Source organism: Triturus cristatus, chromosome 2_1 (genome assembly GCF_964204655.1).
Source record: "Triturus cristatus chromosome 2_1, aTriCri1.1, whole genome shotgun sequence".
In the NCBI taxonomy this organism is placed as follows: Eukaryota; Metazoa; Chordata; class Amphibia; order Caudata; family Salamandridae; genus Triturus; species Triturus cristatus.
Window position 1 is genome coordinate 913,311,278 of NC_140581.1, and position 144,179 is coordinate 913,455,456.

The following is a 144,179-nucleotide window of genomic DNA, read 5'->3' on the forward strand; positions in this document are numbered from 1 at the left end:
GCTGCAGGATGACCTCCACACTCCCCACCCACACTCAGGAGGCAGTCCACAAACCCGACCCCACACCAACCTTGTACGTCTGTCATCCTAGATTCCGTTGGGCCATCTCCGTGCATCCAACCTTGCCCTGGCCACCGTTCTTCACATCCACCGTACTCCAGCATACAGGACATTGTTCTCCCACCTGGCCACACATACCTGGGACTCCCACCCCGGGTACCTCCACATGAGCCATGACCTCTACGCCTTGATGATAATCTCCCAAATAGGTCTGTCCGCACAGTTTAGCAAGCACCCCCTCAGCAGCCAGAGGCCATCACAGGTGAATGTTGTGTTCCATGCCTACATTGAATGATACCTTGTGACCCATGTGTGTCCTGTACCAGACTCTGATCCCAGGGTATGGATGGCTGGAGTTAGTTCAACACTCAGGCATAGTTAGACATTTCCACACACATATGTCGTTGAATAATGCAAAATGACAGCAACATCTCATGTGCAGAACAATAAGAATTTATTTTTGGTGGGGTGAGTCTTTTGGTAGATGTGCTAAGGTGCTCTATCGGGTGCATAGAATCCAAAGTTCACAGGGGGAGATGGCATCCTTGTCAGTTGGAGTCATCAGAGTCCAGACCACAGTGTTGGTCATCATTGGTCAGACTGTGACCAGCAAGTCCATGTGGCCGAGAATGTCATTGGATGAGGTGCTGCTGTTGCGCCAGAGGGCCAGGTGCCAGGCCAGGTGACCTGAGAGATGGGGATGGTCCGCTGACTCTCACGGTCTTTTCCGTGGACGACCCACCTTCCTCCGGGGACCCTCAGATGCAGGCCTTGACGATGCTGGGGACGCTCCGTCAGATGAATCCTCCTCCTCCTCCCTCCCTGTGTCTGGTGCTGGTCTACGCCTGGTGGTACAGGGAGGGTTTGCCAGGCTTTGGGCAATCTGACGGAGTGATTGGCTCACGTCCCTGTGCACCGCCAGGAGCTCAGCCAGTCTTGTCTCCATCCGTCCTTGGTGTTGTTGATGACTGGCATGATGCTCGACCTGCAGGTCCTTAATCTCATCGAGGGTCCCCTGCATCCCGGAAAGTCTGGACATGACCTGGTCGATGCCTCTGGTGTCATGCCGGTATGAGTCCAGGATGTTGCGTATGTGTCACATACTGGTGTCCTGAGCTGGCTGGTCAGGTTCGCGCCTCCGCCTGCCTCCACTCCCACCACCCCTGCCCACACGAGCCTGGCCTGCCGTTGTGGGCACATCGGGTCTACGGGACCCCTGAGGGATGGCATTTGCGGGGTTTTCTGCCTCCTCCTGGGTGCCCGGAGAACCTTGTCCCTCCTGGTCAGACTGGCTGTGTTGTTCAGTGCGAGCAGGGCTCCTGGGTGTGTCCTGGGATGTGGCAGGAATGGGGGTGGGGGTTGGCACAGATTTACCTGACGCAGGTGCTGCAGGGGCTTGGGCACCAGAGAGACCAGGTTGGTCGGGGTCATCCACGGAGTGGTGAGAGTCGTCGCTGCCGGTGGGATAATCTTCATGCTGAGCCTGGGACTGTGATTGTTCCCCCCCATTGTTGGGGGGAGGTCAATGACGTTGCCCTGTGTGTGAGAGAGAGACAATGTTAATGTTGTTTCATGCCACATCCATGTTTCATACATATTCAAGTTGACACAGTTCCTCCAGGTAGTTGGATGTCACTAGCATTCCTCTCAGTGTCCACTTGGGGATGGGTATGTTGCGGGGGACAGATTGGGATGTTCTCCTGAGTGTTTGACCTGTAGATTGTTGGCTCCGATGCTTATTTGGCTCTGGTTTGGTCTTGTTGTGTCACATGTCCATTGTGGGAGTGTGTGAATCTGTTGCCTGCCCCGGGGGTGTGTGCTTGTGTTGGGGGGGGTGTGTGACCGGGCATGCTGTTGTGTGTAGTGTGAGTTGTCATTGGGTCTCCCAGGTGATGTGTCTGTCCCCTCATGGTGCAGTGAGTGTGAGTTCCTGTGCTAGATACCTGTGCTTGTGGAGTTGGTGTTTGACTGTACAGTGGTCCCAGGAGGGCCTTGTGCTGCATACAGCAGGGCCCAGTGTCAGCTACCTTGTAAGTAGTTTGCCAGTCCCTGTGCATTGTGCATGGGTATGTAACTATGCCATATGGGCTGAGGGCATTGTTGTCTGCATCTCATTACCACAATGTGTTGTGTGGGGCCCACCCTCCCAGCCTCCCGGACATCCAGTCTTGTGTTTGTGGTTGTTGCAGCCTTGGACATGGCCTTGCCTTGATTTGTGAAGGGTGCATGGAGACGTTAGTGGCATGGCCGTGGTTTTTGAGTGTGGTTGTGTGTGGTGAGTGCTTGGGGGTAGGTGCGTGCATTTGTTGTAGTTGGGGTGTGGATGCCATTCCCCCCATGTTACGTGAGTTGTTTGTGTACTCACCAGGCTCTGCGACTCCTTCGACTCTGTGTACTCCCACCGGCGGTAGCATGGCCATCACCTTCTCCTCCCAGGGATGGTAGTGTACGGGTCTACGGGGCGGCCCACCTCCAGTGATGTTAGTCTGGGCATATTCTTCATTCATTTTCCTCTTGACCGCCCTGTGAAGATCGTACCACCTGGCTTGGCATTCATGCCTGGTCCTTCGGATGGGCGCAACAGCATTCACCTTATCGACAATCCTCTGCCACATGGCAGATTTTTGAGCTATGCTGGTCTGTCTGACCAATGTTCCAAACAGCTGTGGCTCGACTCTGATGACTTCGTTGACAAGGAGGTCCAACTCCGCCGTACTGAACTTTCGATTCTTGTCTGTGGGCATGGTGTGGGGTGTGGGTGTGGGTGTGGATGGTTGTGGGTGTGTGGGTGTGAATGTGAGTGTGTGTGTGTGAATGTGAAGAGGGGGATGTTTGTGGAGGAGGTTGTGTGAAGGTGTGTGAGTGAAGGTGTAGCGAAGGTATGAGTAATGTGGGGTTGTTTGTGTGTGGGTTCTGTCAGCAGTGGGTCTGTTGCAAAGGCTCATGGTTTGTGTGTGTGGGCCCTTTTTATTGGTCAATTTTTGGGTGTGGCTGTGTTTGAATTTTGGTGGGTGTGTTATAAGAGGTGGTTGTGTTTGGGGCCTCTGTTGGCCTGTTTGGATGTGGCAGGTCAGTCATTGAGATGTATTTTGTCGTGTAGCCGTGTTTTGTGTTGTTGTGCGAGTTGATTTGACTCTCCTTGTGCTGTTTTACAGTGTCCTGGTTCTGTATGAGTCTTTTTCGCGTAGGTACGATCCGTCCATACGTGATGCTGGGTGAGGGTACTGGGGTACGGTGTTGGTGTGCGGCGCGTACATGCGGTGGGGGTACGATGCGTACATGGGGGGTGCGGTGCGTACATGCGGTGCTGGGGTATGGTGCGTACATGCGGTGGGAGGGCTGGGGGTCCAGTGCGTACATGCGGTGGGGGTATGGTGCGTACATGCGGTGGGGGTATGGTGCGTACATGCGTTGGGGGGGCTGAAGGTACAGTGCGTACATGCGTTGGGGGTACGGTGCGTACACGTGCGGCCCTGGGGAACAGCACGTACATGCGGAGGTACGGCGCGTACATGAGGGGGTGCTGCGCGTACATGGGGGGGTACGGCGCGTACAGTTGCGGGGCTGGGGTGCAGTGCGGACAGGGTGGTGTACGGTACTGACATATTTGGGGGTGGGGGGGCTGTACGGCTCGTATATGGGCATTAGTTTACCCGTGTACATGTGTGCTACTGCGTTGGCTCCGTAGGGCCATTTTACGTGCAATTGTGTATTCGGACGGACGGTCGGGATCGTACTTGAGCGCTCGGACTTGTGTTTTACGATTTGCACGTAAAAATGTCCGGCTCACTCTCGTACACTTTTCCCGACGATATTCGGACGTAAAAACTTTCCGACGCACTCTCGTAGACTTTTCCCGACGCTATTCTTAGATATTTTTCACGTACGAATCGTACTTGGCCGTTTGTACGGTACTTCTACGACTCGTATCCGTATTTTTTTACGTACAAATCGTACAAGTACCGTACAAACTGCAAAGTACGATTTGTACGTCAAAAATACATACGAATTGCGTCGGGAAAATGGTCCGAGAGGGAGCCGTAAATTTTTAAGTCCGAATAGCGTCGGGAAAAGTGTCCGACAAGGAGCCGGACATTTTTATTTGCAAATCATAAAACAGAAGTCCGAGCGCGCAAGTACGATCCGTACCGCCCGTCCGAATACACAACCGCATGTAAAATGCCCCATACGGAGCAAACGCTGTAGCCTACATGTACACGGGTAAACTTGTGCCCGGATGGATACGAGTCGTACAGCCCCCCTCACCCCGCACATGTCAGCACCAAACCCCCGTATGTCAGCACCGTACCCCCCCTCCGCACCGTACCCCAACACCGTATCCCAGCCCCGCACCTGTACGCACCGTACCCCAACACCGTAGCACATCCCCGCACCAGTACGCACCGTACCCCAACACCCTAGCACATCCCCGCACCTGTACGCACCATACCCCAACACCGTAGCACAGCCCCGCACCTGTATGCACCGTACCCCAACACCGTAGCACAGCCGCTTACCTGTACGCACTGTACCCCAACACCGTAGCCCAGCCCCGTACCTGTACACACCGTACCCCAACACAGTAGCACAGTCCCCCACCTGTACGCGACGCACCCCAGGCTCGTACCCTAGCCCCGTACCTGTACGCACCATACCCGAACACCGTACCCCAGCACCCTCACCCAGCATCGCGTATGTACGGACCGTACCTACACGAAAAAGACTCGTACAGAACCAGGACACTGTAAAACAGCACAAGGAGGGTCAATTCGACTCGCACAACACCACAAAACACGTCAACATGACAAAATACATCTCTATGACTGACCTGGCACATCCAAACAGGCAAACAGAGGCCCTAAATCACAACCATCTCTTATAACACACCCACCACAAATTCAAACCCAGCCACACCCACAAATGGACCAATAAAAAGGGCCCACACACACAACCCATGAGCCTTTACAACAGACTCACTGCTGCCAGACCCCACAGACAAACAACTGCACCTTACTTACACCTTAACTACACCTTCACTTACACACCTTCACACAACCTCATTCACAAACACCCCCTCTTCACATTCACACACACACCTACACCTTCACACCCACACTCCCACAACCATCCACACCCACACCCCACACCATGCCCACAGACAAGAATCCAAAGTTCATGAGGGAGGAGCTGGACCTCCTCATCAACGAAGTCATCAGAGTCAAGCCACAGCTGTTTGGAACATTGGTCAGACAGACCAGCATAGCCCAAAAAACAAGCCTGTGGCAGAGGATCGTCGATAAGGTGAATGCTGTTGCGCCCATCCGAAGGACCAGGCATGAATGCCAAGCCAGGTGGTACGATCTGCGCAGGGCAGTCAAGAGGAAGATGGACGAGGAATACGCCCAGAGTAACATCACTGGAGGCGGGCTGCCCCGCAGACCCGTACATTACCATTCCTGGGAGGAGAAGGTGATGGCCATGCTTCCGCCGGTGGGAGTACACGGAGTCGAAGGAGTCGCAGAGCCTGGTGAGTACACAAACAACTCACGTAACATGGGGGGAATGCGATCCACACCACAAATACACCAAATGCACGCAACTTCCCCCAAGCCCTCACCGCACACAACCACACTCTAAAACCACGCTCATGCCACTAACGTCTCCATGCCCCATTCACAAATAAAGGCAATGCCATGTCCCAGGCCACACCAACCACAAACCCAAGACTGGATGTCCGAGATGCTGGGAGGGTGGGGCTCACACAGCACATTGTGCATCTCCGAAGCAGACACCAATGCCCTCAGCCCATATGGCCTAGGTACATACCCATGCACCATGCCCAATGCACAGGGACTGGCAAAGTACTGACAAGGTAGCTGACACTTGGCCCTGCTGTATGCAGCACAAGGCCCTTCTGTGACCACTGTGCACTCAAACCCCAACTATACAAGCTCAGATATCTAGCACAGGCACTCAAACTCACTGTCATGCCAGCATGCACCATGAGGGGACAGACACATCAACTGGGAGACCCAATGACAACTCACACTACACCCAGCAGCAGGCCCGGTCACACCCCCCCTCACACAAGCACACACCACCGGGACAGGCAACAGATTTACCCACTCTCACAATGGACATGTGACACAACAAGACCAATCCATCGCCAAATAAGCATCCGAGCCAAAATTCTACTGGTCAAACACTCAGGAGAACATACCAAACTGTCCCCCGCAACATACCCATCCCCAAGTGGACATTGAGAGGAATGCTAGGCAGATCCAACTACCTGGAGGATCTGTGACAACTTGAATATGTATGAAACATGGATGTGTCATGAAACAGCATTAACATTGTCTCTCTCTCACACACAGGGCAACGTCATCGACCTCCCCCCAAAAATGGGGGGGAACAATCACAGTCCCAGGCTCAGCGTGAAGATGATCCCACCGGCAGCGACGACTCTCACCACTCCGTGGATGACCCCGACCAACCTGGCCCCTCTGGTTCCCAAGCCCCTGCAGCACCTGCGTCAGGTACATCTGTGCCAACCACCACCCCCATTCCTGCCACATCTCAGGAGACACCCAGGAGCCCTGCTCGCACTGAACAACACAGCCAGTCTGACCAGGAGGGACAAGGTTCTCCGGGCACCCAGGAGGAGGCAGACAACCCCGATAATGCCATCCCTCAGGGGTCCCGCAGACCCGATGTGCCCACAACGGCAGGCCAGGCTCGTGTGGGCAGGGGTGGTGGGTGTGGAGGCAGGCGGAGGCGCGATTCTGACCAGCCAGCTGAGGGAACCGGTATGTCACACATACGCCACATCCTGGACACATACCGGCGTGACACCAGGGGCATCAGCCAAGTAGTGTCGAGCCTCACAGAGATGAAGGGGACCTTCGACGAGATGAAGAACCTGCAGGCCGAGCAACATGCCAGTCAACAACAACACCAAGGACGGATGGAGGCAAGACTGGCTGAGCTCCTGGCGGTGCAAACGGACATCAGCCGTTCACTCCGTCGGATTGCCGACAACATGGGCAACCCTCCCTGTGACACCAGGCGAAGACCAGCACCAAGCACAGGGAGGGAGGAGGAGGAGGAGGTTTCGTCCGACGGAGCATCACAGACATCGTCAAGGCCTGTATCTGAGGGTCCCCGGAGGAAGGTGGGTCATCCACGGATAAGACCGTGAGAGTCAGCGGACCATCCACATCTCCCAAGTCACCTGGCCTGGCACCTGGCCCTCTGGCGCAACAGCACCACCTCACCCAATGACATTCTCTGCCACATAGACTTGCTGGTCACAGTCTGACCAATGATGACCAACACTGTGGTCTGGACTCTGATGACTCCAACTGACAAGGATGCCATCTCCCCCTGTGAACTTTGGATTCTATGCACCCGGTAGAGCACCTTACTTCATCCACCAAAAGACTTACCCCACCAAAAATAAATACTTTATTTTGTCATGAGATGTTGCTGTCATTTGGCATTATTCCCCAACATATGTGTGTGTAAATGTCAAACTATGCCTGAGTGTTGAACTAACTCCACACATCCATACCCTGGAATCGGAGTCTGGTACAGGACACACATGGGTCACAATGTATCATTCAAAGCAGACATGGAGCACAATACTCACCTGTGATGGCCTCAAGCTGCTGAGGGGGTGCATGCAATACTGTGCCGACAGACCTATTTGGAAGAGTACCATTAAGGCGTAGAGGTCATGCCTCATTCGGAGGTTCCCGGGGAGGGAGTCCCAGGTATGTGTTCCCAGGTGGGAGAACTAAGTCCTGCATGCTGGAGTACGGTGGATCTGAAGAATGGTGGCCAGGTCAAGGTTGGATGCACGGAGATGGCACTACGGGGTCTCGGATGACAGTGGTACAAGGTTGGTGTTGGGTCGGGTTGTGGCCTGCCTCCTGAGTGTGGGTGGGGAGTCTGAAGGTCATCCTGCAGCACAGTGATCCATTGCAGCTTTCTCTGCTGGACGGTGATGTGGCTGGGGCGCGGGATGTTGCAGCTGAGGTGTGCAGATGCAGCCTGGATGTGGACAAGTGTCCTGGGAGTTTGGATGTGGCTGCCCCTTAGAAGGCAGGGCAGTATTTGACACGGATGTTGTCGTGGACCTGGGGGATGGTCCGTCTTTCCTTGGAGTGGATCTATCTGGAGGTCATGTGCATAATGCAGAGAGTGTTGCAGTCTGAGGCACAGATGCTGGTGATTACCATGGCAAATGTGAGCAAGCAATCCATGATGCACACCATCTTGTGTGCATTGACACTGGGTGCTTGTGCGGGGCTTCTGCGGGTGGGACACAAGCAGTTGACCCAGCTGTAAGGGGACAATCCTCAGATGTTGACCTCAGTCCTGTACAAGTCCAGCCTCAGGTGGCTGCTGTTCTGCCATTCATCAATGGATCTCATGCAATCTAGAATATTGGAACTGGCAATGTCTGCGCCCTTGGTGAGGGTGAGGAGCACCTGGCTGTCAATGGCATACGAGTTGATGATGGGGTTGTGTGCGCATGTGATGGTGGAGAGGGGGGTCCTGGACACATTGTAGTTTGACACGCTGACAGATGATACCTGTGCCATGTGCCTCACAACGACAGCATACTACATGCAGAAGCCTTGAGTCCCACTCCCATATCCTTGCCGGGGTACAGAGCCAGTGGGAAGTAGGAGTGACAAGACCTGGTGGGTGTGACAGGGCCTGGAAGGCATGGCAGCACTGTGTAGGCAGTCGGAGTTGCACACTCATCATGCAAAGGTGTTGTGTGTGCGCTTAGTGTATGCCTGAGAGCCGGAGGCAGATGTGTGGATGAACATTGCTTGGAGGGTGGCTGCAACATCAGACTGTAGTGTGATGTGGGTCATGCAAGGACATGAGGCACGTGCAATGTGCACGTTGCATGTGCAGACGGTCCAGCCTTTGGGACAGCATGGCCGCAACTGTGGCACAGACAAGCTAATGACAGCCAAATGAATGGGTTGATGGAGGAAGGGAGGAGCATCTTTGATGTGTGTGTGTTGCCAAATCAGGAAACTTCGTGTGCCCTTGCTGTAGTGGCTGCAACAGCAGGCGGCATGTCCTTGGAACTATGCCACAATTTCAACACAAAGACTAGGATGTCAGAAAGGACTACTGCAACAGGTGTATGTCAAGGAAGGAGGTTTTCAATGGCACACTCAGAGACAAAGGATGCACAATCCCCAAAGATGACTGACACCGGATCATGAAACTGAAGGCCAAGCTGCACACAGGAAACACACCCCAGAAGGTGTTGACGGCCCGTTGTGGGGACCAACATACCAAAACACATACACAGCCATGGACGTCATGCCCAATAGAGAATCAAATACATGTAGAACAGCGTGCAGGTTGCTAATCTACACATAGACTCATATGCACAATCCTTGACAACCATGCCAGAGATGGCGCATGCACAGTGGCAAGAGACCTGCATTGACAGAGATGAGGCACCTTTGAGGCTGGGGAACACCTTTATTACTCAGGCTCACACCTATGGAAATGCATCAATATTAACAGACTCACATGGTCTTTTGGATTAACATGTGGGACCTACACTGGACACCCCCTTCGCACCACAGATGCTGTCAAACCATGGGAGTGGCACACAAGTGAAGGGGGTGAGCCAAATATCCCCTGCTGCACACGGAGAGGCTGCAATTCCCCATTGAGCCTCTCATGGAGATGTCCCGCAATATGTCCACCCGCAGCCTCCCGCATGTTTCCGAGGGAAGTTGAACACACATAGATGCCTTCATCAAAATCCACAATCCCATAACAGATGACTGTCACGAAGTGTGACTATCAATTCATGTGAGTCCTGCTACATGTTATGTGCCCCATGGTGAGTCGACATGTATGCATAGTAACAATACCTGCACAGGAGCAGTGCCCACACATTACAAACAACTACCACACCCAAACAGCCTTGCTGCAATCCTTACCCAAAGGAGACTTCTCACCATGTCCGTGCATGTAACGCTGATTCAGCACACGTTGCATTACTCATGAGGAATAGCAGGAGCACAACGATGCCACGAGCAGACAGTATGCGCAAATACCTGGGGATGAGAGACACACAAGAAGTCAGGAAACACATAGTCATCCGCATGCATGGTCATGTACTCTACATGAATAAGGTTGACACCATGCTAGTTGTCAATTGAGTGTGTCAGCTAAAATGTGTGGAATGACATCAGCACTCGAGTGACACATCAGCACACACCTCAAAGTCACTTCGCATACAGTCAGCTGGACACACACATTGCAACACATGCCACACAAGGCTCCAAGCGTGCACACTCAGACCCAGGGACTCACCATTATGAGAAGAAGTTGCGTATGAGCTGACTCCGGATGTCCTCCTCCTCCTCCTCCTCCTCACTTGCCTCGTGACCAAGGCCGTCATCCTCCACCGGTGAATGTTCCTGCTCATCGGGATCCAGGATGAGTGGCACAGCTTTCTCCACTGCCATGTTGTGCAGCATGCAGCACACGAGGAAGATTTTGCAGACCTTCACCGGTGCATATTGGAGGGACCCGCCGGTCTTGTGGAGGCAAAAGAATCGGCTCTTCAGGAGGCTAAACGCCCTCTAAATCACTCGCCTGGTCTGCCCATGGACGCTGTTGTAACGGTGATCTGCAGCTGTTCTCGGGTTGCGGAGAGGCATCACCAGCCATGGCATGTTGGGATAGCCAGAGTCCCCTACATGGAAACATCATGTAAAGAAGTGGGTCAGGAGATGCCGTCACATACTAAGATGCCGCTGAATACTGGACAAACAGAGTCTACCCACCAACAAGACATGCTCGTTCTTTGTGCAGCTGCAGCATAATTTCTGGCACCCTGCTACACCTCATGATGTAGGCATCGTGTGCTGACCCTGGAAAACGTGCACAGACATGGGAAATCACCATGTTAGCAAGACACACCACAAGGGCATTAATGGAGCGGTAATGTTTACGGTTACGAAAGGCTACCTCCTGTGCCTGTGGTGGAACCAAAGCCACATGTGTCCCATCAATGGACCCAATTACATGGGGCATCCCTCCCAGGGCATAGAACTCACCCTTGATACCTGTCAACTGCTCAGGGGTTGGAAAATGGATGAATTCATCCAGGTGCTCCAACATGGCTTCTAAAACATCATGCAGGACACGGCTGAACATGGTCTGGGACATGCCACCCACATCAGCTATGGTCAATGGAGGTGTGGGGCCAGCCTGTTTGTCAGGTCCACAATTGACTGTTGGGGGAATCTGTAGCGGCGTATGCAGTCACGTTTCCTCATGGCAGCCAAGTCTGGCATTGGTCGGGGGAGAGGCGGTGCCCTGCAGAAATTTGGAAGGAATAACGATGATTGAGTACATTACTACACCAATGTCAAAGAACTGAGCACATGTTCAACAGCTAATACACATATGCTACATACAGAGTCTGGTCTGTGCAATACATCCTGCACACGTATGCCAGCCAGGTGATACTCCTACCAAGAGCCAGCTACAAACGTGGATTGTCAAGGTCTACATGACATGCCATGAAAGTAGCTGTGGGCCAGTGTGAGTGAACAGCCAGACACATTACAGGAGTGACATACATCCACATATGTGCATTTGAAGGATGTTATCTCATACAGACAGCTGCCGGCAAGCTAGACACACAGGTCACATGTCATGGAAAAAGGACAGACCACACACCTTGCCATGAAGGGGTACATGTCAAAAATGATCACACAGACATTGAGACTATGCTGATATGTCCTAAGCTCGCAAGTCCCTGTTCGATGCATGCAGATACACGTTATGTGTTATTCCACATGTGTCCTGGTGTGCGTAATAGTGTGACATGGGCATCTACACAAAGACACATGTTGGATGCAGCTACAGCAGATGCCGTTGACGGAACACCAACAGCAAGATCATGGAAACACATGACACACACATGACATAGTCACATCGGGGCACGCTGGTAGTGAGATGTCAGGTGTCATCATCCATGTACCTGGCATCAGGGGACAGTTGCGGGTGTTGGTGACTGTGCCATGCCAGTGATGCAGTGCTTGACAAGTTTGAACTACATGCACACATGTAAAAGGTGTGAAGGGGAAGTGCGCCACATAGTGCCCCATCACACATGACATGTGTACACAGGTCATCACACAACTATTGGGTTAAAACATGAGGAGACATGTGCCAGCTCACTGCCTGACACACCTAGGCCCTACACATGAAGCACTGCACTGCACTGACAATGACTTGATGTCCATCCTTGTGCGAGTCTGACACCTCCATTCCTTTCCTGTGCGCCTCCTATCACCAGTGTGAGCTGTGAAACGCACCGTACACACGCTCTGAGGGCGTGTGTACGGTCGTATCACTATATGGGGTTTGGGTAGGAGTACGCGTGTGTGTACGGACCATACACACGTACGTGTACACACTGGTCCTATCCCTATGGGAGTGTCGCCGTAGGCCATAGAGATACGGCTCATACATGCGTGTGTAGGGCCCGTAGCACTATGGTAGTGTTGGCGTAGGCGTACGCCATAGTGCTACGGGCCGTACGCATGTGGGTACGGCCCGTAGCACTATGGCGTACGCGTACGGCAACACCACCATAGTGCTACGGGCCGTACCCGCGTGTGTAGGGCCCGTAGCACTATGACAGTTTTGCCGTAGGCGTACGCCATAGTGCTACAGGCCGTACCCACGTGTGTACGGCCCGTAGCACGATGGCGTATGCCTACGGCAACACCACCATAGTGCTACGGGCCATACCCGCGTGTGTAGGGCCCGTAGCACAATGGCGTACGCCTACGGCAACACTGCCATAGTGCTACAGGCCCTACACACGCGGGTACGGCCCGTAGCACTATGGCGTACACCTACGGCAACACTACCATTGTGCTACGGGCCCTACACATGCGGGTACGGCCCGTAGCACTAAGGCGTACGCCTACGGCAACACTGCCATAGTGCTACGGGCCCTACACACGCGGGTACGGCTCGTAGCACTATGGCGTACGCCTACGGCAACACTGCCATAGTGCTACGGGCCCTACACACGCAGGTACGGCTCATAGCACTATGGCGTACGCCTACGGCAACACTGCCATTGTGCTACGGGCCCTACACACGCGGGTACGGCCCGTAGCACTATGGCGTACGCCTACAGCAACACTACCATTGTGCTACGGGCCCTACACACGCGGGTACAGCCCGTAGCACTATGGCGTACGCCTACGGCAACACTACCATAGTGCTACGGGCCCTACACACGCGGGTACGGCCCGTAGCACTAGAGTAGTGGTGCCCTAGGGGTACGTGTGAAATGCACCGTACCTGTGTGGGGATTTAAAATTTACAATGGGGGCACATAAGGGACAAGTATTAGGGCCTACATGCATGCTGGTTGTCATGGATACCCAGTTTGAAGTTCAAGTTTTTCCATCATGTGGCCTGGAAAAAGCAGTTGGCCACAATATACATTGTTGCAAAGTGGTTGTTGACTTAACATGATGCTGCAAATTCGAAAAAATGCTAATGCTGTCACTGGTGTATGTTTAAAGGGATTGGAGGAAACGTAGGATGCAAAGGAGTCTGACCAATCACTCTGCACTCCTGTTACTGAAATAGGCCAGCAAGGCAGATATAAGTCAGGCAGAACCCATGAGAGGGCACTTGCCTGCACAACCTTTGATTTGACACCACTGCTGCTGCTTGTGATTCCTCTGGCACCATGTCGCGGTCTGTGGAGAGGGCCCAGCCATTCACCCAGGAGGAGAATGAAGCGTTGCTGGACGTCATCCTCCCACAGTTCCCCAGCCTGTATGGTAGACCAGGGGTGCAGGTGAGTACTGACTCCGCTACCTTTGACTGTGCCCCTTCTTTTTGTGACTGGCACTTCTGGCATTGTGTCCAGGTGTGACAGACATGAAATGTTGTTTAGAGTGGGTCCCGGGGGGGGAATGGCTCATGTCTGTCATGCAGAGCATGATGTGGTTCATTTGTGCACTCCTCACTTGCATTGTGCTTACTGTGACATTCACTGCATGCTGCATGGCACATTCAGCATAGCTAATCCTCTTGGCCCTTCTTGTTCTATAGTCCTGAGGTGATTCAGTGTTCCCCCCGTGTGAGAGGTGACTGTACCCACAGATGTGTGTGAGTTGAGTGGAGCTGTGGTGAGAGTGTCCAAATGATCTGGACATTGATGTGTGTGAATGTTCCTTGTCATGTGGGTGAGTGTCTATGTGGAGTGTTGCACCACAGCTGCATGGAGGAGGCAACAGCTCGACCCATCTGATGTGAGAAGTAAGCCGTACTGTGTGTCTGACTTGCTTGGCTAGCCCCACGCCTGTGACATCCCCCAGGCAAGTGGCACATGTGCAGAGTGAGGTTTGTATCGGCTGTTGCCACTGGCAGGTGAATGATCTGTGCCTGTGTGTGTCTGTGTAGTCTGCTGTTGTTGGGTCAGTGGCCTGGAGCATGTGACTGTTTGGAGGTGCTGGCCATCAGCTTTGTGTTGCTTGTGATGTCCAGTGTGTGCCATGATCAGGGAGTGTGTCGCACCCCTCATGCCACCTGTGTACTTTCAATGCCATGTAGTGCATTGGGGCTTCCACTGAGCCTAATGTCCCTATGACAAACGTGCTATTCGTTGGCAGCATACTATGCCCTGTTCAACATATCAAAGATGTTCAAATGTGTGTCTCTGTGACATGGAGCAGGTGTAGTGATGTTGTCTCACTTTGTCATCCTTACAGGTAACCGCCTACGAGAAGGGGGAGATATGGAAGCGGGCCGTTAGGGCCGTGAGATCTGTTGAGGGTCGCAGTCGGCGCCTGGCACAGGTGAGGAAACGCTGGCAGGACATCCGGTGCTGGACCTGGAGGATCGCCCGGTTCCTGCTGGGGGACTCACCAGAAGGCAAGAACCGCGGGCGCCGGTGCCTGACCCACCAAATGACGCGTGTCCTGGCGGTGGTCTTCCCTGACATGGATAGGCGGTTACAGGTGATGCAGCAGCAGCAAGGGGGTAGGTACATGTGTGTTTGTTGTGTGTCAGCAGCTTTGGGAAGTGCCCAGTCGCATCCATACACTGGCAGGGTTAATATGTGCATTGCATTTCCTGTTCCCCAAAGTCATCCGCTGCTGTTCTTCCTCCTTTCCCCTCCTTGACATGTGTTCCCTGGTCTGTGTGTAATCACTGTTGCACATGCTCCTCTAGGCTGGCGGTTGATCCAAGTGCACATTGCTGTCTGCATCATGTGGGGGTGGGGTCGGAGACATGTGTTGTTACCTTGCCTGTGCCCTGTCCTGTTCAGTCATGTGGGGGTCCATATCAGTTGGCACTGATGCTGAGTCTCAACATAGGAGTGTGAGTGTTCAAATGAACAGACTTGCAGCATGCATGACCGATGTTGTTGCCTCAGACATGATGTGCATGAGTGGGAGATATGCATAGTGCCGGGACGGTAGCTCATGTTACAGTCAGATAATTCCAGGCCCATGGAGCAGTGTGCCCACTTCAGTACCCTAAGACACCCTTGCCTCGGTATCATGTGTGTCATCCAACACTGTGCCCATTCTCAATGTGTTCAGCATAGTTTTGCCTCTGTGGCATTGTTCCCTGGCCTCATTTGTATTTATCTAAAGTGTGCTACATGTGCCCATTGTACAGGATGACCCCATTTTGCTTCTGCATCCTCACACTGGCCAGTGCCTGTGTGTCTATGTCCAACAATCTGTTGAGGTTTTGTGTCACAAATATGTGTTGGCAGCCTCACGAGGTGATGTGGAGTACATTTAGGATTTCCTGATGTACTTTTTAGTTAACCCAGATTGAGAGGTGTCACTTTTTGAGCTGTCTCAATCACATTGTCTCAGGTATGGGTTGTTTTTGCGGGCAAGGACTAGATGTCCATACCTTATGCCTCCTTGCCAGGTCTGACCAGTGTGTGATGATTGTCTGGACAGGCACTCAACGTGCAGTGACCCAGGCATGTTGTGCAGGGTGTCATGTTTGTGCTTTGCAGCATGTGTCACAAGTTAAAAAACAAGTTTCCTGCTCATCCATTATTGGCACGGGTGTGTGCTCCAGATGATATGTGGTTTGGTCTGTGTGTGCTGACATCTGTGTGGACATTCTTCGTTTACATCAGGGTGTCTCCTCAGTGCAGGTGCTCCTTATTCCAACACAATTTCAGGGCCATTTGCTAATGCATTGTCCTGTGTCTGGACATGTGTGCCACTCCACATGACAGGTAGTGTGTCAGATGTGTTGCCAACTGTGTCATCATGGTACGGATGGCCATGTGACAGGTGGCATGTTTTAAGTTGTTATTCAAGACGGCATGTGCCCTGGCACTCACTACACTTGTCAACATGTCCCAATAGTTTATATGCTTCACTTTGATTTTAGTGAAAGACAATAATGTGCCTGCATAACAGAGGTCTGCCAAGGGAGTGCACAAGTACCACTTTTACACTTTTGTGGTACACGCTGGCACAATTTGAACATGGGCACATTTCAGGCCAAAAGTTGTTTAGGATTTATACATATCCATGTTCCCACAGTGTGTTAGCATTTGGGTTAGTCCTTGGTTGTTGCTGAAGGCAACTTACCGGTTTCAAATCATCCCGACCACCGTGGTGCCATGTATGTGTACTTCCTGATACCACATTTCTTCTTAACATTGGCTTATTGCCATTATGCGGGCAGCTCATACTATGACTGTGTAAATGTAGTTTTGTGTGCACCTCCTTGTGTGACTTCTGATATTCATGCACATGTGTGTTCTGTTCCACAGGTGGGACATTCACACATTCCAAATATGTCAACTGTGTAAAGTTGTGTGCTTTCCAATGGATCAGATAGTATTACATTTGCTATACTACAGTACTCACAGGTCTATGAGTCTGGGGACCCCTTCAGCATTGGCGTCCGTTATTTGGCATTGGGTGCACCAATACTATTTCGTTCACAGTGACCAGGAGGTGGCATGCCGTCATGGTCTGCCTGTGCTCCACTGTTCACAGACACTAGCTTCTCTGTATAATTGGATTTCCAGTTATTTGCTGTGGTGTCCTGATTTTCATTATTTCAGGGGGCATGTTGGGTGAACCAACTGGGGAGTGCAGGGCTTACATATGTGCTGGGTATTCTAGATGTTCCTCATGATGCTTTTCATGATATGCACTGTGACCTATTTAGTTTGGACTCATGTGTCAGATGTACACAGGTGACTGATTATTTCCTGTCTCTTCACCTTGCCCACAGCATCATCGGGGGACACCGAGGGAGACACCTGCACAGACGTGGAGGAGGGATCCAGCACCAGTGCCACCACACCTGGCGAGTCGGCAGCATCAAGTGGCACGGAGGGCGAGGGGAGTGCGGCGGAGGACCTGGGTAGTACCACCACCGACTACGACACAGACGGGTCCGAGGCTGAACTCCCTGAGGGGGCGGAGGCTGCTCCAACAGCTGGCAGCAGCACTGCAACTGTCACCGCCCCCTCCATTCCCATCACCGCCCTCCCACTTGCTCGGGTCCCTTCTGTCCGTGTAGGGCAACAACGTGTCTCCTTCGTGCCAGGCACCGCACCCCCTGCCCCTGTCTCCCCTGCTGCCCTCACTGCCAAGTCTGTGGACATTCAGCGGCAGTTGCAGGTTGGGCAGACATCGAACCTGACTGTCCTCCATGGCCACACCAGACTGCTGACACAGATGGTGTCGTACATGGAGGGCATTTCATCAGCGATGTCTGACCAACGGATGTTGCTGAGGTCCATGGACTCGTCACTGATGACAGCAGCGCTCCGTCCCCCCACCTACCCCTGCGCCATCCACACTTCCCACTCCCATTCCTGTCCCAAGCACACACACACCTTCCCAGGCAGGCACCACACCAGACACAGGCAGCACACCAACAGGGAAGGGCAAGCGCACACCTCCTGTCACGCACACTCAGGGGGAAGAAGGCACACCCACTGGGTCTAGGGCACACAGGCGAACATGCAGCCACAGTAGGAGTCCACATGCCTCACTCCCCAGTCCCTCCAATGTCACTCCCCTCGGCTCCCCTGCCCCACAGTCTGAGAAGGAGACCTACTTGGCTGTGCTGGGCCTCACCCCACTGTTTCACCTGCGCGCAAACAGGCAAGGCACTCCATGGGTAGGGGAGTAGAGCCCCCCTCTGTCCACCACCTCCCCCAGTAGCGCTGCAAACCATCCCTCCGACCCCACCCCCCCCTTGGGGCCTGTGGTTCCTTCGGGTGCAGGGGAGACACTGCAAGATCTCGCGGACGTGTGCAGCGCAGTACTGACCTCCACCTTAGGCGCTGCCCCACCCCCTGTGGTGGAGTCGTCCGTCCCTGCACCCCCAACACCTGCCCTACCCCCTCCTGTCCCTGCGATGCCTGGTCCTTCCCCACATGATGCCCCCACCCCAGTCGATCAACCAGAGGTATCTGATGTGCAGGCAAGCTAGGGGAGATGCATGGCCATGTGTCCTCCCCCAGGACTTTGTGTCTGGACTGGCCTATGGCCTTTGTAAATAGTGTCCTTTTCTACTTTTTGTTTTCATGCTGAATAAAGCATTTTGTTTTACTTTGCACACAATTGCTTTTCAGGTATTGATGATGGTGCTGATGCTCCATGAGTTGGGGTGGTGATCATGTGTTGGGTATCTGGGAAATGTAGTAGTCTGCTGCTCATGGGGTGGACCCTGGTATCTGCGTGGCATCACAAGGTCTCTGCAATGATTCTTTGGTCGTGTATGCTCTTTGTGTTTGGAGACATTGTCCCAAGGAGTGTTCCTTCCTCTGTGGCACCTGACATATTCCCTGCAGGGAGTTGCACCATTGTTGTGCTGACCTGTGTCTACATTCCCTTGGTGGCTGATGGATCCCTTCAACTATGTCCATGCCTGCGCAGCAATGTGTCCGGCTGCATGGTCTGTGCCATCCTTGGTAGTCACTGTACTTGTGTATAGAGTATATTGCCATGCCTCCATGGGGATATGGTCCCTTTTCCGCACTATGCATGTGTGTACTCCCAGCCTAGCACACATATGGTACTTGTTCTGCAGGGTATTTGGTCACCTGACTGACAATTGTGGGCATTGTATCTGTGGGTGGTCCACCCTATTCCTTCCATGGGAGACAACAACTTGGTGGTTGTGCCAGCACCTGTACATTCCTGTCAGTCCTGGAATGTGCGTGACAGTGTGTGTTCCCTTTGGCTCTCTTAGTTTAGTGGGTTTCACATGACTATACAGTCTTGTGACATGATCTCAGTGTGTGTATTGTGCAGCCTCTGCAAGGGGTGGGTATGCATGTGTCATTTGTCATCGCACCCACATGTTGTGTGTCATGCAGTGGGGGAATGACATCCATCCTCATGGGAGTGGGACACTGCTGTCAGTGATGTGTTGATATGGCACTCTCAACATAGTCGCACATTGGGGATGCGTTCATGGACCCATGGAGTTGTGGTCATCTGAGGATGATGCACCCACGCCTCATATGTCTGGGCACTGCTGGGAGTCCTCTGCACCCACCCATCATATGTCTGGGCACTGCTGGGAGTGATATGCACCCACCCCTCATATGTCTGGCCACTGCTGGGAGTGACATGCACCCACCCCTCATATGTCTGGGCACTGCTGGGATGCCTCTGCACCCACCCCTCATATGTCTGGGCACTGCTGGGAGTCCTCTGCACCCACCCCTCATATGTCTGGGCACTGCTGGGAGTCCTCTGCACCAACCCCTCATATGTCTGGGCACTGCTGGGAGTCCTCTGCACCCACCCCTCATATGTCTGGGCACTGCTGGGAGTCCTCTGCACCAACCCCTCATATGTCTGGACACTGCTGGGAGTCCTCTGCACCCACCCCTCATATGTCTGGGCACTGCTGGGATGCCTCTGCACCCACCCCTCATATGTCTGGGCACTGCTGGGAGTGATATGCACCCACCGCTCATATGTCTGGGCACTGCTGGGAGTGACATGCACCCACCCCTCATATGTCTGGGCACTGCTGGGATGCCTCTGCACCCACCCCTCATATGTCTGGGCACTGCTGGGAGTCCTCTGCACCCACCCCTCATATGTCTGGGCACTGCTGGGAGTCCTCTGCACCAACCCCTCATATGTCTGGACACTGCTGGGAGTCCTCTGCACCCACCCCTCATATGTCTGGGCACTGCTGGGATGCCTCTGCACCCACCCCTCATATGTCTGGGCACTGCTGGGAGTGATATGCACCCACCGCTCATATGTCTGGGCACTGCTGGGAGTGACATGCACCCACCCCTCATATGTCTGGGTACTGCTGGGATGCCTCTGCACCCACCCCTCATATGTCTGGGAACTGCTGGGAGTCCTCTGCACCCACCCCTCATATGTCTGGGCACTGCTGGGAGTCCTCTGCACCCACCCCTCATATGTCTGGGCACTGGTGGGATGCCTCTGCATCCACCCCTCATATGTATGGGCACTGCTGGGAGTGATATGCACCCACCCCTCATTTGTCTGGGCACTGCTGGGAGTGACATGCACCCACCCCTCATATGTCTAGGCACTGCTGGGATGCCTCTGCACCCACCCCTCATATGTCTGGGCACTGCTGGGAGTGATATGCACCCTCCCCCATGCCTCTGTCCACTGCTGGGAGTCCTCTGCAGCCAGAATCTCACCCACCAACCCACCCGCCCCCTTGGTGCAGTACACTGCTGTCCTGTGCATACTCACACACCAATATACTGCTTATATGCTACAACAGGCCCTATGCCAACATTCGTGGCATGTGTACGCCTTGTATCCATTCTGTACTGGTGCCATAGGGGTACAGGTGGGACAGACCCTAACCCCGCATTCATAGGGTGTACACGCCGTACCCACGCTGTGGGGGCGTGGGTACGGGGCCATACCACCATTGGGGTGGTGATGGAGGTGTACGTGCCATAGCCACGCTGTGGGGGCGTGGGTACGGGCCGTACCACCAGTGGAGTGGTGATGGAGGGGTACGCGCCGTACCCACAGCCTCACAGCGTGGGTACGGCACGTACCCCTCCATCACCACTACAATGGTGGTACGGCCCGTACCCATGCCCCCACAGCGTGGGTACGGCGCGTACCCCTCCATCACCACTACAATGGTGGTACGGCCCGTACCCACGCCCCCACAGCGTGGGTACGGCGCGTACCCCTCCATCACCACCCCAATGGTGATATGGCCCGTACACACGCCTCCACAGCGTGGGTACGGCGCGTACACCTCCATCACCACCCCAATGGTGGTACGGCCCGTACCCACACCCCCACAGCATGGGTACAGCACGTACACCTCCATCACCACCCCAATGGTGGTAGTGGTACGGTCCGTACCCACGCCCCTACAGCGTGGGTACGGGCCGTACCACCATTGTTGTGGTGATGGAGGTGTACGCGCCATACCCACGCTGTGGGGGCGTGGGTACGGGCCGTACCACCATTGTAGTGGTGATGGAGGGGTACACGCCGTAACCACGCTGTGAGGCCGTGGGTATGGCGCGTACCCCTCCAACACCACTACAATGGTGGTACGGCCCATACCCACGCCCCCCAGAGCGTGGGTACGGGTCGTACCATCATTGTAGTGGTGACGGGTACGCATCCACGTCCACTTCCGTTGTGGCGGTACGTGGGATTGGTGGACACGCCCCCCGAAGTGACCAGACCATGGGGGTAAGTTATGTGCAGGATATATATGTTTTAACTTGGGGGGGGTTATGTTTTCTGCCCCTAGCCCCCCCACCCCTTTGCCCCTGGGTGTTGTTCTGACCTTCTGCGGCGTCTGCGTCGGTTTTGGTGCACCAGGTCGTAGTCTAGGAGGGCCGGGATGACACGTAGGATGGGGTCCATGGCTGTCCGTCGCGTACCGGTGCTCCTTGTTCGCGTCGTCCTCAATTTCCCGGCAGTTTTTGGCTCCCGTAAAAAATGCTACGTGCGGAGTGACGTAGGCACGAATCGTACTTGCTGGTCCGTAAAACGCTGCCTGACTCCGTCCGGACGTCACGTACGCGATGTCCCGGATCGGAATTGTGGGTATTTTTTAGCCGGTCGGTGTTTTGTACGACTCGTACGGAAATGGCATTTCTGTACCAATCATACTTGCGGGTTTGTAAGGTGGTTTTCTCAGGTAAGAGTCGGACGGAGAATACGCTCCGTACGACCATTCGTACCCGGGTTTTACAGGATCGGAATCGGCACCCTAATAATTAGTTTGAATAATTATTTTAATAACTTATAAATTATTAAAAAATATTATAAATTACCAATACATCTATACACATAAAACAATACCATGAATAAAAATTAAATAATTATGTATAACAAATTTTAAAAATTACATTTAATTTGAATATTTTTAATTATTAATGATATATTACATTAGCTAAAATAATACAAAAAATATTAAATAGCAGAGAGAATAAAACTACTACTCCAACTCCAACAAAAACAACAGTAAGGAAAATGTTGGATAGCTTAGGGCTAAAATTACTATTTCCACTCCAGGGAGTGTAACAGTAGGGAAAGTGTTGGATAGCGTAGGGGTAAAAATTACTATTCCAACTCCAGAGAGTGCAACAGTAGGGAAAGTGTTGGATAGCGTAAGGGTAATAATTACTATTCCCACTCCAGAGAGTGCAACAGTAGGGAAAGTGTTGGATAGCGTAGGGGTAAAAATTACTATTCCAACTCCAGAGAGTGCAACAGTAGAGAAAGTGTTGGATGGCGTAGGGGTAAAAATTACTATTCCCACTCCAGAGAGTGCAACAGTAGGGAAAGTGTTGGATAGCGTAGGGGTAAAAATTACTATTCCAACTCCAGAGAGTGCAACAGTAGGGAAAGTGTTGGATAGCTTAAGGGTCAAAATTACTATTCCAACTCCAGAGAGTGCAACAGTAGGGAAAGTGCTGGATAGCGTAGGGGTAAAAATTACTATTCCAACTCCAGAGAGTGCAACAGTAGGGAAAGTGTTGGATAGCGTAGAAGTTAAAAATAACATACTTATAAATAAAATAATTATTTAAAATAATTATTGATTTAATTATTAAATAACTCTAAATTATTTACAAATAGCAATAAATAATTATTACAAACACAACTACCAATGAATAATTAATTAGCAATAAATTAATAATAAATACCAATAAATAATAATTAATAAACATTAATTACAACATAATAAATATTGAACAATAATATATTTTTCATAACAAAAAACATATTAATTATTACAAAGTAATTACCAAATAAAATATATTGAACAATTAAATATTTGCTATATCCAAAAATAATTATTATTAAACATTAATTACCAATTAAAAAATATTGAACAAATAAATATTTTTATACCAAAAAATAATAATTATTAAACATTAATTACCAATTAATAATTACTTATTAATATAGTAATTAGAAATATCAATAAATAATATGTAATCATATTTAATTACCAATTAATGATTAATAAGCAATAAATTAGTTTTCATAACCAACATATTATAATTTAAAATATTTACCAATTAATAATTAATGTCCAATAAACTAATCATCAATACCCAACCACAAATTTAATAATTACTTAATTAGATTTCAACAACTTCCAACACTATTCCCCTATAAACGCACGACACACTCCAATAATAAAATAATACACTTAACATAATTATCAATTAATAAAAACTAATTACCAATTAATACAAATTAATTACCAATTAATACTTAATTAACAATAATATAATTATCAATACCAATAAATGAAAATAAATTATTACTTAATTATAATTAAATTACTTCCCACCCTATTCCCCTATAAACCCACAACCCGCTACAGAACTTAAGCGCAAAAATTAATTAAAATTAATTAATAATTCCTAAAAATTTATAATTAATTTCATATAATTAAATTACTTCCCACCCTATTCCCCTATAAATCCACAACCCGCTACGGTACTAAAACACAAAATTGACTTACATAACCATTATTAACACATAAAAATTGTATACATTTATTTTAAAACCAGTAGAACACTTAACAAAAAACATATAACACATACATATTAAATACATATTAAAATACATAACAATAATATAAATATCGATATTAGTAACATCAATATTAGTAACATCAATATATTTGATATCGACATTACTAACTTCGATATTACTAACATCGATATAAAAAAAATCGATATTACTTACCTTAGGGTCGATATTCTGTCCATAGATATTCTTAACATCGATATTCTGTCCCTTCGATATTGTCAACTCGATATTAATGTAGGTCGATATTTAATTTTCGATATTTTGACTGCTCACCATTTGTGGACAGCTGCTTTTGTGCCAAGTTACCACACGGTTAAGCATAGGTGAATTTAATGAGTTTTGTGGTTCACCCTGACAAGGATTGTGGTTGTTGCTTGAGAAGGAATTGTTGCCCCTCTCAATCAAAAATCTAATTTTTATACAACTTACCTCTACTGGGCTAAGGACACACACACTTTCATGCAGTCATACACACACAGTCTCAGCGAGTGCCCTTCCTCACCAGACCACACCAATATTGTAGTTCTTTTTTATCTTGCCCTTCTCTCAGTTTCAGTGCCCGTCTTAGTAATGTGTAAACAGTAAAAGAAGCAAAATAAAAGTTAGGAAAGAACAGAAAATGAAAAAGTTCATACAAAAGTCTGCTGAGAGATCCGATAATAGGAGGGGTATCATATTATCCCATACCCCTCTGCACATGGTAAAAGTGCACAGCTCCACATAAAAACCAGCCTTAAACATAACAGCAAGGTCCTTTTCATAGGTACTGGAACCCCTTGTCAGGTAGGGTTCAACGTCAACCAGAACTAGTTGGAAGAGTGGCATTGACCTTGAACATTAGCTTTTCAAATCTCACTGTTTCCTGTTACATAGGATGAATGGGAGTAAAAATGAGTAGAAATCATCTGTTTAAGGCATGTGTGAATCCTATAAGTGCATTCCTCTCATTTATGCACACGTCATTATCTTGTTGGCATTCAGATCCAAAGTCACCTTACTCCCATTCAAGGAAGGGCAACTGAGTACCAACATTGCAATTATCACTCAGCTTCTGCATTTCATGTGAAAACGCAAATGCCGCAGATTGCCACAGAGGTATAACAGGAAACTGTGGGGCAATTAAAAAACAAAGCAGTAAATCAACACAGAAAAGTTCTATGAATGGGTGCAGTTTTACCACTTTTACTCCTTTCTGGAATTTACAAACATTCTCATGAGTCTGCCATGGAAAGTGTGCCTGGTGCAGGTTTCCAGATGTACAACTGAAAATGTCATAAGGTATAATTCTACATTATACAGTGAACATAGAGCCTGAAGTACAAATGTTGTTTACTTATTTTATCTCCACAGGGAAAACATTTTGCCCTGTGGAAAACCTTTCCCTTAGAACTCCTTGAGGTTTGGGGGGATGTGTCACTTTTCCCACCCTGGAATGCGAGTTACTTCAACCCCTTGTTGGAATACATCTTTGACCATTGACATGGTGGGTAAGGGTGCACTTGGAACATCAAAGTTTGGGAATCATTCTTGCATATTTCTTCAGAGTCATGGTGGGTAAATATGCCATGGTAATCAGTTTATACCTTTCATGAATCCCTTAGGGAAATTGCTGGCAGCATAAATGCATAACTTGCCCCATAGGATTTTTAGTGCACTTGTGAATGGGAGACACTTTGCCAGTGCCACAGCACATACTACTTCAGACGTTAGTGCCTTCAGAGTCCCTAAATCAAACTTCATCAGTTCCAGGGAATTAAAAAGTCTATTTTCTCCTACCTTCTGATCTTTCTGTGTTTGCATCTTTTCTAGATCCCAATATTTGTCCTGTCAGGCAAATCTCTTCTCTTTGATTCTGACTTTGTTTCTCACACCCTCCCAATGTTTCCATGGTTCTGCTCGTGTCTTTCTCAAGCTCTAACTACCTGATTTCAAATATTGCACTGCCTATATCCACATGGGACGCTGTAACTGTATATGGTTGGCTAAAGGGAATGATGTGGGGTGAAAGAGAGGCACAAGTGGAGAAGCATTAAAGGGCTCTCAGTCTGTGATGGCTATTTAAACGTGAGACTCTGCAATAGTCACAAGGTGGGCATCTGCAACTTCAGAACTTGAGCCACTAATTGATTCAGACAGCTCAACATACTCTCTACAAGCTTTCTGTCAATTTGCTGGAGGTCATTGACTGCCACACAGATTCCTCATAGCACAGGCTATCCACTGTTATATTGTACACCCTGCGTAAATCTACTGACCTTAGTTCCAGTTCTGTAAGATTTTATGGAGTTTGGATTCTTTTAGTTTAATATTTGCAGTAGAACAGAAAGGTACATTGATAGGAGCATGTTCAAGTCAAGAGTAAAATATGCAAAAGATCATAAACTAAATTAGTACAACAATGTAAAGATTTATGTTATAAAGACCATCATTACAAATAATTTAAGAAGTACCTCTGACCATGAAAACAGACAAATTCTTTATCCTTCAAGTTTCAACACCGATGTCAGGATGATTCTCCAGGATTTGGGGATTCACAGTTACCGGACTAGACTTATAACGAGCATGGCCTGCTAACTCTGGGTCCCAGAGACTACATTCTGACTCTCCCTGAGATTATATTGTCCCATTCTGAACAAAAACAGTGGCCACTCTTGGCTGCATTTTAGTTGCCAATGGCAGAACAGTGACGCAGCATTGACATATACTCATTTTGGAGACATTCTGGCTAGTCTGACTATTAGGTCCTTGACACATTGTTGGCATTCCAGGCAACATTCTGGTGCCGATCACGATCCGGTAAAAAATTCCCCCGTGCGACTCGTATCGGGTCTTTTTACCGTACGAATCGTACAAGTGCCGTACGAACTGGCAATCACGATTCGCATGGTAAAAAGTCCATACGAACCGCACTGGGAATCATTCCCCACACGTCCTCGGGTCGGAAAATGTGTCCGACACGTCCTCGGACGATTTACCTTACAAACGTGAAAAGCCAAGTCCGACCGAGGAATCACGATCCATCCCGTGCGTCCGAGCGTACAACCGTATGGAAAAAACACCGTCCGCACCGAACACCTATAGCAACCATGGAGACATGTGCCCGCATACGCGCCCAACACTCCCCCCAGCCCCCGTACGTCCGACACGTACCCCCGTATATGTATACCCCCACCCGTCTAGGTACACCCCAGTACGTTCCAGTCGTACCCCCACCCCAGTACGTGTCGTACCACCGTCAATGTACACCCCCCCACCCCTGTACGTGTCGTACCACCGTCTATGTACACCCCAGTACATTCCAGTCGTACCCCCACCCCAGTACATGTCATACCCCCCGTGTACCTACACCCCAGTACGTTCCAGTCGTACCCCCACCCCAGTACGTGTCATAGCCCCGTCTACCTACACCCCAGTACGTTCCAGTCGTACCCCCACCCCAGTACGTGTCGTACCCCCCGTGTACCTACACCCCAGTACGTTCGAGCCCCACCCCCACCCCAGTACGTGTCATAGCCCCGTCTACCTACACCCCAGTACGTTCCAGTCGTACCCCCACCCCAGTACGTGTCATACCCCCCGTGTACCTACACCCCAGTACGTTCCAGTCGTACCCCCACCCCAGTACGTGTCATACCCCCCGTGTACCTACACCCCAGTACGTTCCAGTCGTACCCCCACCCCAGTACGTGTCATACCCCCCGTGTACCTACACCCCAGTACGTTCCAGTCGTACCCCCACCCCAGTACGTGTCGTACCACCGTCAATGTACACCCCCCCACCCCTGTACATGTCGTACCACCGTCTATGTACACCCCAGTACGTTCGAGTCCTACCCCCACCCCTGGACGTGTCGTACCACCGTGAACCTACACCCCAGTACGTTCGAGTCCTACCCCCACCCCAGTACGTGTCGTACCACCGTCAATGTACACCCCCCCACCCCTGTACGTGTCGTACCACCGTCAATGTACACCCCCCCACCCCTGTACGTGTCGTACCACCGTCTATGTACACCCCAGTACGTTCCAGTCGTACCCCCACCCCAGTACGTGTCATACCCCCGTGTACCTACACCCCAGTACGTTCCAGTCGTACCCCCACCCCAGTACATGTCATACCCCCCGTGTACCTACACCCCAGTACGTTCGAGTCCTACCCCCACCCCTGGACGTGTCGTACCACCGTGAACCTACACCCCAGTACGTTCGAGTCCTACCCCCACCCCAGTACGTGTCGTACCACCGTCAATGTACACCCCCCCACCCCTGTACGTGTCGTACCACCGTCTATGTACACCCCAGTACGTTCCAGTCATACCCCCACCCCAGTACGTGTCGTACCACCGTGAACCTACACCCCAGTACGTTCGAGCCCCACCCCCACCCCAGTACGTGTCATACCCCCCGTGTACCTACACCCCAGTACGTTCCAGTCGTACCCCCACCCCAGTACGTGTCATACCCCCCGTGTACCTACACCCCAGTACGTTCCAGTCGTACCCCCACCCCAGTACGTGTCATACCCCCCGTGTACCTACACCCCAGCACGTTCCAGTCGTACCCCCACCCCAGTACGTGTCATACCCCCCGTGTACCTACACCCCAGTACGTTCGAGTCCTACCCCCACCCCTGGACGTGTCGTACCACCGTGAACCTACACCCCAGTACGTTCGAGTCCTACCCCCACCCCAGTACGTGTCGTACCACCGTCAATGTACACCCCCCCACCCCTGTACGTGTCGTACCACCGTCAATGTACACCCCCCCACCCCTGTACGTGTCGTACCACCGTCTATGTACACCCCAGTACGTTCCAGTCGTACCCCCACCCCAGTACGTGTCATACCCCCTGTGTACCTACACCCCAGTACGTTCCAGTCGTACCCCCACCCCAGTACGTGTCATACCCCCCGTGTACCTACACCCCAGTACGTTCGAGTCCTACCCCCACCCCTGGACGTGTCGTACCACCGTGAACCTACACCCCAGTACGTTCGAGTCCTACCCCCACCCCAGTACGTGTCGTACCACCGTCAATGTACACCCCCCCACCCCTGTACGTGTCGTACCACCGTCTATGTACACCCCAGTACGTTCCAGTCGTACCCCCACCCCAGTACGTGTCGTACCACCGTGAACCTACACCCCAGTACGTTCGAGCCCCACCCCCACCCCAGTACGTGTCATACCCCCGTGTACCTACACCCCAGTACGTTCCAGTCGTACCCCCACCCCAGTACGTGTCATACCCCCCGTGTACCTACACCCCAGTACGTTCCAGTCGTACCCCCACCCCAGTACGTGTCATACCCCCCGTGTACCTACACCCCAGTACGTACGAGTCCTACCCCCACCCCTGGACGTGTCGTACCACCGTCTATGTACACCCCAGTAGTTCCTGGCGCACCCCCAACACAACCTCCTAAGTACGGAGCGCACCCCATGCCCCAACATCACAACCGCATGTACGAGTCGTACAAAGCCACACACAAGGCCATAATCGTACAACCAAATGGCCCATGTACACACCGTACACACGCTCAAAACGCACGTACACAACCAGGACAAAACAAAACAACACAAGAATACACCATTCGAAAGGCACAAAGCCACTAAACATGGCCAACAACCACTAAAATAACACAATCACTGACCTGCAACTGCCAAAAACAAACAGAGGCCCAATACACCACCACTCCTTATAACACCCCCACCCAAACTTCAAACACTGCCACACCCACCCATGGACCAATAAAAAGGGCCCACACACACAAACCATGAGCCTTTGCAACAGACTCACTGCTGCCAGACACCACAGAACCAGACTACAAGCTACACCACACCTTACACTTGCACACCTTCACACGACCACCCTCACAAACACCCTCTCATCACATTCACACACACACACAACCATCCACACCCCCCCCAACATCCACACACCCCCCACACCCACACCATCCCCACCCACACCCCTCACCATGCCCACTACCAAGAATCCAAAGTTCAGTCACCGAGAGTTGGAGGTTCTTGTTGATCAAATCCTCAGAGTCGAGTCACAGATCTTTGGAACATTGGTCAGAAACACCAGCCAGGCAGCAAAAACAGCCATGTGGCAGACCATCGTCTATGCTGTGAATGCCGTTGCGGACACCAGGAGGACCAAGCAGGATTGCCAGAACAGGTGGTACGATCTGCGGAGGAGGGTCAGAGCCAAGAGGCAGGAGGAACACGACCAGGCCAACGCCACCGGAGGAGGGCCCTCCCGCAGACCCGTACAGTACCATCCCTGGGAGGAGAGGGTGATGGCCATACTGCCGGTGGAGGCAGTTGAAGGATTAGAAGGACTCCGAGACCCGGGTGAGTACACAAACAACGCACCTCACATGGGGGGAACTGCAACCACAACCAAAATTACTAACAGGCACGCAACCACCACAAGCCATCGCATGACTCACACACACTCCATGAGCAGGCACATGCCACTGCTGCCACCATGCCCCATGCACCCAGCTGGACAATGTCAAGTCACAGGCCACAGAAGACAACAACACATGACACGGTAACCCGGATGGCGGGAGGCTGGGCACCAAAAATCACATAGTGCGACTCCAAAGCAGACAACAATGCCCTCTGCCCATATGGCCTAGGTCACAGCCAGACAAACAGTGTGTCCCAGCACAGGAATGACTTGCCAGCAAATGGCGGACGCCTTGCATCAACACATGGGGGTGAAGGCACTGGTTTGCACATGACGGCAGCTAATGAACAGCCAACATTGTGAAAGAGTGGCAGCACACACCACCACAGCAGCAGCGCACAGACACACATCACACCAAATGGGTGCCTGGAGATCAGAAACAAACTCACATCAACAAGCCAAGGGCCACTCAAAGATCTGCTAACAGTCTGTGCCCAGGAAGCTGGGCCGAGGTGACAGAGGGGGACACACAGAGGGAGGGAAAGGGGGACAGAGAAGGAGGGAGAGGGGGACAGAGAGGGAGGGAGACGGACAGAGGGAGGAGGCTGACACACAGAGGGAGGGAGAGGGGGACAGAGAGGGAGGGAGAGGGGGACAGAGAGGGAGGGAGACACAGGAAGACGGACAGAGGGAGGAGGCTGACACACAGAGGGAGGGAGAGGGGGACAGAGAGGGAGGGAGAGGGGGACAGAGAGGGAGGGAGAGGGGGACAGAGAAGGAGGGAGACACAGGGAGAGCAAATCAGTCCTTTGGTGTGTGGGAATGTCTGCTCGTCAGCAGGTGGACTGCGTGCATGTAGACAAGGGTGGCCAGTGCCAGAACCCCCCCTCTTCATCATGGCAAAATGCAGGGCCATGTCACAACCTGTACACGAGCACAAGGACAGCTACCTGCATCATATAAGTGTGTGGATCCACTCCATGTGCACATGGACAGTGCTACAAGGAAGGCGCAAATGCATGGCTCGCCACACCTGCACACTCCACTGCTGACTGCAGTCACACTTGACGCAGCAAGTAAGACTGTGCCACACATAGTTAAAGGGGCCAAATTGGTGCCCAAGGGACACACCCATGCACAAGTGCACTGTGAGTGGAATGCAAGACAGATCCTAATTCCAAGAGGAAATGTGCCAACTTTGAAACGGATGAAACATGGTTGTTGCATGGACCAAAATTAACATTGTCTCTCTCACACACAGGTCAACGTCGTGCTGCACCCCCCAACACTGGGGGGAAACACTCACAGGACCCGGATCTGCAGGAGACCGATCCCACCGGCAGCGACCACTCTCACCACTCTGCGGACGACCCCGACCGACCTGGCCCCTCTGGTGTGCAACCACCTGCAGCACCTGCGTCAGGTACAACCGTGCCAACCACCTCCCCCACTCCTGCCACATCCCAGGAGACACCCATGATCCCTGCCCCAACACCACAATGCAGCCAGGCTCGCCAGGAGGGACACGGTGTCCCGGGCACCCAGGAGGAGGCAGGCGACAACGCCAATGCCACCCCTCAGGGGTCCCGGAGACCCGATGTGCCCACAAGTGCAGGCCAGGCGCAAGTGGGCAGGGGTGGTGGGAGTGGAGGACGGCATAGGCGCGAGCCTGACCAGTTGGCTGGGGATCCGGTATTTTCCCATGTCCGTAACATCCTGGACTCATACCGGCAGGACACCACGGGCATGGCCCAGGTTGTGTCCGTCCTCGAGGGGATCAAGACCCAGCAGGCCCAGCAACATGCGGAGCTAATAGCCTGTCTACTGGTACACCAACGGAGGATGGAGGACAGACAGGCTGAGCAAGTGACGGCGTTCCAGGGGATTCACGCTACACTCCGTCGGATGGCCGACCCTCCCTGTGCCAGAAGGCGGAGAACATCACCACCCACAGGGAGGGATCAGGAGGAGGAGGAGGAAACATCCGACGGAGCATCCCAGACGTCGTCACGGCCTGCTGGTTATGTTCCCCTCAGGAGGCCGGGTCGTCCACGGAAAGGACCGTGAGGGTGGCTGCTACATCACCATCTCTCAGGACACCTGGCCTGGCACCTGGCCCACTGGAGCAACAGCATCACAGCATCAAGAGACATTCTCTGCCACATGGCCCTGCTGGTCACTGGCTGACCAATGTTGACAAAGACTGTGGCATGGACTCTGAGGATTTCCAATGGCAAGGACACCAACTCCCCTACTGAACTTTGGATTCCCTAATCCCGGAAAGCCCCTCACTTTGTCCCCCCCCCCCCAATAATAAATCACACTATTAAGAGTAGATGCCTGCTGGTAGCATTATTACCTAACATGTGTCTTGTAAAGTCTAAACATGCCTGAGTCATCTGTTCTCTTCAACCATCCACACCCTGGGGCCTGAGTCTGGCACAGGACACATGGGTCACAGTTTATTAGGCAAGACAGACATGGAGCACCATACACACCCGTGATGGGCACAACCAGCTGAGGGGGTGGCCGAACAACCGTGCTGACAGACACATTGAGTACAGCAACAGTCATGCGCAGAGGTCAGGGATCCTGGCCAGTGTCCTGGGGGGCACCCAGGTATGTGTAGACAGGTGGCAGAACCATGTCCTGCAAGCTTGAGTCCGGTGGATGCAGAGAATGGGGTCATGGACAACGTTGGATGCATGGGGATGGCACATGTCACAATACCCACACAGTCATGGACATCATGCCCAATACACAGTCTCAGCACACACACACAGCTTGCATCTTGCCACTCGACACATTGACACATAGCCACAATCAGGGAATACCATGCCAGACATGCAGGATGCACCGTGCCAACACACCAGCATTGACTGAGAAGAGGCACCTTGGAGGCATAGGGACACCTTTATTAGTCATGTTTTTGGGATTGCAGAGGCAACTTGAAGTACACATGAACACATCATGTGGAGTAACATGTGGGTCCAACACTGGCACCCCCCTTCTGCAGCACAAATGCGTGATAGCCATGGAACTGGCACACAAGTGTCGGCTAACAGATAAATACCCACAGCTGCACACGGAGAGCCTGACATACACCATAGATCCGCTGATGTGGAAGTCCCACGCCATGTCAAGACAATGTTAACCGTATGTGTCCGAGGGCAGTGTCACACACATTTATGCCATCATCACAATCCACTATCCCATCACTGATGACTGACAACCAGGCAGCCCATCTATTCAGGTGTACCCAGCTGCATGTCGTGTCCCATGGGGATGCCACATGTCTGCAGAGGAACCAAACCCCGACCGGGGCAGTGTGCACACATCGTGAACAACTGCCACACCCAATACACCCCAGATGCATCCCTTACCCCATGGAGACTTCCAAACGTGTCCGTGCCTGTAACGCTGAGTCAGCCCACGATGCCATGTCCATGAGGAATAGCAGTGCCACAACAATGCAACCAGAAGATGGCATGCGCAGGTACCTGGGGAAGAGAGACACACAAGAAGTCAGCCACAAAAAGCACAGCCACTTGCATGTGCATTGACTCGACACATGTATGGATGACAACATGCTAGGTCACAATTATGAGTGGGGAAATACTACCATCACTGCCACCATCACTCCAGTGACACACCCACACACACCTCTGACTCACGTGCCATACATGCAGGTGGAGACACACATCACAACACATGCCACACGGGGACCAAGGCGTGCACACTCAGACACTGGTACTCACCACTAAGCAAAGAAGTCGCGTATGAGGCGAGTCCGGATGTCCTCTTGCGGCTCCACATCCTCCACATCACTAGCCCCATTGCCAAGCCCTTCGTCCTCCACGGGTGGATGGTCCTCGTCATGTTGATTCAGGATGAGTGGCACAGCTCTTTCAACTGCCATGTTGTGCAGCATGCAGCAGACCATGAAGATCTTGCAAACCTTCGCCGGGGCATATGGGAGTGCGCCGCCGGTCTTGTGGAGGCACCGGAATCGGCTCTTCAGCATGCCAAACGTCCTCTCTATCACTCGCCTTGTCCGGCCATGGGCGGTGTTGTAGCGGAGCTGGGCCGGCGTGATGGGGTTGCGGAGAGGTGTCAGCAGACAAGGCATGTTGGGATAGCCAGCGTCCCCTACAAGGAAAGCACATGGATATCGTTAGAACTGGCGAAGCGGTCGTGCTGCTCGGCTATACAGAATACAGGACAGACAGACTGTACCCACCAACAACACATGCCCGTTCGTTGCGCAGCTGCATCATCATATCAGGCATCCCGCTACGCCTCATGATGTAGGCATCGTGTGCTGATCCTGGGAAACGAGCACAGACATGTGAAATCACCATGTTGGACAGACACACCACAAGGGCATTGATGGAGTGGTAGTGCTTCCGATTTCGGTACGCCACCTCCCGTGCGTGTGGTGGTACCAAAGCTACATGTGTCCCATCAATGGACCCAATGACATGGGGCATCCCTCCCAGGGTATAGAATCCACGCTTGACCTCTGTCATCTGTTCAGGGGTTGGGAACTTGATGAAGTCATCCAGGTGAATCAACATGGCCTCTAAGAAATCATGCAGCACACCGCTGAACATGCTCTGGGACATGCCACCAACATGAGCTATGGTATATTGAAAGGTACCCGTGGCAAGGAAATGTAGGGCAGCCATTACCTTCAGCTGGGGTGTCAGTGCCGTGGGATACCTGTGCAGCGGTTGCAGGTGTGGTGTCAGTCTCGCCGTCAACTCCAGAATCAACGGTTGGGTGAAGCGGTAGAGCCGGATGCTGTCATTCTCCTGCATGGCAGCCAAGTCTGGAATTATCCGGGCAAGAGGCGGTGCTCTGCAGTAATGAGGAAGTGACAAGGAAGAGTGAGTGCACTACGACAACAACTCATGTCTACTGAGCACATGTAAATCTGGCAATACACACATGCTACATAGGGAGTCAGGTATGTGCTACATGCCCAGGACACGTATGGATGCAAGGTGACACTCCTTCCAAGACCCAGCTACACACGGTGATTGAGAACCTCCCCATGCCACGCCATGGGAATAGCTGTGTCCCAGTGCAAATGAACAGCCCGACGCAAGACAGGAGTGACATACACCCACACATCAGCAGAAGTGGGATGCCGATTGCAGAGACTGGTAGCGGAACACTGGAGCCACAGGTCACATGACATTACACTAGTCCAGCCCACACACCTTGCCATGAAGGTGCACATGTCATGACTCACCACACATTCCTTGTGAGGATGCTGATATGGCCCTGTCACGCTACTCCGTGTCCCATGCATACATGTGCACCTCACATCCGATAACACATGTGGCATGGTGTGCGGAACAGTGTGCAATGACAATCTACACACAGCCACATGTTGGTTGCTGCAACGGCTGCAGCTTTTGAGGGTGCTACAACATCAACCTGATGTAAATCCCGGACACATATATGACATAGTCACATTGTGCACTGTGGGTAGTGACAAGTCATGTGTCATGACCCCTGTACCGGGCATCATGGGACACTTCCGTGTGTTGGTGTCCGTGCCATGCCAGTGACGCTCACCCCAAGTGCGCAGTCCGACATGCACACATGTCAAAGGAGTCAAGGGCATGCCTGGCACACATTGCACCCTCACACAGTACACCTGTACACATCTCATCATACATCTGGTGCCTTCTCCACTCAGGAGGCATGTTCCACATCACAGCCTGTGACACCTGTGCCCCACACATGTAGTAATGCACAGACGATGCCTTGATGTCCATTCCTGGACAAGTATGTCCATCCATGGACAAGTATGTCCGCCCTATTACTACCTGTGTGTCGCCTATCACCACAGTGATGTGTAAAAACCGCCGTACTGTTGCTAAGAGGGCCTGTGTATGTTCCCAAATCACTGTGGGAGTGCTGCCGTATGTGTACCCATCGTGATGGCGAGCGTACAGGCATTTGTACGGTCCGTAGCACTACGAGTACGCATACGCGTGCAGACCCATAGTGATAGGGCCGTACACACGCATGTACGCTCACTATCACTATGGGTCTGCACGCGTATGCGTACCCGTAGTGGTACGGACCGTACACACGCATGTACGCTCACTATCACTATGGGTCTGCACGCGTATGCGTACTCGTAGTGATAGTGAGCGTACATGCGAGTGTACGGCCCGTACCACTACGAGTACGCATACGCATACGCGTGCAGACCCATAGTGATAGTGAACGTAGGCATGCATGTACGGGCCGTTGCCATGCATTTGGGGTGCCCTAGGGCCCCGAAACGCACCGTACCTGTGTGTGATGCTCCAAATTACATAGGGGACAAGTATTAAGGTCTACATGCATGCTGGTTGTCATGGAGACCAAGTTCAAATTTCGAAATTGTTCTGGAAGGTGCACAGCAGAAGTCAGTTGGAATTATTCTACTTTGTTGCAATGTGTTTGTGGGGCTGACATCATGCAGGAGAATGAAACCGATAGAGAACCCACAGACTGCTAGGTTTGAAGGGATTGGTGGAAACATAGGATGCAAATGTGAGTGACCAATCACTCTGTACTCCTGTGCATGAGACTGGGCAGAAGGGCACATATAAGGCAGCCAGGTCCCATGAGGGAGTACTTGCCTGCACATCTTTGCATTCGTCGACCCAGCTGCTGCTACTGATTCCCTGGAACCATGTCAAGGGCTGTGGAGAGGACACAGCCATTCACCCTGGAGGAGAACATGGCTCTGCTGGATGTGATCCTCCCACAGTACTCCATGCTGTATGGGCGACCAGGGTATCAGGTGAGTGCATAGGCCACTGCCACAGACTGTCCCTATGTTGTGACTGTGACTTCTGCCATTGTGTCCAGGTGTAACACACATGCCATGTACTGTCGGGGGGGTCCCAGGGGGGGGGGTGCCTGATGTCTCCCAGCAGTGCCCTGAGACAGGAGGGGTGGGGGCCTATCACTCACAGCAGTGCCCTGAGACAGGAGGGGTGGGTGTGGAGTCCTCCCAGCAGTGCCCTGAGCCAGGAGGGGTGTGTGCAGAGTCCTCCCAGCAGTGCCCTGAGACAGGAGGGGTGGGGGCCTATCACTCACAGCAGTGCCCTGAGACAGGAGGGGTGGGGGCCTATCACTAACAGCAGTGCCCTGAGACAGGAGGGGTGGGGGCCTATCACTCACAGCAGTGCCCTGAGACAGGAGGGGTGTGTGCAGAGTCCTCCCAGCAGTGCCCTGAGACAGGAGGGGTGGGGGCCTATCACTCACAGCAGTGCCCTGAGACAGGAGGGGTGGGGGCCTATCACTAACAGCAGTGCCCTGAGACAGGAGGGGTGGGGGCCTATCACTAACAGCAGTGCCCTGAGCCAGGAGGGGTGTGTGCAGAGTCCTCCCAGCAGTGCCCTGAGATAGGAGGGGTGGGGGCCTATCACTCACAGCAGTGCCCTGAGACAGGAGGGGTGTGTGCAGAGTCCTCCCAGCAGTGCCCTGAGACAGGAGGGGTGGGGGCCTATCACTCACAGCAGTGCCCTGAGACAGGAGGGGTGGGGGCCTATCACTAACAGCAGTTCCCTGAGACAGGAGGGGTGGGGGCCTATCACTCACAGCAGTGCCCTGAGACAGGAGGGGTGTGTGCAGAGTCCTCCCAGCAGTGCCCTGAGACAGGAGGGGTGGGGGCCTATCACTCACAGCAGTGCCCTGAGACAGGAGGGGTGGGGGCCTATCACTAACAGCAGTGCCCTGAGACAGGAGGGGTGGGGGCCTATCACTAACAGCAGTGCCCTGAGCCAGGAGGGGTGTGTGCAGAGTCCTCCCAGCAGTGCCCTGAGACAGGAGGGGTGGGGGCCTATCACTCACAGCAGTGCCCTGAGACAGGAGGGGTGTGTGCAGAGTCCTCCCAGCAGTGCCCTGAGACAGGAGGGGTGGGGGCCTATCACTCACAGCAGTGCCCTGAGCCAGGAGGGGTGTGGGCAGAGTCCTCCCAGCAGTGCCCTGAGACAGGAGGGGTGGGGGCCTATCACTAACAGCAGTGCCCTGAGACAGGAGGGGTGGGGGCCTATCACTAACAGCAGTGCCCTGAGACAGGAGGGGTGGGGGCCTATCACTAACAGCAGTGCCCTGAGACAGGAGGGGTGGGGGCCTATCACTCACAGCAGTGCCCTGAGACAGGAGGGGTGGGTGTGATGCACAGTGTGAGCCTTGATCATTGATTGTGACATTGCCATCATTCCACCTGTGTACCCACTGTGGCACGTACTGCTTTTTCCCTCACCAGGGGATGATGTCCCTATGACAAAGGTGCAATGCGTTGGCTGCATGACATGCCTTGTTGTAACCAGCTAATTTGTACCCATATGTCTCTCTGTGACATGTGGCTGGTGTATTGATGTGGTGTCACTTGTTCCTCCTCACAGGTAGGCGCCACTGCCAAGGAGCAGATCTGGCTGACCGCCATCAGTGCCGTGAGGGGTGTGGATGGTCGGAGGCGGAGCCTGCCCCAGGTGAGGAAACGCTGGCAGGATATCCGGTGCTGGACGCGGAGGATTGCACGGCTCCTGCTGGGGGACTCACCTGAGAGCCACAAGAACCGCGGCCGCCGCCGTCTGAGCCACCTCCACAGGCGTGTGCTGCCGGTGGTCTTTCCAGACCTGGAGAGGCGCTTACAGGCGATGCAGCAGCCGGAAGGGGGTAGGTACATGTGTGTTTGTTGTGTGTCACCGGCATTTGTAAGGGCACAGTAGCATGAATTCACTGGCAGGGTTTAAAGGTGCTGTGCAGATCCTGTTTGCCCCAGTATAGCGCTGCGCCCCTGCCACCCTTCCCCTCCTTGCAATGTGTTCCCTGGTCTGTGTGTAGTCACTCCTTCACAAGGTAATGTAGGCTGGCGCTTTGTCCACGAGAACAATGACTGTAGCATCATGTGTGGGGGTGGTGTGTAACAGGTTGTGGGACCTTGCCTGTGCACTGTCAAGTTCACTGCATGTGGGTTCCATGTCAGTTGGCACTGATGCTGACTCCAGACATGGGAGTTGGTCTCTCATGTGTCATGCCTTACAGCGCGCATGTCCTATGTAGTGGCCTGTGACATGATGTGCATGAGTGTGCGATACACATAGTGCAGGGATGGTTACGTGTGTTGCAGTCATTACCATTCAGTAGCATGTAGTTGCGTGCCCACTACTGTCCCCTGGGGCACCTTTTCCTCAGTGGTGTATGTGTCATCATAAACGTGGACAATCTCAGTGTCTACAGCGTAGGTTGTGCTCTGTGCCATTGTCCCTTGTCACCATGTATATAGACGTGCTATTTTGTACAGGTGTCCACTGTGCAGCCTGACCTGATTGTCCTTCTTCATACTCACAGTTGCCAGTGCCTGTGTGTCTTGTTATACTCATCTGAGGATGGGCACTGGTACCTCATTATTTGTACAGGCGCACCTTGGCTGTTTGGCGTCCAATCTTGCTTTTTGCCTGCCCCTGTGTGTATCACCCAGACTATGAGATGTTGGTGCCACCTGTGTCTCAACAATTTGCCTCGTGTAGGGTCTTGTTGGGGCGGGCAATGCCTATGTGTCAAATCCTGATTTCTACTTGCTGGGTCTGGGCAGTGTGTGATGTGTCTGGACACACACGCAATGTGCAGTGACCGAGTCATGTTGGGCATGTTTTCAGCATTACCTATGCAGCATGTGTCTCAAGTTCATGGATATGGTCCCTGGTCATCGGTATTTTCGCCAACGCTGTGTGGTGCAGATGCAGTGCTGGATTGTCCCCAGGGCCTGGGTGCTATGTCAGACTCCGTTTCCTGTGTTTAGCTATTGTCTCATGCTCTCCATGGTATTTCAGTGGCATGGTGGCTCAACCAACTGTGTGTTTCATGCCCTACATCGGTACCTTGTTTAGTAGATGTTAGGGATCTTCCTTTTCAGGCTATGCAGTGTTACCTATGTCGATTGGACTCATGTGACTGATGTGTACAGCTGTCTGATTAATTTCTGTCTCTCCACCCTGCCCACAGCATCGTCGGGGGACACAGAGGGAGACATGGACACAGGCAAGGCGGAGGGACCGAGCACCAGTGCCAGCCGTGACATCGGGGCTGGCACATCGAGTGGGACAGAGGTGGAGGATAGTGCGGCCGAGGACCTGTCGACTGGCACGTCAGAATACGAAGCTGACAGGTCCGAGGAGGATGTCTCCGAGTGGGCGGTGGCTGCACCAGCAGCTGACAGCGGAACAACACCTCGCACCGCCCCCTCAGTTCCCACCAGCCGCCTCCCACTTGCTCGTGTCCCTTCCCAGCGTGCCCGGTCACAGCATGTCTCCTTCCTGCCAGGCACCGCACCCCCTGCCCCTGTCTCCACTGCTGCCGCCAATGCAGAGTCTGTGGACATCCAGCGGCAACTGCAGGTTGGTCAGGCTGCGATCCTTAATGTCCTCCATGCCCACGGCAAAACCCTCACCAACATCGAGGCTTTCTTGGAGGGCATTCATTCATCGCAGGCTGACCAACGCAACTTGCTGAGGTCCATAGACTCCACACTGACTGCAGCAGTGGGTCTCCTGCAGCGCAACCTCCCCCCACCTACCCCTGCCCCATCCACACTTCCCACTCCCATGCCTGTCCCACGTACACCCAGACGTCGGCATGCACCCACATCAACGGACACGGGCACCACACCAGCAGGGAAGGTCCACCGCACTCCTCCTGACACGCACACACAGGGTGAGGTAGGCACACCCACTGGGTCGGGGGGCAAACGTGTGACACGCAGCCATAGTGGGAGTCCGCATTCCACCCAGTCCACTCCCTCCAAATCCCCTCCCCTCAGCTCTCCTGGCCACATCTCCCCCAAGGACTCCTTCATGGCCGCTCTGTCCCTGAGCCCCACAGTTACACCACCACGCAAGCGGTCAAGGAGGTCCCCGGTCAGGGTGGTTGAGTCTCCCCCCCTGTCTCCACCCTCCCCCGGTGGCGCTGCGACCCATCCCTCTGACCCCCCCCCTCCTTGGGGCCTGAGGTCCCTTCGGGTGCAGGGGACTCCCTGGAGGACCTTGCAAAGGTGTGTAGTGCCATCCTGGCCTCCGCCTTTGGCACTGACCCACCCCCTGTGGTGGAGTCCTCCATCCCTGCACCCACAACGCCGCCCCTTTGCCCTGATGTCCCTGCGGTGCCTGTTGCTTCCCCCCCCCTGATGCCCTCACCAGTGTGGAAGACGATGCCATTTGACTGTGCAGGCAAGGTAGGGGACACGCATCCCACTGTGTCCCCCATCCAGCTGAGAATCATTGACTGCCCTATGGGCTTTGTGAAGATTGAACTGCCTGCGATCCACGGACATTGTGCTCATGCTGAATAAAGCTCAATTTTGTTTTCATTATCACACTACTGCTATGCTGGTATTGGTGTTGGTGGGGCTGCTACATGGTTTTGGGTGGTGTGTAAGGGTTTGGGTGTGTGGGATATGTAGTAGTGTACTGCTCATTGGTGGGACCCTGGGATCTGTGTGCCATCACAAGGTGTTGGCTAACTTTCTTTGTTCATGTAAGCAGTTACTGCATGGTGCACTTGTCCCAGGGTGTATTCCTTCCTCTGTGTACCCAGCTTTCTTCCCTGCAGGGTGTTCCCAATGTTTAGCGCAGAGCTGTGTCTACATGAGCTGTGTGTGTGACGGAGCCCTTCTACTTTGGCCATGCATGCAGGGCCATGTCTCCACCTGCAACAATCGTGGCATCCTTGGTGATCACTGTACTTGTGTGTGGAGTCTGTTGACATGAGTTCATGGGGACATGTTCCCTTGTAGCCAGTATGCATGTGGATAATTCTGGCCTCACACACATGTGTTACACCCCTCCTGTCTCAGGGCACTGCTGGGAGTGATAGGCACCCACCCCTCCTGTCTCAGGGCACTGCTGGGAGGACTCTGCACACACCCCTCCTGTCTCAGGGCACTGCTGGGAGGACTCCACACCCACCCCTCCTGTCTCAGGGCACTGCTGGGAGGACTCCACACCCACCCCTCCTGTCTCAGGGCACTGCTGGGAGGACTCCACACCCACCCCTCCTGTCTCAGGGCACTGCTGGGAGGACTCCACACCCACCCCTCCTGTCTCAGGGCACTGCTGGGAGTGATAGGCACCCACCCCTCCTGTCTCAGGGCACTGCTGGGAGGACTCTGCACACACCCCTCCTGTCTCAGGGCACTGCTGGGAGGACTCCACACCCACCCCTCCTGTCTCAGGGCACTGCTGGGAGGACTCCACACCCACCCCTCCTGTCTCAGGGCACTGCTGGGAGTGATAGGCTCCCACCCCTCCTGTCTCAGGGCACTGCTGGGAGGACTCTGCACACACCCCTCCTGTCTCAGGGCACTGCTGGGAGGACTCCACACCCACCCCTCCTGTCTCAGGGCACTGCTGGGAGGACTCCACACCCACCCCTCCTGTCTCAGGGCACTGCTGGGAGTGATAGGCACCCACCCCTCCTGTCTCAGGGCACTGCTGGGAGGACTCTGCACACACCCCTCCTGTCTCAGGGCACTGCTGGGAGGACTCCACACCCACCCCTCCTGTCTAAGGGCACTGCTGGGAGGACTCCACACCCACCCCTCCTGGCTCAGGGCACTGCTGGGAGTGATAGGCACCCACCCCTCCTGTCTCAGGGCACTGCTGTTAGTGATAGGCACCCACCCCTCCTGTCTCAGGGCACCGCTGGGAGGACTCTGCACACACCCCTCCTGTCTCAGGGCACTGCTGGGAGGACTCCACACCCACCCCTCCTGTCTCAGGGCACTGCTGGGAGGACTCCACACCCACCCCTCCTGTCTCAGGGCACTGCTGGGAGTGATAGGCATCCACCCCTCCTGTCTCAGGGCACTGCTGGGAGGACTCTGCACACACCCCTCCTGTATCAGGGCACTGCTGGGAGGACTCCACACCCACCCCTCCTGTCTCAGGGCACTGCTGGGAGGACTCCACACCCACCCCTCCTGTCTCAGGGCACTGCTGGGAGTGATAGGCACCCACCCCTCCTGTCTCAGGGCACTGCTGGGAGGACTCTGCACACACCCCTCCTGTCTCAGGGCACTGCTGGGAGGACTCCACACCCACCCCTCCTGTCTCAGGGCACTGCTGGGAGGACTCCACACCCACCCCTCCTGGCTCAGGGCACTGCTGGGAGTGATAGGCACCCACCCCTCCTGTCTCAGGGCACTGCTGTTCGTGATAGGCACCCACCCCTCCTGTCTCAGGGCACTGCTGGGAGGACTCTGCACACACCCCTCCTGTCTCAGGGCACTGCTGGGAGGACTCCACACCCACCCCTCCTGTCTCAGGGCACTGCTGGGAGGACTCCACACCCACCCCTCCTGGCTCAGGGCACTGCTGGGAGTGATAGGCACCCACCCCTCCTGTCTCAGGGCACTGCTGGGAGGACTCTGCACACACCCCTCCTGTCTCAGGGCACTGCTGGGAGGACTCCACACCCACCCCTCCTGTCTCAGGGCACTGCTGGGAGGACTCCACACCCACCCCTCCTGGCTCAGGGCACTGCTGGGAGTGATAGGCACCCACCCCTCCTGTCTCAGGGCACTGCTGTTAGTGATAGGCACCCACCCCTCCTGTCTCAGGGCACCGCTGGGAGGACTCTGCACACACCCCTCCTGTCTCAGGGCACTGCTGGGAGGACTCCACACCCACCCCTCCTGTCTCAGGGCACTGCTGGGTGGACTCTGCACACACACCTCCGATTTCAGGATATGTACGCTTGGAACATACACGGTGGGGGTACGCTCAATGCATTCGAGGTGAGGGTACGAGTCTACTTACACTGGTGTGGTGGGGGTACGCTCCATGCATACGCGGGTGAGGGTACGGGTCGTACTTACACTGTTGGGCTGGGGGGTACGCTCCTTGCATACGCGGGTGGGGGTATGGGTCGTACTTACACTGTTGGGGTGGGGGTACGGTCCGTGAGTTCGCGGGTGGGGGTAGGAGTCGTACTTACACTGGTGGGGGTGGGGGTACGGTCCGTACGTCCGCGGGTGAGGGTTCGAGTCGTACTTACACTGTTGGCATGGAGGGTACGCTCCATGCATACGCGGGTGAGGGTTCGAGTCGTACTTACACTGTTGGGCTGGGGGGTACGCTCCTTGCATACGCGGGTGGGGGTACGGGTCGTACTTACACTGTTGGGGTGGGGGTACGGTCCGTGAGTCCGCGGGTGGGGGTAGGAGTCGTACTTACACTGGTGGGGGTGGGGGTACGGTCCGTACATCCGCGGGTGAGGGTTCGAGTCGTACTTACACTGTTGGCATGGAGGGTACGCTCCATGCATACGCGGGTGAGGGTTCGAGTCGTACTTACACTGTTGGCATGGGGGTGCGCTCCATGCATACGCGGGTGGGGGTACGGGTTGTACTTACACTGTTGGGCTGGGGGGTACGCTCCATGCATACGCGGGTGGGGGTACGGGTCGTACTTACACTGTTGGGGTGGGGGGTACGCTCCTTGCATATGCGGGTGAGGGTACGGGTCATACTTACACTGTTGGGGTGGGGGGTACGCTCCATGCATACGCGGGTGAGGGTACGGGTCGTACTTACACTGTTGGGGTGGGGGGTACGCTCCTTGCATATGCGGGTGAGGGTACGGGTCGTACTTACACTGTTGGGGTGGGGGGTACGCTCCATGCATACACGGGTGAGGGTACGGGTCGTACTTACACTGTTGGGGTGGGGGTACGCTCCATGCATACGCGGGTGGGGGTACGGGTCGTACTTTCACTGTTGGGGTGGGGGGTGCGCTCCTTGCATACGGGGTGGGGGTAGGGTCCGTACATATCCGTCCCCACGCTATGTGATGTTTGTGCGGCCCGTACCCAGGCCTTTGCCACGTGGGTGCGATCCGTCCCGCCATTGTTGGGGTGACGTGTGTGGGCGTGGTCCGACTCGTACCCACGCTCTTCAGGCGTGGGTACGGGACGTACCTGTCTGGTTGTGTTGCCGGTTCGCGTGGTGACGGACTTCCGTTGTGGCGGTCGCTGGCTTATCAGGACACGCCCCCACCCCCTCGTGGTGACCAGGGCATGGGAGTCAGGTATGTCCAGGCCATGTGTGGTGTGTGACTTATGTGGTTGTTTTGTGGCCTGCCCTGGTCCTGCCACCCCCACCCCACTTTCACCCCTCCCTTAGTTATTCTGACCTTCTGCGGCGTCTGCGTCGTAACCTGTAGAGGAGGTGGACTGCTATGAGGGCAGGGATGACTCGTAGGTTCGGGTCCATGTCTGTCCGTCGCGTACTGGTACTCCTTGATCGCGTCGTCCTGTCGCGTACGGGTCCTCCTTGATCGCGTCGTCCTGTCGCGTACGGGTCCTCCTTGGTGGCGTCGTCCTGTGTGTCCGTCACGTACTGGTCCTCCTTGTTCGCGTCGTCGTCTGTCCGTCGCGTACTGGTGGTCCTTGTTCGCGTCGTCCTGATTTCCCGGCAGTTTTTGGCTGCCGCAAAATATTCACCGTGCGGGGTGACGTCGGTGCGAATCGTGATTCCTGGGTCGTGAATGGCTGGCTGCGAGCGTCCCGACGTCAGGTCGGCGCTTTCCCGGATCCCATTGGTAGGTGTTTTTTTGTTCGGTCGGCCTTTTTTACGATTCGTACGGTAATGGTGTACCCGTGCGAATCGTAATTCCTTGTTTGTAAAAATTGACGACCGGGTACGCGTCGGGCGGAGATTGTGCTCCGTCCGACGGTTCGTACCCGGTTTTTGCCGGATCGTGATCGGCACCTCTGTCTATCCTGCTCATAATAAAGGACCAGACTTGACAAATAGTGGGAATTCTTGGTGACAACCCTAGTACAACAGTAGCTCATTCTTAGCATGTTATTGGCATTTTGGTGACATTTTTACTAACCTAACTATAAGTGATCTATCCTGGACCTACTGTGGTCATTCTTGTAACATTTTTGAAGTCCCTGTTCTAATGGTGGTTAATTTCTGGCACTTTATGGACATTCTTAATAATGTTCTGGCAGTGCCTGGTATGATAATGGCTCATTGCGGTCTTATTGCAGGGATTCCTGGGCATGATTGTGGCCCACCCTTGATTAATTGTGGTCATTCTTGGCATAATTCAAACTAAGAGAGGCACAACAATGGTGCATATCCACGTTATATGGTGGGCATCCTTAGTATTTGATGATGATGATGACAATAAATTGGCAATAAACACAAGAATTTCTCAGTGTGATACAGTTGTACAAATGAGTGCTCAGTCAAAATGACAAGCTAAAGTTTTGGAATAATTGTGTTTTAATGAAAATTACCTAATTTACCCAAACTTGAAATGTTGTATACCACAGTAAAATGGATCCGTTTTAGAGGCAGCCAAGCAGATGTTTCAGACAGTATATCATCAGTACTGCTTTCTGGGACTTGAGCTTAGATCAGTGTGTAAAAAAAAAACCAAGAAACAGACCTTCTCTAGTTATGCCCCCAAGATCTGTAACCATCTATCAGGCCTGACCCAACCCTGATCTTTTGGAGTAAAGAGTTGAAGACTCCTATCTTTAAAGGACATTGGAACATGGTGCAGAAACAGTCCATTTTTGCTCTTTCAAACCAATGGTCTGTCTAATCATTTGTTGACTATGTCTTTGACTCTCTAGAGTGCTCTGCTGTATTGTGGCTAGATTCACGCTTGATACCTACCATGTACATATAGATGTGCATATTTGAATATTATGTTAATGCTCCTTGTAAGCCTCTAGTTTTTTGGTCAAGTTATTTAAAAATTGTGCTGAATAAATCAACATAAAAAAAACATTGCTCCTTTACACAAAATATAGCTTGCTTGCTCAAGCAAATTTGAAGCCTGCATAGATGCCTCACAATGTTAGGTCTGCTAGAGAGCAAGGAAATGTACAGCATCAGCCGCTTGAATGTGGTTCACGTTAGGTGTGGATACGTGAGTATTAGAATCTGTTGGACTCGTCAAGTGGAAGTGTTATTGTTTTGCACAAGAGCGTCATTAGATACCTGTCGTATTTGTGTTTATTCAACAGAACCTTGGTGCCAAAGGTCTGTTAGAATGTTATACTTTGAAATCTTGGTAAGTTGATGAGGAGGTTGGGGAGGGGAAAGCCACATTGTGGCGGGCTGAATTAAAGTACTACTTAAAGGTCTAACTTTATTTACTACAATACTCATGATATTGGGTTCTTATTTGTATTACATCGTGTCTGGATAGGCAAAAAGCATGTTGGACACTCATGTCTGGAGTGTATACTAGGGTGCCGATTCCGATCCTGGAGAAATTTTCCCCGTACGAATCGTATCCGGATTTTTTTCCGTACGAATCGTACAAGTACCGTACAAACTGGCAAGTACGATTCGTATGGAAAAAATACATACGAATCGCATTGGGAAAATTCCCCGACACGTCCTCGGGTCGGGAAAAGTGTCCGACACGTCCCCGGACGATTTTCCGTACGAATCGTAAAACTGAAGTCCGAGCGCGCAAGTACGATCCGTCCCGTGCGTCCGATTGTACAACCGTATGGAAAAAACACCGTACGGAGCGAACTTCTATAGCAACCATGGAGACATGTGCCCGCATACACGCAATCCCCCCCCAGCCCCCGTATGTACGCGCCGTCCCCCCACCCGTGTATCTACACCCGTGTATCTACACCCGTGTATGTACACCCGTGTATGTACGCCCGTGTATGTACACCCGTGTATGTACGAGACATACCCCCACCCGTGTATGTACACCCGTGAATGTACACCCGTGTATGTACGAGACGTACCCCCACCCGTGTATGTACACCCGTGTATGTACACCCGTGTATGTACGAGACGTACCCCCACCCGTGAATGTACACCCGTGTATGTACACCCGTGTATGTACACCCGTGTATGTACGAGATGTACCCCCACCCGTGTATGTACACCCGTGAATGTACACCCGTGTATGTACGAGACGTACCCCCACCCGTGAATGTACACCCGTGTATGTACACCCATGTATGTACGAGACGTACCCCCACCCGTGTATGTACACCCGTGAATGTACACCCGTGAATGTACACCCGTGTATGTACACCCGTGTATGTACGAGACGTACCCCCACCCGTGAATGTACACCCGTGTATGTACACCCGTGTATGTACACCCGTGTATGTATGAGACGTACCCCCACCCGTGAATGTACACCCGTGTATGTACACCCGTGTATGTACGAGACGTACCCCCACCCGTGTATGTACACCCGTGAATGTACACCCGTGAATGTACACCCGTGTATGTACACCCGTGTATGTAAAAGACGTACCCCCACCCGTGAATGTACACCCGTGTATGTACACCCGTGTATGTACACCCGTGTATGTACGAGACGTACCCCCACCCGTGAATGTACACCCGTGAATGTACACCCGTGTATGTACGAGACGTACCCCCACCCGTGAATGTACACCCGTGTATGTACACCCGTGTATGTACACCCGTGTATGTACGAGACGTACCCCCACCCGTGAATGTACACCCGTGAATGTACACCCGTGAATGTACACCCGTGTATGTACGAGACGTACCCCCACCCGTGAATGTACACCCGTGTATGTACACCCGTGTATGTACGAGACGTACCCCCGCCCGTGAATGTACACCCGTGTATGTACACCCGTGTATGTACACCCGTGTATGTACGAGACGTACCCCCACCCGTGTATGTACGGTGCGGAACGCATGGGGGAAGCGGGTACGTCTCGTACATACACGGGTGTACATACACGGGTGTACATACACGGGTTGGGGGTACGTCTCGTACATACATGGGGGGCTGGGGGGGACGGCGCGTACATACGGGGGCTGGGGGGGCGGCGTGTACCGGGCCCCCTATACCGCTCGCATCGCGGCGTACTTACCTTTTCCGGCACTTTTTGGGTGCCGTAAAAATATTGCCGTCCGGACTGCTGTTGGTACGAATCGTACTTGCTGGTACGTAAAAACATGCCTAACTCCGTCCAGACGTCACGTCCGCGGTGTCCCGGATCACATTCGGATGTATTTTACTGTCGGTCGGTGTTTTGTCCGACTCGTACGGAAATGGTGTTTCCGTACGAATCGTACTTGCAAGTTTGTAGGGTTTTTTCACCGGGTACGAGTCGGACGGAGAAAACGCTCCGACCGACGGTTCGTACCCGGTTTTTCCAGGATCGGAATTGGCACCTGAGTTGTTGGAATACGTTTGCAGTGTTTTGTGTCCTATTTGCGTGTGTGTTTGGAGAATATTGACAGATGTGGCCAATTCTGTATTTTTTCACTCCTGTTTCAGGGAGAAATTTCACTTAAAACATGAGCAGAAAATAACTAGGGGGCAGATTTACAAGCCCCTTGCGCCACTTTTGCGTCACTTTTAACATGGGAAAAGTGATGCAAAAGTGGCGCAAGGGGCTTGTAAATATGCCCTTAGGTGTCTACGGGGCATATCTACAAGGCGGCGATATAAAATTATCGCCTCTTTTGCGGCCGTATTCGGGCGAAAAGCGGCGATAATTTTATCGCTATATCAGCAAGGTCACGCTATCGCGTGAAACCTTGCCTTAGCACCTGAATTCCTAACGCCCATCTTTGCATCTCTAATGAGATGCAAAGTGGGCGTTCCTCCCCAGGATAACGGGAGAAATGTCGCTAAGCGACATTTCTCCTATTATCAAGCCTCACGCAAAGCAGCATAGCGACAAGAAAAGTAGCGATACCCTCTGTTATCGCTACTTTCCTTACGCCTGCTTTGTAACCGACTTAGCTATGATATCCTATGGAAGGTGGATATCATGGCTAAGTATGTGAGGCCCTATCAGCAAGCTATCGCCAAACTTCGTGGGATTATCGCTGGGTTTCCAGCGATAATCTCACGTTTGGCAGTTAGCGCTAGGATTTTTATCGCTTTTGAGATAAGCGTTGCTAATAGCACGCTATCACAGCGATAAAAATCCACGCTAGCCGGCGATAATTATCCTAGCGCTAAGTGCGCTTACCGATAATTATCGCCGGTTGTTGCTGATATGCCCCTACATGCGGTAAAGGGGCCTGTAATTCCCTGACCTACATTCTAAGCACACTTCTGGCCCAAAAGCTCGTAATGGAGTGTAACTTGAATGGTGACACTGGCCATAATCGGCGAAGTCAGGTCTGTCTTTACCGTACAGTATTACTAGCCAACTCATGATTGGGACCAAGATCATTAAGACTTTTCTCTGTGGTGGTGAGGCTTGGCACATAGGGCTCAACATTGAAGCAATACACTCTTAGCCTGTGAAAAGGAGACAGGCGTTTTAATCAACTTGATGCAACTGGTTCAGCTTTGTGGAACTGAGTGAGACCTCAGCTGGCCAGAATCCTCCAGCAACTGAATTCCATCGCAATTAGGAAGTGGCCTGGATATGGCCACTTCCCTCATTCACTTGCTTGTGTATACTCTCTGTTGCCAAGTGGCAAGAAAAAGACTGCAATGGCAATACATACAAAATCCTTAATTACTTTTTTTTGGTCTGCCTAATTTTTGTGAGAACATGCCACCCTCAGCTATCTGGACAGAAAATCCATTTTGTGACTATTATTGCATCAAAGGAACTCTGCTATGAATCTTTTTATATTATTCCACCCAAAAAAATTTGATGACGCAAAGTGACTAACTTCAGTTATCATAACTGACCTGGTAAAGTGACTTAAGTCAACTATAGCATGCTCCTGTGCACATAAAATCAATTATGAACACAAAACACTCCAAAATCAACTTCAGCTTTTCGAAACTAAAATAAAATGTTTTTGCTCAAACCCTGAGCAAGAGCATATAACTTATAAAATGACACAAGGACAAAATGCTCAGTCGATCAGTGCTCTTAGATTTATAGATCTTTTGTGCAGTGAAATGGCAAAGGTCAGTTTCACTGCATTCATGGATGGCTCTTTATCTCTTCTTCCTTTAATGATAGCAAGCCATTGTGAGAAGCAAAAATGTTTCATATAAAAAAGAAAGAATCCCAGTAGAGCAACGTTTTGTCCTTACCCAACCGCAGACGAACCCTTTATCCTTTTGCTGTTGAAAAAATGAGAACATGAGATTATACAGAGTAAGTGGCGGTGCAGAACTAGACACAGAACAAACTGCTTCGATCCTGTGAATTGCCCAGGACTATTGTCCTGGAAAGCATCAGGAATGGGGGTTGATCTGAAGGTAGGCGGGTTACTTGGGTGGTATCAAAATAGGCCCTGTAGGCCCTGTGTCAGTAACAAAGCACAGGTCTGGCACAGGGAGAAATAATTCCCCTGCTTCGTGTGACCTACTTAGATGCTTGCAGCTCAATTGCAAGCTTCTGTTGTTTCACCTTTAGAAGAGGAACAGGAGAAACAAGTGGCAAAGAGGAAGATGCAATATTTATTTATTACTGCTGTAGCACAATGGTGAAAAGTGAAAACTGAAAGAGCATAACGTAGAAGTGTAAAAGAGAAAGCATAAGAATAACGAAACAGCGAGACATTTGGATACTTACCAAGATGTTGTCATACTTCACTCTACATCAACGGAACACATTATGTGCACCCCCAGTGACCATCACAGGCATAACATAGCAGCAAAACCGTGGGGGTAACCGGGGTGAGGGGGGGGTATTGCAGGACTACACCCAGTCTCTTCCGGGTTACTTCGTGCAGGTTTCACAGGCTATATTGCCTAGGGGACAGGGATAGGTTGGGGCCACTTAGGGGGTGGGATATATGAGTTGGGCTTTATAGGGGAACTGAGGGAGTTATCAGCTTCTTGAAGACTCCATTCTATGTAAGTTGGATCAGAGGTAAGTTAATCAAGCAGCTAGCTATTCAGGTTGGTACCGTAGGGCATTTTATAGGAGACTTTGAAGAGATGTCTGCAAGTTGGCATAGGAGGCTTTTTGCATGCTGTTCTCTGTAGGTATGGATGACCTTATTGGGCCAAGTGTTCTTAGACAAGCCTGGGTAGATATAGTGAAGTCTAAAAGGGAGGCAGCTCTTGAGGTGGTGGCTGCTGCTTGCTCGTTGCTGTGAGGTAGGAGTTGTTCCAAGGGGACCAGGTGCTCTGGCAGCCTTGCATTAGTGGGCGATGGTTAGGAGATTCCCACTAAAAAAAGACAAACCCTTAACTGCTGCTCGGGGGAATGCGGCTTGCCATGGAAGCTCATTAGACATGGGGGCAATCATGTAGGGGCAGCCGTGCAGTTCCAGGAGTAGGTGGTGAGCGCGGCTGCTGAGGGCAGTCAAAGGGCAGAGAGATTCGAATTGCTGTGGGTGAATCCTGGCATGGGGCAGTGCTGGCTCTCTACAAGGACTCAGGAGGAGCACAGTGACACCTGCTTGCCACTGGGAGGGAACTACTGGGAAATGTCTATTGGCCCCATGGCGTGATGATATCACACCTGAGGGCAAGCTGGGAAATGTTGTTTTTTCAGGCGTTAGTGGCCAGAGGCCCAGGAATGATTTGGTTTGCCACAGGTATATGGAGAAGACGTAGAAGGACAACATGTGAGACAGACAGAGTGTATTACAGTCACTACCACTGGAGGAGGAGGTGGAGAGGTGGGCTAAAGCCTGTGCTCTGAAACACAAGGTAAAAACCTTGGCAGGTAGTACAAGCAGCGACTTGATAATTTAATTTTTTTCTGTGATACTAAGGGCCTAGAAATTAGCGCTAATAAAACAAAATACATGGTAATGAGACCACATATGAACTTCAAGGGGAACATAGGTCTATAACACAAAAACTGGAGCATGTACCCATATTTGATTACCTGGGTATAAAGCTCGATTCCAAGCTTTCTTGGGCCCCTCACATTAACAAAAGCACAGTTACTCTAGTTAAGAGCTCCAAGGCAATGGTAAAAAAACACAAAGCTACTAGATCTAGAGCAATCCTGCTGGCTTTTGAAGTCTATAGGTGTAAGGCTCAAGCAGCAACATTGTATGGAGCAGAATTATGGGGGTTTAACAATTTTGATACGCCTACTCTGGGAGAGAAGTTGATCAAATCACTATTACGTCTTGGGGACGCGTTTGCAAGGGGCTTGACACTAATCGCCATTTCTGTGCTACGGAGCCAACGAGAGACCTGCAGTTACTTCCTGAAGGGTCTATTTACAAGGGGCACTCACCACACAACCTTTAGCTCCGCCGTGAGGGAAACGGCCGAACCAACGTGAACTACAGCCCCCAGCCTCATCCGAGTGGCGCCGCAGGTGACGTCAGTGGCAGGCGTCACCTGCCTATTTCAACGCTGCACGCCTCCCGCAGCGCGGGACGCGTTTGCAAGGGGCTTGACACTAATCGCCATTTCTGTGCTACGGAGCCAACGAGAGACCTGCAGTTACTTCCTGAAGGGTCTATTTACAAGGGGCACTCACCACACAACCTTTAGCTCCGCCGTGAGGGAAACGGCCGAACCAACGTGAACTACAGCCCCCAGCCTCATCCGAGTGGCGCCGCAGGTGACGTCAGTGGCAGGCGTCACCTGCCTATTTCAACGCTGCACGCCTCCCGCAGCGCGGGACGCGCGCGGGCAGCGCCCGGGCCAAGGGCGGGCCCGTCCTTGCCCGTCAAAGACCGGACAAGACTGGACTGGGCCATCCCCCTTACCTTCCAAGTAAGAGCAAATAGAGAAGAGTGTTATACCTACGTTCTGTGATACACCATTGACTGTGATCTTATTGGTATTAGTGATTCGATCTGGAAATTAAGGTAGTTACTCCTTCGCAGGGTGTCTGTGCAATTCTGAGCTCTGACATACTGACTGGGCTAACAGCGTTGCATCATTGACGGGATTGCGATGGGGAAGCGGAAGGCCACCGAACCCATGATTGGGAAAAGGAAATTAGCCAAAACGCATAAACAAGCAAAAACCGTCGTAAATAATTGTACATTGGCTGAGATTAATAACTTAATTGAAGAAGTAGAGTCCATGTTATCTAGCGACAAGGGGGCTAACAACAAAGGTAATAAAATCTCATCGTACTATAGCAAAAAAGAGAAGGTGTCAAGGGCAAAGTCCCTAGAATCCATTGTCGTAGTACATGAACCCTATTGTCCCCCACAGACACAATCTCAACCATTAACCCCCCAATCCCCAATGCAAAGTAGGGGGCTCAACATAAAGCCCTTGTCTGGCCCAGGAATTCCTGACACCACGGAGATAGTGATCAGGCACCCAGACAGTCCCATACGAAGAGAGGTCCCCACAGTCGAGTGCTCAAATAGATTTGCACCTCTTTGTGATGATTTAGTGCCTCCCACTGGAATCCCTATTAGAAATAGTGCTGAAACAACTCCCAACCATCTAGACGTGACGGGGACTTATCCCCAGGCACAGCTATCCATTAACGCAGTAACATTGGACACCTATAGCTTGGTGGCAACCCTAAACACCAAACTTGATGGTCTCCAAGAGGAGGTTAGGACAATCAAAAAAATGCTTGAGACCCTAACGTCCCACTTATCGCATCACAAAGGGGTCCCATCCCCAAATACGGGAACAATTGTTGCACCTGAACCCAAACTAGCAGCCAGGACTGGGGGTAGTCAAACGTCAAAAACCCTGCCTAGAGCATCTAATAGCCAACCAGAGCGCCAGAAACTTATACAGTGCAAAAACCTAAATACACAACAACTTCCCGAGATCAATGAGGGTAGAGTACAGCATAATAACAACAAATACCCCAGAAACACCAAGGTAAACCCGAGTAACCACCTTACAGATAGACCCCTGCGTCCATCCTCTTGGAGGGGGACAATGTACAACGAGCAAGAACAAATCCGACACCTCGACCAGGCCAACCACTCTGTATTAAGGGAGGATCCAGAGTTATGTTGTGTATTTCTCACAAATGTCCCAAGACTGAAGGCGGGCACCAGGGAAGACAAGGATTCCCTACTAAACAAAGTAGTCCACTGGATTAGAAAGGAAAGGCAGTGTCTATCCATAATAAGACCTGACCTAAAAAATGTTGAAAGGATCCAACAAGATAAGGGTGACCTAGATGATATTAAGTTATACTTTCATTCTAAAAATATCGCTGATAACTTAATAACTATGAATCTGAGATCCCATTCCTTTTTTAATTCTAGTATTGGCATTAGACAGAAAAGAACTTGTCTAGTTGGTAGGGACATAGCACCCCATACCATTGGGGGGCTCTCGAACTTAGAAGATCTGGACTGACTGACTCAACAGTGGTCTGGTACCCCGCCAACAAGGGAAAAATCTCCTAAAGCCTTGGCACAACAAATTCCTACTGTATTTTCCCTTGTACCAGAGAATGACACACACTGTGAAAAAACTTGCCCTGAGGGAGGATTAGGTTCTACTGCAGAGGAGGCGGGTAATTTGGTCAACATCTCTGAATTATCATCATACCATACCCAGCCAACTCAACCTGTAGTAGACCGTATCCATCTTACTGATACCTCCCCAAACGCCGTGAAGATGGTATGCTGGAATATAGCCGGCCTAAAAAGGAAATTCCAGGAACCTGACTGGCACGAATACATAGACACCTTTGATCTCTGTCTATTTCAAGAAACGTGGGCCAGGGAACCTCTGCATAAGGCGGGCTATAGAACATTCAGTATAGAGGCACGTCAATCAGCTAGGGGCAGACCATCAGGAGGCCTCCTTATTTGGGTTGCAAATAGTATTAACGCGTCAATAGGGATAATACGCTCAGACACAGAGGACATTTTGGCATTAAGCTTCAAATTTAAAAACAATACGAGGTTATTCTTAGTCAATGTATATATTAGGCCTAGAGACAACTCAAAAGAATCAACGACAGTACAGTTACTGGAAGATGTTTTAGTCCCCTTACTCTCCTCTGGCCCCATCCTAATTGGAGGTGATTTTAACTGCTGCTACGAACCCCTGTCAGGCCTGAAAGAAATTTTTGAAGATGAAGACATTGCAATGGGCATACCCATTTTGGGTATACCCAAACCTTCTAGAACCTCTCAATCTGCATTACAGCTATTGAACTTTACCATAGCAAATGGCCTGAGATCATGTAACGGTAGGACACCTTCGGACCCCCTTGGATCAAACACCTTTTCAAGGGGGTCCGCAACATCCAGGATCGACTATATTATGCTAAGCGCAGCTTATTGGGCCTATGTTAAAGACTTCAAAATAGATGCTAGAAGAGAAAGTGACCACTTCCCACTCTGCCTAGATCTCGCAGAAGTATCTTTTCAAAAACACCTAACGACCCAACTGGGATCTGGCCAAGAAATAATCCAGCCCATTGTGAGTAACAACAGAATCACTCACTCATATTTACAATAGTTTCAGTGATCTTATGTCGTTGCATTTAAACGAACCCCCAGGGTCTATTCTGATAACACAGACCCACTTAGAACTGGTAAAAAGAATCGAACCAGATTTGACAAAACCTGGGCTTGCTAAACTAAAAAACCCTCTTAAGGTGATGAAATCTAATCCCTGGTTCGACAACGATTGTGCAGAAAAAAAACAACTTCTAATGAAGGCACTCCATACAAAGGATCCTTTGCTCATTAGAGATGCAAGGAAATTATATAACAAAACCTTGAACGCAGCGCGTAGGAGTTGGGAAGACTTGAGTTGGGGAGAACTACTAAAAGCAGCAAAACTGGGCGATCAATCAGCATTTTGGCGAATTATCGCTAAGAGTAAGAATCCAGGTACCCCGGCTCTTGACCTCAACCTGGACCCAGGCACATGGCATAGACATTTTGCTCATCTATACGCTTCCCAAGTTCCTATGACGGGCGGTCATAGCAGTGCCATTGGTAGTCTTATAGCACTAACCACGATTGCCCCATTGTGCTTCACCATCGAAGAAACTAGACTGGCTTTGGACTCAACAAAATCTTCAAAAGCCCCGGGTCCTGACAAAATACCAGGTGACCTTTTTAAACATGCACCAGATGTATGGGTTCCATACATCAATTTGTTAAGTAATGCAATTGCAGGAGGCCAGCCAATTCCTGATTCCTGGAAGGGAGCAGAGATTGTCCCAATCTATAAAAAGGGTGGTAGAGACGACCCGGCTAATTACAGGCCTATCAGCTTGTTGGACATACTACAAAAACTCTATGCAAAACAAATTCTGGGAAAATTAAAAGCCTGGATATTTGCAAACAACATCATTTCCCCCTATCAAGCAGGCTTTAGGGAACGGACAAGCACCATAGATCAGGTGTTTCGTCTGATAGTAATAGCCTGGAAATATACCAGGCTAAGAGACGGTCATTTATATGTGGCCTTTATAGACTTAAAGGCCGCTTTCGATTCAATTCCCAGAGAGCTTTTGTGGTCAAATCTACTCCAACAGGGAGTTCCCAAAAATATCTTAATACAGCTGGTCAGGCTCCATGAGAATAATTACGCTAGAGTACGTTGGGGACAGGCGGGTGAACTCACCAAAGAAATACCAGTCAACAGAGGCGTGCGCCAGGGATGTGTCCTGGCGCCGACACTCTTCCTCCTTTATGTCAATGATATGGTGGAGTTCCTCCAAAGATCTAACCACGATTCCCCGAAGCTGGGGGGGAACCATGTCTGTGCTCTAACATTCGCAGACGACACAATATTATTATCGCAAACACCTAAGGGCCTGCAAAACCTCCTGAACTCACTTAACGACTATTGCACTTTAAAAGGTCTGGAAATTAATCCAACAAAGACTAAATATATGTCAATCAGACCCCATAAATGCTTCAAGCACAACATTAACTTGAATGGAATGAGCTTAGAGTGTGTTCCTAATTTTACTTATCTAGGTGTGAACATTGACTCCAAACTTTCCTGGAATCCACAGATCACCAAATCAAGTACAATGTTAATGCAAAACTCAGTCCCAATTTTAAAAAAACTGCACGCAACCATGTCTAGGGCAATCACCCCAGCACTGGAAGTCTATAAGGCAAGGGCCCAGACTGCTGCCCTATATGGCTCAGAGTTATGGGGGGGGGGGCCCGCTTAGTGTTTTAACCAAGGGGGAAAACAAGATACTAAGGAGTTTTGCTACACTTCCACAAAACACTCCATTAACCCCCTTCATGATGGACCTAGGCATAAAACGCTTGGGCCATAGAGCTGTGTGGATGTCCCTGTCTTACTGGATAAGAATCTGGACGACAGAGGAACTCTACGTGTACAGACAAGCCTTAATTGAACTTTTGGCCCTAGACACCAACCTTAGTTTTCCATGGTTGGCACACATTCGCAAATGGTTGCTGGACTTGGGTTTGAGCAGATTCTGGGCTAACCCGAATCTGCTCAATTCTGACTCAAAACAGGAAATAAAAAGTATCTACTGGAACTTTATAATGCACAATGTTGTTTTGAATTGTGATGCTGGCCCCCTCACCTCTCAATTTATAATGTTCAAAACAATCCCCTGTTTTGAACAATTTCTGGATGAGATCGAGCCTCAGCTCGCTAAAGTTTTATACCTTAAATTCAGATACGGCATTCTCCAAATTAAGTCTTTCACATCTAAATGGGGGCTTGCCCAGAGCGAGAGAGGGGATGCTGATGACAGGTGCTCCCAATGCAATATAGGGACCAAAGAGGACGTTGCACACATTTTATTTTTTTGCCCTGTGTACAGAGTACCGAGAAATAAATGGATAAAACCGTTGGCCAGGAAATTAGGTGTTGGAAAATACCTCGAAATGCTACGCATCCTAAAAACTGATTCATCAAGACTCATTGTATTCGGTACCAGTAGATTCTTATTGTCAGTTTATTTTATTAGGACTAAAAAGGGACTCAGATTTTAGATCTATTTTACTGAGAAATGTGGAATTTCTTCTTTTTTTTAAAATAATTTTAAAATTTGTACTTAGTGTGTACTTAAAGTTTACGTCTGAATGCAATAATTCCTAGCGAAGTCATGTTTACACTTTTTTAAACCATAGAAGCTTAGGACAAAGCACTTTGCACCTTGCACTTTGTTTTTTCTACCTCGCACTCTTCTCTCGATGAAAATTAATTCTGTTTATATATGGATACTTAGCCCACAAGCAAGTAACAAGCATTTTATGTGTCTTTGTTAGGGACTAAACATGTTCCACCATGTATCATCACAGGGCTTTAAATGCTGGTAGGTGTATTTTTTATGAAGGATTAGCACCAGCATTGTAAATAGTTTTTATTATATATTTTATCTTCTTGTTTGTGTAATGCTGTTATGATTCTGTGAATCGAATAAAGATCTATTGACTGACTGACTATTACGTCTCCCCAGTTGTACATCTCTTATCCCTTTGCACCAAGACATTGGTCTCAAGAGAATAGAGCACTTGGTGGTTTTGAGACCTTTGATTTTTGGAGTTTGCTTTTCTGGGTGAGAATATGGACCACACATGAACTTGACTGCTACAGAGAGGGCCTAAGGGAACAAGGGGAGCTCGATAGGTCTCTCAGTTTCCCTTGGTTCCGACATGTTCAGTCTAGTCCAAAATGCTAGGCTGAGCAGGCTGTCTGCTCAATTTTTACTTTTTAGGCCTTTCCCACACTTTGAATCATTCTTGAATGATATACAACCTCAACTGGCCAAAACGCTCTACATGAAATTTCTAAATTACATCCTCCAAATTAGAGCATACACATTGAGATGGAAACATGATAACAATGGTTCTGTGGACACTAATTGCTCTCTGTGTACCCTACACACTAAAAGAAATCTGGCACTTATTTAATTTTTTCTGCCCCATTTTTGCTACCTTCAGAAGGAAATTGATCCACCCCATATCTTGCAGCATGGGTTTTAGAAAACATCAAGATCAAGGAATTAATCACTGGGATTTGTAAAGTGCTCAGCTGCTTCAAAGAAGCGTCTCGGCACTCAAAACAGATGCTGAGCACTGGACCGGGCATTCAAATCTAGCTTTGATCGAAGAGACAAGTTTTTATATCTTTCCTGAAGAGGTTCTCAGACTCAGCCATGCAGAGTTTGGTAGGCAGGGAGTTTCAAAGTTTCGCAGTCAATACTGCAAGGGATCTACCTCCTCGTCAGACTTTTGAGAACCTGGTGATGCGCATGAGTTGGAGATGGTTCGATCTCAGCAATCTCTCCTGCTGGTACAGGCCATGTCTGTTTATCAGGTAACAAGGACCCTTGCCTGCCAAGCGTCTGAACGCCAAGGTCAAAGCCTTAAACTTGATCCTTTTTCTAGAGGAAGCCAGTGAAGCAGTCTCAGATGCAGCAAGATAGGAGGGTGGAAAGGGACCAGTCGAACCAGCCTAAGCGAAGCATTCTGTATAATCTGAAGCCTATGGATCAGATAGGTGGGTATAACCATTAAAAAACTGTTTGCGTAAGCCAAGCAAAATGTCACAAGAGTTTGGATTACTATTTTTTGGATCTCAGATGGAAGCAGAGGTATCCGCTTCCTGATGGATAGGAGCTTCAGGAAGCAGATCAACAATAGTTGCCTAATCTGGGAGGCAAAAGAAAGATCAGATTCAAAAAGGATCCCCAGGTTTCGGGCCAAGGATACTGGAAAGGGGGTAGGTTCAGTTCAGCCAGCCACCAGAGGCTAGCAGGGGGAAGGGCCTTCTGGTTGAAGAAGATGACCTAGCTTTTATCTGTATTCAGTTTAAGAAAGTTAGAATCCATCCATTTGACAATGTCTTTTAGACAATCTTTGAATTTAAGAAAGGTCACTACTGAATGCTCTCAGAACGAGAACAGTAGTTGCGTATCGTCTGCACTGGAAACTACCTTCACTCCCTAGGATTCAACAAGAGTGGGCAAGGTGAATTAAAGAGTAGCGAACTGAGAGCAGAGTCCTGGGTTCCCCACAGACAAGGGGTTTGGAAGATGACGAAAAAGGGTGAAGAAGTGCCCGCAGGGAACTCTCTTCCAAAAAAGATCTGAACCATGATAGAGCTGTGCCCTGAAAGCCAAGCAGACTTAGCCTGTTCAACAAGGTGGGGTGTGCTACCATCTCTAATGCTACTGAGGAGCCACAGTCTACAGTTTCTCTGACAAACTCTGACACTTATAGTAAGGCAGTCTGAGAGTCATGTAGCAGACCATTTGCCTTGATGAAGGATGATAGTTGGTGATTCACCATCTTCTCCAGGATGTTAGTGGGGCAGGTATAAGGAGATGGGCCTATCGTTGCTGAGCGCACTCAGGTCCGCATTGGCTTGTCTAAGGAGTGGTAGCAGGAATCTCTGTTTCCATATGAAGTGGAAAATACCAGATGTCAACGAGGCATTTCAGATCAAATTGAGAAAAGGATTGCTTGAGTGTGCAGCTAGATTAAGAATTTGAGGGGGGCATGGGTCCTCCGGGGAACCCGGTTTGCATTTTAATAGTTCCTCCAGAGAGTTCTCTACCGAAATAGTACTGAATTAAAAAAAAAAGGGGGTAAGTGGTTAGAGGGCGGTGAGCGTGTCAATAGAGATTACGTGAAGGAAGAATGGTACTTTTTAGCACAACAGAGGAGGTGAAGGAATTGACGATTTAAAAAACATCTCTGGAGGAGTTGGAGGTAGAAGCAATCCATAATGCAAAGTGCTCTCTCATGGAGACTTGGATGAGCTTACGAACGTTTCTGAGGGCCACCTTGTACGCCTGTTTACCCTCTGTGTCATAGCACTTTCTCCACCTATGCTCAAGTTTTTTTTTTGGATAACCAAATTTATTGATATTTTAAGAGACCAACAAAGAATAAAAATACCAGCTGTTCGTACATTTGGCCGTGCAAGGCAAATACAAGAAGACATTACATCTAAATAAAGGAACTGATAGGCAAGGCAGAAATAAAAACACTGTTGCACCCAATCCAGACCTCGAATATACATGGAAGGTATTAGTCTTCCACCGCCCCAACCCAAATTCCCCCACATTCCACGGAATTTCTTTGGGCAGGCTCTCGCCTCATACAGGGGTCACTCCTGGGCAGTGCACCAGTCCACCCCTCTACACCAGCGCCTCATGATGGGGGCAGCTGAGCTCAGCCAGTTGGCCGCAATGTCTCTTTTGGCCACCATCAGTGCCATGTTGAGAAGGAGTTTTTCAGCTCTGGAACCATCCAGTCCCTCAGTGATACCTAGCAGAACATTCATTGGGTTAAGAGGAACCTCCCAGCCTAAAACCTCAGCGAGTTCCCTGCTTACTGACTCCCAGGAGCATGTAATAGCAGAACAACCCCATATCATGTGATAAAAGTCAGCTTGCATATGGCTGCAGTGGGGGCTTGATGCATCAGGTCGGAGCCCAGCTAGGTGGGGACGCAGCGGTGTAAGATAGGCAGTGTGGAGGTAGTATACTTGAACCAGGCGAAGCCTTGCTGAGGCTGTGACTGTTTTATGAGCCATCAATACGTCCCTCCAGTTGGCGTCATCCAAAGACCCAAGCCAACCCTCCCATCTGTCCCTGAGGTGTGATAGTGTGTTAGGGGTGTTATTGATAAGGGAACAATAGATATGGGAGATTCCCCCTTCCCTAGATTACTGGTCATGGTCTGGGCTTCAGGCAGGCTATACTCAGGACGGGAGGTGCCATCTGAGATGTGAGAGTGGAGGGCATGTCGTAGTTGCAAGTATCAGTAGAACTGGGAAGCATGAAGGGAATAATGAGTTTGCAATTCTTGGACGGTGCGTACGTGACTCCCACCCCAGACGTCACCTAGTAGAGATATACCAATGAGGTCCCACGTTCTAAAGCCCGAGCAGTTGGCGACCTCCCGGAGCCATGTGCCGCACCACAATGGGGTACGCTGGGTCAGTTTATCCGACCAGTGGGTGTGATGTAAAGAAGCTCGCCAGGCCAAAAGCACCCCGCGGGTGACCTCGGGTAGAGTTTTGTGGATGGTGCTCCCATACAGTATCCCTTGGATGTTAGACAGACCCAAGATGTGCAGTTCCAAGCGGTATGCCGGGTCAGACCAGCCACCGTTAAACCAGTCATGTATGGTGATGAGCCGAGTCGCTAGATAGTAAAGGTAGAGATTCGTCATCCCCAGTCCGCCATTCAAATGGCGGGATACGGCACTGGGCGAGGGCCAGTCGAGGCCTTCGGCCCCCTCACAGGAACTTGGTGGCCATGCTGTCCAGCTCTCGGAACCGCAACCGTGAGAAGGAGAGGTGGGTATTCTGAAGCATGTAAAGAAATCTGGGCAAGACCATCATTTTGAATAGAGCTATTCTGCCCATAGGGTTCAGTGGCAAAGTCTGCCTCTTGAGGAGGTCAGCCCGGGCCTTCTTCACCAATGGGGTGACTGTTAGAAATGGGATCTCTGGTTGGCTAAGGCTTGTGCCAAAGCCAGGCACAGACCACCACTCTAGTCAGGGCAAGGGAGTTACACGCCAAAGATAACCCCTGCTCACCCCCTTGGTAGCTTGGCATGAGCAGTCAGGCTTATCCCTGAGGCGATGTGTAAAGTGTTTGCGCAACACACTCACACAGCAGCAACACACTAGGCAAACCACAAAAGGAACTCCACACAACGTTATATAAAAATAGCCTTTGCATTATCATAAAAACATTAGAAACATAATCACACATTTACACTGTGCCAACTGGCACTAGGCAGTATTTACAGGAGTTTATTTACACCTGGCCGTGCCCATCGGGCCGCGGTCAGAACTTTCAGAAATGCACAAGTAAATCATACATGAAGCACAACAAGCAACTACTGGTCAAATACTGTACTCAGAAGTATCCTGTAACATAAAACATAGGACACCTAAATCATATCAGGCATGAATCACATTAGCACAAACCACCTTAGGTTAGGCCTAATTAGCACACAACCACATTATGCAATACTCATATGAGGCAATAGGCCTCGCAAGCATGAACACCTTAGGCAATAATCAGCATAAACACAGTGTGCCCCAATTGGGGGCGCAACATACTGAAACTGGCCCCAGGCCAACTGGCCTCTCACAGGGGCTCAAATAACCTATGTCCCGCAAAAGTCAGGGCTGGCTGCAGAAGTAGCAAAACGCAAAGTGCGCAATGCGCTGGCCTAAACGTAGCAGCTGCCGGCTAATTGCGGTGCAGCTGTGTAGACAAAGAATGTGGGCACAGGGAAAATGGGGCTGGGCTCTGGGGCCCTGCTCTGGGGCTCTCCTAGTAAATGTAGCCCAATGGGCACCGACAATGTGCCCCGAAACGTCGCAGCTGCCCACTGTCTGGGCGGGGCAGCTGTGGAGCACAAACAGGTCCGGGCTACTACCGTTCCTCTGGAATCCAACTCACGGACTTCTGGCACAATGCCCCCTCAGAACGGGGCGTCTGCACTGGGCCTTAACTTAGCACAAAATGAACTCATTCCTGGCTCCAGCTCTGCAAAACGGGGGGGCCCACTGAGACTCCTAACTAGAATTGCCCCATGCAACATACATCAAGGAGCCCCCACTCACCGGTGCTCTGTCGGGGCTCTGCTCTCTCGGGGTCCAGACTGCACGCCGTGATTTCTCTGGCCCGCGGGAGCCTCGCCCTTCTCCCTACTGGTCGCGCTGCGGTAGGCTTCCCTCTTTTAGCCCGCCTCAAGTCAGACTGCGGTGGGGGCAGGCACCGACAATGTGTCTCGGGCCCCCACCGTCACCAGCTCTCTGCCGCAACCTTGCATGCCGCTTTTGGCACTCGCCAGACTTTGGGGAGCCCCCCTCCTCACTGGGGCTCCTCACAATCAGTAGCGCGGGTCTCTCACCACGCATGGGAGCCCTGCTTGGCCACGCTACCACTTCCTGCCTCGGCCCCACCCACGCAGGCAACTGGCCTGCCTTCCGTGTCACCACGAGCAGCGCAGCGGCTCTCAGGGTTCCTTGTTGCTTCTCAGTGGCGGCCTTACGCAGGGGGCACGAACCGGCGGGGTGGGCTCCCACTCCGGTTTTCAAAGGTAGCAATACACGGGGTGGGCACCCGCACGTCGAGTAAGCATGAATGTGGGGTGGGCACCCGCAAAAAGCTGCAGAATGCGGGGTGGGCACCCGCTCCTTGGAAAAGTCAGCAATCACAAAATGCAGGGTGGGCACCCGCTCGTAAAATGAGCATAAAGCGGGGTGGGCACCCGCCAGTAAAATAAGCAAGAATGCGGGGTGGGCACCCGCCAATCAAATTATCTCAGTGCAGCTACAATCGCGGGGTGGGCTCCCGCTGAAGAATACAGACAATGCGGAGTGGGCTCCCGCTCCACTCACATAAATGCGGGAGAATCCCTACGCCGGGGATTCCCTGTTCATGATGAGTAGCTCAGCGCTACAGAGCCCACGCGCTCCTCAGTTAAGAAAAGCGATCTTTAAAATAAAAGCAAAGCACTCCCAAGGTGCTAGAAGTGAAGTCCAAAGGGGCAAAGGCTGAATTCAAGAGTCTTTGGTGCTGGGGAGACCCCAGCAAAGCGCAGCCAGGCAGGCCAGCACGCAGGGACCCCAGGGAAACAGCAGCTGGGTCCCACGGCGATTCCTCCTGGCAGAGTGTCCTCTTAGAGTCAGCACAAGCACACACTTTCATGGGGTCACAGCCCCTTCCTTTATAGTACACATTTCCTTTGTCTGAAAGCACAGGGCTGGAGAAACCAGATTCAACTGGTTTTGGAGCACTCTGTTTACCAGGCTTCTCTTTCCTATTGTTAGGTGGGGGCTTGTCATCAGACACACTACAGGGGGGCGGAGCCGTTATTCACTAGGGCAGGCACAATCCTATTCAGGGACCAGGGACTTCTCCTCCCACTACTCAAAATGTAGATGTCCCATTCAGCCTAGCGCTGACTCACCCTGCCCTCCTGCAGCCAACACACACCTCACCAGCTCCTGTCACTCAAAAGCCAGACATGCAATTCGCATAAGGAAGGCAGACACATAGCACACAGAAATGCCAACTTCTAAAATTGGCATTTCTCCACCAGTCACCATAAATCTGTGCACACCATTGCGCAGCATTTATCCTCATGAGTTCATACATATTAAACTCGACCCTGCACTCCTCTCATACCAGGAATTACCATGGACACACTTATCCACCATGCATTCCTATGGGAGGGCAGGCCAACCTTTCAAATGTAACAGAGAAAGCGCAAGCACTTTACACTGGACCACAGTGCTAAAGTGCCTAGAGGCCTAAAATCACCAACACTACACAGGGAAAAGGCTAGGAGACAGGCAAAAAGGTTAGGGGTGAACCTGCCAAAAAGGGCCAAGTCCAACAGTGACGTTGAGTGACCAAGCGAGGTCAAGCAGGAAGGCCACCCAGATTCCCAGATACTTGAAGGACTGCCGCCGAAGAGGTATCGACGACTGCCAGTCAAAGCACTCTCTCGACAGGTGAAGGGGAACTAGAACGGACTTAGCCGAGTTCAGCCGAAGACCGGAGGTTTGTTCGAAGAGACTCAGAGCTCGGAGGCATCGGGGCTCTGACTGAGCCGGGTCTGCTAGGAACAACAGAACATTGTCAGCAGGAAAGGGCGATCTTATCTTCCTCTAAGCCAGGCCATCTCCATCCCGCGAGGAGCCGATCAGACTGTATAAGACAGGCAAAGGGCTCCATTGCCAATGCAAATAGGAGGCGTGAGAGGGGGCATCCTTGCCTCATGCCTCGTTTTATGGGAAGGGGTTTGAAAGGGCTCCGTTGACTAATACCTGGGCCCTGGGTTTGCAATAAAGTGTCTTAACCAGGCCGCGGAAGGGGCCCCAAAACCCATCTCTATCAGTACCTCCTCTAGGTAACGCCAGTCCACCGAGTCAAATGCTTTCTCGAAATCTACGAGAAGGAGGGCTAGGTATGGGGTTAGCTGTTGCCGGTTTGCTAAGGCAAGGTTGAGGCATCTGAGGCAGTGCCGGGTACCCCGGGAGGGCATAAACCCGCACTGGTCAGGGTGGACCAGTTTTGCCAGATACGGCCGTATGCGATTGGCTAGGACCGAGGCGAATATCTTGAGCTCCGAGTTTATGTGGGAGACAGGGCGGTAATCGGAGCAGTGCCTCGAAGGGGGTTGAGACTTCGGGGCTTCACACCAATAGTGGCCATATCCATCTCGGGACGGAATGCGCCCCCTTTCGGACGCCTCCTGATACACTGCTGAGAGGTGAGGGATCAGCGTGTCTCGATAGGAAGTGTAGAACTCCTGTGGAAGTACGTCCGGCCCTGGTGTCTTACCCACAGCCATACGTGATATGGCATCGCTGATCTCCTCCGGGGTGACCGAGAGGTCCAGCGCCTCCACCTCAGACTCACTAAGCCGCGGGAGGGAAAATCACTCGCACTGGGGGAGTTCTAGGAGCAAGAGAGTAGGACGCGCACAGTAATTGAAGGGTGAGATCCTGAAAGTAAAGCGGAGGCTTGCTGCTGTCTAATTGTTGCGCTCTGGCGATTTAAAAAAAAAAACGAATGTCTGTCCTTTGTTTTTTAATATAACCTCACACTTCACTCAGTATTTTATTTGCACTTTGTGGTAATTCGCGCTCTCACCTCGGTCCACCGCAGGCTTCTACCCTGATTGTTGTGGAGGGTGTGGGCGTGTGCACGCTTTACTTGATTGCTATCAGCTGCTCAAGCTTGGGGGAGGCAGGGCTTCTACCCTGATTGTTGTGGAGGGTGTGGGCGTGTGCACGCTTTCCTTGATTGCTGTCAACTGCTCAGGCTTGGGGGAGGCGGCGCTCTGACTGTCACGTGACCTAGAGCTCCTCTCTACTGAAATCCAATGCCACTTCTCCCGCGCAGCGGACGCGTGCAGTAATTGAAGGGTGAGATCCTGAAAGTAAAGCGGAGGCTTGCTGCTGTCTAATTGTTGTGCTCTGGCGTTTAAAAAAAAAAAAACGAATCTCTGTCCTTTTTTTTTAATATAACTTCATACTTCACTCAGCATTTTATTTGCACTTTGTGGTAATTCGCGCTCTCACCTCGGTCCACCGCAGGGCTTCTACCCTGATTGTTGTGGAGGGTGTGGGCATGTGCACGCTTTCCTTGATTGCTATCAGCTGCTCAGGCTTGGGGGAGGCGGCGCTCTGACGGTCACGTGACCTAGAGCTCCTCTCTACTTAAATCCAATGCCACTTCTCCCGTGCAGTGGACGCGCCACCGGCGCGCCGAAGGTGCGCCAAAGGCAAGCCCGTCTGCGCCCGTCCGTGCCCAAACGGGGCCAGGGGCCACGACCCCTGGTCAAAAGTGCATAAATCGTCTGAATCTCTCTTCTAAACAACTTTTAGCTCTCCGCCCCCCAGTTAGCCCAAAATGCACCCGGTTCACTGCTGACAGCCTAGCTGTGAAGGTCTGTCCCTGCTACAACTTTGCCCCTGTCACTTCACAGTCCCTCTGCCTCACCTCTCCTGGTACTGAATCCTACCCTCACTCGTCAGTCCGACCCATCAAAGATTTTACGTTCCTCAGTCTAAATTGCCGATCATTTCCCAAGCATAAAATGGAGATCCTTGACCTTCTTCTAGACGAACAACCTGACGCTTTGTTCCTCACAGAGACCTGGCTCCATGAGAGTGACGACCCTAATGTGGCAGCAGCACTACCTCCCAATTATGCCATCGTCAGGAAGGACAGAGTGACAAAAAGTGGGGGAGGGGATAGCCATCATCTTTAAAAATCTTTTTTAATGCAAATTTGATCTGTTAGGCTTTCCCAACTGCGAAGCCGCCCTATTTAAAATATCCCTCAACCCCAATTTCACACTTTCCGGTGTTTTAGTTTACCGCCCGCCAGGACCCCCCACCAACTGGGCCTCATACTTTCCCAACCTCATGACCCCTTTCCTTTTAAATTCCAAGAATTTCTCAGTCCTAGGCGACCTAAACCTACATCTTGACGATCCCCTTAATTCTACCTGCCGCAACTTCATTTCTGACCTCGCAGCTATGAATATTAACCTACTACATACAGGCCCCACTCATAGTGCCAGCCACCTGCTTGACCCCATCTTTTCGAGCCTTCCTCACATCCATTGTGCCCCGGCAACACCCATATGCTGGTCAGATCACTTTATATCCAAATTCTGCCTAACGCCCCTTTCCTCCCCTACCCCTTTTTTCTCTTCCCTCAAGGTCCCCAAAAGAGACTGGAAACAACTGAATATAGGTGTCCTCAACAAGCTCTTACGCGCCAACCCACCCACATCCGATTCTACGGTTGACGTACGTTCAGGAAACATATACGATTGGCTTTTAGATGCTCTTGACTCCTGCCTCCCCCTCAAAAATAAAAAAATAAATAACCACCGACCTCCAGCCCCTTGGTTTAACGAAGCTCTAAAGGCTGAGAAATCTAAATGTAAAGCCTTGGAACAGAGATGGAGGAGAGACTACACACCTGATTCCAAAGTTGTCTACAAAAAAGCATTAAAATTATACCACAACAACTGTAACTCCGCTAGGGCTAGCTTTGTCTCCAAAACCATCTTGGATGCCACTAACTGTTCAAGAACACTTTTTGGCCTAGTTAAAGAGCTTGCCGGCTCTGAGACCCTAGCAAAATCTCTGCCTTTAACTAAACGTCAATGTGACGATCTTGCCCAATTTTTCACGCAAAAAATAGAGAAAATTTATTTTGAAATTGCTAACTCACAGATAAGCAAAACCCTGCAGTCTCAATCCATCATCTTACCCCAGACCTTACCCTTACCACACCTCACTGTGCCACCCCAAAGGGTTCCACAGCTAGTCTCTTGGTCCCCTCTTGACCTAGAGTCCTTGATAACCATCCTTGGAAAGGTCAAATCCGGTTCCCCGAAGGATCCCCTGCCAATCTTCACACTAAAACAGCTGGACCTCTCTCATCTGTCCGTTATCCTGAATGCTCTAAATTCTTCCCTGCTCGAATCCACAGTCCCTGGGCATTGGAAACATGCCATGGTAACCCCTTTCCTGAAAAAGCCCTCTGCCGACCCTAGTGTCCTCTCTAATTATAGGCCCATCTCACTCCTGCCTGCCTTCTCCAAAATTCTTGAGAGACACATTGACTTCCATCTCTCTCAGTTTGTCGAAACTCACAAAATCCTCCACCCCTCTCAATCTGGCTTTCGAACCGGATTCTCCACAGAAACCACACTGTTGGGGGTCACAGAGAAGTTGCGCCATCATCTCGACACTGGGGACACAGTCGCACTGATACTGTTAGACCTTAGTGCGGCATTGGACACTATCTCCCATTCAGTCCTAATCAACCCACTGAAGTCTTTGGGCATCTGTGGCTCAGCCTTGGACTGGATTACTTCTTTTTTAACCGACCGTACTTTCCAGATCTTCTCTGTCACAGACACTTCCAACATTTACCCATCACCCTATGGTGTGCCCCAGGGCTCCATCCTTAGTCCTCTTCTTTTCAATTTATATGTCAGGCCTCTAGCAGACATAGCAAAACAAGCAGGCCTAACTCTGTTTACGTATGCAGACGATTCCCAGATCATCTTTTCCCTCTCCAGTACTGACCCCGGCTCGACATCCCTTCTTCAGACAGGCCTAGGGAAAATTGCTACATGGATGAACCGCAATCACCTGAAATTAAATGGTGATAAGACGTAAGTCCTCATTCTAGGCAAAATTTAAGATCTGTGGGGCCCACTACATTGGCCTGCTGAGATGGTCGCCCTCCCCAAACCCTCCAGTCATGTCCGTAATTTGGGTATAACTATCGATGACTCTCTAACCATGCACCATCAGGCAGTAAAGGTCACAGCTATCTGCTTTAGCATCTTGAAATGGCTCAGGAAGATCATCTGGATGCTCCCAGATGACACCCAGAAAACAGTGGTCCATGCCCTCATCGCTTCTCGGCTGGACTATGGAAACATCCTTTACCTTGGCTCCAACAAAGCAGTGACTCGAAGACTGCAGTTAGTACAGAACACTGCAGCAAGATTACTTTGCAAGGTTCCCAAAGCCTCCCCGATATCTGTCTACCTCCGTAACCTACACTGGCTCAGGGTGGACACCTGCATTAAGTTTGAAACCCTGAGCTATATGTTCAAGATCAAAATGGGAACGGCACCACAGTATCTTAACTCTCTTGTCCGTCCCTATGCCCCCACTCGCCATCTACGATTTACCACTCTCGGATATTTCACAGTACCTAGGTTCAAACTATCCAGGATGGGGGATAGATCTTTCACTTACATAGGTCCATCACTGTGGAACACCCTTCATCTCGCCATATGCAAAGAGACTGTTTACACACGCTTCCTCAGATCACTCAAGACCTGGTTATTTAACCAGTAACTCCTTCTATTACTGCCTTCTATTAGCTACACCTAGTCCGCTTGGCGCCGGGAACCCCTTTTTGGGTACTGCTGCGCCCTATAAATTAAAATATTAAATAAATAATAAATAAAATAAATAAATGCTGTGCAGCGTAGAGAGTTGCATAATGAGTGGCAAAGCATTGGGCCACGGCAGCGGGGGCTTGCTGGATCACTCCGTCGGAGCCGATCACCTCAGGGATGATACGGTTGGCCATTGGGTAAGTAGCAAGGTGATGAAGGAGTTTTCTATTTTTGCCTCCCCACCCATATACTCGCACCACGGAGGTCCTCCACAGCAGTTTGGCCACCTCCAAGGAGGTCTGCTTGATCTCGTCTCTCAGAAACGCTAGTTTCCTGTCCTGGGCCCCTGATCTCTCCTCCGGAGGCTGACCATCAATTAAAGCAGCCTTGGCCTCCAGGAGTGTAAGGTGGGAGTCCTGCTTCATACGTTTAAGTTTGAGTTGGCCCTAGGCAAAGTCTCGGATGGTGGCCTTACCGGCTTCCCATAGCGTGCCAGGAGAGGAAATCAATCCGTGATTAGTGGTAACGTATTGGCGGACCTCGTGCCCCACTTGGTCCCCAAAATCCTTGTCTTGAAGGAACCAGGCGTACAGCCTACAAATCGGGCGCGAGGACGCTGGGAGACTGCCCATCCGCATCTCCACTGGGGAGTGGTCCTATAAACCTCTGGGGAGGATGGTGACTTTTTGAATCATTCTACAGTCCAGGGTCGGCAGGAAAATATAGTCTAGTCATGCATGCTTGTGATAGGAGCTGACGTGTGGTGTAGAGTCGAGTTGTCGAATGTCAGAGCCTTCAGGCATCCCTGAGACCCAGGGAGGCAGCCCAGCATGACAGGAGGGTAGATTGAGTGACTCTGGAGGCGGAAGGTGCTGTAGCAGTGTCAAGGTCAGGGTCCATTACTGCATTGAAGTCTCCCCCAACGATGGCCATCCCCAAGGGCAGGGCAGGGCAGCGACCAATGTAGCGAGACGTTGAACCGTGGAGGTCAATAGTGAGGGGGAGAGTATACAGCGAGTGAGTTCAGAGGCCGGTCCCCAAGGTTCCCCTCCAAGAGGAGAAAACAGCCCTTCGGGTCATGGGTTGTCTTGCTCACCAAGAATGGAAGACCATGGCGCACCAGGACAGCCACCGCTCACGATCCCCGATTAAAGCCGGAGTGCCAGACTCCACCATAACCATGATTGCCCACCAGGTGGGTTTCTTGGAGCAGCAGGATATCTATAGTGTGACGCTGAGCATAACGCAGGACCGCTGTGCACTTGACCTTATCCAGCAAGTCATTAACATTCCAAGACATTATGTACAGCGACGCTTTCTCAACACGGTTGTCAGACATAGGGAAAACGGGCATGTGGCAGGACACCTAGCACGAGTGTCCAGTGAGGGCAGAGTAACGCAGGTGCGCAAAGTAGTGGGTGCAATTCTACAAGGTTGGGCCTTGCACGCTTGTCGTGTAGTTGGAAGTACATGCTGGTACAATAAACAAACGAAACAACAACAACAAACTGGGACAACAGTCCCCCCTCCCCAACCCAATTCCCTTCCCCCTCCCTATACTTCGGGAACAGAAGCATCTGTCGCCCTAACAGTAAAAAACTAGAAGACCAAACTAAAACGCTTGGGAAGGGGAAATCGTGTAGGATGTTCGTGACAATGTCCATCGGGAGATAAAGTTAATAGTTAGTGGAAGTTCGGCACCCAGCCGGTGGTTTAAGTGCATCTGAAAGGCGAAGATGAGTTCAAGACCGACCCGTGAGGAGTGTCAGGCTGCGAGAAAGGTATGTGTCAGGTAGATCCATCAATGACGGACGAGGTGAGACACCTCCAGGGTCTGAGTGGCCCGAGGAACCAGAGCGTCGCAGCGCAAGGAAACCTCCGCAGAGCGTTTTGGACGTCAGCTGATGAGCAGGGCCCAACGGTGAGTCCGAACAGGCTCGTCTCTGGCCCTGCCGCCTGAGGGAGCGGTTATGCTTTGGCCGAGGGGCCGGGATATTCCGATTGGCACCTCCAGCACCTGCTACGGGAGACGGATTGCGTGCAGTGGGTTTTAAGGGGCGTTCTTCTGTCACCCATGTCCAGGCTTCTTCAGGGGAATCAAAGAAAAGAGTTCTGTTTTGGAACACAACCTGCAGGCGGGCCGGGAAGAGAAGCCTGTATTGTATGTTAAGAGCATGCAAGTTCTGCTTGACGTCCCCAAATGAGCGACGCTGGCCCTGTACCTCACGAGTATAGTCCGGCAAGATCATAATCGTGTGGTTTTCATACTTGAGACATTGTTGCTTGTGGGCTTCGGTCAGCACAGAGTCTCGATCTTTAAAGTTAAGGATCCGAAGTATTAGCGGTCTGTGGGGCACACCTGGCAGTGGCCTGGGCGCGAGTGAACGGTGTGCTCGCTCAATCACAAACCACGGGGAGAGGGAGCCCTCGGGCCTCCAGGAGCACAGCCAGCTTTCTGCGAATTCCACCGCCCTGCTCCACACCCTCCAGAAATCCCACCAAGCGAAGGTTGTTGCAACAAGACCTGTTTTCAGCGTCCTCGGCCCGTCGGTGCAGTTCTTGGGTGTGGGACCAGAGGCGGACAACTTGGTCTTTAAGTTGTTGGACCGCATCCTCCATGGTGGAGATACAGGATTCGGCTTCTTTAATCCAGGCCGTGGCATTGCGAAGGTCCTAGCGGATGAGGGTCACATCAACCCGGACTTCAGCAATCTTTCCCTCCACTGAAGTTTGGGAGGCATGGATAGCCTGGAGGATTGTGGTTTGCACAAGGAGGGGCTTCCTCTTCTGTGGCTCCCCCAAACACTCCGAGGTCCATGGTAGTAAATTGGTCCATCTTTGTCTGGGTGGCAGGGTTCTCCGGTGCTCTGGCCCTACCTTCATCCAGCAAGGCAGGAGGTCCAAGCGGGATTCTGGTGCGCAGATGGGAGGAGGGAAAATTGAACGATGAGGATGAAGGGAGAGGGCACCGCTACTCCAAACCCTGCCGCCGGATCGACGGATGAATTTTTTTCCGAGGCCCCTTTCGTGTCCCCAGAAAGGGTGCAGATGTGCAAGGTCACACAGACGGACCGGGCCAGCACAGAAGCCAAAATACAAGGTCGGCAAGGAAGAGGAGCAGGGCACAGCTCGCAAGGTGTGTAGGGTGCCGGGCAGCCACGAGAGGAGGGGGAGAACGAGAGGATCCCTTACAGCCCGTCACCCGGTGTTGATGAATACAGTCCCCAGCTAGGCCCGCAAGTACAAGGGGTTCGCCCTTCTGTGTACAAAGTACTAGAGGGAAGTTGGCACGGAAACTGCAAATACAAAGACAAAGTTTATTAACCTTCAAAGGTGGTCCTACAACCTATACAACACTTTACAGTATTGCACAGAGTAGCACAAAGAACTTGTGCACATGGTCCCCTTTTATACACAATAGAGGGGCTCATGAGGAGGCGGATACAACATGAAGCAAGATTTATGGCCTTATATGGACATGTTAAAGTGCATGATCAATACATGGGTGGAGTTAACAGTTCCTGAGACCCGCGAAAACACATTCAAGCAAAGCCTAATCAGTGACAGATGTGGTCAGTTCTGAACATGCACTAAACACACAAAGGAGTTATTCATAGACTGTTGCTGGGCAGATCTCGGGAGTGACTGATGAAGAGGTAAGACTCTTCTCGTGCAGAGCACGTGGTTTCATGGCCATATAAAATGGCGGATGGCTAAGCAAAACGGAGTCTGAACATTAGTCAATATAAAGCAGAAAACGTAATTCAGACATGAAGAGCACATGTCTTCAGTAAATGCTTAATCATATCGCTGTTTTATTTACAACAGTGTGATGGCCGATATTTCTGAAAGGCTCCGTCTGCCGGGTACACAGTGACCCACAAATAAGATGCAGTTTCTCCACACAACACCGCCGCACGAATCAACGGCCGAGGCTCCCCCAACACACCATCAGTGCACCGGGGAGTGTAGCGGGTCAGAGGGCCGCTCCGGTCAGTGTCCACAGCGCGGTGCCACTACCGCCAGCCAAAGGAGTGGAGGGCTGGATCCTCAGGACGTAGCGGGGGGGAACCTCCCTGCCACCCGAATGACGGGCAAACTCCCCCACCACCCAAGAGCAAATGGGCCTGCAAGCTCCTCACCTCATCTGGCTGTAGACGGGCAGTGCAATCATCTTTCTCCAGGCCTCACAGCCACTCCTGATGCAGAATCACCTCCCGGGAGTGTGAGGCCTTCGCAGCAGCCATCTAGGCTCCCGAGGAGCGGCGTGGGGAGGGGGGGCACATGTGGTGGAATTAAACGCCCCTGCTTCCGCCGTCCGATTGACAGCGGCGCTCGTTGTCTCTCTAGGCCGCCGATCACAGGCCCAGATTGCAGGGCCGGCAATTCTTGTGGGCTCCCACCAGGGCAGATCAGCACGGGAGCATCGGGGGGAAACAGCACTCCTCATCCTTCTCCGCCATCCGGCGATGGCCGATCACTTTTTGATCGCGTGTCGCAGCGCCACCTCAACTCAGGATTCGACCCAACGAGCATGGCGGGCAGGACCTCTCCAGGCCCTCCCAGCATCTTTCACCCAGCCGGGCGTCCCTCATTGCCAAGAGGTGAGAGGCGACACAAACACCAGCTGGAATGGCGCGGACAATTCTCCGGGCTTCCCTCTCTCCGGAGCACACTAGGGGAAAACCGGGAGCTTAGAGCCCCAGATCGGGCTGGGAGATCGTCAGAGCAGATCCGCCATCTTGGGATCGCCACAAAGTCTGGGTCTTGGCTGGGGCCGCCTGTGGCGTCTGGATGCCACCCACACCGCTTCCAGGGACGGCATGGGGTCTGAGGACAGGCAGGCAGGCTGGATACAAGGTAGGAGCTCTCCGATGGCAGTGGATGCAGGAGCGGATGATGGAGGGGTCCGGAGCACTTCTAAAGTGCGACCGCCATCTTGACGCTCTTGGCCACCATGCTCAAGCTTTTTGCAGTGGTTTCTCTCTGAATACAATTTCAGAGGGGCCATAGGATCCAGTGCTGAGATGAGCCATTTATTAAATAGGACTGCATCACTATCTAGACTGACTGTAAATGTGGGAAGAGTGAATTGGATTGAAGGTTCAAAGGAATCCTGCGTGACGTTCTGCCAATTTCTCTTCATTTCGGCAGCTCAATTGGCTTCAAGCTGGACCTCAGAAGGAAATTTGAACATGGAGATGATCCGTCCACACCAGTCAGGTAGAGGGGCTGGTCTGGAGACATGAAATGTTGGAGAAAAAAGATCCAGTGTATGGCCTGCCTTATGGGTTGGAGCGGTGACATGTTGAATCAGATTGAGGCCAGCCATCTATATTGCCCAGTGTGGAGATTGAAGCCTCCCAGGTTTCCCTAAAAATGACGGCAATCCTGCCTTCTGTCTTTCCCCCACCCCAGTATGCATATAATATCCAATACCCCAGGGGGATGTCCAAGGCAAGGTCCGAATTGGAGCTATCTTTAAGTCAAGTTTCAGTGACAAACATAAAATGCCATGTAGTATTAGATAGCAGGAGCAGTATGTCAGAGGATTGTTTGGGAGTGACCTGCAGTTGATTAGACAGTGTGTGAGTGCAAGGTCCCCCAGTCTTACTGAATCATCCCCTAATGCCTTTGGGGAGATTCTGTAGGACTTGCACACAAAGTCCATGGCATTTTCAATGCTGGAGTCATGCAGTGAGGTGAGAGTGCAAGAACCCTGGTTTAGGGATAAGAGTGCCTCCCTAGTGACGTGGCTACCCTTGGTGGGGGGAAAAAGGCCAGCGTGGCTGATGCTGGGTGAGGTCCAGGTAGGGACGGGAGCAGATGGGCCTGCCTCTGACCTGACAGCGGCGCACCCAGTGCGCATGCCTACTGTACAATGGGTCTCTTTTAAAAGGTGATTGGGAGCAGGTCTTACAGCCACTAAACTGCTCACAAATCCAAAATGATGCCCTGCAGTGGCCCCTTAAGTCGGAGTAAAAATGGCACACCACTCGAGTCAAAGTGAAGGCTAAAAGCCCCCACCATTAATGAACACAAAGTGAATAAGCCCCCAGTAAATGCACCAAACTAAAGTGAAGTATGCAGTAAACTATGGATTGTCCCTCAGGTAAGGTGCGGTGCACGTTTGAAGCAAGTAGCAGTTTAAGCTGTCTACTTAAGCAAGCAACATTGGCGATAATTACCCAAGTATTATTAGAACACGATCGGTAAAGAAACATTCAGTTTCAGTGAGGAAATCAACGAATTCAGGTGAACGTTAGGTTTAAAACATTTGCTTTAGAAGCATTCAACAATTTCAGGCATACCAATTAAAACAATACTTTAAAAGCCGGCGGTACACAGGAGGTGCATTAAGGATACTAAAAAAATGATTCTTCCCCGTACATAATCTACAGTCTAAGCAGATATTTAATTGCACTTGGGCTTGTGCGAGGAAGAGGGGCATAAACCTATTAGGCATACAGTACTTTCTAATGATTAGTAGAGAAAAACATAATTCTTTAGAATTTTATGTTGACTGCGTGAAATAATTACAGAACTGATCATTTTAAAAAGCTTGTACTTCGATTGTATTGTAGTCCTCTTTTAAAACCCTCCCTTGAAAAATGTTTATGTGTGATCACCCTAGAGTGGAGGAAAAAGGGCAACAATATTTAAGGCATTCATCACTTTCCAATGACTAATAGAAAAGTTATAATGTTAACAGTGGCGGCTCGCAGTGGGAATGCTGCGGGGGGGTGAGGCGGGCTGGGGGAGGGCAGGGTGGGGGGTAGTGGAGTCGGACATACGACATCCACGAGTAAAGTAAGTAAATAAATAAATAAAACTATTAACCTTGCGCTCGCTCCATCGCCAACTCTGCGATGCAGCGAGCGCAAGGTAAATAGTTTTACTTATTTATTTACTTACTTTACTCGTGGACATCGTATGTCCGACTCCATTACCCCCCCACCCAGCCTCTCCCCCTGCCCGCCTCACCGCCTCGCAGCACTCCCACTGTGAGCCGCCACTGTATCAGGTTTGGAGAGATGCACCTGAGGGTCTGCTAAAAGGACTTTTAGCACTTAGTGTGGCTCTAGTAAGCACATTTATGATAGCTAGGCGTGTTTTCAAAAAGGTGTTTGTACTTTTCAAACCGACAACGGATTTTTTAATAGATGCATGATAAAATATTATAGAAATGACACTTATGGATGTTTTAATCACTATGTACAGAACGATTTTGTTTTTTATGTTTTATATAAGACATATATGTGTCTTTTTAAAGTTTTCAACCCCAAAAAAGTCCAATTAACTACTAACTATCTTGGGCAGTGTTAGATCTGGCATCTTTTGATGTGGTTTCCCCTGTCTTTTTGCTTCTGCCCTCTTAGATTTAAAAGTTGAGCCTAGGCAGTGCGCATGCGCTCTTTCCAAGACATGTTGAATCTCCTCTGTGGGCTTTTGTCATGCCCATCATTGCCATTCGTTCTTTGTTGTTCCATTTATTGGTGCATGCATTGTAATTGTCCCTCCTTTGGGTGGTTGGTTCCCTCCCAGGCGATTTCACTCACTGTTCTTCCAGGTTGACCATCACAACGCGCTCACGGTTCCTTGTGGTCAGCCATCACTTAACAGATGTGCATTTCATGTATGTTGCGTCCATATGGCTCTTTTTTTTAACAACGCAGCATCCGTGTGCGTCCTTCAAGTTGGACTCTTCACTTCTATGTTTACTAAAAACAACTGTGGCGATATGACCATCCATGTCGTTATTTTAAAGAGGGTCAACATTCAGGCCCTTTCTACAGGTGAATTGCTACGGCATAACAGTTTAAAAAAACACATTCCAGTACATGTTCCCACATCACCGGACTAAAAGGCAAGTGGAGATCCTCAGTGCCTGCTTTTACTCGTGCTTCTATGATTAAAAATATATATACATAATAATCACTGGATGTCGTTGGGACTTCCCTGTGTTGTGGTGATTACCATCAGCTGGGGATGTCATTGGGCTGAAAATACATGTGAGCGAGGCTATGTTGCAGTAATGTGCTGCATCGCTAAGTACTTATAAGGTCCCCAAGGTGAGAACGATTGCATTGCAAATGCTTGTTGATTGTGTGCTGGATTTAATTTTGCTCGTGTTTGGACTCTGGGCACTTTACCACTGCTGATTAGTGCTAAAGTGCATGTGCTCTGTGCCTAAAATGTAATGGCCTTTGGTTTCTCCATGATAGGCATATTTGATTTAGTAGTAAGTCTCTCATGCCGTGCACAAGATGTGCCAAGGGCCTGTAAACCAAATGCGACAAGTGGGCCTGCAGCACTGATTGTGCCACCCACATGAGTAGCTCCCCAAACGTGTCTAGGCCTGCCACTGCACAGCCTGTGTGTGCAGTTTTTAAATGCCATGTTGACCTAGCAAGTACACCTATTTGCTGGGCCAAAACCTTCCCTTTTACTACATGTAAGGCACCACTAAGTAGGTCTTCGGTAGCCCCAGGGGCAGGGTGTGGTGTATTTAAAAGGTGAGACATGTGCTTTTAAGTTTTACATGTCCTGGTAGCGAAAAGTCGCTAAATTCGCTTTTGACTACAGCACGGCCTATCCTTCCCCTAGGTTAGCATTGGTGCTGCACAGTAGCATTTCACACGGCTATCTTCCAATTGGGAGCTGATAGAAAATGTGAGTTTGGTGTCTCTGGACTCACAATTCAAAAACACATCTTTTAGTGAAGTAGGTTTTTATATTGCAGGTCTGAAAATGCCACTTTTAGCTAGTTGGCAGTTGCTTGCTTTAACTGTTTGGTGCCTCTGCATGTCCCTAGGATACAAATCTGGGTCAGATTTACAGTTGGGCTTTGTAAATTCACTCTAGACAGTCACACATAAAGGGAGCTGAGGTGTGCCATTCTTATTCCGATGGCCCATCACCAGGCTGATGGGTCTTCTTGAGCTAGAATGGTGGAAGGAGTTGACCCTTGCACCTGAGTAGAGCTGTGCCTGTCCTCCCACAAAGAACTGCATTCCCCCCGTAGTGTGTCTGGAGCGAAGGCCAGGAAGGGAAGGGTCTTGTGCACTACAAAGACCTTTCTTTGATATTTCCCTACTTCGAAGGCCAAAATGGGTATAAGTACTGAACCTCTGACACCCTGACAGTAGAAACAGAAACACTTCTGGACTGAGGTCATTCTGCCAGGAAGAAGAGCTGTTGGACTGCCAGGAGGGATTGCCACTTTGTGGCTTGCTTTGCTCTGTTGGCCTGCTGCCTGTTGCTTTTTGCCTTGGAGTGAAAGGACGGGTGTTTGCTACTGCATCCTGCTTTATAAAGTTTCTCCAAGGGCTTGAGTTAAGCTTGCCTCCTCTTGAAAGTCTCAGGGCCATCAAAGACTTCACCTGCATCTTGCTATCATCACCTGGGCTTCTCTGGTGTGAGTCCTGACCTGTCAAGTGGTGCCAAACCCAGTCCTGGACCCTTGGAGGGGAGTCTGGTGCTGCAACCAAGAAATCAACGCATCGACTCCAAGCATCACATCGGAACCGGCACATCCCAGCAAAATCGTCACATCGCTGCTGCCTGCACTAAGGTCGTGGTCCCTGCTCGCTGAGTGCAGAACACGACAACTGCGACTTACAGTGCAAGCCCTAACGGTGCCACAGTGCCTCCGAAGTACCGCTGCTGGATGAGTCTCGAACATCATCTTTTCGGAAGTTCATGATGCACAGCCCCGACTCTGATGCGGCACCTGCGGCCTGGTGGTTCGGCATCAATGCCATGGAATCAGTGCACCATGCTGTGACATCAAATCATCATTGACACTGTGTTGTCTTCAGGACTCGAGGACTCGCACCTGCATCTCCGGACGTTAGTGGCTCAATGGCCCTGCCCCGCCTCCAGGAATTGACGCATTAGTTTGCCACAATGACGCCTCACCGCCGTTGCACAATGCATCATCCCCAAGTGCCAACGTGTCAACAACCTGCATAGCAACAAGGAACCAACGCACTACCTGCTTTATGCGACTCCTCACCTCCTCTGTGCATCGCACCATCTTTGACTTTGTGACGCATCAAAGGTACTGTACTGGGGTCCGTGAGACTCCTGGAGCTGGCCCACACTCCATTACAGTTGGGCTGAATTTGTGGATTTGTCTTGGCCAAGCGTGATCAAATAGCCCCAGTTGGAGCTATTGTTTTCTAAATGCTATAACTGCAGTTTAGATTGAAGAATTCATATCTTGGCATGTGTATGTTGGCTTCTTATAGTTATGGTCTTGTTTTGCTCAGATAAATAGTGGCTATCTTTCTAAACTGGTGTGGAGTACTTTTGTGGTGTTTGCACTGTTTCACTGTGTATGTGTGCATACTCTACACATTGCCTCTGTAGTTTAGCCTGACTGCTTTGTGCCAAGCTACCCTAGGGTGAGGACCTGCACACTTAGTGTGTACTACACTTAACCTGACTTAAGTGTGGGTCCCTACTTGGCCAGGTGCAAACCACTGCTAACTAGAGACCCCATTTCTAACAGGCATACTAAAACTTGGGACAGGTTAGTGAACCATTTCTATTGACTCCAGATATCAGAGAATGTAAAGGAGTTCTGTCGCTCCTGTGTCACCTGTCAAGTCTGTGACAAGGCACGGGGAAAACTAAGGGCTCCCTTAATTCTACTACGCATTGTTGGGACTGTTTTGAGAGGGTAGACCCACCAACCGCCATTGGAAACAGATTTATCTTGGTGGTAGTAGACTATGCCACCAGATATCCAGAAGGTATTACCCTTAGGATAGTCACTGCCCCTGCAGTGGCTAGAACCCTACTAGGCAACTTCATCAAGATGGGGTTCCCATAGGAGATAATTTCAGATATAGATACTAATTTCATGTCCGTAAACCTGAAGCCTGTGTGAAATAAATGTGGTATAACTTACAAGTTCACCACTCCCTATCACTTTTAGACACTTGGTTTTGTTGAGAGATTCAACAAAACCATGAAAAGCCTGATCATGGGATTGCCAAACAAACTCAGTAGGAGATGGGATATTCTCATCCTAGGCCTACTATTTACTGACAGGGAGGGCTCACAAAAGGGAATGGGTCGCAACCCCTTTGAGTTTTTGTTTGGGTAACCTGTAAGAGGACACTTGAGCTTGGTGAGAGAAACCCCCTCAAACAGCCCAACCATGATGTAGTGGACTATATACTAGGCCTGAGGTCCTTCATGGCAGTATATGAGTATATGAAGAAGGCAAACAAGAACCTGGAGGCCAACAAGGATCTTCTGAAACAGTGGCATGATCAGATGTCCTCCATGGTTGAGTACCAGGTCAGAAGTGTGGGTGTTGGAGCCTATGGCTCCCATGGCCCTCCAGGGTAGTGTACTGGACCTTACCTGGAACTGGAATAGAATGGGGGAGGTTACCTACTCAGTTGCCCTAGACACCCCCAGGCACCCTCACAGGGTGATCCATGTTGACTGGTTGAAACTCCACCATGACAGGGCTGACATGACAATGCTCATGGTGATAGATGACGGAGAGGAAAGGGAGCCTCTGCCAGAACTTCTGTCACGTAATACCAAAGATGGCTCAATGGAAGACGCTTTGCTCTTCACCCTAACTTAACATCAGCAGAGGGACTGTCACCAGGTACGGAGACAGTTTGTTGGACCGTTTTCCATACACCAGGTCAGATCCAGTTGTGTGTTCTTGATAAAGACACAGTTGACAGTTTACATGTCAAAAGTAAAATATGCTGGTTGTCTGACCAGGTACAGACTATCATCAAACCTGGGGATGCAAATGTGCTAGAGTTGGGGGTGATTGAGCTCTCCAGTGTTCCTCAGGCCAGACCAGTGTTGCTGTTACCCATATCTAACCCAAAAGATGGGAAGCCAGAAATGAGATTCTGTATGGACTACAGATGGCTTCATGCGGTCAGCAAGACCGATGCCCACCCCATTCCAAGAGCTGATGAGCTTATTGACAGGTTGGGGCTGTCAAGTACCTGAAATTCACCTTTGATTTGCCTCCAGGTTACTGGCAGATAGTCCTCACCCAGAGGGGAAAGAAGCGGCCTGAGTTTTCAACTACAGAGTGCTGCTTTCAGTTAAAGTGCTGACCTTTGGGCTGAAAAATACCCCTGCCACATTCGAAAGATTGGTGAACAGGGTCCTGTCTGGGTTGGAAGCTTTCAGTGCAGCACATCTAGATGATATTGTCATATTCAGCTCCACCTGGGCAGAACACCTGGCCCAATTCAAGTAAGTGCTTCAGCCATGCAACAGGAAGGGCTGGCTAATAAGCCAAGCGATTGACAAAGGGCATGAGTTTGTGCTGTGTCCCTAGGCCACATTGCAGGTGGATGGCATGTAAAACCTCTCCAGCCCAAGATCCGAACAGGTCTGGCTTGGAAGCCTCCCAAGGCCTAAAGCCAGGTCAGTGACTTTTTAGACCTGACTGGGTATTAGAGGTAGCTTGTGAAGGGGTTTGGCACTATTGTGCTCCCCCAACAGAACTCACCTCTAAGAAACAGCTAAAGAAAAGTCATTTGGTCTCCACAGTGTCAGAAGTCCTTTGACTCCCTGAAGGAATTAATATGCTCTGCACTTGTCCTACAAGCATTCGGCTACAGCAGAGAGTTAATTGTCCATACAGATGCTTCAGTACATGAGATTGGTACAGTGTTGTCACAGGTAAATGATGAGGGCCAGAAAAAAACCTGATCCCTTTATTAATAGGTGACCCCTCCTCAAACAGCAGCGTTGGAGTGCCATTGAGAGGGAAATGTTTGTTGTGGTCTGGACCCTGAAGAAGCTGAGGCCCTACTTGTTTGGAACACACTTCAAAGTTAAAACCGACCACAGGACTTTCAGGTCCCTCATGCAGATGAGAGGAGATAACCCCAAACTGTTTAGGTGGTCCATTTTCCTACAGGGAATAGACTTTACGGTGGAACACCGACCTAGGAGTGGCCATGCCAATGCAGATAGCCTTTCTAGGTTCGTCCACTTAGATAAGAACTACCAGGATAAGGTTTAGGTGCTTATCACCTTTCATCTGGAGGGAAGACATGTAGGAAATGACTTATTTTTGTATGATCACCCCCCTCCCCCCCCAGGATTTTGGACAAATGCAGCTTGTCTTTCAACTCTGTAGAACACTGGGCCCTACTGTACAGGCCCCCATGCATGTGCTCTGACCCCAAAGTATGTGTACAATTTACTTATACCTGATTGGCTTGTTTAACTTACTTATAAGTCCCTAGTATATGGTACAAGATGTACCCAGGGCCATTAAGTAAAATGTCACTAGAGGACTGCAGCACTTAATTATACCATCACTACCATGACAAGGAGAAAACATTACTCTAGGCCTGCCACTTATGCCTAGCTGGCCAGCTTCAAACCTGCCAACTTGACATAGCAAAGTAAACCCTTGCCAGGTCAAACATTTCATTTTAAATATTAATAAGCAAACCCTAGTGAAGGCCTTGGTAGCCCACAAAGCAGGATGCTTAATATTAAAAAAGAAGGGCATGTTCTTTTTGCGCTTAACGTGCCCTGACAGCGACAACACTAAAGTGCTATTTTCACTGTAGCGCGGCCGGTGGTTCCATTGCCTTATGTGGAGTTTCATTAGCCAACCTACTAAGAGCTAAATTCCATTTTGGACCACCAAAGATATTACTCCAAAGTATTAAGTTAATTGTTACATTAAACCCGACTTATTGTGAAAATCAGATTTAAGGTAACTTTTCATAGAAAGGTGACTTTGGAAAATCACCACTTTGCTGCCCAAACCTTCAACAGCCTTTCCTGACTCTCTGCCGCAGTTGCCACCTGAGAAAACATGCTGATCCCCTACCAGGTAGCATGAAGCACTCCCAGAAACAACAAAAAAGAATTGCTGAAGGGAGGTGGTGTGACCTCCTCCAACAGGATGACTTCCAAGTGGTGGTCTCAGATGGGCCAGCTTCCCACTCCTTTGTGTAGGCAAACAGGCTGGCATCTCCTCCAGAGGGAGAAAACCAATTGAAACCCCGATTTCCTGGGAGGAGCAGCTCATTATGCTGGGTGCATCCCAGAGATGTGCCCTGGGCTCCTCACAGGGGGAAAAGGCTTTCACCTTCTTGGATTGGTTAGAGAGAGTTAGGGGTATCCTGAGATTGTTCAGTGGTCAAACGCCCAAGAAGTGATGTAAAATGGAAAGGGTAACCTCATGAGAACTATTACCCCTTTGACTAGTGTCAGAAGCCCATTTAGAGGGCCACAGGGGAAGCAGGAGTTACTGGGCCCAACTGTGGGGATTGAGGTCTTTTACTTCTGATGACCCGGGGCCTGACTTACTATGGAGTCTGAGTACCTGGGCCAAGCTTCTACACTTGACTCTCAGGGTATGCATGTTCTGAACAATCCAAGTATCCCTTGGGGTTGGGGTTGGAAACAGGATAGTGAAGATGGGCTCACAAATCACTAATGCTACCCACACAAAGGAAAAAGACAACATTCACAAACAATCATACAATTCCTCCTACGATTGGGGTTCTAGTGTTTCTTCTGGTGTTTCCCTGCTCCAGTCTCTCCTCCTGTTAGATATAGCGATTATTCCCCATTCACTATTGGTAGCATTCAGGATATGCCCTGCTAGCAGCCTGAGTCTCAAGAGTCCACTTTTGACTCCTAGTTAAAGTCAACAATGTTCCAGCGCCGCAGCACTACTAGCAGCAAGTCCCCCGGGGTCAAAAAGCTTGAAACCACTCTTACCCGCACCAGCAGGCCTGAAGAGGCTGGAGTTCATGAGTGCACCACATCCCTGGGTGCTTACAGCAGTTGCTGCTGAGTTTAGATAAGTTGGTTACACGTGGCCCAGGTGTCTACACTCAGTGGGTGCAGAGTTTCTCACTCAAGGTTGTATTTTCAAAGTGACCGGAGACTCTCTGCGGCTATCTATGGTTCCCCTTGCTGGGTATGTGTCCGGTTCCTCTCCCAATTGGGGGTTGGTTGTGACGATACTGTCTTGGGGCCCTCGCCTGGGTGATGGTGCACAAGTGCTCACACGGCGTCCTCACTTCTCCTAAGCCTGGGCGGTAAATTCTGTTTCGCTTGCGGAATTTGGGTAATTTCGCGTTCCGCGGACAACGCGGAATTGCCCAAAATTCCGTGATCTCCGCGGCTTCGCGGAAGTTTTTGCTTGTTCGCTCTTTCAAAATGCTTCTTCGCAAGATAATTCCCCCCGAGCAAACAGGAAATAAGCATCACGAACGGGCGGAACAAGCAATTCTGCGTGTTCGCGGAACCCTGCGTGCTTGCGGAGATTTTTTACCATTTCGCGGAGCTTTGCATAGCGCGACGACGCAAATTCCGGCCACCCCTAGCTTCTCCAGAGGGCCATGGCACATCAGGTTGCAGTAGTTGATGCTCCCCGTGACCCCTCTGGCATATAAGTTCACTGCATCCCACAGCACACGGTCTCTTGTTAGATCAATCCTTCACGGCTGCCCCTCCTGGCATACTGGGTCGCTGTCCGCTACCACACAAGGCAATGACCCTTACCGCACAGCAGAGTTTTCTACAGCAGGCCTCATGTATTGTGCAACTCACAGGTACACATACACCCAGTACATGCATTTATACTGCACACACTCTACAGCACTACATCCTTCAGGTATTGTATCACTCATAGGCACATATACACCTTGCACATGCATCCACTATACACACACAGTTCAGAATGCACTATCCCTGTATTATAAGGTTACCAGGCACACATATAGCCAGAGCACATTCACCACTTCTTCTCTGCGCAACACTTCACACCAAACTGGTGTATGCCAATGAAGAGTTAAGTACACAGCAGAAAAACTTTAAAAATGGGTGAGCCTGTAGGCCTCACTACAGTGAAGAGTACCTGTTCAATCCTACTACTGGCATGGTACCATCGCGGTGCTCGTGCACTAAACTCCTGGTAACGGTGGAAGCCTTCCACCAGTATGAGGGAAGTGCTTTGGGTGCCCCTCCCAGTCCAACAAGATGGCAGTACGTAAGACAGGCCTATGTCAGGGCACATATGCAGGTTCTGTGTTTGCTTCTGACAACAAAAATAAGCATTAGGGATCTAGACATCAATACAGTTTGGCATTCGGGGCAGTGGAGCATGTCTATTGCTAAGTGGAAGATGTTTCCATCCCAACAGTTAGTGACTCCTCCCCTCTCACAAAAGAGAAGATGGCATTAAATTGGCACCCCAGACCCACAGTCCTCAGATCACTACTAGACTGGAAAAAGACAGTAGAAGGATTGACCTGATGCTCCCTGGACCCAGCAAGGAGAGGATTCACCGCGGCCTGGACTGCATCTGTTTCACCCAAGGGGCCCACAGAGAGGTCTGTACCTGCTAAGCTCACTTGTGGAAAAGAGCTCTACTTGTGGCTGGACTGAAGAAGTGGTTCCATGGTCTAGGTGGCCAGTTTCCTGGTAAGCTTCAGGGTCACCAAAAGCTTAAGGAACCTGCCCCAGTCAATAGCCCAGCTGCCAGAAATGCCTGCCCATCACTGGAAGATGAAGTGCCTGGGGGGCTACTGAGTTCAGACCTTCCTGAGGTGCCCCGAAGCCCATGGGATCCATAGCAAAATGCTAAGTGAGCTCTGTTGCCCAAAAGAAGGTTTGCTTACCGGTAAACAACTGCTGATCCTGCTATAACTGGGAGGGATCTCTCGATATTATCGACAGACACATTATCGAACTACACAAATATCGCATCAAATATATCGACATCAAAAATATCGACATTGTATACTTATTTAAAAAACAACACTAATATCGACACTACAATATCGTAATACAATTATATCGATCACACAAAAATCACACACATAAATATCGCAATACTAAATATCGACATGAGTAAATAAATATGACACATGTCACAAATATCGATAACCAAAATATAGACATCAATAATATCGTTTTTTTTAAATATATCGACAATTCTAATACTAATAAAACCAATACTTTAAACAACATAAAGACAATATTTTCCCAAAACATACATTTTTCAAATGAGATTCTACTTAAACATAAACATAACATTTATAGCGATCTCAATATTTAACAACATAATAAAAAAACACTGAAATAATTATCACATTGGCATTTCGAACACATTAAAAAAAAATCACTACACATTATAAACAATCTTTTTATATATAATGATTTAAAACTCTCCTCCTTTAAAACTAAATATACTCTTACTTAGCATTTTCCATAAAAGGAAACCAATTAACTAAAAAAAATTCAAACCATCCAATAGAAAGGCCACATACAGAAAACAACCAATAACTTTCAAGAAACAATTTAAAACCACTATATTAACCAATTAAAACAAGTCTTCTACTGTGCCTTAAACCAAAGCATTGAACGAAGAAGAAACTCTGCTAAACAGAAGAAACCTACATCCTACTACTATTCTAAAAACGTAAGTAAATATTCTTTTCTAACTAAACTGCCAAATTAAACTAAAACACTAATTTATCTTTACTCAAATAAATAAATAACTTATATATTCCATCCCTTTATGTTTCCACTACAGATATTACTCCAAACAGCTAAAGAAAATATTGAAGATTGCCAGAAAAGACTCACTAAAAAGTAAGTATACTATCAAAATACTTTATAAAACATTAATTAAATCCTACTCAAACCCCAAAACATCCTAAACCCCTAAACAAATCCATGTTCTCTTTTTTAAGTTTTAAAAAACCTGTATAAATTAACACCTATAGTCTATACCACTGGGCATGAGGGAAGACTCTGTTTGCTTAGGGAGAGGTTGGGCTACTCCATCTTATTTATTAGGGAGGAGGGGCACATAGTGAGAGGGGTAGGGGACGGGGGTACATTGACATGTGGTGGGGGAGGGGGGGGGGGTAGAGAACTGGGTGGGAAGGTTGTTTCTTCTCCTCAATAATTGGTCTTGATGATAAATGTGTGGTACTTCCGGGACAGGTGAAGGCGGGGGAATGTTTTTTGAGTTGTTGAATTGTAAAACAATAAAATACGTTTCAACAAAAAAATATAGTCTATACCAAACAGCAATACCACCCCACTTAAAAAAGTAAACCAACCAAAACAATATATGTTCTTTAACTTTCAGAGACTACATCAACTAAACAGCATTTTGTCTACAAACAACATCTTCATTCAAATACAACCAAAAACACTTGGTAAGTATATATAAAAAAATGCTTTTTTGCTATTTTCATTTAAATATATAAAGTACTATTGCATATATTTTCATATACATTTTTTCCAGATTTCTAACACATCACGATGACAGAAGAAGCCCAATTTATAACTTCGCAAAAAGGAAAATTCCTATTGTGTTACATTGGTTACACATACACCCAAGAAAAGCAGACGGACCGAAAAGTGAACTGGAAGTGTACTAAATATTATTCTAACAAATGCTACGGACGAGCAACAACAAGAGAAACAACTGTACTATATACAAGAGAGCATAACCATCCACCCAATCTCTCTGAAATAGAAGTCAGATCAACCCTTGGAAATATCAAAGAATTAAGCACTGGTTCACAAACTGCTACAAGTGTAATCCTAAAAGAACTATTACCTAGAGTGCCCAAAGATTACGAGTTGTGGAACGAACCATTTGAGCTGCTGCTCCTGAATTGTGTCAGTTGTTGCCCTGCTTTGAATTTTTAAACTTGCTCGTTTGCACATGTTCATTTAATGCCATATTTGCACATCTCTTAAATCGTTTTTAACCTTTTTATTGTGGTTACCTTGACTGCTTTACTTTTGCCGACTACTGCATCACCTGGTCCGCTGCCCCTGACCCCGTTCCGCCACGGCTTGTGCCGATTGAGCGGAGGGTCGGCGGGGCTAGCAATCACTTCCGGCTGTACTGGGCACTGCAGGTCAGCGCTCTAGCGTTGCACGCCTAGCACGCTCCCCTCTCTACTTAATTGGACTGAGGGCGCGGACGCGCGCAGCGGCGCTCAGATTACGAGACCCCTGCTAGGTACTCCATTGTTAGCCAGTCGAGTTGTGGAACGAACCATTTGAGCTGCTGCTCCTGAATTGTGTCAGTTGTTGCCCTGCTTTGAATTTTTAAACTTGCTCGTTTGCACATGTTCATTTAATGCCTTATTTGCACATCTCTTAAATCGTTTTTAACCTTTTTATTGTGGTTACCTTGACTGCTTTACTTTTGCCGACTACTGCATCACCTGGTCCGCTGCCCCTGACCCCGTTCCGTCACGGCTTGTGCCGATTGAGCGGAGGGTCGGCGGGGCTAGCAATCACTTCCGGCTGTACTGGGCACTGCAGGTCAGCGCTCTAGCGTTGCACGCCTAGCACGCTCCCCTCTCTACTTAATTGGACTGAGGGCGCGGACGCGCGCAGCGGCGCGCCGGCGGCGCGCCGAAGGCGCGCCAAAGGCAAGCCCGTCTGCGCCCGTCCACGCCAAGTCCGCTGCACGCTGCCAGTCTCCTTGTGCCCTCAGCTGCTACTATGCCAACATACACACGCGAAGGGCTTCTCTCCCTTTGGGACCGTTCAATCTGCACCCCCCACCTCCTCTACCCTGGCTCACCTATGGTACAATGCCCTCACTGTGGCTACACCACTACGGAGACCCTCTTACTCCCTGACAAGTTAACACACCTCAAGGTGTTCAGTCTGAACTGTAGGTCCCTGGTTAGTCACTATGAGGATATTTATGATCTTCTGGCCGACCAAACACCTGACATTTTGTTTCTTACGGAAACATGGCTAACTAACGATACTCTAGCCATTCCGACCTTGTCCCTTCCACCAGATTACTTAATACAAATTCAGAACAGACCTGTAAAGAGAGGGGGAGGTCTAGCAGTGATTTTTAAATCCTCCTTTTCCTGCTCGCTCTCTCCGGCTAATATTGCGGATTGTGAAAGCTCTCTTTTTAAAATAAAGATCCTGGACACCTTCACTCTAACCGGGCTTCTGATTTACCGCCCACCTGGCCCTGTTAGGTCATTTCAGGATTCCCTGATGGCCACTATCTCCACTATGACTTTGAACTCCGCTAATTTTAACCTATTGGGAGACTTAAACCTTCATTTTGACTGCAGTGAGACCTCGACGGTGAAAGGTCTCCTAGATGATCTAGAAGCATGTCAACTCACACAATTTATTAAAGGGTCCTCCCACGCAGCTGGCCACTTATTGGACCCAGTGTTCTCAAATATTCTGGACATTATTGCCTTTCCTCCAAGCCCCCTCAGCTGGACAGACCATTATTTGATCCATATTTCCATCCGGATAGCTAATAACTTTCAAAGACAGCTTCCCCCTCCTATCCCAAGACGCCCATGGCACAAACTAGACAGTAGTCTGCTCACAGACAACTTGAAAACCACGTGCCCTGTTTGGCCGGCGAATCTGGAGGCAGCAGATGTCGCATATAGAGAGTGGATTAATAAATCGTTAGACCAGCTGATTCCCGCAACACTGTCCAAGTCCAAACGTGGGCAACCTCATCTCTGGTATTCAGAAACTCTTGCTGGACAAAAAAAGCAATGTAAGCTGCTTGAACGCGCCTGGAGAAAATCCTATGACCCCCAGGCCAAAATTATATTCAGGTCTGCAACCAAAAAGTATCATAAACTAATAAAAAAAGCTAAGGCCAGCTATTACACTGACAGGATTTTGTCAAGTGCAAATCAACCTAAAACAATATTCGCTATGGTGAAAGATATGACTAAGTTACCAGAAGGCCCTAACAATACGATCACTTCCAATGCTCACTGTGATGAGATTGCCACCTTCTTTATAAGTAAAGTACAGGGTATTTATAAGTCCTTCCCCTCGATTGCTGTATGCCCTGAGTCTACCAAAGCCGAGACTCTACAAGATCTTCCACATTCTCTTTGCACTCTCCCTCCTATTTCGGCGGATCAGATGGACAGGCTGACTGCAAAAATTAAATCCGGATCCCCTGAAGACCCGGTAAAACCAGAAATGGCGCGACTTCATAAGGATCCCATTTTGTCAGAAGGTCGTATTCTGATCAATAAAACCCTGGAATTAACTACTATACCCAGATCTTGGAAGCATGCCAAGGTCGTCCCTCTATTAAAAAAACCTACCTTGGATCCCTCTAAGCCGGAAAATTTCCGACCGATATCCCTGCTGCCTTATCTATCCAAGATAGTGGAATCTTATGTAAATTCCACCCTGATTAATTATCTAGAGGTCAATAGAATTTTAGATGACTCTCAAAACGGTTTTCGGGCGAATCATAGTACTGAATCGGCCCTATTAGCCGTTACAGAGCAACTGAGGGAGATACAGGACCAAGATGGTACAGCGGTACTGGTCCTGCTGGACCTAAGTGCAGCGTTCGACACGGTCTCCCACGAGATCCTCTTAAGAAGACTGTGGGAGATCGGAGTCCGAGACGGAGCACTAGAGTGGTTTGCCTCATTTCTGACAGACCGCTCCTTTCAGGTCCATGCTCCACCGTATAAATCAGGAAGGTTCCCGCTGTGTTGTGGCGTTCCCCAGGGATCCGCACTCAGCCCCACGCTATTTAATGTATACGTCCGCCCCCTGGCCGTATTAGCCAGAGCTCGTAACATCAAATTAACATCTTATGCGGATGATACACAGTTAATTTTTTCCTTTTCCAGTGATACAGAGGCAGATATAACTAAATTTCAGGAAGATCTATTGGCAATTGCAAACTGGATGACTGAAAATCGCCTCCAGCTTAATTAATCTAAGACGGAAATATTACTGGTCGGTAAGGAACCTCAAAAATGGAACGATCAATGGTGGCCGTCTGCATTGGGCCCTGCACCCACCCCTAAGAAGGAAGTTAAAAACTTGGGTATTATGGTCGATAACCGCCTAGACCTTGACTCCCACGCCAAAAAGGTGGCAGGCACGTGCTATGGCCGACTACGGTCTCTGAGACCCATCTTGGGCTTTTTTGAACCCCAAGTCCGTCAGATGATCATCCAGGCCACGGTGCTGTCTAATATTGACTACTGCAATGTCCTCATGCTAGGCTCCAATCAATCCACAATCTACAGACTTCAAAGAGCGCAGAATGCGGCTGCACGCAGTCTGTTCGGTCTGCCTAAAAACTGTCATATCTCCCCCATACTTCATCGTCTGCATTGGTTGCCTGCAAAGCAACGCATTCAATTTAAGGCACTGTGCCTTATCCATAAAATTCTCTACTCCTCGGGCCCAAAAATTCTGCAAAATCTAAGTTCTCTATATGTCCCTACTCGGGCTCTCCGTTCTGCAGATCTGCTTTTGGCCCACATTCCTAGGATCCGGAGGAGTAGAGCTGGAGGTCGATCCTTTAGATACCTGGCCCCAAAATTATGGAACACAATCCCGCTCGAAGCTCGTGTTATTACGAATCATCTGTTCTTCAGGAAGAGAATTAAGACCTGGCTATTTGCCACTCTCTAGCCCGACTCTGTGGCTCTTCCTACCATTGGTCGGGTTGCTCAGTATCTAGTCCGTCTGCAAAGCGCTGGGACGCCCCGTTGCTGGGGTAGCCATGCGCTATACAAGCTACCGTAACATAACATAACATAACAAAGAAGCAAGAGGCCAATTACCATCAATTGCTTCTATAAAAAGAACTATTGCTAGGACCAAAAAAGCAACCACGACAACTATACCATCCCCTAAAACTTTTCAAGAGATCATCATTCCACCAGAATTAACTATCACCCACAATAATGAACCTTTTATTTTTTTTGATAACAAAAGCACAGAAAAAAGAATCATAATGTTTGCTACTGCAAACAATATAACTAAACTGCAACAATGCCAAACATGGATGATGGATGGCACCTTTACAATATGCCCAAAACCATTCTACCAGCTTTACACAATACACGGTCAATATCACAACACTTCCATACCTTTAATTTATGCACTATTACCTAACAAACAAAACACAACATATAATGAAATGCTAGGAAAACTAAAACAAGAATCAAATGATTTTTACCCTCAAAGATTTATCATAGACTTTGAGCAAGCCATGATAAATTGCATTCTAAAACTGTACCCCCATACAGCTATCCAAGGATGTTACTTCCATCTAAACCAATGTATCTGGAGACATTTACAAAAATCTTCACTAAGTGTAGAATATGCCACTAACATAAGTTTTGCACATCAAATAAAACTTCTAACAGCCCTAGCTTATGTACCAACCACAGATGTTGCAGAACATTACAATCTTTTATTAGAATGTCCATTCTACAAACAAAATGAAGTAAAGTTATCTCCCCTCTTAGATTATTTTGAGGATACCTGGGTGGGAAGACTACACAGATCAGGCCATAGACGTCAGCCCAAGTTCCAAATACCTTGGTGGAATGTATATGTAAGTACACTCAACCAACAAGCCAAAACTAACAACGCCGTCGAGGGCTGGCATAATGCATTCCTAACTTCTACTGGGAGAACAACTCCAACACTACAAAAACTACTAATTGCCATACAAAAGGAACAAAGTTTCCAAGAATTAAGAATGCAACAATCTGTCCTACAATTAAAACCAAAACAATCTAGACAAACTACTCAAATGTATAATTACCTACAACAACAGGTACAGCTATACCCATCCACAAGAGGACTTGAGTACTTAAATATAATAGCTCAAACTCTCTTCTAAACCCTTTCCTAAATATTAACCCACAATTCTACTAAAACAACTATCACAACATAAACAAACCACTTTATTATATCACATATTTAATTATGTGGTCTAAAATATATAAATCAATTATATCGACATATATTTAGACAACATAATTAAACAAACCAAGTACACAACAACAATATTAAATATATAAGGTTTGGCCACCAACAATTAAAATATTTAAATGAACTTACCTGTGTAGTTGCTCCAATGGGATAATAACTTTCCTTCCAAATAAATCCAGGTAGTTCAAAATCCATAGGTATCAAAAAAAAATCCAAATAAAATGTAAAAATACAACTGTTTATCGAAAACAACGTCTACGCAAAAAAACGACTATCCATTAACCATAAAAATCCCGAAAAATATTAAAAAGGTAAATAACCGCTCCTGGAAACCCGAACAATAAAGGAAGTGTAAAATAAAGATTAGTAAACACAACTAATACACACTTCCTTTAAAAAAAATAAGGTGTTTGAAACCGACGAAAATATCTTCTCCGTAAAACCTACAAAAGAGAAACAAACATTCCCACCCACACACAAACACACATAAGGCACCTAAAAACATCACTACAAACGTAATTCAAACACTATAAAACTTTAACACACCGAAATAACAAAACACTAACAAAGCCACAAACACGGAACACAACGTAAATTATAAAACCGTATACAAACTATTACTAACACCCTAACTTCTAAAACATCAATCCATACACACTTATTACAACATTACTACTTCCACAAAACACTTAAAACTATTTAATAATAAAGAAAATAACTCTTACCTTCTCAAACGCGAAACAGCTCCCGACCGCGACCTGGATTCGACCAAAATAACCCAAAACAACAGCGAGCGGTTACAAAATAAAAGACCCAAACAAACATAACAACTAAAAAAATACCAATAAATGCCCTAACTATTTATTTAACATTACACATTACTTTAAAAATTAGTAAAACATTAGAATAAAATACTCAAAAAGAATACCTATTTTTTTTATCTATGTGAAAATTATTTAACGTATTAAAATAAATATAATAAATAAAATGTTTTTATTAATATATCAATAAAACTGTATATATTACCAAAATAAATAGATGAACATGATATAATTAATATATTGTATCTACAACATACCAAAAAAAAAATACATATTCTAAAATGTAAACAATTTCAATATTAATTATGTAATATAAATATGAATAATTAAAATATATTAATCATATATTTCAAAACATACAATTTCTTATAAATTCAAATAAAGTCTAAAAATTTTGAGAGTACACAATATAAATTTATAAATATTAAACAGCTATAAAAATCAGATTTTTTTATTTTTAATTATTTTGTGTGTTCATATATTCATGTCCAAAATATACATTAAACAAATATATATCCATTATAAAAAAATTATGACTATAATACAAATGTTAAATATTAATAATTGTATTACATGTTTATTTCAATGATTTAATTATTAGAATATGCGTAATAATAAACAATATTTTCTCTCTAATGAATATACATTCCAACAACTATAAAACAAATCTTATTTTCCTTTCTACTATTTTATAAAAAAAAATGGAATTTGCATTCTGATATAACTTCTATCTTTTATCCAACCAAAACTAAAATCTACAGATTTTTTGTAAATTAAAACAAATTAATTTAACTGTTCCTATTCAACTCTATATTTAATTCTAATATTTGCTATTTACCAAACTTAATTAACATACTACTCCCACTACAGACTGAACTTAATTAATTTACTATTCTCACTCCAACCTATATTAAATTATAGTAGGTGCTGGACACTGAACTAAATTAATTTACTATTCCCACTCCAGTCTATATTTAATTAAGATAAGTGCTGGACACTGAACATAATTAATTTACTATTCTCACTCCAATCTATATTTAATTAGGGTAGATGCTGGACACTGAACTTAATTAATTTACTATTCCCACTCTAGTCTATATTTAATTAAGATAAGTGCTGGACACTGAACATAATTAATTTACTATTCTCACTCCAACCTATATTAAATTAGAATAGGTGCTGGACACTGAACTTAATTAATTTACTATTCCCACTCCAGTCTATATTTAATTAAGATAACTGCTGGACACTGAACTTAATTAATTTACTATTCTCACTCCAACCTATATTAAATTAGGGTAGGTGCTGGACACTGAACTAAAATAATTTACTATTCCCACTCCAGTCTATATTAAATTAAGATAAGTGCTGGACACTGAACTAAAATAATTTACTATTCCCACTCCAGTCTATATTAAATTAAGATAAGTGCTGGACACTGAACTTAATAAATTTACTATTCTCACTCCAACCTATATTTAATTAGAGTATGTGCTGGACACTGAACTGAATTAATTTACTATTCCCACTCCAGTCTATATTTAATTAAGATAAGTGCTGGACACTGAACTTAATTAATTTACTATTCTCACTCCAACCTATATTACATTAGAGTAGGTGCTGGACACTGAACTTAATTAATTAACTATTACCACTCCAGTCTATATTTAATTAAGATAAGTGCTGGACACTGAACTTAATTAATTTACTATTCTCACTCCAACCTATATTTTATTAGAGTATGTGCTGGACACAGAACTTAATTAATTTACTATTCCCACTCCAATCTATATTTAATTAAGATAAGTGCTGGACACTGAACTTAATTAATTTACTATTCTCACTCCAATCTATATTTAATTAGGGTAGATGCTGGACACTGAACTTAATTAATTTACTATTCCCACTATAGTCTATATTTAATTAAGATAAGTGCTGGACACTGAACATAATTAATTTACTATTCTCACTCCAACCTATATTAAATTAGAGTAGGTGCTGGACACTGAACTTAATTAATTTACTATTCCCACTCCACTCTATATTTAATTAAGATAACTGCTGGACACTGAACTTAATTAATTTACTATTCTCACTCCAATCTATATTTAATTAGGGTAGATGCTGGACACTGAACTTGCTTAATTTACTATTCCCACTCCACTCTATATTTAATTAAGATAACTGCTGGACACTGAACTTAATTAATTTACTATTCCCACTCTAGTCTATATTTAATTAATATAAGTGCTGGACACTGCACATAATTAATTTACTATACTCACTCCAACCTATATTAAATTAGAGTAGGTGCTGGACACTGAACTTAATGAATTTACTATTCCCACTCCAGTCTATATTTAATTAAGATAACTGCTGGACACTGAACTTAATTAATTTACTATTCTCACTCCAACCTATATTAAATTAGGGTAGGTGCTGGACAATGAACTAAAATAATTTACTATTCCCACTCCAGTCTCTATTAAATTAAGATAAGTGCTGGACACTGAACTTAATAAATTTACTATTCTCACTCCAACCTATATTTAATTAGAGTATGTGCTGGACACTGAACTGAATTAATTTACTATTCCCACTCCAGTCTATATTTAATTAAGATAAGTGCTGGACACTGAACTTAATTAATTTACTATTCTCACTCCAATCTATATTACATTAGAGTAGGTGCTGGACACTGAACTTAATTAATTAACTATTCCCACTCCAGTCTATATTTAATTAAGATAAGTGCTGGACACTGAACTTAATTAATTTACTATTCTCACTCCAACCTATATTTTATTAGAGTATGTGCTGGACACAGAACTTAATTAATTTACTATTCCCACTCCAATCTATATTTAATTAAGATAAGTGCTGGACACTGAACTTAATTAATTTACTATTCTCACTCCAATCTATATTTAATTAGGGTAGATGCTGGACACTGAACTTAATTAATTTACTATTCCCACTCCACTCTATATTTATATTAAGATAACTGCTGGACACTGAACTTAATTAATTTACTATTCTCACTCCAATCTATATTTAATTAGGGTAGATGCTGGACACTGAACTTAATTAATTTACTATTCCCACTCTAGTCTATATTTAATTAAGATAAGTGCTGGACACTGAACATAATTAATTTACTATTCTCACTCCAACCTATATTAAATTAGAGTAGGTGCTGGACACTGAACTTAATTAATTTACTATTCCCACTCCAGTCTATATTTAATTAAGATAACTGCTGGACACTGAACTTAATTAATTTACTATTCCCACTCCAACCTATATTAAATTAGGGTAGGTGCTGGACACTGAACTTAAGTAATTAACTATTCCCACTCCAGTCTATATTTAATTAAGATAAGTGCTGGACACTGAACTTAATTAATTTACTATTCTCACTCCAACCTATATTTAATTAGAGTATGTGCTGGACACTGAACTGAATTAATTTACTATTCCCACTCCAGTCTATATTTAATTAAGATAAGTGCTGGACACTGAACTTAATTAATTTACTATTCTCACTCCAACCTATATTACATTACAGTAGGTGCTGGACACTGAACTTAATTAATTAACTATTCCCACTCCAGTCTATATTTAATTAAGATAAGTGCTGGACACTGAACTTAATTAATTTACTATTCTCACTCCAACCTATATTTTATTAGAGTATGTGCTGGATACAGAACTTAATTAATTTACTGTTCCCACTCCAATCTATATTTAAAAAAGATAAGTGCTGGACACTGAACTTAATTAATTTACTATTCTCACTCCAATCTATATTTAATTAGGGTAGATGCTGGACACTGAACTTAATTAATTTACTATTCCCACTCTAGTCTATATTTAATTAAGATAAGTGCTGGACACTGAACATAATTAATTTACTATTCTCACTCCAACCTATATTAAATTAGAGTAGGTGCTGGACACTGAACTTAATTAATTTACTATTCCCACTCCACTCTATATTTAATTAAGATAACTGCTGGACACTGAACTTAATTAATTTACTATTCTCACTCCAATCTATATTTAATTAGGGTAGATGCTGGACACTGAACTTAATTAATTTGCTATTCCCACTCCACTCTATATTTAATTAAGATAACTGCTGGACACTGAACTTAATTAATTTACTATTCCCACTCTAGTCTATATTTAATTAAGATAAGTGCTGGACACTGCACATAATTAATTTACTATTCTCACTCCAACCTATATTAAATTAGAGTAAGTGCTGGACACTGAACTTAATGAATTTACTATTCCCACTCCAGTCTATATTTAATTAAGATAACTGCTCGACACTGAACTTAATTAATTTACTATTCTCACTCCAACCTATATTAAATTAGGGTAGGTGCTGGACACTGAACTTAAATAATTTACTATTCCCACTCCAGTCTATATTAAATTAAGATAAGTGCTGGACACTGAACTTAATAAATTTACTATTCTCACTCCAACCTATATTTAATTAGAGTATGTGCTGGACACTGAACTGAATTAATTTACTATTCCCACTCCAGTCTATATTTAATTAAGATAAGTGCTGGACACTGAACTTAATTAATTTACTATTCTCACTCCAACCTATATTACATTAGAGTAGGTGCTGGACACTGAACTTAATTAATTAACTATTCCCACTCCAGTCTATATTTAATTAAGATAAGTGCTGGACACTGAACTTAATTAATTTACTATTCTCACTCCAACCTATATTTTATTAGAGTATGTGCTGGACACAGAACTTAATTAATTTACTATTCCCACTCCAATCTATATTTAATTAAGATAAGTGCTGGACACTGAACTTAATTAATTTACTATTATCACTCCAATCTATATTTAATTAGGGTAGATGCTGGACACTGAACTTAATTAATTTACTATTCCCACTCCACTCTATATTTAATTAAGATAACTGCTGGACACTGAACTTAATTAATTTACTATTCTCACTCCAATCTATATTTAATTAGGGTAGATGCTGGACACTGAACTTAATTAATTTACTATTCCCACTCTAGTCTATATTTAATTAAGATAAGTGCTGGACACTGAACATAATTAATTTACTATTCTCACTCCAACCTATATTAAATTAGAGTAGGTGCTGGACACTGAACTTAATTAATTTACTATTCCCACTCCAGTCTATATTTAATTAAGATAACTGCTGGACACTGAACTTAATTAATTTACTATTCCCACTCCAACCTATATTAAATTAGGGTAGGTGCTGGACACTGAACTTAAGTAATTAACTATTCCCACTCCAGTCTATATTTAATTAAGATAAGTGCTGGACACTGAACTTAATTAATTTACTATTCTCACTCCAACCTATATTACATTAGAGTAGGTGCTGGACACTGAACTTAAGTAATTAACTATTCCCACTCCAGTCTATATTTAATTAAGATAAGTGCTGGACACTGAACTTAATTAATTTACTATTCTCACAACAACCTATATTTAATTAGAGTATGTGCTGGACACTGAACTGAATTAATTTACTATTCCCACTCCAGTCTATATTTAATTAAGATAAGTGCTGGACACTGAACTTAATTAATTTACTATTCTCACTCCAACCTATATTACATTACAGTAGGTGCTGGACACTGAACTTAATTAATTAACTATTCCCACTCCAGTCTATATTTAATTAAGATAAGTGCTGGACACTGAACTTAATTAATTTACTATTCTCACTCCAACCTATATTTTATTAGAGTATGTGCTGGATACAGAACTTAATTAATTTACTATTCTCACTCCAATCTATATTTAATTAGGGTAGATGCTGGACACTGAACTTAATTAATTTACTATTCCCACTCTAGTCTATATTTAATTAAGATAAGTGCTGGACACTGAACATAATTAATTTACTATTCTCACTCCAACCTATATTAAATTAGAGTAGGTGCTGGACACTGAACTTAATTAATTTACTATTCCCACTCCACTCTATATTTAATTAAGATAACTGCTGGACACTGAACTTAATTAATTTACTATTCTCACTCCAATCTATATTTAATTAGGGTAGATGCTGGACACTGAACTTAATTAATTTGCTATTCCCACTCCACTCTATATTTAATTAAGATAACTGCTGGACACTGAACTTAATTAATTTACTATTCCCACTCTAGTCTATATTTAATTAAGATAAGTGCTGGACACTGCACATAATTAATTTACTATTCTCACTCCAACCTATATTAAATTAGAGTAAGTGCTGGACACTGAACTTAATGAATTTACTATTCCCACTCCAGTCTATATTTAATTAAGATAACTGCTCGACACTGAACTTAATTAATTTACTATTCTCACTCCAACCTATATTAAATTAGGGTAGGTGCTGGACACTGAACTTAAATAATTTACTATTCCCACTCCAGTCTATATTAAATTAAGATAAGTGCTGGACACTGAACTTAATAAATTTACTATTCTCACTCCAACCTATATTTAATTAGAGTATGTGCTGGACACTGAACTGAATTAATTTACTATTCCCACTCCAGTCTATATTTAATTAAGATAAGTGCTGGACACTGAACTTAATTAATTTACTATTCTCACTCCAACCTATATTACATTAGAGTAGGTGCTGGACACTGAACTTAATTAATTAACTATTCCCACTCCAGTCTATATTTAATTAAGATAAGTGCTGGACACTGAACTTAATTAATTTACTATTCTCACTCCAACCTATATTTTATTAGAGTATGTGCTGGACACAGAACTTAATTAATTTACTATTCCCACTCCAATCTATATTTAATTAAGATAAGTGCTGGACACTGAACTTAATTAATTTACTATTGTCACTCCAATCTATATTTAATTAGGGTAGATGCTGGACACTGAACTTAAATAATTTACTATTCCCCCTCTAGTCTATATTTAATTAAGATAAGTGCTGGACACTGAACATAATTAATTTACTATTCTCACTCCAACCTATATTAAATTAGTGTAGGTGCTGGACACTGAACTTAATTAATTTACTATTCCCACTCCAGTCTATATTTAATTAAGATAACTGCTGGACACTGAACTTAATTAATTTACTATTCCCACTCCAACCTATATTAAATTAGGGTAGGTGCTGGACACTGAACTTAAGTAATTAACTATTCCCACTCCAGTCTATATTTAATTAAGATAAGTGCTGGACACTGAACTTAATTAATTTACTATTCTCACAACAACCTATATTTAATTAGAGTATGTGCTGGACACTGAACTGAATTAATTTACTATTCCCACTCCAGTCTATATTTAATTAAGATAAGTGCTGGACACTGAACTTAATTAATTTACTATTCTCACTCCAACCTATATTACATTACAGTAGGTGCTGGACACTGAACTTAATTAATTAACTATTCCCACTCCAGTCTATATTTAATTAAGATAAGTGCTGGACACTGAACTTAATTAATTTACTATTCTCACTCCAACCTATATTTTATTAGAGTATGTGCTGGATACAGAACTTAATTAATTTACTGTTCCCACTCCAATCTATATTTAATAAAGATAAGTGCTGGACACTGAACTTAATTAATTTACTATTCTCACTCCAATCTATATTTAATTAGGGTAGATGCTGGACACTGAACTTAATTAATTTACTATTCCCACTCTAGTCTATATTTAATTAAGATAAGTGCTGGACACTGAACATAATTAATTTACTATTCTCACTCCAACCTATATTAAATTAGAGTGGGTGCTGGACACTGAACTTAATTAATTTACTATTCCCACTCCACTCTATATTTAATTAAGATAACTGCTGGACACTGAACTTAATTAATTTACTATTCTCACTCCAACCTATATTAAATTAGGGTAGGTGCTGGACACTGAACTAAATTAATTTACTATTCCCACTCCAGTCTATATTAAATTAAAATAAGTGCTGGACACTGAACTTAATTAATTTCCTATTCTCACTCCAACCTATATTTAACTATAGTATGTTCTGGACACTGAACTGAATTAATTTACTATTCCCACTCCAATCTATATTTAATTAAGATAAGTGCTGGACACTGAACTTAATTAATTTACTATTCTCACTCCAACCTATATTTTATTAGACTATGTGCTGGATACAGAACTTAATTAATTTACTGTTCCCACTCCAATCTATATTTAATTAAGATAAGTGCTGGACACTGAACTTAATTAATTTACTATTCTCACTCCAATCTATATTTAATTAGGGTAGATGCTGGACACTGAACTTAATTAATTTACTATTCCCACTCTAGTCTATATTTAATTAAGATAAGTGCTGGACACTGAACATAATTAATTTACTATTCTCACTCCAACCTATATTAAATTAGAGTGGGTGCTGGACACTGAACTTAATTAATTTACTATTCCCACTCCACTCTATATTAAATTAAAATAAGTGCTGGACACTGAACTTAATTAATTTCCTATTCTCACTCCAACCTATATTTAATTATAGTATGTGGTGGACACTGAACTGAATTAATTTACTATTCCCACTCCAATCTATATTTAATTAAGATAAGTACTGGACACTGAACTTAATTAATTTACTATTCTCACTCCAAACTATATTAAATTACAGTAGGTGCTGGACAATGAACTTAATTAATTTACTATTCCCACTCCAGTCTATATTTAATTAAGATAAGTGCTGGACACTGAACTTAATTAATTTACTATTCTGACTGAAATCTATATTTAATTATGGGATTTGTAAAATTCTAAATTATATTTAAATTTTCTAAATAATTATTTTTTTAAATTAAAAAATATATAAACATTTTAAATTAACTTCCCACCCTTATCCCCTTTAACCCAACATTCCGCTCCTAAAATTATTTGTAAAATTCTAAATTTAATTTACAATTTCTAAATAATTTTTATAAAAAATTAACAAATATATAAACATTTTTAAAACACTTCCCACCCTTATCCCCTATCAACCAACATCCCGCTCCTAAAATTATTTGTAAATTTCGAAATTTAATTTACAATTTCTAAATAATTTTTTCACAAAAATTAAACAATATATAAACATTTTTAAAACACTTCCCACCCTTATCCCCTATAAACCAACATCCCTCTCCTAAAAATATTTGTAAAATTCGAAATTTAATTTACAATTTCTAAATAAATTTTTAAAAAAATTAAACAATATATAAACATTTTTAAAACACTTTCCACCCTTATCCCCTATAAACCAACATCCCGCTCCTAAAAATATTTGTAAAATTCGAAATTTAATTTACAATTTCTAAATAATTTTATTACAAAATTAACAAATATATAAACATTTTTTAAACACTTCCCACCCTTATCCCCTATAAACCAACATCCCGCTCCTAAAATTATTTGTAAAATTCTAAATTTTATTTACAATTTCTAAATAAATTTAAAAAAAAATTGAACTATATATAAACATTTTTAAAACACTTCCCACCCTTATCCCCTATAAACCAACATCCCGCTCCTAAAAATTTTTGTACAATTCTAAATTTAATTTACAATTTCTAAATATTTTTTTTTTTAAATTAACAAATATATAAACATTTTTAAAACACTTCCCACCCTTATCCCCTATAAACCAACATCCCGCTTCTAAAATTATTTGTAAAATTCTAAATTTAATTTACAATTTCTAAATTATTTTTTTTTTAAATTAAACAATATATAAACCTTTTTAAAACACTTCCCACCCTTATCCCCTATAAACCAACATCCCACTCCTAAAATTAAATATACATTTCACATTTTAAATAAAATTTACTAATTACATTTTACAATATATTAAAAAAATTAATTAACTTTTTTAAAACACTCCCCACCCTTATCCCCTATAACCCAACATCCCGCCCCTAAAACAATATAAATATTTCTCATATTATATACATTTTAACTATTTATACAAACAACTTCAAAATATTTACTAAACATACAATGACGATATTTTCACATGTCGATATTATTACTAACGATATTACTTACATCGACATATAAGTAAAAAAAACAAACCGATATTTTTCACATCGATATTATCTATTTCGATATTTTGTACATTCGATATTTTTGACTCGATATTTCTGTCCCTCGATATTAAAAAGTCGATATATAGACTGCTCACCAACTGGGAGACCAGTTGATGAGTGGCCATTGGACCTGCACTGGACTCCTCTGCTGGAAGTGGAGCGGGAGATGACCCCTGAAGTTCATGCACCCCAGAGTGACCCCAGAAAACTCACAGCATCCATTCAGCATCCTCAGCATCCTTCATCCCCATCACCGGGGCCACTTCTTGGTTGGAACGCTTTAAAGGAAAAAAGTACACTGATGACCCAAAGTCCTTTGACTACGGCTGCTGACTGCTGACTACGACAGGTAAACTGTCCCCCTGGATTTCAGTGGTCCCTATGACTGGCCAAGCCATTGTGACTAGTTCAAGAGGATTTTACATACATTTTAGCCTGTTGGCTAATGACGGCTTACACTGATTTATTGCATCCAATAGTAACAGATTAAAGTTAAAGTATTTTACTTACCTTTGAAAATGATATCTCTGGTTCCCCTGAATAGATTTTTGCTGTTTTGGTGGCTAACTAAAGATACAATTACACTCTATTTTTATTTTATTGCATCATGTTTCTTACTTACCTGTTGTCTAGAAACTTTTAAATGTTTTCACTAAGCCTGACTTCTCCATGCCACAGCAACCCAGGGCTGAGCTATGGGATTTGCTTTTGTTAAAGAACCTGACTTGATGTGGTAGAGATTCTAACATTATTACAGTCACACCACATTATATTCCACTTTCTTACACCTTCCTACTACATTTCACCTATTAGAAAGAAACCATACAATTTATTGGAATAATGAGGATGCAGAAATGCTTATTCTACTGAATAGCATGAAATGCAAAAGTTTTAATGCCTCAAAAGCTTGTTCTTTTCAGAACAACAATGCGAAAAAAAATGTTTCACTTATTTTGCATAGAAAAATAACACATTTTACATATTTATCCCTTGATAGACACTTGAGTAAAATTGTCTCTACTTTTTTTCATATAAAAACATCAAAATAACTTAATACAAACCAACAAAATCATCAAAGGGAGCAAAAGTGAAAACCCCACAATTCTCTATCTCACATAGACCTATTTGCAAGTAACATTCAGCAAGTACATTCCTAGATGAATAGAAATCGTATTCCTTTCATTATTACTTTGCTCACACTTGAATTTTAGATGTCTAAAGAAAATATAATTTACTATAAAATGAACGCAAATTAATCACCGGAACCACACAATTTGGCTTGCATGGTGAGTTATTGTCTCTGTACCTTTTGTTCTTCAGCTTCACCCATTAGCTCTTTTTTCTCAACCTGTCCATCACTCTGCCCCTAGGCATCCCAAATTTTTTTAAAAATGCAATGAGATGTATTTTAACATAATAAAAATAATAGAATCAGATTCATGACATTATTCATGCTGAGTGATTTTATAATTAGCAAATGGTTGAAGCCATGCACAAGTTATCTGGCAGTAACACCTCGAGAAATGGCTATGGTCTTGGACTGTGGAATAACATTTTATGAAACTTCCTGTCTGGTAAACTGAAATGCTAGCACTCTTCTGCTTTTTGACGCACAAATCCAAGGATTTAACATTAAATATTTAAAGCAGAGGATGTGTTATTTGTTAGGATACTGATAAAATGGGATAAAATGAGTTGCACTGTAGGATACTTTTTTCTAAGCCTTTCTTTGTTTGAAATGCTTTTCAGTTTCGAGTTTTATATATTTATCAATTCCCTATCTGGGATTGTATGTTGGCTTAGTTTCACCATAGGCCTTTTCGGACTTCCAATGAATAACATTAAAATATTGGTACAGAGAGTTCACTTGTCTAATAGAAAAAGGAAATTCAAACCATGGGTGCAAACAGATGTGAATCAACGTGTTCTGTGTTCTTGTACAAAGTTATGTGCCTAAAATGTTTTTCAAAAGCACTGCCTTTGTCAACTCACAGTTGGAGAGAAGCAGCTTTATGAGCACAGTATGCTATGTCCCCTTGGTTTATTTTAACAGTGACAATAATAATTATACCGGATAATAGAATTTGGCTAGGTTTATATATACAGTGTACATGATAAATAGATAGGAACACAGCTCGCAGAAACAAAAGACGGCAGCACAGGAAAAGTACAAACATGTACTCTAGACACCCACAATTTAGGGAGGGAGAGGTGGAGTGAGAAGGGACAGGAAATGGGTGAGGTTATGGCGGTCAAATGGTTAATGAAGGGTAGTTATATGAAGATGTCTCTGTATATACTATACCAAAGTTAGGTATAGTGTACACAGTGTCCAGTGGATCCCCAAAGGCTTACAGAGGTTAAAGTAGATAACACCTTGCTCTCTATTTGTGGTAGTGTGGGCGAGCAGTAAGGCTTTATCAGAGAGTAGTGTTAAGTATTTATTGTACACACTCAGGCACAACATTATTCCACACACTCAAAGACTGAACTCTGACCAATTGTTTTGTATACAAATATTTCTTTGTTGTATTCTATTTTTAGAACAAAGCCAGACTTGGTGCAGGTAAGTAAAATAATACCTTTCTGTTATAATCCAGTTGAATGCCGTTGAATGCAGTTACAGGTAGGTCAAATGTTAAGAAACAGTCAAAATTATTTTTCAGTTACTTTGCAATTACTTTGTGATTACTTTATAGATCGCTTTTCAGATTACTTTTTATACTCGGTGTGATATACCTAAATATCACACTGGGACACTTCCTAGATAAAAGGTAAGTAAGTCAGTTTTTGTAAACACACAGTTTCTTAGGTTCTCATACAATTTCCAACTGCACACTTGGAACTTTTTTCACAGAAAAGCAATCAATGCAATCCTATGGGAGGAAATTATGTTATTGGTTTGCAGGTAAGTACTTGGTTGTGGGAGTTGAGTTTCTGGGATTTGAACCAGGGTTCCCCCATGGTCAAGGATGCACTCCTAGAACCCCCTCAGTGACAGTAGGGTGGCCGGGTGCAGAGTGCTGAGGCCCAATGTTATCCAATGGGGGATAGGGGGCCTCCGGCTGGTGACTGCTCACGGGCACACCACTTGGATGTGAGAGCAAAGCTCCTGGGGTTTAGCTCAGGGCAAAGGGGGATCTAAGTTAGTACACAAGGTGCACCCACAGCGGCACAGGGGGGGCCGGGTGTAGGGTGCTGGATCGACGTCGGGAGCCCTGTTGGTTTCAATGGGGAAGCTCTGGTCAAAAGAAACACTGCAGGCTTGGGCACAAAGATCTTCTGGAGGCGACTACCAATTGGAGAGGTAAGCTGGGATGTTGTGGGATGCCAGGACACCATCGGTTGGGCCACCTAGGCTGTGAGACATCGGGTGCAGGGGTGTCTTTTGGCGTTGGGTTTTCCTTACTGGCTTCGGTCGCGGTCGGGGGATGCTCCAGATAGGGGCTGCAGGTGTCGTAGGGAGACATGAGGTAGGTCAAGGATCACCAGATCCCAGATTAGGATCGCAGGGAAGACCTCTTCGTGGTGTTGGGCCTCTCGAACTTGGCACGTGGGCGTCTGGTGCAGAGTGGTGCAGACTTGAGGACTTGGCTGGAGCCAGAGTCTGTTGGTGAGCAAATCCGGTGCTCACAGGAGACAAAGTATTGTTAGGGAAGGCAGGGGCAGGTCCTCCGGTCCTGGGGGGCTGCAGTACACACCGATATTGCGCTGGAGAAAGTCAAGGTCGGGATAGGCCAGTAGGGCTAGGTCCAAGTCAGTGGGTGTCCTCCTCTTCTTCCTTCAGCACGGCTCTTAGTTTCTTCTTCTTCTTTTTTCTTCTTGTCTTAGGAGGCAAGGTTCATGGTTGGCCCTAAATACTACATTTAGGGGTGTTTCAGGTAGGTACAGGTTGGGACCAATGGGTCCCTTTCTTGGGGTGGGTACACCCCCTATTTGCCACTCTCGGGCATAGGCCTCACTCTAGTTGGCTGGGTCCCCCCATGCTCAAGCTGGTGGGGACTGAGAGTTGTGCTTTGCTTTACCTCCCCCACCCTGAGGGGTGGTTTGGGAAAGGTGGGCACACCTCACCTTCTATCTTGGTTTCCCCACTGATTCTACTGCCCAAAGTGGGGGTCAGTAACTGTCGGGCAGTTGCTGGGAGCAGCAAATGGCTTGATCAGCTCACAAAGGCGGCAAGCCTTTGAATCTTCCCCTTCGTGGTCGCTGCCCATCAGCCGTGGTCCGTGCAGGTAACAGCGATGGGGCAGTGGGATTGCATGGGGGGGTTTCAAGGGACGATACAGAGGGAAATTTTATAGTTTTCCCTTGGCATCGTCCCTCGAAATCACCCCCACCCGGCCCCACTGCCCCACCGCTGTTACCTGCACAGCCAGCGACTGCTGCCCATCCTGGGGGAGGAGGCTTGGCAACTCTGCTCAGGATGTGCTTTGTTTCAGGACCCCGCGAGCGGGGGGCTCTTGACCCAGGGGTCCCGAAACATGTCTGGGGGTGGCAGCTGGTGAGCAGACAGTCAACCAGGTCACTAGAGCCTGGTTGTTTCTCAGGGGGCATCTCTAAGATGCCCTCTGAATGTAATTAGCATTAAATCCCACACTGGAATCAGTGTGGGTTTAATGAGCCGATACGTTTGATATCAAACTTCTCAGTTTCCAGTAAAGCCATTATGGTGCTGTGGAGTTCATAATGACAAACTCCCAGTCCAAATACTCTTTATGGCTTTACTGCACTTACAATGTCTAAGAATGGACTTAGACACTGTAGTAGTACAGGGCTCATGCACCTGTACCCTCACCAGTGGCATAGTGCACCCAGCTAGAGGGGTGGCTGACCTATGACATAGATAGTCGGTTGTAGGGTTGGCATACAGGCATGTGTGCCTTGTCGACTCTTCACTTTGATCTACACCAAAACACTCAGCTTGCAATGGCAGTTTGTGTGTGTCAGGGTACAGAGCCTCCAAGGGTAGCACAATATGTGCTGCAGCCCTTAGTGGTCTTCCCTGGTCACAGGGCCCTTGGTACCCATAGTAACTTTTACAAGGGACTTACATGTGGCCAGAGAGTTGCCAATTGGGTTTGCAACAGAACAGTTTTAGGGAAAGAACATAGGCCCTGGGTACCTGGTTGCCAGGAACCCAGGGCACACTTAGTCAAAAGAGCATCAACATCAAGCAAAAAGTGGGGGCAACCATGCAAAAAGGGGCACTTTCCTACAGTAGTGTTGTGAATAGGGGCAGGATCAAGGAAAGCCAGGGTACAGTTTGCCAAGACATATGTATTCATTTCATGGACTCTGTCTCCGAATAAATTGCTCCCAAAGAAGAAGTTAGTAAATCTGGCCTACATAATTGAGTATCATCGGAATGCATTTTAAACTAGTTAAGGGGATATAACCCCTGCTGTATCCAACAAGTGAGCAGGTTTAGTCAATACACTTGCGGGAGTGCAGCTGCTGCTGAGCTTTGCATGTGGCATGTAGGTCAGACTTGTATTTAATGGAGAAGAGCTCTGAGACCTGGAAAAGGAATGAAGAACAGCAAAGGTGAAAGGGGAATAGAAATCAGGGGGATAGGTAGGCCCATGCAGCCCAAGGAGGGCCCCCAACCTTTCAAGGAGGGCCCTTTCAGCACAAGGTCGATGAAAATCTGTGAAAAAGGGGACTGTGGGAGGGGGGTCATTTTGTGCTATGCCACTGAGAGAAATTATGATAATTGGGACGCAAGGAGAGTGAGGGGACAGAAAAGGAGAGTGAGTTAGACACGAAGCACTGAAAAAGTAAGGAAGTAACAAAAAACGTGTGGAAAAAAGAACGAGTAAAAGATAGAAAGAGGGACAAGGAGGAAGGAGGTCACTCTCAGCCCCCAGAGCGGGTCAGCAACAGCACCATGGCAATTTTATGAACGCCTCTTCAGAACTGTCTGGAAAATATTTCACTAATAAGTCTTGCAAAATACACCATGTGGACCTTTAAGTAATTATTAGGAGAGTTACCCCTCCATTCTAACATCCTCTTTCTGAACACTTCTAGGAAAGGTTTGAGACAGTCACTTCACTCACCAGGTGCCTTAGAATTATGGTTCAAAGTGGGGTATTTACATTTTCTGGATCCTCCCTTGTTTGTATTTAATGTTAGAAAGCTCATAAGGATAATGAGCTTACTGCAGAGCTCCGAGTCTAAATGTCAGGCGATTAATAACAATAATAAAGTAGCTTAGTGCACAATACATAAGGTGCTATCACTACATGTTACCTTCAAGACATACCTTTCGATTCGTGCAGGCTTTAACTTATTTTTTTTGTTACTGTACGACTACAACATGTGATCCTCTGAGTAGTAATATACACAATATTTACTGTGTGCTATATAAATGGCTTTAATTCGTGTAATTGCACACCTTTGTCTGTGAATTGGGGCTGATGCATCCAGTCATATATGGAACTGAGGAGTACGCTGAATAGGATGATTTGCAAGGCAACCCTAACAACCCTATTACGGCTGTCTACTCTTAATCCGAGCCGAAACCTGGCTACATTCCCACTCTGTCATGAGAGTGCTATGTGGCTATGTCGACTTTCAGTATAGTAGAATACATTAATTTGTGTCTAACACATAATGGCTTTTCAGGTTGAGATGTAGTGGCAGCGCGCATGTGAAGCTGGCTCTGCGAGGCATGCAGTAGAAGAGATATGGGAGACAAACTGCCCTCACTCTCCGCCCATATTTTTCATTGGCTTCTTTCTTCGTCCTTCGTAAATTTTGTCTTCTGATTGATTATGAGGCTTGTTAGTCCCGCCTTATTATGGCCATGTCGTCATTTGTACCCTCCCATGGCTATTGGGCCCTTTACTTCAAGTGCTACACTGTATGGTACTGTTATTTAGAGCACTATCTCCCCCCTCCCACCCGCACTCCCATTGCCATGCCTTCTCGTCCCCCTCCTGCCCACACTCCCGTTGCCAGGGCTTCTTCCCCTCCCCTGCACTCCCGTTGTCCATGCGTTCTCTGACCCCCGCATAACTGCCCCGCCCGCACTACCGCTGTCCGCGCCTTCTCGCACCCCTACCCCCACCCATACTCCTGTTTGCAATGCAATAGGTCTTGCAGAAATGCGAGTCCTATTGCTTTGCAAATACTGTTTTGATTGCGGCTTCAATCAGCACGCGGGCGTTTGTGTTTCCTTTCCCTTAATCAGCAGGGCGTGCACTTCACGGCCACCGTGTTTCATCTTTTACACAAGGCAACTTTAATTCCTCCAGCGCATTTCCCAATTAGCGTGAGCATGGCATTTGTGTTTCCTTTCCCTTAATCAGTGCGGCGAGCACGTCACGGCCACCATGTTTCATCTCATTTCCCGATTAGCATGAGCATACATTTATGCGACAATGCAGCTAACCTTCCAAATTAAACTTTTTAAATGGAGGTTTTCCGTCTTTACTAAGGGGCTGTGGCATGGCGTCAGCCGAGGCCTTGAGAGCAGGAAATATCCTAGTGTCGCTGCTGTTCTCAGGAGCCACTGCAAAGCTCAAAGCCTGGCAACTGTTAGGTTTCTTGATGCTGTTTGGCTTATCATGAGGTAGAACCCGCACTTCTTAGGTTCAGAATGCTATTTTACATCTCTTTCATGCGACTGGCTTGGGTAAAACCTGCCTTCATTTTCGAAAAATAGTCCCTAATTTGAGGCAAGATACTACTTTTGTCATCTCTGCCTTGTATAATTTATAATCACTTATAGCCCTGATGATGATGCGAAGCGCAAAGCACTAGAAAGTAACAGATCAATGGCATTTAAGATCTCTTGGAGTGGAGTTGGGTCAGTTCCGTTGGGGGATGAGGGCACCGTCCTTCAGATATTTATCTGTCCTGCTTTCCCCCCCATGACAGTACCCTCCCTCCAACAGTTCAGGCATCCAGTGCCTAAATGGACAATGAAATTAGCACATCTTGGACAAGGGGGTTTTCGCCTGTTATCAGGCTCGTCAGAATAGGGTGAGGGCCACGCAGTCCTTGAACTGGGAAGCAACAGGTTTAAAAAGCTCTTAATAACGCAGCACACAAGGACGCCATCCGCAACCACCACCACCTCATCAGGGCGGCCAAGAGTACCTCCTTCAAAGACCGCCTCAACAACAACGCACACAATAGCAAGGAGCTCTTCAACATCGTGAAGGAACTCTACAACCCCAGCTCCAACACCAATGACATCCCGCCGTCGCAAGCCCTGTGCGACTCCCTCACCAACTTCTTCCACCGCAAGATAGCAGACATCCACAACAGCTTCAACACCCAGACAGCCCCAACAGACAGCAACACAACAGACCCTCCGCACACCATCGACCATGACCCCCTGCTAGCCTGGGCCAGTGTGAGCGTCGATGACACCATCAAGACCATGAGCACAATCCACTCCGGCTCTCCATCAGACCCATTCCCGCACCACGTATTCAACCTAGCAAGCAGATCCATCGCACCCCACCTGCGCAACATCATCAATCTCTGCCTCGAGACCGCGACCTTCCCAGAGAGCTGGAAACACGCCGAGATAAACGCCCTACTCAAAAAACCTAAGGCAGACCCAAGAGACCACAGAACTTCCGGCCCATCTTGTTGCTCCCCTTCCGTGCCAAGGTCATTGAGAAAATCGGCAACAGACAGCTAACCCGATACCTCGAAGAAAACAGAATCCTGGACCCTTCCCAATCAGGGTTCCGCAGCAACCACAGCACCGAGACTGCCCTCATCGCTGCCACCGACGACATCAGGTCCCTGCTGGACAACGGTGAGACCACAGCACTCATCCTCCTAGACCTCTCCGCCGCCTTCGACACCGTCTGCCACCGCACACTACGCGCACGCCTCCACACCGCAGGGATCCGAGACAAGGCTCTGGAATGAACCACCTCCTTTCTCTCCGGCAGAACCCAGAGCATCTGCCTCCCCCCATTCCATTCCAAAGCCTCCGAGATCATCTGCGGCGTACCCCAGGGATCCTCCCTCAGCCCGACACGGTTCAACATTTACATGGCCCTGCTCGCACACGTCGCCCGTAAGCATGACCTCAACATAATCTCCTACCCGGACAACACTCAACTGATCCTCTCACTCACCAAGGACCCCATCACCGCCAAAGCCAACTTCCACGAAGGAATGAAGGCCGTCGCCGACTGGATGAACATCACCCGTCTGAAGCTGACCTCGGACAAGATGGAGGTCCTCATCCTCGTCTCCAACCCTACAGCCTGGGATGACTCCTGGTGGCCAACGGCACTGGGGGCAGCCCCGACACCCACCAACCACGCACGCAACCTGGGAATCATCCTCGACTCAACACTCTCAATGACCAAGCAAATCAACGCCGCCTCCTCCTCCTGCTTCAACACCCTCCGCATGCTCCGCAAGATCTACAGATGGACCCCGACAGATACAAGAAAGACAGCCACCCAGGCCCTCGTCAGCAGCAGACTCGACTACGGAAACGCCCTCTACGCGGGAGCCCCGACCAAGCTCATCAAACGACTACAACGCATCCAAAACGCCTCGGCACGACTGATCCTCGACGTACCACGACACGGCCACATCCCCCCCCACTTGAGAAACCTGCACTGGCTCCCCGTCAACAAGAGGATATCCTTCAAGCGCCTCATCCACGCACACAAAGCACTCCACAAGACCGGCCCAGCCTACCTCAACAAACGGCTCTCCTTCTACATCCCCAACCGCCAGCTACGCTCTTCCGACCTCTCACTCGCCACCGTCCCCCGCATCCGAAGAACAACCACCGGCGGGAGATCCTTCTCCCACCTCGCCGCCAAGACATGGAACACCCTCCCACTGAGCCTACGACAGACCCAAGACCGGCTGACCTTCAGGAGGATACTCAAGACCGGGCTGTACGATCAGTAGCGCCCCCCCCCCAGCGCCTTGAGACCCTCGCGGGTATGTAGTGCGCTTTACAAATGATTGATTGAATGCCATTCAACTGGTTTGTAATTGCTCCAAAACCGCGAGACATAAAATGATGTGCCCAGGATCACACAGTCTGTTCACGCCTGGTCGCCGAGATTAGACTTTTGATTTCTTCTATTTGTGAAATATATTGGCATGTCTCCTTCATGTGTATTAAATCATTTAGTAGATTTATGTAGCTAGAGGTGATAGTTGGTCTTGGTCGCTTTTTAGCTTCTTTGAGATTTTGCAACATTTTAAAGGTAATATATATGGACTGTGTATGTTTTATAAATGATATGGTTCTAAAAGAGCATTGTCTAAGTTTCATAGGCTATAGGTGTCCTTTTGCACTGTGCTTTCTGCTGCGGTTATAGCTAAGGGTAAGAAACAGGTGCTCTGTTTTTACCCGATTTACTCATATGAATCTTACAAGAATGAAACCCAGAGACAGCCAGACTGAATTGTTGACGTACGTGTACAGTTATTATTGTTGGTGTACAATCATCAGCTGGTCCTGTGTCGAGGCAGTTACTCAAAGTCTGCTCTGTATTGTCAGACGACAACACCAGTGGAAATTGAAACTACAGCCCAGTAGCCCATTAGGTTTAGTGTTGTTAAAAAAACGATCTTTGCATTATGCGTGTGGTGGTGGGGGAGGAAAGGAACTAGTTGTGATGTTATATTTTTAAACCAGAGTTTAGGCTGTTTCTAAGTTCTCTCGAAGTTCGGCAGTAATTTGTTATTCCTCAAATTGGGTAATCTTAGCTCCTATAAAAGCGCCAAGGCGTCTTTTAGTTCGTGTTGGGTGCTTTGTAAATTGGCTGTTGTGACTAGTATTATCAGCAGTTCCAGTGTGTTTGTTAACATCAATCATCTGCCTTTTCAGAAAAACACAGGGGAGGGGGCCACTGCACTTGGTCAGTTCTAAATGACCTCTAAAAACCACAGTTGCCATTCTTCACCCTCCCTCATCTCATAATTCTCACTCCCTCTACAAAATCTTCTCTCTCAAAGAGCCATGGCTTTTGTATTTACCTTCTTGATCTATTGTAGGTCTGGCGTTAGGCAAAAACTTCTGAATTTACCAAAATTATACTTAATTTATAGGGGCTTGCAACCTGGTCTCTTTATCCATTGGTCTGTAGTTGTGTTATTCACATTCTTGTTCCGCCCAGTACAGCATGGGGCAGTGGGTCAACCCACTTCAGCCACTGGATAACTTCACTTTGAGTGACGTCGTTCTTCTCTTTCCCTTTTCTGCTGGGGCTTTATGTCAGTTTGTGCTTTTTTAGACTAAAACTGCTTTGTGTTCAGCCATTTTTTTTTTATTAGGGGTAAGTGCCCTTCTCCTCGCCCAACAATAAAGATTTACAAAAACAGTAATAGAACATAACAAACAATGAAGAGCAAAGGGCTGGTAGCTAATGCCAGACCTACTGGCTTGGCCAATGCTTGTCTAGGTCTGGCTTGATGGTGCAGCTCACGGCATACCTTTTCTTACCAATTATTTAAAATGCAAATGGGGTGGGATTTGGCTGTGCCCAGAGAAGTTTCTTTCCCTAATTTCTTGCTATTGGCGGTTTGATATATCACTCTGCCTCCTATGGAGTGCTTGCATTGCAGCGCATGAGGTTATATTTCACATCTGAATAGTACACTGAATCATGACATTAAATAATTTACCTTATAGATGCACTGATTGCAGAAAGAACAATTGCTGTACTATTTTTTAAAGTAGAAGGCTTTAAAAAAAAATCACATGAGATTGAATTTGCAAACCAGACCAATTAGCTTTGCAGATTACATTTCTCTTCCTCGTCAAGTGCCTCGCTGGCAAAAAGCAAGTTAGCAAATTGTGAGCTGTACAACAGATGCTCAGCTTCGGATATGCAAGGCAAAGTGGAAATAGACATTTTTTTAGAACTTGTCTTTAAGACCTCTTTATTTGCTTCACCAGACAATGCGCAATACAATACTCCCGTCTTCCTTGTTTTCATTTATGTGTCTACAGAAGCATTTGTTTGAGATACACTATGTGCATTTATGATTCCGGAGGCACTGTTCTGCTTCCCAGCAGTGTGTGTGAGGACTTCTCTCCAGAAAGGCCGTCTGACCACCGCTCCTCTCAGAGCACTACTCCCTTCAGAACACTGTTGATGAAGCGGCCATGTTTTTCAGACTGTGATTCGTTCTCTGCCTCCAGCTCCTGTTATAATATATGTAATTAGCCATCAGTACCATTGGGATATGCAAGGCAAAGTTGAAAGCCGTCTAGAAATAGACATTTTTTAGAAGGTGTCTTTGAGTTCTCTTTATCTGACTCAACAGCCAAAAATGATTCAATAAAAAAATGCATTCGCCCAGCGATGTTCCATGGAAAATGGCGATATCCTGGATGAGAGAGCCTGTGTTCTTAGCCACACAATCCACCCTCCATGTTAGGTATGCCTTAGTCAGGAATTTAACAGACGTTAAATTCCTGCGTTAAGGCATACTTAACGCGGTTTCAAATATCGCTACCCCTGGTTGATAATATCGCTAAGCTGCCTTTGCGATATTATCCGATGTTGTTTTCACAGCCACGCCTCCTTTGCATCTCATTATCGATGCAAGGCGAGGCGTGTGAAAAACGGGCACTAAGTCAAGTAATCACGCTCTAGCGTGTCCTTGATGATAATGCGATAAAATTATTGCCGCTTTTCGCCCTAAAACGGACGCTAAAGCGACGATAATTTTATCGCAGTCCCTTGATAATATGCCCTTTGGAGAGTTAAATTAAATTTACCAACAAATGGTTCTGCTTCTGAACTGAATGTAGCCAGGCAGCTTCAACGGAGATCCCTTCACAGTACCTCAATTATATGTGTGGGTATTTTTGAAAACCGTTTTGAGATCTGACCCAAGGTCCAGGATATTGTTGCCACTCTCATTGTAAAGGTTTGCTTTCAAAAAGGCAAGAAGTTGTTGTCACCTGCCACTATATATTTATATATATATATCAATGACAACATTGTTTGTTTTCGTATTGTTGTCATACTTTGTTGCCTCGATTTCCTTAACGTTTAGTAATTTGATATTTATTCCTTACTGCACAAAGGGTGACTACAGATGTGTAACATATTCATGTTATTGTTTTATGGGTGATCTTAGTGCGGTCAGGCATAGGCCACACACACTGGAATATTGCGCCTTGACACACACACACTGTAAAAAACAACACAGTGTGTAGTAATTGTATTGCTCTTCAATCCCTGGTGGCACAGCACCCACAATAATCTGCTGTATGGCTACACACTAATAAGGTCCAAAAGGCGAGACCTATTGGCTATGCTAATGCTTGTTTGTTATATATTTGTTGACTGGTAAAATGGGCTCTCTGTCTCTATCTAAAGCACGTCTTAGGCCCCGCTCCCTGTTTCCTCCAAAGTATGTTATTTGTGAAAATTGAAACGTGTGAAATTCTCCTCAGCCCTTATCTGTAAAACATGAGTGTGTGTGAGGCGCGTAGGCGCTAGGGGAGTGGAAAGACAAGTAAATGGTGTAACTGAAAAACGTTTTTGCAAACGTTATCTGTGTTTTTACACTGAGATAGCCAAGCCGGGTTGTGGGTTAAAGAGAGATAAGATAACCACTGACCTTTGAAGTCTTTCTGACGAATTATGGTCATGGGTGTAAGATATGATAGCGCCGCTCAGGGAGGTTTATGTAACCAGTCTTCAAAGAACACAAGACATTAGCACTGGGCCGTAAATTAGTCACATTTCCCAGAAGAGATTATTGTGGGAAGGAGGGCCCTGGAATGTTGCTCGCGCTGATTGTTGCGCAGCCGCTTGGTGTATTGTTTTGCAGTTTAAAGCAGGGCCGCTGGGCGGGGCGCGCTTCGTCATATCAGAAAATCACATTTCAGTAGTGAATCAGACGCTATATATTCGTCTCTTACAGAGGGCTTGGCTTCGCTCTCTCAGATACCTTTCAAAGGGAGGCTCCAGGTTAATTATCATGTTGAAGTACGTAATTGCCTTCACCTTGGTGGTGATCTAAAGAAATCTCTCTAAACAAATATTTTGCTGAAAAACTGTAAGGCATTTAAAGTGTTAAGCTTGACTAAGTACACCCGAATCAAATATTAAACAAGCGGGCTGTCTAGGGCCCGTTTAAGCCGAGACAAAAAAGATACCAGACTGAGATAGAAGCATTTCCTGGGTATCCGCATGCTGATCTCAGGTCTTGTGAAAGATTTACATCAGCTAATGGCTTTGGCAGCATTGACAGTAGAGGTTGTGACACTTCAGTGGCCATCTTTCCACGCCAAAAAAAACAAGCATTGAAAATGCAATAGGTCTCGCCGTTGTTTCAGTTAAAGCCATTTGCCTTGCTAATGGTATTGTATTCTAGCTTTGCATTATTAAGTGTATTTTTGTGATATGTGCATATATTTGCTCTCCCCTTGCCCCTTTTGTCTGCCTTATGCTATTGTAATCCTCACTATACGAAATTAACACACATACTATTTTTCTATTCATTCACCTCCCAAATCTGAAACACTGCTCTTTTCCTACTAACGCTATGCTTTAAACTACTACACAGCTAACAAAACAATTCTAACTACATACAACTACAACATATCACAAATATACACTAAATAATGCAAAGCTAGAATACAATACCATTAGCAAAGCAATGGCTTTAACTTAATCAAAGGCGAGACCTATTGCATTTTCAATGCTTGTTATTACATGCTAGCATAACACGGTATATTAAACGAGTATGTATGTTATTAATGCTGCACCGATTGTTAACTAAGGGGGAGGGAGGTAGTTACACTTTTAATATTATAGCTCACTGGAAGTGCAAGATATAAGTCGCAAGTTATAACCAGTGAAAGAATACTAGAGTCACTCCAGTGCCACAGTATGCCTAGTATAGCTAGCCTGTGTGTGGGTGTAAATCGAGGATGGGTGACTATATTTTTATGGATATAGATTGGTGTAATGAGCCCAAGTTCGCCTCCCATTAAGTACACTACCCGATAATAAACACAGCTCTATTTGACCACCACAGTCTATAGGTTCCTTAATTACACAAAAACCTTGACGTTCACACCGATTCCCACAAGCTGGTAAATGTGCAGCTGCTGTTAAGGTAGCAATGTCTCGACTACAAGTAACTGACTTCCATGCCACTTTCGACAAAGCTCAATAACAACCACAGTTTAGAGGTCTCCAAAGTGCAGTGAGCCCACTGCAACATAAAAAATATATATCAAACTAAATTGCTGGCACTCTGTACAGTGCCCCTTAAGGCAACAGTACAGCACCATCTAAGTCTCTGAGGTAAAATTTTCGCCTTCTTTTGCAAACCTGTATATCGGTCTATATGAAATGATACATATCTGGAGACACTGTCCAATCATCTATACTGAGAACCTCATTTTATGGACCAGATTTATAGATGATGTGCTTCTTTTCTGGTCTGGAACAGAAGAATGTCTGCTTGATTTCATTTGTTACCTGAATGACAATAATTTCAATATACATTTCACCTATCAATTGAACACCAAAAGTATTGATTATTTGGACACTACATTGTATGTGGCAGGACAGATTATTAGATCTAAGATGTTTTAGTAAGGAAACAGCATGCAATTCTGTCTTGCATGCAACGAGTGCCCATCCTCAAACACAGATCAAATCAATCCCATATGGGGAAATGATTAGAACAAGACGAAATTGTAGTACAGATCAAGATTTTAACTATGAACTTGAGAATCTGGAAAGGAGATTTAGAAATAGAGGCTATTCAGGACAAACTTTGCCTCTGCAAAAGAAAGAATTGGCAAGGTAAAACGATCAGACTTGCTACGCAACACGCAACACAAACAGAAAATAAAATAGGAAGATCGAGGAAAGAAACCAGCATTGGTAGTTCCCTATAGTGCAGCCACTCCAGATCTTTTTCGAATCATGAATAAACATTGGCATATACTTAAGATGGATGCTACAATAAAAAGGTCAATTACTACAAGGCCAAACATCAAACATAGTAGGGGGAAAACATTGAAACAAACACTATGCCATAGCTACCTGAAACCAATGTCTACTAACACCTGGATGCCAACACCGCCTAGTGGATTTCACAGATGTGGACAGTGTAGCATTTGTCTTTTATCAAAAAACAAATTAGTGTCTTTTAAATACAATACGTACAAAACATATAAAATCAATGAATTCATGACTTGTAATTCAAAATATGTTGTCTATTGTATAGAATGTTGTTGTGGCATGATATATATAGGTAGCACTATAAGCCCCCAAAAAAGAATGCATTCAAGAACACGTTCGAGCCATAAGAAATAAGAATTTGGAATATCCTTTGGCTGTGCATTACAATGAGCAACACATGGTAGAAGGGAGAATCAATATTACCTTCCATGGAATTGAAAGTCTTAAGATATCTAATAGGGGAGGTAATAAGACCCTATGCTTAAGACAGTTGGAAAGTAAATGGTTGATTAGACTGAGAGCAGTGGATCAAGATCTCAATGTCGATAGGGAACTGTATACTTTTTTGTAGACAGATTAATACATTTCAAAGAAATGGATAGTATGTGTATACAACTTGGTGAAAATGTCCATGCTCAATAAAGATTTATTCTTGGTTTGCTAACTGTGAAATAGCAATGAGCACCTCCCAAAAATATATTAACAGTTTAAATTCTCTTTCCTGCTACGTATATCTATACTTAATATGGGAATATTTGTTTAAGCAATTTCTGAAGCATATGACGGTGTTTTGTGGTTTTTTTCTTGATAAAGAGACATGAGATTTGCAGACATGACTATTGGGCTTTTTATATACATATGCTCTTCTTTTGCCTTAATTAACGGGTAGGATAAATAGTACTAGGGAATATGTCCCAATGTCTCCATTGTAAGTTTAATATCAAAACTTGATTTTTGTTATAAACGTTAGACCTTGAATTTCGGTTTATGCGTTTGCTAAGAAACAAAGCCATTTAAGATAAAAAAATGATGACCAGCGTAATTCTTTGAAGAAGACCATTTTGGTCTTAAGATAGAATTACATACTGATTAGTACATAAAAAATTCACAGTGGTATTGTAATTGTAAACAGTCCCCCTTTTTAGGTATTGCCTAGCTATTGCGTAGCAATCGCTATGCGAGACTCTAGCAAGGGGCTCCCAAAAGTGCTCCCAAAAGTGGATTGCATGGCGAGCACGCGCACAATCACGTGCATCGTGCCGCCATGCAATCCACTTTCGGGAAGCGCTTCAGTCCACTGGTGCGTGCACCTACTTCAAAGGGTCCTCTCCCCCGCCTGGAATGCGCTTCCCCGCCCCTTGCCGCTTCAAAGCCCGCGTTTAGCAAGATTAAAGTGACACTTCAATCTGGGCGCGAGACTGACGTACATCAGCGCACGGGGAGCTCGAGCCCACGGGAAGACACACGCTACTTTTGTCTTCCTTGTTGGTTTTGTTGTGTGTTTGACTCCTCTTAATGTCCCTGATTGGCCTCAAATAATCTTTTGTGTAACTTGCTTAGTAGAAATGCTATTCAATTTCTGTATTTGAAATGTTTTAGTTCACAAAGGTTATTCGAGTTCTTCGTGGTGGAAGGTCAGTTGGCTACTTATATGGGGCTACCAATTGTTAGAGGTAAATTGCGCTTCTTTTAAGCAATAGGAGGACCTTCATTAATGGCCGATAGGAGGCAGTAGAAAATCATTCATGTGGCCATCTTCTATGTGCCGACTTTTTTACAATAATAGCTAGAATTGGTAGGAGATACATGCCACAGAAACCTTTACTAAAAGATCAGTAGGAGATATTTGGTCATTGTTGGTCTAGTTACTTGTGTGAAACTTATGCCCCTTTTACTCATGTGATTTTGTAGCTTTTTAGCATGTGAAAAAGTAGGTGCTATAAGTCAACAGTATTGCTCTTATGTCAAAATTCACTGCCCTGTTGAATTTGAATGCAGTGCATAGCAACCACGCATTGATTCTCATGTCGTCTCGCCATTATCAGCAAAGTAACGGCTTGCTTTGCATGCTCACTTTTCCTCGGTTCTTATCTCTTGAGCAACCATGCTGCAGATGGGTGATTCGTTAGGATAATGTCATACCGGTAGTTTCAAATGAAAATGATGCCTTTAAAAGCAGCCTCTTATCTTAAAAGTATTCAGCACGTTCAATCGACTGCGTTGTTAATGACATGCATTGTCCTAAAGGCATACATAAGTCATTGAGCCATTCAGATTTCTAAAAATTTACAATGCAGTTTATTTAATCAAGGTTTGCTGCACGCCGCACACTGCTGCACGCCGCACACTTCTGCACGCCGCACACTGCTACACGCCACACACTGCTGCACGCCACACACTGCTGCACGCCTCACACTGCTGCACGCCGCACACTGCTGCACGCCGCACACTGCTGCACGCCACACACTGCTGCACGCCACACACTGCTGCACGCAGCTCACTGCTGCACTCCGCACACTGCTGCACGCCACACACTGCTACACGAAACACTGCTGCATGCCACACACTGCTGCACACCACACACTGCTGCATGCCTCACACTGCTGCATGCCTCACACTGCTGCACGCCGCACACTGCTGCACATTGCACACTGCTGCACGCCACACACTGCTGCACGCCACACACTGCTGCACGCCACACACTGCTGCATGCCGCACTGCTGCACGCCGCACACTGCTACACGAAACACTGCTGCACACCACACACTGCTTCATGCCACACACTGCGGCACGCCGCACACTGCTGCATGCCGCACACTACCACACGCCACACACTGCTGTGCACACTGCTACATTACACACTACTGCATTACACACTGCTCCACACCGCACACTGCTGCATGCCGCACACTGCTGCACGCCTCACATTGCTACACGAAACACTGCTTCACGCCTCACACTGCTGCACGCCACACACTGCTGCACACCACACACTGCCTCACGCCACACACTGCTGCATGCCTCACACTGCTGCACGCCTCACACTGCTGCATGCCGCACACTGCTGCACGCCTCACACTGCTGCACGCCGCACACTGCTGCACGCCGCACACTGCCGCACGCCGCACACTGCTGCACGCCGCACACTGCTACACGTCACACACTGCTGCATGCCGCTGCATGCCACACACTGCTGCATGCCACACACTGCTGCACGCCACACACTGCTGCACGCAGCACACTGCTGCATGCCACACACTGCTGCACGCCGCACACTGCTACATGAAACACTGCTGCACGCCACACACTGCTGCACGCCACACACTGCTGCATGCCACACACTGCTGCACACCACACACTGCTGCACGCCACACACTGCTGCACGCCGCACAATGCTACACGAAACACTGCTGCATGCGACACACTGCTGCACGGCACACACTGCTGCCTGCCGCACACTGCTGCACGCCACACACTGCTGCACACTGCTGCATTACTCACTGCTGCATGCTGCACGTCACTGCTGCACGCAGCACACTGCTGCACGCCGCACACTGCTGCATGCCGCACACTGCTGCACACCGCTGCACGCCACACAGTGCTGCATGCCTCACACTGCTACACAAGACACTGCTGCACGCCACACACTGCTGCACGCTGCACACTGCTGCACGCCACACACTGCTGCACGCCACACACTTCTGCATGCCGCACACTGCTGCACGCCTCACACTGCTGCACGCCACACACTGCTGCACGCCGCACACTGCTGCACGCCGCACACTGCTGCACGCCGCACACTGCTGCACGCCACACACTGCTGCACTCCACACACTGCTTTTATGCAAGTTTATGCTACTGACATTGTAAATGACAATGCCTTTTTTTTTTAAACCAAAACATAAATAAAAGGCATTGTAATTTTACAATGCCAATAGCTCAAACTGTTATAAATGCGTGACCTATCGCATTGCAAATGCTTGTTTCTTTCTTTTCTTTCTTGTTTTTATTCTGTTCGTAACCATTCAAACATGGCGTGATAGGATTTCGGTTTTGGTACCTAGATCGCTTTCTATTTTTATGCACGCGGGCTCATGGGTATAATGAGAGCCTGGGTAAGGAAGTCGTACGTCATCTCCTTTCCTAAGAGTCGAGACGCCAACTCTGCAACAGGTATGCGGGAAGAATGAGTTACAATTATTTAATTAAATTGGTACCTCGTTGTTCGTATTTAGGGCTCTAACACCATAGGACGGAACTCCATCAGAGGGACAAATAATACTTTTTAAAGCAAGCTGCTCCATTTGTAAATATAGAAACATTGGAGTCCCATACTTGTTGTTGTGTTTAACAGTTGTTGCTTCGCACAAAACGAAGTGCGAACAATATTAAGGGACACTATAAGTTTAGTGGTCTCCATTCTTATAAAAACAAAATCTATCTGCTTGTACATAACAATATTGTTAGGATCAAGATCAATATTATACATTTTCTATTATTGATAGGTTTATCATGACCTGAACAAGGCCATCCCAAAAACGGAAGACAAATGATCCGGGGAACGCCAATACCAATCCAAATAAGGGGTCATATATTCCCGGTTGGCTTAGCTGTCCTAATTTGTTCGATTGATTATGGATGTTATTAGCGGACTTCTGAATACGCATTAGGTGAGGGATGATAACCAGAGACCACTGTCTTTCCTCTTTTCAACTATGTGGTGTTTGGTGGTGGTTCTTTGATTGACATATCAGGATAGACACTTTGGTTTCTGGTGATGGTTTTAATCCAATGTAATAAAACTAATATGAAATTAGTTTGCTACTGCTCAGCAACATGGTGATATTGTCTTGGATATATTCTTTTTAAAAATGTTGGACAAAAGCCCCCTTGTCCTGTTTTTTAACATAACAGATAAAATTCCAAATGTTTCGATGTCAGCTCTAGTGGATGATCACAACGAGAATGATAATTATGGTTTTTATAATTATTAAACTTTTTTAGTACTTTTAAAGATTGTGATGGTTTGTTTATGTATTTGTTTACAGCCTTGAAAAAGTCCTTTTGGACGAAACACGTGTCAGCAGTTTTTTGTACACACATGTGGTTATTAAAAGAAGAAACAATAAAGAAATATGGGAAGAAAATTATTCTGTGGACTTCAATTTGATATATATAAACGTACAGTGGAAACCAGCTTCACTGGTTATAGTATTTCTCATGTGTGCAATAAATGAGGACTGATGTTATGATGCTCATGGTCCAGAATCCTTTTCACAGCATCACGGTAGTTACTTTATTTAGAAAGAACTCAGGGACCTTCTGAGGTGAAAAAGATGGACTTGCACTCCAAAACAGCTCTTTGTGTATTATACCTCTTTGTCTAAATTAATTAAAGCATTTCTGATGCTAATCTTTAAATATGTGATGCCTCCTTCTCCTAGGTCATTCTATCTCTAATGAAGAAGAAACAGATGAATCAAGTGTGATCTAGCAAACAATGTGCAGTGATTTCAACCATGGCAGATGGCCTGCCAGACCTCCAGTTTAGCTGAGGCCCTGGTCTATGCTTCTCTCACGGAGGACTGACCCTATACTGGAGTTCTTTGCGCCTCCCTAGTGAAGATTAAATAGTGCAAGAGCATCCCATGATCTGGAAGATGCACTTTCATCACTTCTGAATGCCAAGCGAACAACCATTTTTATTTGACCCACTCAGCATTCTCTGACTTAAAGGGAGTTTTTTCTTGCACTTCAGGGACATTGTCATATTTTCTTTCAGGGGTCTGCCGTGTCTCACATGGTGGTCCTAAGAAGTAAACATCAATGATGATGATAGTCACTGGACGATGCGTCACAAGATCAAGTTTTTTTTTTACAGAGCAGAGCCAACTAAGGCTTCAATGGCATAAAGGCAGCAGTTCTGCTGTCACTGAATGGGACAGGAGATCAAGGAGTTTGGCTGGCATTTCTTCTGCCTGTTAGCCTGCACGTGTGGCTTTATGACCCAAAAACAATGGAAATAACTGCTAGAAAAACAGGGAACACACAAAAAAGATTTCTGTCCAGATTACTTAGTATCTTCTAATAGGGAAGTCAAATGCTGACTGCATCTGTGTGCACTAGCCGATGATGTCAATCCTCAAACTTACCCAGCTAGAAGGCCCTCACAATGAAGTGTTACGTCAGCCCTCTAAAGGATGAAGCAGCCTTACCTCTGTCATGCAATACTTACTATAAAATATTATGCAAATCGTAAAAAGCCACTCTGCATATATTACCCCACAAAAATTACACCTAGACCTCTGCCATGTATAATAGAATCTCTTTTATTTTTTTTATTTTTTATTATTGCACAGTACTATAAATTTATACATACATTATGGAATTCTTCCTCAAGACAGCGTGCATTTTTCCCACCCCACCCACCCCCGGGGGCTGGTGAGAGCCTCTGTCTCTGTATACTTTACATTCTAAACAGTCCTATATACTTTCTCAGCTAGTCATTCCCAGTGCAAGTTTACCAATCTTAAAGAACCAAGAGGAACCAGCATTCATATAAATCATATACTTCATATAATTTTCTTCACTTCTAAACCAATAAAGTTCAATGGGCCATAGTGTCAACATTTAAGATTTCTCCTAACTTATTACTGATTTTTCTCTACCCATTCTGTCAGTGGAGCCCATATTTTTAAACCTTTCATGCATGCTTGTATTCCCCTTCTTGCATAAACAGCCTTTTCTAGATTATAAATTGCAAGAAAACATGAAAGCCACTGCTGAAATCCAGGGGGATTGGAGTCCAGCCAAGCAGACGCTATACACAGTTGCAGAACCGCCATACCAATAAACACCAAATCTTGTCCGGTATTACCCTTCTCTTCTTCCACCACCCCCAGCACAATCATGCTTGAAGGAAGGGAACATTCTATTCCTAAAGCTTCCTTAAAGAATTTAGTAATATCTTGTTTTAACTTCATGAGCATATTACAGGAAGCAAATATATGAACCAGATCTGCCTGATATAGTGCACACTGAGGGAAGTGTGTCCATTTGCCACTCCCCCATTTAGCTATCTTATGTGGGGTGTAATATAGTAAAAACAGGTGTTATAATATTGTGCCGTGATTAGAATACCCAGTATCATTTTAAATGATTGCTGAAATGTGTCTTCCGATATACCAATTTTCCCTTTCCATTTCGACGACCAATGTTCTGAATCATCTTTCATCAGTGAGTTGAAAAGATTATAGATAACCCGTATTGACAGGTCCTATTCTCTACCAGTTTCTCAACTATGACATTTCTGGAAAATCCTATTGGTCCGCCTTCCTTCTTAAATAAAAAATCCCTGATTTGAAGATATTTGAAGAAATCTCTCCGATTTATCTCAAACATCTCTTTAAGATCTTCAAAGGAGACAAGACCCTCTACAGAGAAAAAGGACCCAAGTTTAGTCAAACCCACCTCTGCCCATCTTTTAGTCGTATGGTCCTTAAAAATTTCTGCTAGATTTGGATTACTTGTTAACGGTGTATAAAAATTGAGCCTGCCAATACCAATTACTCTTCCGACTGTTATCCAAACTTTAAACCCCCCAGTAATGTCTTAAAACAAACTTTTTTGTAATGGTTATTGTTTAGGTAACGCCACAGCCATCCCCAAATATAAGTTTGAGGGGGGTAGGGACCTCTTCAGTGTGTCTTTCAGCTGGTTTCTCTTGGAACAGTACCAGATTATACAATAGTGTTGTGGCCCAATTATAAAGTCTGAGATTAGGTAAAGCCCATCCCCCTCTTTCCCTGGGCAACGTGATCAATTTAAAAGCCTTTCTTGGTTTGGCATATGACCAGATAAATTAAGAAAATAGGTCATCTAATTTCTTCAGCCAGGCAATTGAAAATTCTAATGGGATTGCCTGAAAAAGATATAAAATCTTGGGGAAGAATAGCATTTTAACTCTATTACATCTCCCAATGATAAACACAGTGAGGTTATTTAATCTAGACAAGTCCTGTTTGGTTTTGACTAATAGGGGCTCTACATTTTCTTTGACGATGTCATCCAAGGTTTGCTAAAATATGGATCCCTAGATAGGTTGCATTCTTAGTTACTCTAAAGTCACTTATCGTTATTTTCCCATTGACCACTACTTGCATTTTACAGCGAATAAGTGCATATCTGGAGAGTTTCCCAAACCTCTCTGCTTCCTCTTCTACTTCCTTCAAAGCGGTAGTAGGGTTCGGGGTGACAAGGGCAATGTCGTCAGCATATGCCAACACTTTTGTTTCCCAGCCATGTGTCACGATAGGTCTGATGGCCCTGTTGTTTTCTAGCTGACGTTTAAAAGGGTCAATATATATATCAAACAGCAGGGGTGAGCTCGGACAACCTTGTCGGGTCCCTCTAGTTATTTAAAATGGTCAGAAAGTGCTCCATTAACAAAAACCCTGGCCGTTGGATGGTAATAGAGCATTTTAATGACCTGCAGCAACCCATCTTAATTCCTACCCTTGACAGGGCCTCTCATAAAAAATACCAATAGACCCTGTCAAAGGCTTTTTTCGCATCCAGTAGGATTAAAGCCAGTGGGTCTTTGGATATTGTTGTGGCATCTAAAAGTGTGATAACCCTCCTTTTATGGTCAATCATCCCCGCCCTGGAATGAATCCATGATGATGGTTTGAAATTACCTTGTGGATGATTGGCACCAGACGGGCTTCCAAGACTTTTGAATGTATCTTACTATCACTATTGATCAGTGTTATTGGGTGATATGAGCTAGGACCCCTTGCTGGTTTATTCTTTTAAAGGAAGATCACAATTGTTTCGAAGACCAGGAGTTTGGATGTCTACTCCCTTAAAACATGGACAAACAGCTGGGTCACTCATTCTTTGCGAGAATGTTTTGTAAAATTCAGAGGGAATACTATCCAGGCCTGTAGCCTTACCACTAGGAAGGCTATTGATGCATAGTAGTATCTCAGTCCATTGTGGTAGAACATCTAGCTGTTGTTGATCTTCTACAGGAAATTGTACTTCCAGAATTGAGTCCAGAAATTCCTTACATTCTCTAGGATCCCCTTGTAAATTTTCTTGATATAGGTTTTGATAGTACAAATAAAATGCATTTTGAATACTATCTGGACCTGTAACTAATCCCTGGATTAGGTCCTTAATCTCTTGCATTAGATTTGGCGTTGTTTTTTGTCTTGCTCTAATCGCCAAGTGATGCCCTACCTGTTCACTGCATTCAAATGTTTTCTCTCTCCAAACAGTGAATTTATCTACGGCGTTTTTCGCTATTATTTTCAGGATAGAAGATTTAGCAACTTCAACCTTTTCCTGCGCTTCCTCCACGTTCCACCCCTGTTGCAGCGCCTTAACTAAGTCCTCCTCTGCTTGAGCCAGCCTAATTTGGAAATCATATATTTGCTGTTTTATTTTTTATATTAAGGTTCAGAGAGTATCTAAGAGTTTCCCCTCGTATGCCAGCTTTTAGTGCATCCCATACAATATCAATTTCAGCACTGCCTATATTTTCCTTCAGGAACAGCGGGATCCAATTTCTCATGTGATTACAATATTCTTCGTTAACCAAAAGGCTTGCTCAAAGCTCCAGATTTTATCTAGAATCGTTTCCCTTGATCTTGATCAGTAAAGGGTTGTGATCTGAAAGTATATGTGGGGCTTTCTATAGTACACTCATGAAGCAGGGAGTAGGAAACTAGCATGAAGTGAAGTCAGTCATGAACTTTATGTGGAATGGATAAAAAAAAAAACCTGGATCCAATGAGTTTTGCCATTTTCAGACATCGCTCAGCCCATGATCATTACATAATGCCCTTCATGCCCGAAACACTTTAGGTTTCCTGCCACTATGGTGCCGATCACGATCCTGCAAAAACCGGGTACGAACCGTCGGACGGAGCACAATCTCCGCCCGACGCGTACCCGGTCGTCAATTTTCACAAACAAGGAATTACGATTCGCACGGGTACACCATTACCGTACGAATCGTAAAAAAGCCCGACCGAACAAAAAAACACCTACCAATGCGATCCGGGAAAGCGCCGACCTGACGTCGGGACGCTCGCAGCCAGCCATTCACAACCCAGGAATCACGATTCGCACCGACGTCACCCCGCACGGTGAATATTTTGCGGCAGCCAAAAACTGCCGGGAAATCAGGACGACGCGAACAAGGACCACCAGTACGCGACGGACAGACGACGACGCGAACAAGGAGGACCAGTACGTGACGGACACACAGGACGACGCCACCAAGGAGGACCCGTACGCGACAGGACGACGCGATCAAGGAGGACCCGTACGCGACAGGACGACGCGAGCAAGGAGTACCAGTACGCGACGGACAGACATGGACCCGAACCTACGAGTCATCCCTGCCCTCATAGCAGTACACCTCCTCTACAGGTTACGACGCAGACGCCGCAGAAGGTCAGAATAACTAAGGGAGGGGGGAAAGTGGGGTGGGGTGGGGGTGGCACGACCAGGGCAGGCCACAAAAGAACCACATAAGTCACACACCACACATGGCCTGGACATACCTGACTCCCATGCCCTGGTCACCACGAGGGGGTGGGGGCGAGTCCTGATAAGCCAGCGACCGCCACAACGGAAGTCCGTCACCACGCGAACCGGCAACACAACCAGACAGGTACGTCCCGTACCCACGCCTGAAGAGCGTGGGTACGAGTCGGACCACGCCCACACACGTCACCCCAACAATGGCGGGACGGATCGCACCCACGTGGCAAAGGCCTGGGTACGGGCCGCACAAACATCACATAGCGTGGGGACGGATATGTACGGACCCTACCCCCACCCCGTATGCAAGGAGCGTACCCCCCAGCCCAACAGTGCAAGTACGACCCGTACCCCCACCCGCGTATGCATGGAGCGTACCCCCCATGCCAACAGTGCAAGTACGACGCGAACCCTCACCCGCGTATGCAAGGAGCGTACCCCCCAGCCCAACAGTGTAAGTACGACCCGTACCCCCACCCGCGTATGCAAGGAGCGTACCCCCCATGCCAACAGTGTTAGTACGACGCGAACCCTCACCCGCGTATGCAAGGAGCGTACCCCCCAGCCCAACAGTGTAAGTACGACCCGTACCCCCACCCGCGTATGCAAGGAGCGTACCCCCCAGCCCAACAGTGTAAGTACGACCCGTACCCCCACCCGCGTATGCAAGGAGCGTACCCCCCATGCCAACAGTGTTAGTACGACACGTACCCCCACCCGCGGACGTACGGAGCGTACCCCCACCCCAACAGTGTAAGTTCGACCCGTACCCTCACCCGCGTATGCATGGAGCGTACCCCCCATGCCAACAGTGTAAGTACGACTCGAACCCCCACCCGCGGACTCACGGACCGTACCCCCACCCCAACAGTGTAAGTTCGACCCGTACCCTCACCCGCGTATGCATGGAGCGTACCCCCCATGCCAACAGTGTAAGTACGACTCGAACCCCCACCCGCGGACTCACGGACCGTACCCCCCAGCCCAACAGCGTAAGTACGACCCGTACCCCCACCCGCGAATGCAAGGAGCGTACCCCCCAGCCCAACAGCGTAAGTACGACCCGTACCCCCACCCGCGAATGCAAGGAGCGTACCCCCCAGCCCAACAGTGTAAGTACGACCCGTACCCCCACCCGCGGACGTACGGAGCGTACCCCCACCCCAACAGTGTAAGTTCGACCCGTACCCTCACCCGCGTATGCATGGAGCGTACCCCCACCACACCAGTGTAAGTAGACTCGTACCCTCACCTCGAATGCATTGAGCGTACCCCCACCGTGTATGTGCCAAGCGTACATATCCTGAAATCGGAGGTGTGTGTGCAGAGTCCACCCAGCAGTGCCCTGAGACAGGAGGGGTGGTTGCCTATCACTCCCAGCAGTGCCCTGAGACAGGAGGGGTGGGTGCCTATCACTCCCAGCAGTGCCCTGAGACAGGAGGGGTGGGTGTGGAGTCCTCCCAGCTGTGCCCAGAGACAGGAGGGGTGGGTGTGGAGTCCTCCCAGCAGTGCCCTGTGACAGGAGGGGTGTGTGCAGAGTCCTCCCAGCAGTGCCCTGAGACAGGAGGGGTGGGTGCCTATCACTCCCAGCAGTGCCCTGAGACAGGAGGGGTGTGTGCAGAGTCCTCCCAGCAGTGCCCTGAGACAGGAGGGGTGGGGGCCTATCACTCCCAGCAGTGCCCTGAGACAGGAGGGGTGGGTGTGGAGTCCTCCCAGCTGTGCCCAGAGACAGGAGGGGTGGGTGCAGAGTCCTCCCAGCAGTGCCCTTAGACAGGAGGGGTGGGTGCCTATCACTCCCAGCAGTGCCCTGAGACAGGAGGGGTGTGTGCAGAGTCCTCCCAGCAGTGCCCTGAGACAGGAGGGGTGGTTGCCTATCACTCCCAGCAGTGCCCTGAGACAGGAGGGGTGGGTGCCTATCACTCCCAGCAGTGCCCTGAGACAGGAGGGGTGGGTGTGGAGTCCTCCCAGCTGTGCCCAGAGACAGGAGGGGTGGGTGTGGAGTCCTCCCAGCAGTGCCCTGTGACAGGAGGGGTGTGTGCAGAGTCCTCCCAGCAGTGCCCTGAGACAGGAGGGGTGGGTGCCTATCACTCCCAGCAGTGCCCTGAGACAGGAGGGGTGTGTGCAGAGTCCTCCCAGCAGTGCCCTGAGACAGGAGGGGTGGGGGCCTATCACTCCCAGCAGTGCCCTGAGACAGGAGGGGTGGGTGTGGAGTCCTCCCAGCAGTGCCCTGAGACAGGAGGGGTGGGTGCCTATCACTCCCAGCAGTGCCCTGAGACAGGAGGGGTGTGTGCAGAGTCCTCCCAGCAGTGCCCTGAGACAGGAGGGGCGGGTGCCTATCACTCCCAGCAGTGCCCTGAGACAGGAGGGGTGTGTGCAGAGTCTTCCCAGCAGTGCCCTGAGACAGGAGGGGCGGGTGCCTATCACTCCCAGCAGTGCCCTGAGACAGGAGGGGTGGGTGTGGAGTCCTCCCACCAGTGCCCTGAGACAGGAGGGGTGTAACACATGTGTGTGAGGCCAGAATTATCCACATGCATACTGGCTACAAGGGAACATGTCCCCATGAACTCATGTCAACAGACTCCACACACAAGTACAGTGATCATCAAGGATGCCACGATTGTTGCAGGTGGAGACATGGCCCTGCATGCATGGCCAAAGTAGAAGGGCTCCATCACACACAACTCATGTAGACACAGCTCTGCGCTAAACATTGGGAACACCCTGCAGGGAAGAAAGCTGTGTACACAGAGGAAGGAATACACCCTGGGACAAGTGCACCATGCAGTAACTGCTTACATGAACAAAGAAAGTTAGCCAACACCTTGTGATGGCACACAGATCCCAGGGTCCCACCAATGAGCAGTACACTACTACATATCCCACACACCCAAACCCTTACACACCACCCAAAACCATGTAGCAGCCCCACCAACACCAATACCAGCATAGCAGTAGTGTGATAATGAAAACAAAATTAAGCTTTATTCAGCATGAGCACAATGTCCGTGGATCGCAGGCAGTTCAATCTTCACAAAGCCCATAGGGCAGTCAATGATTCTCAGCTGGATGGGGGACACAGTGGGATGCGTGTCCCCTACCTTGCCTGCACAGTCAAATGGCATCGTCTTCCACACTGGTGAGGGCATCAGGGGGGGGGGGAAGCAACAGGCACCGCAGGGACATCAGGGCAAAGGGGCGGCGTTGTGGGTGCAGGGATGGAGGACTCCACCACAGGGGGTGGGTCAGTGCCAAAGGCGGAGGCCAGGATGGCACTACACACCTTTGCAAGGTCCTCCAGGGAGTCCCCTGCACCAGAAGGGACCTCAGGCCCCAAGGAGGGGGGGGGGTCAGAGGGATGGGTCGCAGCGCCACCGGGGGAGGGTGGAGACAGGGGGGGAGACTCAACCACCCTGACCGGGGACCTCCTTGACCGCTTGCGTGGTGGTGTAACTGTGGGGCTCAGGGACAGAGCGGCCATGAAGGAGTCCTTGGGGGAGATGTGGCCAGGAGAGCTGAGGGGAGGGGATTTGGAGGGAGTGGACTGGGTGGAATGCGGACTCCCACTATGGCTGCGTGTCACACGTTTGCCCCCCGACCCAGTGGGTGTGCCTACCTCACCCTGTGTGTGCGTGTCAGGAGGAGTGCGGTGGACCTTCCCTGCTGGTGTGGTGCCCGTGTCCGTTGATGTGGGTGCATGCCGACGTCTGGGTGTACGTGGGACAGGCATGGGAGTGGGAAGTGTGGATGGGGCAGGGGTAGGTGGGGGGAGGTCGCGCTGCAGGAGACCCACTGCTGCAGTCAGTGTGGAGTCGATGGACCTCAGCAAGTTGCGTTGGTCAGCCTGCGATGAATGAATGCCCTCCAAGAAAGCCTCGATGTTGGTGAGGGTTTTGCCGTGGGCATGGAGGACATTAAGGATCGCAGCCTGACCAACCTGCAGTTGCCGCTGGATGTCCACAGACTCTGCATTGGCGGCAGCAGTGGAGACAGGGGCAGGGGGTGCGGTGCCTGGCAGGAAGGAGACATGCTGTGACCGGGCACGCTGGGAAGGGACACGAGCAAGTGGGAGGCGGCTGGTGGGAACTGAGGGGGCGGTGCGAGGTGTTGTTCCGCTGTCAGCTGCAGGTGCAGCCACCGCCCACTCGGAGACATCCTCCTCGGACCTGTCAGCTTCGTATTCTGACGTGCCAGTCGACAGGTCCTCGGCCGCACTATCCTCCACCTCTGTCCCACTCGATGTGCCAGCCCCGATGTCACGGCTGGCACTGGTGCTCGGTCCCTCCGCCTTGCCTGTGTCCATGTCTCCCTCTGTGTCCCCCGACGATGCTGTGGGCAGGGTGGAGAGACATAAATTAATCAGACAGCTGTACACATCAGTCACATGAGTACAATCGACATAGGTAACACTGCATAGCCTGAAAAGGAAGATCCCTAACATCTACTAAACAAGGTACCGATGTAGGGCATGAAACACACAGTTGGTTGAGCCACCATGCCACTGAAATACCATGGAGAGCATGAGACAATAGCTAAACACAGGAAACGGAGTCTGACAGAGCACCCAGGCCCTGGGGACAATCCAGCACTGCATCTGCACCACACAGCGTTGGCGAAAATACCGATGACCAGGGACCATATCCATGAACTTGAGACACATGCTACATAGGTAATGCTGAAAACATGCCCAACATGACTCGGTCACTGCACATTGCGTGTGTGTCCAGACACATCACACACTGCCCAGACCCAGCAAGTAGAAATCAGGATTTGACACATAGGCATTGCCCGCACCAACAAGACCCTACACGAGGCAAATTGTTGAGACACAGGTGGCACCAACATCTCATAGTCTGGCTGATACACACAGGGGCAGGCAAAAAGCAAGAGTGTACGCCAAACAGCCAAGGTGCGCCTGTACAAATAATGAGGTACCAGTGCCCATCCTCAGATGAGTATAACAAGACACACAGGCACTGGCAACTGTGAGTATGAAGAAGGACAATCAGGTCAGGCTGCACAGTGGACACCTGTACAAAATAGCACGTCTATATACATGGTGACAGGGGACAATGGCACAGAGCACAACCTACGCTGTAGACACTGAGATTGTCCACGTTTATGATGACACATACACCACTGAGGAAAAGGTGCCCCAGGGGACAGTAGTGGGCACGCAACTACATGCTACTGAATGTTAATGACTGCAACACACGTCACCATCCCTGCACTATGTGGATCGCACACTCATGCACATCATGTCACAGGCCACTACATAGGACATGCGCGCTGTAAGGCATGACACATGAGAGACCAACTCCCATGTCTGGAGTCAGCATCAGTGCCAACTGACATGGAACCCACATGCAGTGAACTTTACAGTGCACAGGCAAGGTCCCACAACCTGTTACACACCACCCCCACACATGATGCTACAGTCATTGTTCTCGTGGACAAAGCACCAGCCTACATCACCTTGTGAAGGAGTGACTACACACAGACCAGGGAACACATTGCAAGGAGGGGAAGGGTGGCAGGGGCACAGCGCTATCCTGGGGCAAACAGGATCTGCACAGCACCTTTAAACCCTGCCAGTGAATTCATGCTACTGTGCCCTTACAAATGCCGGTGACACACAACAAACACACATGTACCTACCCCCTTCCGGCTGCTGCATCGCCTGTAAGCGCCTCTCCAGGTCTGGAAAGACCACCGGCAGCACACGCCTGTGGAGGTGGCTCAGACGGCGGCGGCCGCGGTTCTTGTGGCTCTCAGGTGAGTCCCCCAGCAGGAGCCGTGCAATCCTCCGCGTCCAGCACCGGATATCCTGCCAGCGTTTTCTCACCTGGGGCCTCCGACCATCCACACCCCTCACGGCACTGACGGCGGTCAGCCAGATCTGCTCCTTGGCAGTGGCGCCTACCTGTGAGGAGGAACAAGTGACACCACATCAATACACCAGCCACATGTCACAGAGAGACATATGGGTACAAATTAGCTGGTTACAACAAGGCATGTCATGCAGCCAACGCATTGCACCTTTGTCATAGGGACATCATCCCCTGGTGAGGGAAAAAGCTGTACGTGCCACAGTGGGTACACAGGTGGAATGATGGCAATGTCACAATCAATGATCAAGGCTCACACTGTGCATCACACCCACCCCTCCTGTCTCAGGGCACTGCTGTGAGTGATAGGCCCCCACCCCTCCTGTCTCAGGGCACTGCTGGGAGTGATAGGCCCCCACCCCTCCTGTCTCAGGGCACTGCTGTGAGTGATAGGCCCCCACCCCTCCTGTCTCAGGGCACTGCTGGGAGTGATAGGCCCCCACCCCTCCTGTCTCAGGGCACTGCTGGGAGACATCAGGCACCCCCCCCCTGGGACCCCCCCGACAGTACATGGCATGTGTGTTACACCTGGACGCAATGGCAGAAGTCACAGTCACAACATAGGGACAGTCTGTGGCAGTGGCCTATGCACTCACCTGATACCCTGGTCGCCCATACAGCATGGAGTACTGTGGGAGGATCACATCCAGCAGAGCCATGTTCTCCTCCAGGGTGAATGGCTGTGTCCTCTCCACAGCCCTTGACATGGTTCCAGGGAATCAGTAGCAGCAGCTGGGTCGACGAATGCAAAGATGTGCAGGCAAGTGCTCCCTCATGGGACCTGGCTGCCTTATATGTGCCCTTCTGCCCAGTCTCATGCACAGGAGTACAGAGTGATTGGTCACTCACATTTGCATCCTATGTTTCCACCAATCCCTTCAAACCTAGCAGTCTGTGGGTTCTCTATCGGTTTCATTCTCCTGCATGATGTCAGCCCCACAAACACATTGCAACAAAGTAGAAGAATTCCAACTGACTTCTGCTGTGCACCTTCCAGAACAATTTCGAATTTTGAACTTGGTCTCCATGACAACCAGCATGCATGTAGGCCTTAATACTTGTCCCCTATGTAATTTGGAGCATCACACACAGGTACGGTGCGTTTCGGGGCCCTAGGGCACCCCAAATGCATGGCAACGGCCCGTACATGCATGCCTACGCTCTCCATCACTATGGGTCTGCACGCGTATGCGTACCCGTAGTGTTACGGACCGTACACACGCATGTACGCTCTCTATCACTATGGGTCTGCACGCGTATGCGTACCCGTAGTGTTACGGACCGTACACACGCATGTACGCTCTATATCACTATGGGTCTGCACGCGTATGCGTACTCGTAGTGATAGTGAGCGTACATGCGAGTGTACGGTCCGTACCACTACGGGTACGCATACGCGTGCAGACCCATAGTGATAGTGAGCGTAGATGCGAGTGTACGGTCCGTACCACTACGGGTACGCATACGCGTGCAGACCCATAGTGATAGTGAGCGTAGATGCGTGTGTACGGTCCGTAACACTACGGGTACGCATACGCGTGCAGACCCATAGTGATAGTGTGCGTAGATGCGAGTGTACGGTCTGTACCACTACGGGTACGCATACGCGTGCAGACCCATAGTGATAGGGCCGTACACACGCATCTACGCTCACTATCACCATGGGTCTGCACGCGTATGCGTACCCGTAGTGCTACGGACCGTACGAATGCCTGTACGCTCGCCATCACGATGGGTACACATACGGCAGCACTCCCACAGTGATTTGGGAACATGCACATGCCCTCTCAGCAGCAGTACGGCGGATTTTACACATCACTGTGGTGATAGGCGACACACATGTAGGAATAGGGCGGACATACTTGTCCATGGATGGACATACTTGTCCAGGAATGGACATCAAGGCATCGTCTGTGCATTACTACATGTGTGGGGCACAGGTGTCACAGGCTGTGATGTGGAACATGCCTCCTGAGTGGAGAAGGCACCAGATGTATGATGAGATGTGTACATGTGTACTGTGTGAGGGTGCAATGTGTGCCAGGCATGCCCTTGACTCCTTTGACATGTGTGCATGTGGGACTGCGCACTTGGGGTGAGCGTCACTGGCATGGCACGGACACCAACACACGGAAGTGTCCCATGATGCCCGGTACAGGGGTCATGACACATGACTTGTCACTACCCACAGTGCACAATGTGACTATGTCATATATGTGTCCGGGATTTACATCAGGTTGATGTTGTAGCACCCTCAAAAGCTGCAGCCGTTGCAGCAACCAACATGTGGCTGTGTGTAGATTGTCATTGCACACTGTTCCCAACACCATGCCACATGTGTTATCGGATGTGAGGTGCACATGTATGCATGGGACACGGAGTAGCGTGACAAGGCCATGTCAGCAAACTCACAAGGAATGTGTGGTGAGTCATGACATGTGCACCTTCATGGCAAGGTGTGTGGGCTGGACTAGTGTAATGTCATGTGACCTGTGGCTCCAGTGTTCCGCTACCAGTCTCTGCAATCGGCATCACACTTCTGCTGATGTGTGGGTGTATGTCACTCCTGTCTTGCGTCGGGCAGTGCACTTGCACTGGGACACAGCTATTTCCATGGCGTGGCATGGGGAGGTTCTCAATCACCGTGTGTAGCTGGGTCTTGGAAGGAGTGTCACCTTGCATCCATACGTGTCCTGGGCATGTAGCACATGCCTGACTCCCTATGTGGCATGTGTGTATTGCCAGATTTACATGTGCTCAGTAGACATGAGTTGTTCTCGTAGTGCACTCACTCTTCCTTGTCACTTCCAAATTACTGCAGAGCGCCTCCTGTTGCCCGAAGAATTCCAGACTTGGCTACCATGCAGGAGAATGACAGGATCCGGCTCTACCGCTTCACCCAACCGTTGATTCTGGAGCTGACGGCGAGACTGGCACCACACCTGCAACCGCAGCTCAGGTATCCTACGGCACTGACACCCCAGCTGAAGGTAATGGCTGCCCTACATTTTCTTGCCACGGGTACCTTCCAAAATACCATAGCTCATGTTGGTGGCATGTCCCAGAGCATGTTCAGCGGTGTGCTGCATGATTTCTTGGAGGCCATGTTGATTCACCTGGATGACTTCATCAAGTTCCCAACCCCTGAACAGATGACTGAGGTCAAGCGTGGATTCTATGCCCTGGGAGGGATGCCCCATGTCATTGGGTCCATAGATGGGACACATGTAGGTTTGGTACCACCACACGCACGGGAGGTGGCGTACCGCAATCGGAAGCACTACCACTCCATCAATGCCCTTGTGGTGTGTCTGTCCAATATGGTGATTTCACATGTCTGTGCTCGTTTCCCAGGATCAGCACACGATGCCTACATCATGAGGCGTAGCGGGATGCCTGATATGATGATGCAGCTGCGCAACGAACGGGCATGTGTTGTTGGTGGGTACAGTCTGTCTGTCCTGTATTCTGCATAGCCGACCAGCACGACCGCTACACCAGTTCTAACGATGTCCATGTGCTTCCCATGTAGGGGACGCTGGCTATCCCAACATGCCTTGGCTGCTGACACCTCTCCGCAACCCCATCACGCCGGCCCAGCTCCGCTATAACACCGCCCATGGCCGGACAAGGCGAGTGATAGAGAGGACGTTTGGCATGCTGAAGAGCCGATTCCGGTGCCTCCACAAGACCGGCGGTGCACTCCCTTATGCCCCGGCGAAGGTCTGCAAGATCTTCATGGTCTGCTGCATGCTGCACAACATGGCAGTTGAAAGAGCTGTGCCACTCATCCTGAATCAACATGACGAGGACCATCCACCCGTGGAGGACGAAGGGCTTGGCAATGGGGCTAGTGATGTGGAGGATGTGGAGCCGCAAGAGGACATCCGGACTCGGCTCATACGCGACTTCTTTGCTTAGTGGTGAGTACCAGGGTCTGAGTGTGCACGCATTGGTCCCCGTGTGGCATGCGTTGTGATGTGTGTCTCCACCTGCATGTATGGCACGTGGGTCAGAGGTGTGTGTGGGTGTGTCACTGGAGTGATGGTGGCAGTGATGGTAGTATTTCCCCAGTCATAATTGTGACCTAGCATGTTGTCATCCATACATGTGTCGAGTAACTGCACATGCAAGTGGCTGTGCTTTTTGTGGCTGACTTCTTGTGTGTCTCTCTTCCCCAGGTACCTGCGCATGCCGTTTGCTGGTTGCATTGTTGTGGCACTGCTATTCCTCATGGACATGACATCGTGGGCTGACTCAGCGTTACAGGCACGGACACGTTTGGAAGTCTCCATGGGGTAAGGGATGCATCTGGGGTGTATTGGGTGTGGCAGTTGTTCACGATGTGTGCACACTGCCCCGGTCGGGGTTTGGTTCCTCTGCAGACATGTGGCATCCCCATGGGACACGACATGCAGCTGGGTACACCTGAATAGATGGGCTGCCTGGTTGTCAGTCATCAGTGATGGGATAGTGGATTGTGATGATGGCATCAATGTGTGTGACACTGCCCTCGGACACATACGGTTAACATTGTCTTGACATGGCGTGGGACTTCCACATCAGCGGATGTATGGTGTATGGCAGGCTCTCCGTGAGCAGCTGTGGGTGTTTAGCTGTTAGCCGACGCTTGTGTGCCAGTTCCATGGCTATCACGCATGTGTGCTGCAGAAGGGGGGTGCCAGTGTTGGAGCCACATGTTACTCCACATGATGTGTTCATGTGTACTTCAAGTTGCCTCTGCAATCCCAAAAACATGACTAATAAAGGTGTCCCTATGCCTCCAAGGTGCCTCTTCTCAGTCAATGCTGGTGTGTTGGCACGGTGCATCCTGCATGTCTGGCATGGTATTCCCTGATTGTGGCTATGTGTCAATGTGTCGAGTGGCAAGATGCAAGCTGTGTGTGTGTGCTGAGACTGTGTATTGGGCATGATGTCCATGACTGTGTGGGTATTGTGACATGTGCCATCCCCATGCATCCAACGTTGTCCATGACCCCATTCTCTGCATCCACCGGACTCAAGCTTGCAGGACATGGTTCTGCCACCTGTCTACACATACATGGGTGCCCCCCAGGACACGGGCCAGGATCCCTGACCTCTGCGCATGACTGTTGCTGTACTCAATGTGTCTGTCAGCACGGTTGTTCGGCCA